General features: G+C 43.4%; 1 protein-coding gene across 2 annotated transcripts; it reads right to left on the bottom strand.

The window, feature by feature from the left end:
* Positions 1-49,198: 49,198 nt before the first annotated feature.
* On the bottom strand, positions 49,199-133,043 carry LOC147906370 (nudix hydrolase 2-like). Of its 2 annotated transcripts, none has more exons than XM_087384397.1 (8): positions 132,672-133,043; positions 116,577-116,642; positions 91,935-92,072; positions 91,736-91,813; positions 88,252-88,302; positions 88,122-88,156; positions 49,862-49,970; positions 49,199-49,714 (listed from the first exon to the last, which is right to left on the bottom strand). In XM_087384397.1, exons 1-8 carry the CDS (start codon positions 132,855-132,857, stop codon positions 49,499-49,501), a joined length of 879 nt encoding a protein of 292 aa, XP_087240523.1. In that variant the 5' UTR covers positions 132,858-133,043; the 3' UTR covers positions 49,199-49,498. The 2 variants fall into 2 exon arrangements, with proteins under 2 accessions (XP_087240523.1, XP_087240533.1); XM_087384407.1 differs by having other exon boundaries at positions 132,687-133,043.
* Positions 133,044-144,179: the final 11,136 nt, after the last annotated feature.

Genomic DNA, 144,179 nt, shown 5'->3' with positions numbered 1-144,179 from the left:
CATATTGAACATCACCAACAATATGCACCATATCCTTCATAGGGACAGTAGGGTCCTCTTGGATAGAGTACTTCTTTAGCCTTGGATGAACTCTACATAATTCCTTCCAGTCTCTGTAGGAGTACTTGTCACCTCCATAATGGAGAATAGTAGTCCCTCTCTTGATGGAGCCATGCACAAACAAGCCCAAGCCAACACCTGTAATGGTTGACTCATGCACCTCGAAAGCCACATTTTTTATCCAGAACACTTCGTTGATAGGGACAGGTAACTTTGGTGGTCCAAATGTATCTCGTTCTGGTATGTACCTACTCAAGATTGATTTGAACGTATATCTATCTACATCACAAAAGACAAATTCAATTAGCTGCAACAACAGTTATATAGACTTGAGATAAAATCAAAAAACACTTTGACATATGTACCTTCATGAAAAATACGCATTCTGTAGTCGGTTTATGTAGCCCTTAGCAATGTATTTCTTGATATAGCGACCTTTGTACCCTAGGTCTATAGCCAATTGAGAAACTTGCATAGCATTCATGCTAGAGAGTTGCGGAGCATTCCTTAAAAGTCTTATTTGGGATGCATTGAGTTTAGGCACCTGGCCATCACCACCATGGGTTGCCCTACCACCTATATCCCTCTCTCTTAGTTGATCTGCAAGAGGAAGATTTCTTGTTTTATATTCCATTCTTGACCATGCATGATTTTCCTCCCTCCATTCATCAATTACTTTTTGGACAAGGTTGAAATCCTTATGCCCCTCCATCACAGGTAATTGTCCATACCGATTTGTCTCAATCATGCTGCGCACATCTTTAGCCTCATCGATTTGTAGTAAGTACGGCATCAACTCTCTCAGTAGAATATTATCATCCTTGTCTTGTACATCAAACGTTGAAGGAAATATGCAATTTGATGGAGGGCTAATGCAAGCCTTGTATGGGGAGTCATCAACAAGGATTGTCCTTCTAGCATCACATCCAAATGCCTTTGAGATTTCTGCTAAGGGTTTGAACATTGCCTCAACACCAACCTTGTCAGGCCTATTTATCCTCGTTTTACTGTAAGTGTAGCATCCTTGCTGAGACCATATAACAAAGAAAGGGAGGCTCTCATTTGCATAATTTTGCAGCTTTCCTACCATATCAAGTACGTTATACTCCATCGCAGTTGACCAGATACCTACATTAAATCTTTGTAGCAAGATTTTAAGAAATTCTATGCACCCAGGATGAACAACCATATAACTATTTTTGCCATGCATAATAGATGGATGTATTGGAGACGTGAATAGGCAGCGACTTAATAACAGGCCATTCAAGTCTAATATGATTGTTAATCGTGGCATATCCAAAGAAATTGTATGTGGATATAGATCCAAATTCTCCTTGAAGTTGCTGGCTTTTGACTCATCCAAATTGTCAGGTGCTATGATTTCATACATGTTTGCAACAACAATAAGATTATCTAGTTTTGTCCCCAATGTTGAGACAATACGTTCATCTTTCTAAAAGTATAGGATTCGTGATATTCCTTGCAATTTTCTCCATTTTTGGGGTTATGTTTTCTTCTATACCTCCTGTATCCATCGCGTAATTGATAGTCCCCATTTTGGGTGGTATGTTGTCCTCTACATTTGATGTCTCCATATCCTTCCATGCATCATTGGTCCCTGTGGAAGTTGAGGAATATAGAAATATTTTGATTCTTTAGAGTGTATTCAACAATGTCGAAGCACAAAAGCATATGAAACTAATAAATAACAATAAAGTATGAACATTATCCATCATCGTTCACTGATTCCATTGTCTTTTTGGGGAATGGCAAAAGTGCCAATCTCTCTAAAGGTCAATTGAGAATGCAAATAGTGCAACCTTTCTCTCTGAACTCATAGAGAGAATGGCACTCGGGGGGGTCACTCATCATATGTAACCCTATCACGTGAGTTCAACAAAAGGATATTTTTTATTTCTAAAATTTACAGAAATAAATATACATAAGGGACTATTTAAAATAGTTTTGGAAAAAATTTACAGATTTGTATAGAAAAGGGGTACATTTTATTAATGAAAAATTTATACAGATAAGGGATTTTAGAAATATGCCTTGAACGCACGTGGTATAGAGGGTTTATACATAGTGACCCCCCCGAGGAATGGCAATAGTGCCATTCTTCTCTTGGGGTGGTGCTAGTGCCATTTTACATATAAGGTTATGGAGAATGCCACTAGTGCCTTTCTCTATACCCTCATTGGGAGGAGAGAATACTACTAGTGCCTCCCCCCATGTCCCAAAAGAAATGTACAATGCATGATCTGAAAGCATAGATACTGTATTACTTTGGTCCAATAGATTTGTAGAAAGCACCCAAATCAAAACTTCGGTAGCATAGTTAATACTATACAATTTTTAATCTCTGTAATGCTTTCAACTAACATAGATTCAAGAAAGGAACATAACAGTATTACCATTTCTACATAACCACAAAGAGAGAATGGCACTAGTGCCATTCTCCATATGAGGTCACATAAAATGTTAATAGTACCTCTTACGTATAACCCGACATAGGGAGAATGACACTAGTACCATTCCCCATGTCATTATGTCACAAAATTTTATCATACCTAATGTTTAATCTCTTTAATATAATGAGAGTATGTGCAATCGAGAAAATCCATAAAAGTCATATTATTTTGAAACTGAATACACAAGGCATAAATGAGTAGCTAAAGACCTTGCTCCAAATCTTCCAATGTAATCTTTGGGATAGCTTCAAGATCTGCTTCAGTTAAAGGTCGCAAGTCTTCAATGTGATGCTCACCCTCTTTAATTCCTTCATCGATAGGTGAATCAGCTCTATGTGTCTCAAGAGGCCTCTCAATGCTAGACCAAATCTTAATATGGGGATTATTTGATGCATGTGCCACACACATAGCCTCGACCTCTGTCGCCTATTGGGATGTCTTCACTAGTGAGATCACTTTTCTTTTGTTTGACAATGCTTGTAATGCCACACATCCATTAGTAAAGACGTCAACGACAACTTCATGTTCCCTACTACAATAGCACCTGATGCACTCCTTGATGATGCCATGCTTCACAACCGCCTCTTTTTCATACTCATCGTCCTCATCAGAATAAAGAATATTGTCCTCAATTATTGTGTATGGCCTTGTGTTTTCTAACATGTGCTCAAATCCATCAAACCCATCATGTGAGCTGACAAATGACAAAAAACAGAAGGTCTCAGACAAACCCTTTTGTGCACTATCCGATTCATGGATAACACCCACAAACCTTCTATGCCAAAATCGAGCCTCTATCATTGCTTCCTTGAGATTTACCATCTCTATCATTGTCATAAATGATAGCAATACATACTGTGACGGAGTGGCAACGGTCTCCATCAAGCCACAGAGCAACTTCTTGAAGGCATCCTTATCCCAACACATGCCTTTGGCAGATCCCTCTGAGGTGTCAAGCACACACAAGCTGATTGGAAGTTGTCCCTTGGAGTGACGTGTTAGAAAGCTCTCCCCCTCCATCTCCATGTTCACTTGAATAATTGTCCAAGGAAAACAAGACTGCGATGTAGACTTGTTACCCTCTATTGAACTAATCACCCAATCAACATAGATTGATGCGGCTTTTGGGAAATCAGGTGTGGACTTGCCAACTTGCAGCTTCTCTTTGACCCATGACTCACATGAACCCTTGAAGCTCTGATAAACAATTGAATCAATTTTGAAGTAAGTTGCAAGGGCATCCCATGTTTGATGTTGGGGTGAAGGGTGACGTGAGTTGAACTCCTTGATGAGCGCTTCTTTCAAGGCTCTATCATGCTTAATATCCATTGCCCGTTGAGACATTTCAATGGAGTCCTTGTCTTTGCTTGACTTGACCAAGACTATTTCTTTAGACTCAATCTCTGCTTGAAGTGCACGTACATCTTTGTCTTCCAATCCTAGCAGACACCTCATATATGTTATTGTGGGATTTCAACCCTCAAGATCACCCTGCTTGGTAGCAAAGTTTGCACCCATCGATACGCTTGCAACTCCTACAAAATTCTATATAAAAAAATCAAAATCATCTTAGACATTCTTCTAATCCAAATCATGTAATAGAGATAATAATGACACTAGTGTGATTCTCCCATTACCATGTCAAAAGCATGACTTGGTAACTAGAAGAATGGCACTAGTGCCATTCTCACATTAGGGAATTGACACTACTTTCATTTCTTTTACAAAGCCATAAACATTCTTGAAATAAAAAATGCATACAAAACAAAGTTTATTACTCACATCCCAACTTTGTCGATCTTTATGCCCTTTGACAAGGCCTTGGGCTGGTTTCTTTGGTCGTCCGAATGCAATCCACTGTGCCCTTAGGTGTTGTAAGATATCGATATATGGTTGATTTTTCAAAATGGTCTGTGCCTCCATGTTGGCCATTGATGATATCTTACAACTTGCTTCAACTGGTGCATTGACAACAATTCTCGCCTTCCTCCGTGTATAGAAACCTTTTCATTGATTGAAGGCTTCTCCATGTGCTTTAGTTATAAACATCCTTGCAGCATAAATCGAATGCTGCCCTGCGAGAATCCAATAATTATACTCCTTTAACTTTTCCACCTTTATCTCTTCCTTGCACATCGGAGTATTTGTGCCTGTGTGGTAAGGCATAAGATATGCACATGTTGCAAGAGGTCGTGCATTCATTGCAAAACTCTTGACCAAGTCACTGACATAGCTGAGGGTCAATGTTCTGTACACATATTGGCTTGGTGCTCTAAAGCAATTCATCACTAGGATCAACACCTCAAACTCCAAACCAAATGGGAAGTACTCTACGTACTCCATTCGCTATGCCAATCCTTTTTCGGCTCTTTCCCCATGTTTGGATACACCTTGTTCTTTGATGGATGTCTCTCAAGAGTGGTGTCCTATTCCATTCCACATGTAAGTTTGATGATCTCAGTGTCATTATGTAGTTGCCAGCATGAGATTGGCATCACTGCCATTCTCTGCTAGTGGTAGTCTAGACAAACTGAACCTATAGATTGACATTCCACTAATTTTATTGGTTGCAGTAGGATAATGGAAAAAGTGCCAATGCACATGTGAGTTTAGGATTCCTTGTGCATGTTTTCAGGTCATGGTATGAGATTGGCACCACTACCATTCTCCACTGGTGGCATTCTCAACAGAGATTGACACAATTCCATATGATCTCTACACAGCGGAGACAGTGATCACTACATAGAATAGTGCACATGTGAGTTTAGGCTTCTCAATGACATTTCTTAGGGCCTAATAAGAGATTGGCACCACTGCCATTCTCCACTTGTACAGATGTTTACCCTACTATTCTAGGAGGGGTATTCCAATGATCATAGGAGAGTGGTGTCCTATTCCATTCCACATGTGAGTCTGATGATCTCAATGTCATTATGTAGTTGCCAGCATGAGATTGGCATCACTGCCATTCTCCGCTAGTGGTAGTCTAGACAAACTGAACCTATAGATTGACATTCCACTAATTTTATTGGCTGCAGTAGGATAATGGCAAAAGTGCCAATGCACATGTGAGTTTAGGATTCCTTGTGCATGTTTTTAGGTCATGGTATGAGATTGGCACAACTGCCATTCTCCACTGGTGGCATTCTCCATAGAGATTGACACAATTCCATATGATCTCTACACAGCGGAGACAGTGATCACTACATAGAAGAATGCACATGTGAGTTTAGGCTTCTCAATGCCATTTCTTAGGGCCTAATAAGAGATTGGCACCACTGCCATTCTCCACTTGTACAAATGTTTACCCTACTATTCTAGGAGGGGTATTCCAGTGATCATAGGAGAGTGGTGTCTGATTCCAATCCACATGTGAGTCTGATGATCTCAGTGTCATTATGTAGGTGCCACCATGAGTTTGGCATCACTGCCATTCTCCACTAGTGGTTGTCTAGACAAACTAAACCTATAGATTGACATTCCAAGGCCTAATAAGAGATTGACACAATTCCATATGATCTCTACACAACGGCGGAGACAGTGATCACTACATAGAATAATACACATGTGAGTTTAGGCTTCTCAATGCCGTTTCTTAGGGCCTAATAAGAGATTGGCACCACTGCCATTTTCCACTTGTACAAATGTTTACCCTACTATTCTAGGAGGGGTATTCCAGTGATCATAGGAGAGTGGTGTCCGATTCCAATCCACATGTGAGTTTGATGATCTCAGTGTCATTATGTAGGTGCCACCATGAGTTTGGCATCACTGCCATTGTCCACTAGTGGTAGTCTAGACAAACTAAACCTATAGATTGACATTCCAAGGCCTAATAAGAGATTGACACAATTCCATATGATCTCTACATAGCGGAGACAGTGATCACTACATAGAAGAATGCACATCTGAGTTTAGGCTTCTCAATGCCATTTCTTAGGGCCAGCATGAGTTTGGCATCAGTGCCATTCTCTGCTAGTGGTAATATAGACAAACTAAACCTATAGATTGACATTCCACTAATTTTATTGGCTGGAGTAGGATAATGGCAAAAGTGCCAATGCACATGTGAGTTTAGGATTCCTTGTGCATGTTTTCAGGTCATCACTACATAGAAGACTGCACATGTAAGTTTAGGCTTCCCAATGCCATTTCTTAGGGCCTAATAAGAGATTGGCACCACTGCCATTCTCCACTTGTACAAATGTTTACCCTACTATTCTAAGTTTAGGCTTCACAGTGCCATTTTCTAGGGCCTAATAAGAGATTGGCACCACTGCCATTCTCCGCTTGTACAAATGTTTACCCTAATATTCTAGGAGGGGTATTCCAAGGATCATAGGATAATGGTGCCCGATTCCAATCCACATGTGAGTTTGAGGATCTCAGTGTCATTATGTAGTTGCCTACATGAGATTGGCATCACTTCAATTCTCCACTGGTGGCAGTCTAGATAAACTAAACTTGTAGATTGACATTCCACAAATTTTATTGGCTGTAGTAGTATAATGGCAAAAGTGCCAATGCACATGTGAGTTTAGGATTCCTTGTGCCATTTTTAAGGTCTTGGTACACTGCCATTCTCCACTGGTGGCATTCTCCATAGAGATTGACACAATTCCATATGATATCTACACAGCGGAGACAGTGATCACTACATAGAAGAATGCACATGTGAGTTTGATGGTCTCAGTGTCATTATGTATTTGCCAGCATGAGATTGGCATCACTGCCATTCTCCACTAGTGGTAATCTAGACAAACTAAACCTGTAGGTTGACATTCCACTATATTTATTGGCTGTAGTAGGATAACGGCAAAAGTTTCAATGCACATGTGAGTTTGATGATCTCATTGTCATTATGTAGTTGCCAGCATGAGATTGGCATCACTGCCATTCTCCACTAGTGGTAGTGCCAATGCACATGTGAGTTTAGGATTCCTTGTGCATGTTTTCAGGTCATGGTATGAGATTGGCACCACTGCCATTCTCCACTGATGGCATTCTTCACAGAGATTGACACAAATCCATATGATCTCTACACAGCAGAGACAGTGATCACTACATAGAAGAATGCACATGTGAGTTTAGGCTTCTCAATGCCATTTATTAGGGCCTAATAAGAGATTGGCACCACTGCCATTCTCCACTTGTACAAATGTTTACCCTACTATTATAGGAGGGGTATTCCAGTGATCATAGGAGAGTGGTGTCCTATTCCATTCCACATGTGAGTTTGATGATCTCAGAGATTGACACAATTCCATATGATCTCTACACAGCGGAGACAGTGATCACTACATAGAAGAATGCACATGTGAGTTTAGGATTCCTTTATATGTTTTCAAGTCATGGTATGAGATTCGCACCACTGCCATTCTCCACTGGTGGCATTCTCCACAGAGATTGACACAATTCCATATGATCTCTTCACATGTGAGTTTAGGCTTCTCAATGCCATTTCTTAGGGCCTAATAAGAGATTGGCACCACTGCCATTCTCCACTTGTACAAATGTTTACCCTACTATTCTAGGGCGTATTCCAGTCATCATAGGAGAGTGGTGTCCTATTCCATTCCATAGGTGAGTTTGATAATCTCAGTGTCATAGTGTAGTTGCAAGCACGAGATTGGCATCACTGCCATTCTCCGCTAGTGGTAATCTAGACAAACTGAACCTATAGATTGACATTCCACTACATAGAAGAATGCACATTACCACTAGCGAAGAATGGCAGTAGGATAATGGCAAAAGTGCCAATGCACATGTGAGTTTAGGATTCCTTGTGCATGTTTTTAGGTCATGGTATGAGATTGGCACCACTGCCATTCTCCACTAATGGCATTCTCCACAGAGATTGACACAGTTAGGATTCCTTGTGCATGTTATCAGGTCATGGTATGAGATTGGCACCACTTCCATTCTCCACTGGTGGCATTCTCCACAGAGATTGACACAATTCCATATGATCTCTACACAGCGGAGACAGTGATCACTACATAGAAGAATGCACATGTGAGTTTAGGCTTCTCAATGCCATTTCTTAGGCCCTAATAAGAGATTGGCACCACTGCCATTCTCCACTAATAAGAGATTGACATTCCACTAATTTTATTGGCATGACTGCCATTCTCCACTAGTGGTAGTTTAGACAAACTAAACCTATAGATTGACATTCCAGGGCCTAATAAGAGATTGACACAATTCCATATGATCTCTACACAGTGGATATAGTGATCACTACATAGAAGAATGCACATGTGAGTTTAGGCTTGTCAATGCCATTTCTTAGGGCCTAATAAGAGATTGGCACCACTGCCATTCTCCGCTAGTGGTAATCTAGACAAACTAAACCTATAGATTGACATTCCACTAATTTTATTGGCTGCAGTAGGATAATGGCAAAAGTGCCAATGCACATGTGAGTTTAGGATTCCTTGTGCATGCTTTCAGGTCATGGTATGAGATTGGCACCACTGCCATTCTCCACTGGTGGCATTCTCCACAGATTGACACAATTCCATATGATCTCTACACATGTGAGTTTAGGCTTCTCCACAAAGATTGACACAATTCCATATGATCTCTACACAGCGGAGACAGTGATCACTACATAGAAGAATGCACATGTGAGTTTAGGATTACTTGTGCACCACTGCCATTCTCCACTGGTGGCATTCTATAATGGCAAAAGTGCCAATCCACATGTGAGTTTAGGATTCCTTGTGCATGTTTTCACGTCATGGTATGAGATTGGCAGCACTGCCATTCTCCATTGGTGGCATTCTCCACAGAGATTGACACAAATCCATATGATCTCTACACAGCGGAGACAGTGATCACTACATAGAAGAATGCACATGTGAGTTTAGGCTTCTCAATGCCATTTATTAGGGCCTAATAAGAGATTGGCACCACTGCCATTCTCCACCTGTACAAATGTTTACCCTACTATTATAGGAGGGGTGTTCCAGTGATCATAGGAGAGTGGTGTCCGATTCCAATCCAAATGTGAGTTTAGGATTCCATATGATCTCTACACAGAGGAGACAATGATCACTACATAGAAGAATGCACATGTGAGTTTAGGATTCCTTGTGCATGTTTTCAGGTTATGATATGAGATTGGCGCCACTGCCATTCTCCACTGGTGGCGTTCTCCACAGAGATTGACACAATTCCATATGATCTTTGCACATGTGAGTTTAGGCTTCTCAATGCCATCTCTTAGGGCCTAATAAGAGATTGGCACCACTGCCATTCTCCACTTGTACAAATGTTTACCCTACTATTCTAGGAGGGTATTCTAGTGATCATAGGAGAGTGGTGTCCTATTCCATTCCACATGTGAGTTTGATGATCTCAGTGTCATTATGTAGTTGCCATCATGAGATTGGCATCACTTCCATTCTCCGCTAGTGGTAATCTAGACAAACTCAACCTATAGATTGACATTCCACTAATTTTATTGGCTGCAGTAGGATAATGGCAAAAGTGCCAATGCACATGTGAGTTTAGGATTCCTTGTGCATGTTTTCAGGTCATGGTATGAGATTGGCACCACTGCCATTCTCCACTTGTACAAATGTTTACCCTACTATTCTAGGAGGGGTATTCCAGTGATCATAGGAGAGTGGTGAACATTTGTACATAGCGGAGATAGTGATCACTACATAGAAGAATGCAGATGTGAGTTTAGGCTTCTCCACTAGTGGTAATCTAGACAAACTAAACCTATAGATTGACATTCCACTAATTTTATCAGTTGCACATGTGAGTTTAGGCTTCAGAGTGCCATTTCCTAGGGCCTAATAAGAGATTGGCACCACTGCCATTCTCCGCTGGTACAAATGTTTACCCTAATATTCTAGGAGGGGTATTCCAAGGATCATAGGAGAATGGTGCCCGATTCCAATCCACATGTGAGTCTGAGGATCTCAGTGTCATTATGTAGTTGCCTGCATGTGATTGGCATCAGTTCAATTCTCCACTGGTGGCAGTCTAGATAAACTAAACTTGTAGATTGACATTCCACAAATTTTATTGGATGCAGTAGTATAATGGCAAAAGTGCCAATGCACATGTGAGTTTAGGATTCCTTGTGCCATTTTTAAGGTCTTGGTATGAGATTGGCACCACTGCCATTCTCCACTGGTGGCATTCTCCACAAAGATTGACACAAATCCATTCTCCAGTGGTGCCAATCTCTTATTAGGCCCTAGAAAATGGCATTGAGAAGCATGCACATGTGAGTTTAGGCTTCTCAATGCCATTTTCTAGGGCCTAATAATAGATTGGCACCCTGCCATTTTCCACTTGTACAAATGTTTACCCTACTATTCTAGGTGGGGTATTCCAATGATCATAGGAGAATGGTGTCCGATTCCAATCCACATGTGAGTTTGTTGATCTTAGTGCCATTATGTAGGTGCCTGCATGAGATTGGCATCACTGCCATTCTCCACTAGTGGTAATCTAGACAAACTAAACCTATAGATTGACATTCCACTAATTTTATTGGCTGCAGTAGGATAATGGCAAAAGTGTTAATGCACATGTGAGTTTAGGATTCCTTGTGCATGTTTTAGAGAATGGCACCACCGCCATTATCCACCGGTGGAACATATAAGAATGGCATGTGAGTTTAGGCTTCTCAGTGCCATTTTCTAGGGCCCAATAAGAGATTGGCACCACTACCATTCTCCCTTGGTACAGTTGTTTACCCTAATATCATAGGAGGGGTATTCCAGTGATCATAGGAGAATGGTGCCAGGTTCCAATACACATGTGAGTTTGGGGATCTAAGTTCCATTATGTAGATCCCAATGGAAATCTGCACAAACTCAACATGTAGATTGGCATTCCATTGATTTTATTGGTAGTGTATCATTGATATTTTTATTTTGGTACCAAATCTTACACATAAATCTTGACTAGTGTTGCAAGTCTTTCAATTTATCTCAAGGGATATTGGCACTAGTGTCACTCTCAAGGACTTCTTATGAGGTCTTGGAGAATGGCACTGGTGCCATTCTCCATTTAAAATTAGAATTTCAATCTCTAAATTTGCCATTCAATCATGAAAATCAAAATTGAGATTAAAGTTTAACTTGAAATCAAAATTTGAAAACTAGAATTTCGGTTTTGAAATACAATTTCAAACAGAATAATTTGAATTTGAATTTAAATTTAATATTGGAGAGAATGGCATATGTGCCACTCTATATATCCAAAATTCAAAAGGGAACAATGGCGGGAAGAGCTATATTTCAAAATTTTATTTATCTCAAGGGATATTGGCACTAGTGCCACTCTCACGGACTTCTTATGAGGTCTTGGAGAATGGCACTGGTGCCATTCTCCATTTAAAATTAGAATTTCAATCTCTAAATTTGCCATTCAATCATGAAAATCAAAATTGAGATTGAAGTTTAACTTGAAATCAAAATTTGAAAACTAGAATTTAGGTTTTGAAATACAATTTCAAAAGAATAATTTCAATTTGAAATACAAATTGAAATTAAAAATATCAATATGAATTTGAATTTAAATTTAATATTGGAGAGAATGGCATAAGTGCCACTCTATATATCCAAAATTCAAAAGGGAACAATGGCGGGAAGAGCTATATTTCAAAATTTGAATTATTTAGTAGTTTCAAACTATCACTTTTAACTTTCAAATCTACATTTCAGACAAATCAAGACCTTTTCTCTCATTTCAATTGATGCCTTTCCCTCATTCACTTTCTATTCATTCCAAACAAATTGGAGAGGAGTCTCAGAGTCTCAGAGTTTTACTCACCACAGCTCGCACGGAGAGTCTTGAGGCAAGAAGGCAACCAACGGCTCGACAGCCTGAACTCCACCGGAGCTGCGAAGTTGATGGAGCTGGAAGGAAACAACACAATTGACGCTCAATCAGTTCGGTAGCTTCCTCTTTAATTTTTGAATTTTTTGCTTTCTTTCTTGCAATTTGGCTTCCTCCTCCACCATCGACGCAACAAGATAATAGGAGGGTTGAAAGAAAGAGAGGAGAGATATACCCATGACGGACTCAGACTGCTCGATGCACTTGATCCAAGACTCGCTACTACGAACGAAGTGCCGATTACTTGTAGTAGCGATTGGAACGGAAGGCAACCAGATTATCCAATCTTGCAAGAACGAGGCGGGCTGATTTTCTATTCTTTAAGGAGGCATCCACGAACGAAGCGCTCCTTTGGATTCGCCATAGCCAATTCCTATATCTTATTAAGCTTTCCATAGTTGGATTCGCCATAGCCAACTCCCCGCCATAGCCACTCCTATCTTAGAGTCTATGCTCAGACTCTGTGAGAGCCTTGAGGAAAAGATACGCTTGAGGAAAAGCATCCATGGCAGTCTCGTCGAACACCTTCTTGCCGCATCTGAGAACAGCAAAGGGTACGTTAATCAAATAGCAAAAAATTACAGCATACGAAATTTTTGTCAGGGGATTAAACAAATTGATACTGTCAAGAACTGAAAAGTCTTCAGAGTTAAAGATAGCATAGGCTCATCCGCTCAGTACGCCCCTCAAAAATACAAGGTCATACTTTTCACATCTTAAACCAATCAACCGCCTCGAGTCGTATAGCTAAGAGAGCACCTGCATGAAGGCTCAAGCGACTTAAGTACAACAAGAACGGTGAGCATGACCAAACGCGTAAAGATGGAGGTGGCAAAACGCAAGAATTGTTTTCGTTTTTGGGCGAATCCCTTCATATCTTTGGATGCACAGCAATTTCCATATGGACGGGGAAGACAAAACGCAAAGAGACATGAAAAGCGAGCCCAAAACGGGCGAGCTTGAGTAGATGAAGCGAAAGGCAAAAGAAAGGTAAGCTAAAGGGAGGAACCCAAAAAGCAAAGGGGCAAGGAAAGTGGAGACGCATTGGCAGGATTTACTTGTGAGAACTACGCTTGAGGAATCTATGCGCACGAGGAGATCCATGTAGCACGGCATGCGAGGCGATCAACATAGGGCAACGAGCGAAATGAAAGAGAAGGTACTAGGGTTTTTCAAATTTTTACCTTCGTTAGTTTAACCTTTTGCATTTCGTTAAAAAACAAATTTAACACGTTTAATATATCCTACCTATGCACTTTTTTTTAATGTAACGAAGTTAGAGATGTGTCATTGAGCTTCAAGTATACACTTGGGCTACATAAACCACACAAGGCTCTAGAAGCCTCTTATAATAGGCCTTGACAAGAACTACAGTCTTTTCAAGAGCATAAGAATGTACTTCAATAACTACTTAGCTTGAAATAAGTTCTCATTGGAGTTTAGAATGCAAGCTTCAAGAGCAACACATAAAAATATAGTCAATGTTGTCTAGACATACTCATAGTGATGTAGAAGTCATCTTTGTGCAAATTCACAAACCTCTGCCTTTCTCTCTCTCATAGAAGGGAATTCCACACACAAATCCTATCAAACATAAATTTCAAACAACAAGAAAATGAGTTCCTAGGGGGCTCCTACAATCAAGCTCTAGAGCTCTCAAATATAAATGGGAACTATACTACTCAAAGAAATGGTGAAGATGGGCAATGTTGTAGAGGGAGGGCTTTGGAGCGTAACAAAACCAAGGGCTTACAAGAGAGAGACACTATAGGGGGGAGAAGAACACCATGGGCTGATATAAAGATAGGGGTGAGAGAGAGGGGACAAGATGACTAATTGTACACTACATTAGAAAATGAAGATGAGGGTAAATATACATCTTAGTGAATAATGACTATTCCTTATAATCCACATGTTGAGGATAATAGTGCAATTTAACACTTTTTAAACAATTTATGGCTAGGTTGCAATGAAAGGTTAGCTGTGTCAAGAGGGCAAATCTATTTGAAGGGCACTTATCGAGATTGTCAATGGCTTGACCATAAAATTTAAGCCGCTGCATTAGGACAATCTAGTTGGTTGTGCACAAAGCCTTTCTATAAGCCTTGCGATGTTATGACTCATGTGCTACTATATTTCCAAATTCTTATTGAGGTGAACTTCCTCCTTTGACAAAGACTAATATACACAACCTAACTAGTTTGTCGCTTGATACAACTCCCATAAAGATACATGTTATGAAAACTTTATAATTATTTCTACTAAATGAAATGCAAGCATGACCACTTGTGAAGTTCATTAGTTACTTTGGCATAGTAGAGAGAGAATGAGAAGTGCTTGAGAAGGTGAACATAGAAGTCGTCCACAGAAGACAACAATGGCTTGAGGATGATTTCCTTAAAGAGTGCTTCTTAAGAAATTGATGGGCTAGGGGTTAAGGATGATAATTCTAAAACATTAAGCGTCTAGATCAAGTAGATTAAGGACATAATTCAAGTGCACCTTTATTCAAAAGGAGTTACTCTCACAGGCGCACCATGGGCACCACCCACACATCATGGATGGGCAAGATTTCCCGCCCCATCGAACCCATGGCACAGATGCATTCAATGCACCATAGAGGGACTTAGGCAGCTCTAGTGTGAAAACAGCATAAGCATTCAAGCTGCCAAGTTAAGGGCACTTCAGCCTACAGAGGGGCACGTTTGAGCTGAGGTCAAAGCCACAGAGAGAGAGAGAGAGAGAGAGAGCGCAACGAAATGTACAGGAGAATATTGTATTGGGCGGTAAGTTTACCTCTTGAGTCAAGGCAGCAAGGACGGCGAGATATACGAAAAGCAAAATTTTACATTACTTGGACCTTGATCAAGAAAAACATACTCTAACATAAAAATTTGTAACTTAACCAACCTAGCATAACCAAACTAACGTGAATAAACTCACATAACGAGCTAGGTTTTATAAAGTAATATCGATCAACTTTACCACATATATGAATAAATGGAAGTAAAATAGTGTATGGTTTCAAATGAATACCACGTTCACACACACACACACACACACACAGAGTCTATGGTCCACTACTGCCATCCTCCAATCTCCCCATTTTACAAAGCTAAAATTTTTTTAATTTGCTCCACTTCCATTCTCCCATTGCAATGTCCCAATTCAAAACTTTGGCTTTGCAAAGGGGGAATGGCACCAGTGCCATTCTCCCATTGTGATTTCCTGATTCAAATCTTGGCTGTGCAAAGGGGAAATGGCACTAGTGCCATTCTCCCAGATTCAAAGTTTTGGCTTCACAGAGTCAAAATGGCACATGTGAGTTTGATGATCTCAGTGTCATTATGTAGGTGCCAGCATGAGATTGGCATCACTGCCATTCTCCGCTAGTGGTAATCTAGAAAAACTAAACCTATAGATTGACATTCCACTAATTTTATTGGCTACAGTAGGATAATGGCAAAAGTGCAAATGCACATGTGAGTTTAGGATTCCTTGTGCATGTTTTCAGTTCATGGTATGAGATTGGAACCACTGCCATTCTCCACAGAGATTAACACAAATCCATATGAACTCTACAGAGCAGAGACTGTGATCATAGGAGAGTGGTGTCCGATTCCATTCCACATGTGAGTTTGATGATCTCAGTGTCATTATGTAGTTGCCAGCATGAGATTGGCATCATTGCCATTCTCCGCTAGTGGTAATCTAGACAAACTAAACCTATAGATTGACATTCCACTAATTCCAATGGGAGAATGGCATTGGTGCCCTTCTACCTTTGTGAAGCCGAAATTTTGAATTAGGACATTCCATTGGGAGAATGGCACTCCATTTTCCAATGGGAGAATGTGCCATTCTCCATTTTCCTATTACAAAGCCAAAAAATTAGGACATTCCATTGGGACATTCCATTGGGAGAATGGCACTAGTGCCATTCTCCATTTTCCAATGGGAGAATGGCACTAGTGCCATTCTCCATTTTCCTATTCCTAGTGCCATTCTCCATTTTCCTATTACAATGGGAGAATGGCACTAGTGCCTTCATAAAGGGAGAATGGCACCAGTGCCATTCTCCCATTGCAATGTCCTAATATAAAATTTTGGCTTTGCAAAGGGAGCATGGCACCATTGGCATTCTCCCAAGGCAAAGTCCCAAGTCAAAATTTTGTCTTCCAAAGGAAGAATGGCACTAGTCTGTTCTCCTCTTATGAAGACAAATGTTTTTCTCAAGTCAATGCATGGGGAGAATGGCACTGGTGCCATTCCCCTTTTCAAAGATGGGATATGCAATTCTCCATAGGTTAGCCAAATTCACATGGAGAATGGCACTGGTACCATTCTCCCCCCGCTACAAGGACAACTTTATTGGTCTTATGAAATTCTTTGGTTGTAGTTTGTTCATAATCAATTTCCTGTCATCGTAATGAGAGGGGATGGCTACTATCAGACTCGGGGGGGTCACTATGTATAAACCCTCTATATCACGTGCGTTCAAGGCCTATATTTAAAGTCCCTTATCTGTAAAAAATTTCATTAATAAAATGTACCCCTTTTCTATACAAATCTGTAAATTTTTACCAAAACTATTTTAAATAGTCCCTTATGTATATTAATTTCTGTAAATTTTAGAAATAAAAAAAACCCTTCTGTTGAACTCACATGATAGGGTTACATATGATGAGTGACCCCCCCGAGCTATCAGATGCATGAATCAGGTCATGATGATGGTGAAAATAATTCATGCTTTAGAAAAAAATTTATCAAATTGCTAAAATTTTTAGGGAAATAATTCATGCTTTCATGAAAATTTTGTATAGACTCATTCATGCTTTCTAGAGATTTGCACCAATGCCATTCTTCCCCTCTAGAAGGACATGTTTGATGGTCTTATGAAATTCTTTGGTTGTAATTTGTTTATAATTAATTCTCTGTAATCGTAATGACAGGGGATGGCTATCAGAAGCGGGGAGAAGGTCATGATGATGGTGGGGAATGAAGTGGTTGGAATTGGTGGAGTGTGTGCAATAGATCCGAAGGCCTACTGTAGTGGTATGAAGATTGGGACAGAAAATGTATCGGTGATAGTGGAGAAGTCTATCAATAGTGAAATGCTCTTGCCATTTCCCACTATGGATGCAGTGCTTGTTGGTGAGGCAATTTGGAGCGTTGTCAAGTGGCCTAAGGGCTCTCTAAAACATGTTGGTGATTCTTTAGATGATGCGGTAACTGAAGAAGCTGCACCAAGTGAGCTTGAGCGACCTTATGTTGAGGCAATGCCAGTTTCTTCATTGGAAACTAACAATTTTATTCGTGAATCTTGGAAAGAGAAAAAGGTTGTCTTATGGGATGAGATCAAAACAAAGACCGTGGGGGAAGGTGTGATCTTATATGTTTTCCCAGGAGACTCTATAAACTTTGACCTATTGGGTAACGATTGCATTGGTGTGGGTATTGAAAAGAAAGAACAAATTAGAGGAAGTGACTCAAGGTTTTCTATGCAAGATGTTGGCTCTCTCAGCCTAGTAAAGTGGCCCATCAAGCAGATTACCTTACTTGAAGGAAGCCCATTGCAACAATATGTGCCCATGGACCACGTTGCTGGTATAGATGAGTTGGTCAATGATCAAATGTTGAAAAGGGATGATCCAACATCAAAGAAAAGAAGGTACACTTTCATTAACAGGGTGCCTAAACAAAGAGAGCCTCCAACACCAATGTACAAAATGTCACGAGATTCGGTGCAGTAGGTTTCTTCCATCGATTGTTGTGGGAGTAGGTGTTGCTAACATGCAGAGCGAGATCTCTTAATGAATCTAAGGAAGAACTTTTGGGGCATCTCCTTGGAGTCTCGTACAAACTTTATATATGATGTGTTGTCAATGGCTTGGCATCATGACTACACAGGGAGGATATGCTACAACTTCAGGATAAACGGTCGGGATGTCTGTTGTAGAGCATGGTATGAGATGCATGGAATTCCAAGGACATCATTTTATCGATACAAGGAGCAATTTGAGAGTGGTGTGCAGCGATATGTGCATGGCAATTCAAGGATTATAAGGAGGAGCAGGGAGCACATAGGTATGGGAAGGGCTCTCATTCAACACTTTGTGGATAATAGCACAGAGCATATGCCTCACAAGAGTAGAACCATGCAGGATGGTTCTAGAGAGACACAGTAAGTGATACCTGAAGTGTATAAGAAGATAGACGTCCTACGTGTAGCCACAAAAAGTCAAGATGAGCGCAATTCGCTAATGGAAGAGAGAAAGATGCATATGATACAGCAACAAAGTTGTAGGAACTTATACTATGCATGGCGTAGGTACTCCGAGATGGATCCAAAAAGTATGTATGCATAATCCATGATAAGATGGACCAAAAAAAGACGGCAATTCCAAGACTTCGGGTGAGTTCCAAGGACACCGATTTTGCATGGCAATTACAGGTTTCACTCATTGGAATGATTACCCATGGGCATGGAAACGGTCATTATGGACACTTCACCCTCAATGGTTTGTGGCCATCTGATCCCAACCTGACGATTGGATCGCTCTCAATTTGTTTGCGCAACCTCGAGAGGATGGATATGCATGACCTTGGAGACCTTGCTACCAATGGGATTCCTAGAAGCAATGCTCGCCTTTTGAATGCTCTATGTTCAAGAAACGCTTTGGACTCCCATTACAGTTCTAAAGGTGCACATGTTTCCACAAGTGGAGCTAGCTTGTCTGAAAATGTAGATGTCATGATCACAAATGCAAATCTAGAAACTGTATCGGAAAGTGACCCGAAGTCTGTCACGGAGGCCATGACAACTTCCATTGCAAGGGCTACAGACACATGTGTGAATTTTTTTCCGTCAAATACAATAGAAAACCCACCCTCTTTAGAGGGGAGTGTTGCTATTGAGCCACCATTCCAAAAGTTGCCAGAGAACTTGCTACTCCAACTAGATAATTGTGGGTCTGAGAACAAAAATAGATACTTGTTTGCATACCTTTCTCTTCTTATAGCAAGGGGCATTTTCAAGACAGTTCAATTGGGCTTCTTGATGGTAGGGCACACACATGAGGACATTGATGCAATGTTCAGCAGGTTTTCTGAGAGCTTGCGGGTGGGACAAACATTCACTTTCCCGCATCTGATGGATACATTCAAAAAATGTACATCATCTTCACCTGCACCATTTGTTCTTACACGGGTTCCTAAGTTCAAGGATTATGTAGATGGCTACCTATGTGATGGGCAAGAAATGCTAGTTGGACATGCAAAGCCATTACAATTTCGATTTTACATGCAAGGTGACATACCAATGATGCAGTACAAGGTGCATCCAAAATCACCGAATTGGATGCCCATTGAAGGGGGAATTGAGCTATGGAAGAAAGATAGTGAGGGTCGATCATTGTTGCCAACAGGTTGTCCGGATATACTGCCAATGGCTGCATTTGTGAGAGATCACTTGAAAGTAATATCAGGGATAAAGGATTACATTAAGTTTTGGGAGAAATGTGCAAGTGGAAAGAATGCATCCTATGAGTCCTACATTAGGCCAGTGATAGACTATTGGAAAACCATGATCGGTGAGCTCGAACAGGAAAACATCTCAGAGATAGGAGTGTACAGAGAGTTCTGGCCAAGAACACAATCTCCTAATGAGGAGGATGATATAGATGCTTGCATTAATGATTTCCAAGGCTATGAGGAATGGAATGATCACTATTGTGGGCCTCTAAAAGGTAAGCCGAGGGAAGAGTTTAGACCAATGGTGGATGTTAAGCAAGGTGACTTCGTCTTGGTGAGGCCATCATATCCTATATACCCCATATGGCTTGGGGTTGCCATATCAAGTGCCGAGATGGATGCTGCTTCTCCTAATTTCAAGAAATTATTAATTCAGTATTGGGCACCATCAGTTAAGAGAAAGGGGCTCAGTGATGCAGATGCCTATGTTGATTGCTGGAACAAGTATTGGGCAGAGAATAGGTTGGATCCACAGGTATGGGAGTGTATTGATGCAATTGTCTGGTCATGGACATCAAAATCCATAAATAGACCCAAGAAGATCAAGATTCCACAGAGCGTATGTATCAAAGCACAGGAGAGCTTGCTTGGTATCAGAGCATAGAAAATGGTGTCGATTTTCTCCCTCTTAATCTCCCAAACTTCCATTGTAAGGTGTGTTCTCATGTGATGTTTCTCAATTGTTGTTATCTTGTCAATGGGTATTTGCATATTATTAATATGACAATTTTCAGAAGCTGACCTTCACCAACAACTGCTTTGTTTCTAGTGGAACTCACTATGCATGGTGTTTGTTAACACCACCAACTGGTGTTTATTAACACCTCAAGTAAAATATACATGTTGTCCCTAGACGGTGTTTATTAACACCACCAAATACATGATTTTCAAACTCTGCCACAAATGCTTTGTTCTGGTTTTTATACGTAATGAACTGTTTCACAACCAATGAAGTTTTTCATAATCATTAGAATTCCAAATATTAGCTTATTCAATATTGGTAAAATTCCCACAATCAATGGAAATTTTCCCAAATTTAATGAAGTCTTTTCCAATTTTAATGAAATCCACCCAATTTCGAAATTCCCAAAATGCAACTTTTGTCCCACTTTATCTAATACTGTGTTAGTTTGGAGCAACCATTTGTAGATCTGTCAATTCCGGTGGACTCAAGAGGTCCTAAAACTTCTATGTTGCTCATCATTCGCACTCTGGTGGAGTTTACAAATAGTTCTATTTCCAAAAACGTTTTTTAGTCCATGTGTTGGACCCAGTGATTGAGACCACGGTTTCCAAAACCGTCTGTCCCATTGCATTCCGAACGCCCAAAAACCCCTACCTGTCAGTTCTTGTGCGATTCGGTGGTATATTTTCAGAGTTATAGATCTCTATGTATTGGATTTCGTCTCTCTGTTATGCATTTTTCATTCTAAGGTTTTGAAACCTTAGATTTATGCCACATGGCAGTGGATAAGTGTTGACTCCCATTTCTCACTCATCAGTTGGGATTTTGGAGTTCTAGTAGAAGAGAGATATTTGCAGATTTTCTTGCTGAGTCCGATTATGCAATGGCGCCCATGTTTTGAGGCATCTTAGGTTCTATTTTCAGTAGTGGTCATTTTCGTGGGACCATGATTTCTTGAGCATACCTTATGCAGATCACTCAGTTTGAGCCCATGTGCGCTCATTCGTGGTGTGCATTGGGTTGCAGTGGAAGATTTATAGGCCATTTGGATGCATTGCGATCCTTATTGGATGCGCTGATAGGCCCAGATTGCCTTGTGGGATGCTATTTTTTATGGACGTTTTGCACATGGATGCTATTTTATGCCGAGGGACAGCTTTGACACATTGCAGGTGATGCACTGATAGTGTTATGCTCTCTTGGATGAGATATTGTTGATGCATATGCCCATGGATAGTGTTTATGCTTGAGCCATTTGGCACTTATTGGCATTTTGGATTGCCATTGCAGTTGGCATTTTCTTTTGGGCCAGATTTGCTCATATGGATGCATAGTACATGCACATGAGTCAGCTGTATCTTTTTATGCTTTGAGCTTTGAGCTTTGAGTTTTGGTGACATTTCACTCTATTGTGGCATACACATTTGGGTGCACCTGGTATTTGGTGTGATTCTCTCTTGTAGGCACTAGCATTTGGGATTTGTCTTCATTTGCATCATGGCATCCTCTTCCATGTCTGAAAAGGAGTTTTTCAGCATTAAAAAGTTTGATGGGACAAACTTTTCTTTGTGGAAAGAACAAATAAGGGATGTGCTTATTCAAAAGAAGCAGATTAAACCCTTGGTAGGTATTGAAGCTAAGCTTGCGATATGTCTGAGGATGATTGGAATGAGTTGGATGCATTAGCAAAGTCTACTATTAGACTTCATCTTGCAAAGTCAGTTTATTTCACAGTAGTAAATGAGCAGACTACGGAAGATTTGTGGAAGAAACTATGTGCCACTTATGAGAAGGAAACTGCCTCTAATAAAGTTTACCTCATGAAGAGGTTGTTTGAGCTGTAGATGAAGGAAGGGGTCTCCATTGATTCTCACTTGAATGAATTCAATATTATTTTCAGCCAACTTCAAGCTCAGAAGATGAATTTTGATGCGGAGACTAAGGCAATATTTCTCTTTTTATCATTGCCATCCTCATGGGATACATTCCATACAGCTGTCAGTAACTCTGCACCTGGTGGAGTACTGAAATTTGATGATGTTGTGGGTAGCTTGTTGGCCGAGAAGATTAGACGGAAGTCTATGGATGGCAACAAGCAGGATGCAGCCTTAAATGTGCAAAGGGGCAGATCACAATTCAGGGGGAAGTCCCAAGAAAGAGGGAAGTCTCATAGCAAATCCAGGGCACGGAACATTCAGTGTTACCACTATGACAAGAAGGGCCATATGAAAAATGATTGCTACAAGCTGAAAAGAGAGCAAAAGGATAAGAAAAAGAATGCAAATTGGGGTGCAAATCAGAAGGAAGAGAGTCCAAGGGAGGACAAAGGAAAAGTGAAGATTGAGGAGATCAATGCACTCACACATGATAGTGACAATGACATTATCTTCATGTCTAGTTTATCTGCAGAGTTGCTTACCACTTCAGATGATGCATATTTCCAGGATTGGATTTTGGATTCTGGTGCTTCATTCCATGTTACTCCCTATAGGGAATGGTTCTCCACTTATGACAGTGGAAAGACAGGTTGCGTGCATCTTGGAAATGACTATGCATGTGACATAGTGGGAGTAGGTGACATAAAGTTTTCTTTTACAAATGGGTCTGCATTTGTTTTGAAACATGTGAGACATGTGCCTAAGTTGACCAAGAGTCTTATTTCAGTGGGTCAATTAGATGATGCTAGTTTTCACACCACTTTTGGCTTTCCAAGTTTGAAAATTCAGAAGGGCTCTATGCTTGGCCAGGGGTGCCAAGTGTGGGGCTGTGTATCCGTTACATGTATCAGGGGTGTTTGATCATGTTGCAATAACCGAGCAGCCAAGTACTTCTTTGTGGCATTGCAGGTTGGGGCACATGAGCCAGAATGGAATGAAACTCTTATGCCGTTTGGGTTATGTACCGCATTTGAGTTTCTCTGATTTTGAATTTTGTGAGCATTGTCTCTATGGGAAGCATACTAAATCAGCCCATAAAAGAAGGGGAAAGAAAGAGTTTGAAAAGCTTGATTTGGTGCATTCAGACGTATGTGGTCCCATGCCTACACGGTCATTAGGTGGGGCTGAATACTATGTGACATTCATTGATGATGCAAATAGAAAAGTGTGGGCTTGTTCTATAGCTCGGAAGAGTGATGTATTCCAGGTATTTCAGAAATTGCTGGCCTTGGTTGAGAATCAGTCAGGTAGAACGCTTAAATGACTACGGACTGACAATGGTGGAGAGTATCTCTCTCATGACTTTCAGCATTTCTGTGATACACGTGGGATTAAGAGGAAGCTCACATCCCCTCGTACTCCAGAGCAAAATCCAGTTGCAGAAAAGAGGAACCATACCATTCAAGAAAGATTGCAATGCATGCTTTTCATTGCAAGTCTTTCTGGTGGTTTTTGGGCTGAGGCAATGAAGACTGCAGTGCATGTGATCAATAGATCACCTAGTAAGAGTTTGGATGGTGGTATTCCTGAAGAGGCATGGAGTGGCAAGAAGCCCTCTTACTCTCATTTGTGTATATTTGGGTGTGAGACATATGCCCATGTGCCAAAAGAGCTTCGAAAGAAGCTAGATCCTAAGTCTAGGAAATGCATCTTTCTTGGTTATGGTGAAAGTGGAGAGATGGGGTATCGTCTCTGGGATCCAGAAGCAAAGAAGATCATATGCAGCCATGATGTAGTCTTCAATGAGAAGAAGATGCATAAGGCACCCATGAGGGATGTGGAAATGAAGAGAATCACTTTCCAGGATGTGAATCCACCTGCATATGTTGAAAGACAGCAAGCTGTCCATGCACCAAATGTGCAAGAAATGGTACCCCCAAGTACTCCCACAGGTATACAATCAAGGGTAGATGATGGATCATCTATTGGTGGAAATGATGAGCCAAATGTGGCTGATATGCAGGTGGGATAGCAAGCTAAAATGCCCTTGAGAAGATCATCTAGAGTGTCTAGACCACCTGATAGGTTTGTTCTAGGGGTAGACTATGTGATGCTTACTGATTGCAGGGAGCCTTCTTGCTACAGAGAGGCTATGATGCGCGAGGATCAATGCAAGTGGGAGTATGCTATGCAATCAGAGATGAGTTCACTTATGAAAAATAAGACTTGGGACTTGGTTTCTTTGCCACATGGAAAGAAAGCATTGCCATGTAAATGGGTCTACAAGATGAAGGTCACAGGTGATGATGTGCCCAAGTACAAGGCCCATTTAGTTGCTAAAGGGTTCAAGCAAGAGAAGGGTGTGGACTTTGATGAGATATTCTCTCCGGTTGTGAAGATGACCACACTTAGATGCATGCTTGGACTAGTGGCAGCAAAAGATATGGAGCTTATGTAGATGGATGTCAAGACAGCTTTCTTGCATGGGGATCTGTGAGGAAATTTACATGGTGTAGCCGGAAGGCTTTGAAGAAAAGGGCAAAGAGCATTTAGTTTGAGAGCTGAAGAAGAGTCTCTATGGTCTTAAGCAAGCACTTAGAGAATGATATCAGAAATTTGATGCTTTCATTCGGTCCCAAGGTTTTAGAAGGAGTCAAATTGATCACTGCCTCTACACTAAAAGAGCTAAGGATAATAGCCTGATAATCTTGGCACTATATGTGGATGATATGCTATTGGTGTGGGGGTTAAAGGTCACTGTGCCTTTACCCCGGTTATGTATAATACTCAAACACATATATAAATGAATGAAAAAGAAGATTAGGATAGTTCTACACCCACCAAAACTTGTGTGGCTCTCTGTTTCTCTCTCTCCCTCTTCCATTCTTGCTTCCGTTGAGAGCACTCTCAACTGGTATCAGAGCCCGGGATATCTAGCTGAGCGTGCGTGAATGCTTGAAGCTCAGCAGCTCTGTGGGAGGAAGGAGAAGCTTTGTGGGAAGCTTTGTGGGTGACTTTACTTGCATCCGAGTGTGTAGACACCTTTGAGGAACCTTTGAAAAAGTCACTTTGGTTTTGCGAAGTGGTTTTGAGAGCCTGTTAAGTGTTTTCAAAGAAAAAGTCGTTTTTTGAGCTTTTCCCTGTTCCATTCGACGACAGAGACTCCATATTGACTTGTAGAGGTAACTATTGCTTGCTTTTGGTGTCCACTTCACTTCAGGAACTTGTAAACACCTTCATTCTTGAATCTGGGATCATTTCATTGGATTTCTCACTCACTGTGTCAGTTTCTGCGTTTTTGTGCCCGGGTGTTGGAACTCAAGTTTGGAGCAACCATTTGTAGATCTGTTAGTTCCGGTGGACTCAGGAGGTCCTAAAACTTCGATGTTGCTCATCATTCGCACACCGGTGGAGTTTACAAACAGCTCTGTTTCCAAAATCGTTTTTTAGTCCGTGTGTTGGATCCAGTGATTGAGACCATGGTTTCCAAAACCGTCTGTCCCATTGCGTACCGGATGCCCAAAAATCCCTACTTGTCAGTTCTTACGTGATTCGGTGGAGGATTTTCAGAGTTATAGATCTCTTTGTATTCGATTTCATCTCTCTGTTATGCATTTTTCATTCTAAGGTTTTGAAACCTTAGATTTATGCCACATGGCGGTGGATAAGTGTTGATTCCCATTTCTCACTCATCAGTTGGGATTTTGGAGTTCTAGTAGAAGAGAGATATTTGCAGATTTTCTTGCTGAGTCTGATTATGCAATGGCACCCATGTTTTGAGGCATCTCAGGTTCTATTTTCAGTAGCGGTCATTTTCGTGGGACCATGATTTCTTGAGCATACCTTATGCAGATCACTCAGTTTGAGCCCATGTGCGCTCATTCATGGTGTGCATTGGGTTGCAGTGGATCATTTATAGGCCATTTGGATGCATTGCGGTCGTTATTGAATGCGCTGATAAGCCCAAATTGCCTTGTGGGATGCTATTTTTATGGACGCTTTGCACATGGATGCTATTTTATGCTGAGGGACAGCTTTGACACATTGCAGGTGATGCACTGATAGTGCTATGCTCTCTTGGATGAGATATTATTAATGCATATGCCAGTGGACGGTGTTTATGCTTGAGTCATTTGGCACTTATTGGCATTTTGGATTGCCATTGCAATTGGCATTTTCTTTTGGGCCAGATTTGCTCATATGGATGCATAGTATATGCACATGAGTCAGATGCTTTGAGACATGAGTTTTGGTGATATTTCACTCTATTGTGGCATACACATTTGGGTGCACCTGGTATTTGGTGTGATTCTCTCTTGTAGGCACTAGCATTTGGGATTTTTGCTTCATTTGCATCATGGCATCCTCTTCCATGTCTGAAAAGGAGTTTTTTTGCATTAAAAAGTTTGATGGGACAAACTTTTCTTTGTGGAAAGAACAAATAAGGGATGTGCTTATTTAAAAGAAGCAAATTAAACCCTTGGCAGGGATTGAAGCTAAGCCTGCAAATATGTCTGAGGATGATTCGAATGAGTTGGATGCATTAGCAAAATCTACTATTAGACTTCATCTTGCAGAGTCAGTTTATTTCATAGTAGTAAATGAGCAGACTACGGAAGATTTGTGGAAGAAACTGTGTGCCACTTATGAAAAGGAAACTGCCTCTAATAAAGTTTACCTCATGAAAAGGTTGTTTGAGCTGCAGATGAAGGAAGGGGTCTCCATTGCTTCTCACTTGAATGAATTCAATATTATTTTCAGCCAGCTTCAGGCTCAGAAGATGAATTTTGATGCGGAGACTAAGGCAATATTTCTCTTATGTTCATTGCCATCCTCATGGGATACCTTCCGTACAGCTGTCAGTAACTCTGCACCTGGTGGAGTACTGAAATTTGATGATGTTATGCGTAGCTTGTTGGCCGAGGAGATTAGACGGAAGTCTATGGATGGCAATAAGCAAGATGCAGCCTTAAATGTGCAAAGGGGCAGATCACAGTTCAGGGAAAAGTCCCAAGAAAGAGGGAAGTCTCGTAGCAAATCCAGGGCACGGAACATTGAGTGTTACCACTGTGGCAAGAAGGGCCATATGAGAAAGGATTGCTACAAGTTGAAAAGAGAGCAAAAGGATAAGAAAAAGAATGCAAATTGGGGTGCAAATCAAAAGGAAGAGAGTCCAAGGGAGGACAAAGGAAAAGTGAAGATCGAGGAGATCAATGCAGTCACACATGATAGTGACAATGATGTTCTCTTCATGTCTAGTTTATCTGCAAAGTTGCTTACCACTTCAGATGATGCATATTCCCAGGATTGGATTTTGGATTCTGGTACTTCATTCCATGTTCCTCCCCATAGGGCATGGTTCTCCACTTATGACAGTGGAAAGACAGGTTGTGTGCATCTTGGAAATGACTATGCATGTGACATAGTGGGAGTAGGTGACATAAAGTTTTCTTTTGCAAATGGGTCTGCATTTATTTTGAAACATGTGAGACATGTGCCTAAGTTGACCAAGAGTCTTATTTCAGTGGGTTAGCTAGATGATGCTGGTTTTCACACCACTTTTGGCTTTCAGAGTTGGAAAATTTAGAAGGGCTCTATGCTTTCGCGGCCAGGGGTGCCAAGTGTGGGACTTTGTATCCCTTACATGTATCAGGGGTATTTGATCATGTTGTTGCAATAACCGAGCAGCCAAGCACTTCTTTGTGGCATTGCAGGTTGGGGCACATGAGCCAAAATGGAATGAAACTCTTATGCCGTTTGGATTATGTACCGCATTTGAGTTTCTCCGATTTTGAATCTTGTGAGCACTATCTCTATGGGAAGCAGACTAAATCAGCCCATAAAAGAAGGGGAAAGAAAGAGTTTGAAAAGCTTGATTTAGTGCATTCAAACGTATGTGGTCCCATGCCTACACGGTCATTAGGCAGGGCTGATTACTATGTGACATTCATTGATGATGCAACTAGGAAAGTGTGGGCTTATGCTATAGCTCGGAAGAGTGATGTGTTCCAGGTATTTCAGAAATGACTGGCCTTGGTTGAGAATCAGTCAGGTAGAACGCTTAAATGCCTACGGACTGACAATGGTGGAGAGTATCTCTCTCATGACTTTCAGCATTTCTGTGATACACGTGGGATTAAGAGGGAGCTCACATCCCCTCGTACTCTAGAGCAAAATCCAGTTGCAGAAAAGATGAAGCGTACCATTCAAGAAAGGTTGCAATGCATGCTTTCCAATGCAAGTCTTTCTGGTGGTTTTTGGGTTGAGGCAATAAAGACTGCAGTGCATGTGATCAATAGATCACCTAGTAAGAGTTTGGATGGTGGTATTCCTGAAGAGGCATGGAGTGGCAAGAAGCCCTCTTACTCTCGTTTGCATATATTTGGGTGTGAGGCATATGCACATGTGCCAAAAGAGCTTCGAAAGAAGCTAGATCCTAAGTCTAGGAAATGCATCTTTCTTGGTTATGGTGAAAGTGGAGAGATGGGGTATCGTCTCTAGGATCCAGAAGCAAAGACGATCATATGCAGCCATGATGTAGTCTTCAATGAGAAGAAGATGCATAAGGCACCCATGAGGGATGTGGAAATGAGGAGAATCACTTTCCAGGATGTGAATCCACCTGCATATGTTGATAGACAGCAAGTTGTCCATGCACGCACACCAAATGTGTAAGAAATGGTACCACCAAGTACTCCCACAAGTATACAATCAAGGGTAGATGATGGATCATCTATTGGTGGAAATGATGAGCCAAATGTGGTTGATATGTAGGTGGGACAGCAAGCTAAAATGCCCTTGATAAGATCATCTAGAGTGTCTAGACCACCTGATAGGTTTGTTCCAGGGGTAGACTATGTGATGCTTACTGATTGCGGGGAGCCTTCTTGCTACAGAGAGGCTATGATACGCGAGGATCAACGCAAGTGGGAGTATGCTATGCAATCAGAGATGAGTTCACTTATGAAGAATAAGACTTGGGACTTGGTTTCTTTGCCACATGGAAAGAAAGCATTGCCATGTAAATGGGTCTACAAGATGAAGGTCACAGGTGATGATGTGCCTAGGTACAAGGCCCGTTTGGTTGCTAAAGGGTTCAAGCAAGAGAAGGGTGTGGACTTTGATGAGATATTCTCTCCGGTTGTGAAGATGACCACACTTAGATGCATGCTTGGACTAGTGGCAGCAGAGGATATGGAGCTTATGCAGATGGATGTTAAGACAACTTTCTTGCATGGGGATTTGCATGAGGAAATATACATGGTGCAGCCCAAAGGCTTTGAAGAAAAGGGCAAAGAGCATTTAGTTTGCAAGCTGAAGAAGAGTCTCTATGGTCTTAAGCAAGCGCCTAGAGAATGGTATCAGAAGTTTGATGCTTTCATTCGGTCCCAGGGTTTTAGAAGGAGTGAAATTGATCACTGCCTCTACACTAAAAGGGCTAAGGATAATAGCTTGATAATCCTGGCACTATATGTGGATGATATGCTATTGGCTAGCAAGATTACTTATGAGCTAGATGCATTAAAGGACAAGTTGCATGAGGCCTTTGATATGAAGGATTTGGGACTTGCAAGTATTATTATTGGTATGCGCATCACGCGTGATCGGAGTAGGAAACTCCTTTGGCTTTCACAAAAGGAGTATGTTACAAAAGTATTGCAGCGTTTCAATATGGAGGGGGGGAAGGCAGTTAGTACTCCATTGCCTCCATATGTGAAACTGAGTCATACAAATAGTCCCAAATGAGATGAGGAGAGGGCCATGATGGCCAAGGTTCCTTATGCATCAGCAGTAAAGAGTCTTATACAGTATGCTATGATAGCTACTAGACCAAACATTGCATTTGCAGTGGGAGTTGTTAGCCGGTATATGGCTAATTCAGGAAGGAGGCATTGGGAGGCAGTTAAGTGCATCATGAGGTACATGAAGGGTATGAAGGAGATGTGCATCTTCTTTGGTAGAGGAGACATGCGTGTACTTGGGTACACAGATTCAGACTATGCAGGGCATGTGGATAGTAGGAGATCCACTTCTAGTTATGTGTTCACCTTTGCAGGTGGTGCAGTGTCGTGGATGTCTCGTGCACAGAAGTGCATTGCTTTGTCTACCACAGAGGCTGAGTATGTTGCAGCCAAAGGGGGTTGCAAGGAGGCTATATGGCTTGATCGGCTAGTGGGAGATTTGGGGATTCATACAGGTGTACCGACATTGCATAATGATTCCATGAGTGCTATTCAGCTAGCACGGAATCCGGTCTTTCATGCAAAGACCAAACACATTGAGGTCAGGTACCATTTCATCAGGGAGGTACTTGAGGACAAGCGCATAGAGCTTGTCAAGGTTCATACAGATGATAACCCTACAGATATGCTGACGAAGAGTCTACCTAGTCAGCGGTTTGAGTATTGTCATGTATTGATGGGCATTGGATAGTATGCTCACTGGTTATTCTCCCTTAAAGGCCCATTGTCCTTTAAGTGGGAGGTTGTGGGGGTTAAAGGTCACTGTGCCTTTACCCCGGTTATGTACAATACTCAAACACATATATAAATGAATGAAAAAGAAGATTAGGGTGGTTTTGCACCCACCAAAACTTGTGTGGCTCTCTGTTTCTCTCTCTCCCTCTTCCATTCTTGCTTCCGTTGAGAGCACTCTCAATTGGCTAGCAAGAATACTTATGAGCTAGATGCATTAAAGGCCAAGTTGCATGAGGCCTTTGATATGAAAGATTTGGGACTTGTAGGTCATATTATTGGTATGCGCACCACGCGTGTTCGGAGTAGGAAACTCCTTTGGCTTTCACAGAAGGAGTATGTTACAAAAGTATTGCAGCATTTCAATATGGAGGGGGGGAAGGCAGTGAGTACTCCATTGCCTCCATATGTGACATTGAGTCATACAAATGGTCCCAAATTAGATGACGAGAGGGCCATGATGGCCAAGGTTCCTTATGCATCAGTGGTTGGGAGTCTTATGTATGCTATGATAGCTACTAGACCAGACATTGCATTTGCAGTGGGAGTTGTTAGCCGGTATATGGCTAATCCAAGAAGGAGGCATTGGAAGGAAGTTAAGTGCATCATGAGGTACATGAAGGGTACCAAGGAGATGTGCATTTGCTTTGGTAGAGGAGACATGCGTGTACTTGGGTACACAGATTCAGACTATGCAGGGCATGTGGATAGTAGGAGATCCACTTCTAGTTATGTGTTCACCTTTGCAGGTGGTGCAGTGTCGTGGATGTCTCGTGCACAGAAGTGCATTGCTTTGTCTACCACAGAGGCTGAGTATGTTGCAACCACAGAGGGTTGCAAGGAGGCTATATGGCTTGATCGGCTAGTGGGACATTTGGGGATTCATACAGGTGTACCGACATTGCATAGTGATTCCATGAGTGCTATTTAGCTAGCATAGAATCCGGTCTTTCATGCAAGGACCAAACACATTGAGGTCAGGTACCATTTCATCAGGGAGGTACTTGAGGACAAGCGCATAGAGCTTGTCAAGGTTCATACAGATGATAACCCTGCAGATATGCTGACAAAGAGTCTACCTAGTCAACGGTTTGAGTATTGTCATGTATTGATGGGCATTGGATAGTATGCTCACTAGTTGTTCTCCCTTAAAGGCACATTGTCCTTTAAGTGAGAGGTTGTGGGGGTTAAAGGTCATTGTGCCTTTACCCCGGTTATGTACAATACTCAAACACATATATAAATGAATGAAAAAAGAAGATTAGGGTGGTTCTGCACCCACCAAAACTTGTGTGGCTCTCTGTTTCTCTCTCTCCCTCTTTCGTTCTTGCTTCCGTTGAGATCACTCTCATGAAAAGGCTTAGGTGATTGCCATTTGTAGGCCTTATGCCATGGCCGTACGTATCAAACTTTTGCACATAGTGAGATGCAAGATCTTGTTCTCGTATGAAGTAGGCATAAATTTGGCATTATTGGGGTCCTAATTGTAGGCCGTAGTTGAGCATGATCTATGTTGCATCCTCATGGATGTCTTCCTTTGTGAGGAGAGTAGTCAATTGCACAAGTTGGCATGTAGCTACTATGGCCAGGTCTTGCACAAAGACATGTGGTCATGCAAATAGTCACTCTTCAAGAGGACCATATATCATGTGCATTCAAGATATTATTAATACCCCTACATACATGATATATTTTCATTGTGGATGTCATAAAGAAGCTATCCTCCACCCCTGAATGTATACATTAAATATATATTTTTAAAGTTAGAATATCCCCTCCAATTAGCTGAAGTGAAATGATCCATTTTTTAAAAGTGAACTCTCCAAGATATGCATAAGATGTGGAGTCGCCTTGTATTCATTGTAGGAGTCAAGCTAACGAAGACAATCTTTCTACCAAGGAGGTTGGACACCCAAGATGTCATCTATAATTTCATGCTCTTACTACACAATGGGGAGAGGGTGGGGGTAAGTGTATCATGTGGGTTCAACGAAAGGGATTTTTGAAATACTTTTTGACAAACTTTCTACTTACGTAAGGGTACCATTTAAAGAGATATTCATAGATTTAATAGAAAAACAATGTGGTTTATTCATTAAACAATCGTAGATAATGGCTTTGTTCATTTAAAAAATGCACGTGACATAAAGGGTTTACATATAGTTAACCCCTCGATTAGCATCTCCTCATTGCTATAGGTTGCTCTTTCTTCAAGTGAGGAACATCACGTGGATTGTACCACCCTCACTTCCATGAAATCTATCTATTGCAAAGGTGTAGTGGAAAAGTCATCCATGGTGTGGTGATCTAGTTGTACAAAAGATGATAAGGCACCTCCATCATTTTTTCGGATTGCAGAACGGTGTGGTTTGAGACATCCTTGTTGTATGGGACCTTGGTAGCTTTTTGCTTAAGCCAAGCAATTATGAGGCTTCTCTTTTTCCCCATTCATTGCTTGACCTATGCTCTCATTCAACCCATGCTTTTGGATTTTCATATGTGATGGGGCTCAAAAAAGATGAATACTTGGCTCTAAGAACTTTAAGATTTAGTCCCTCCCGCACTTTCAACGTATAGGGAGATTGAACGTCTTTATCCATCTATTGCACCTCCCTAGAAACCTCCTCATGTGAAGTGGAAAAGATCACGAAAGGGTGAGGTTGGCCACTCTACGTGATCTTGGGCTTTGCACCATGTAGAACCATGGTCCGGGTTGAGCATTTTACCTTGACTTTGAGTGCCCAAATTCTTTCTTCTTTTCAACGTTCAGCTCACTATACTTTGTGGCCTCATATTCCACCAATTAATTATATTTTTGTTGGCCATCTACAACTCTTCATTATTGTTCTCTTGCTCTCGTATAGGATGATTTGTGTTAATTTACCTCCTACTCTCGACCATCACTTGTATCTACTTTTACACTCTCACATATGCCAGGCTTAGTGCGTTTGTTGTATAGGTGGAGTCCTTGCCTTGGGCTAGCCACTTGGCTAAATATTCAAACCTAGGGCCATCATCTGCAACAATGTATATTGAGACATTGCTGCATAGATTCAGGCTTGAGCATTGTAAGCCTATTGTTACACCTATGGAGATAGGTTACACCTTAGCATTCATGATGCCATAGATTACTTTGATGTCGTACTCTATGAGCAAGTTGAGGGGTGCCTTATCTATGTATGTTTCCTCTTGTTTCCAACATTTTTAGTAGGCAAAGTTTCAAACCTACCATAGCCTCCTTTGGTGAGTTTCTCTAACTCAACCTTTCTAGTTTTTGTTGTTGTAACACCCACCCCCCCCCCACTTCTTCTTACCATGCCTACTGTACCCTTTGTGCCACCCCCTTTCTTTGTTAGACATTTTCACTTTTTGACCATGTGTGCTCCCATGCTGCTCTCTTGCAATGAATTTGCTATGATGGACCCAAGGATCACCCTCTCATCCCAGTGCCATATCTCTCGTTTATAGACGAGATACCCGACAAAAGTGCTTCTAAAAAACAACCACCTTCTAATCACAGAGGTGGGCCCCCTTCTCAACAAGGCATCGGCTTCACCCTCAATGACATACTCCTCGTTCTTTACTACCTCACGAGCGTGTTTATCGCATGTATGCGTGACTCTTGTGCAATCTCTCCACCAATATTTACTTTTTTTTTGTTCCTTTTATTAGTGCCAACAGCGCCCCATATGGGTGACCAAGACCCAAATGAGTAGGCACCCACGATGAGGTTTATTCCTAAATTAGTATTAGTCAAGGGGGAGGGAGGAGAGGGCGAGCAACAAAAGGCAGAGTGGGCAAGGTAGAAAGCGAGTTAATTGAATAAGTAATGAGCTCAGTTAATTGAGTGTGAGTGTCCTAAGCTCCCCCCCTTGGGGCTTAAACTCAATAGAGACTCAAGACTGGTGTAAACTCACTCACACATCCATGCTAACCACTTGGTCAATACGCTATTGGATCCACCAATACTTGGGCTACCTAGATCATCATCTTGAATTGCAAACAGTTTCACCTTCCCCACTTCAAGTTCCAGCAATACTCAAGTTGATGAGTCTCTCTTGAAGTCCATGACTAGTATAAGGAATTCTTGTTGTGCAATCCTAAGGGATGGAACCATGTATTGCATTGGCATAATAGCATTAGTCCCATAGACTTGATTAAATGGTGTAGTCCCTATGGCTATCTTGTAAGATGTATGTGGCTATCTTGTAAGATGTATGATATGTCCATAAAGTTGCAAGAATTTTTTATTCCCAACGATCCATGCATGAGAATCATTGATTATTTTGGTTAATATAGCAACTAAAAGCTTGGTAGTCTTTTTGCCTTGCCCATTTCCTTGTGGATAATTGGGTGAGGATTTCTTATGAATCACTAGAAATTTTGAGAGAAAAAATGTTCTCACTTTGTTGATAAAGTGTATGACTCTATTGCTAATTAGCTCTATGGGATGTAGAAATCATGTGATCACATTCTCATAAAGGAATTTGGTCGTGGATCTAGCATATGCCTTGACCATGTTCTTGTTGACTGTAGCTCATTTAGTACCTGTGATGATGTATTGATAGTGACTATATCTAGCAATGGGACTGATAGGACCAATCAAGTCTATGTCTCAATTCTCAAAAGGTTGTGATGACATCATAAATGTCAAATTCATTCTCTCATTGTTTTGGGGTACAACTGCTCTTTTCTCATAGTTTTCTTGCCAAAGAAATGACCTCTTACCACCTTTATGTCCATAAGATTAAGCATGCCAATATAATTTGCCAAACACCATCTAATCCTTCTTGTACATGCATCCAGTGGTATGGTGTATATTTCTTGATAAGCCTTTTGGCTTTTTCTAGCTTCACCATGGGATAAGCATCAACATGGATAAGATCAATGACCTCAAGGAAGAGGAATGGGAAGTAGAGCCATCATACGTGGCTAGGCATGCTTAGTACATAAGGAATGCTTCCAAATTTGGTTTCATCTACACATGCATAAATCACAATAGAATGTTCTATGAGACAAGGGCATCTCATTCCATTTGATCCCATGGCAATCACATTCAATGGTGTTTCATCATCATGGCTAGGGTGATTACAACTATCTTTTAGATTGGTAATAATACCTAGAAGATAGACTTGTTGTCATGCCTATAGGTGTGATGACTAAGGAGGTGTTACTTCGTGGGAACTAGATTCTCCCTAGGTGTCATACAATGACATTGATTTGGCAAAGCCAAACCATGGAGCTCCAACTACCCTCTAGGCATGTCACTATGCTTAAGTCTAAAGAGAGTCAATAGATCTAGCTTTGTCGATGAGCTTGGATAGTGATTCCCACACATAGCCCATACTTCATGCTCCCTTATCAACAACCATTGTGAATAGGGGCCCCTAATATTCCCAAAAATAAAATCCCAATTAATGGGAGGGTGGCACAATCGATGAAAGTGGCACGAGTGCAAAATTGAAGTGTCTAGAGCCTTCCTGCACCACTCGCGAGCATGTCTTCTCTAGAAGATTCCAAGTGCCACCCTTGATAGCTATAAAGGGCAGCCCCCCCAGAGCAACAGGGCAGAGAGCAGAAGGGGGGCAAGGGCAGAGAATAAGCCCTGCAAGGCCTATCCTGAGAGGAAGAGGGTAGAGAGGGTGAGCCGGGTGAGGGTAGTCTGCGAAGGCTTTAAGGGTTGCGAAGGCCTATGAATTAAGGCTTTAATCTGTATTTAATCTAAAATAATCCTTCCGTGCAAGAGCGCAAGGCAAACTAATTAATGAATTTTGAGAGGAGAGTGAATAGAGCATGCTACATATGTATAGTAATATGTCTCTGCCAATGGTTGGGTAGAGAGATTCGAACCGAGAAGGGATATCACAAAAGCTTGAGTCTCAAGACTATGTAGTCAAAAGAGATAACGTGAGATGCAAGACAAGCTCGGAGGTCAGGATAAGACCCCAAACGGACTATAACAACTAGTAAATTACAACCACTATATGAGTTAGAGAGTAAATCAAAGCATGTGAGAGCAAGGGCTAGCATGCACACCTAAAAGACTGCCATGAGTACGAGGTGCTCAAAGAGCTTGCAACAGTCACTCCAAGCCCTAGTGATTTGAAGTAGAAACCAACAAGTGCGAACAATAGTATCAAACAAAGGAGCAGGTATGGCGAGTAGGGAAGTGTGGATAGACACGAGGAAGGAGAAACCCAAAGAAGGAGAAGAATAGTTGGATGTCATTTCAAGAGCTCAGGGTTCGATCACGCTTCAGTTCACTCGGTCTCTGTGCATCAAGAGTACTATTTTCATTCATCTTTGAGTTTCTACTTTTGAAAAACCTCGAACCTTGCTCCAAGCTACAACAAAGGTGTTGTCTGAAGCTAGAAGGGAAGGAAAGGAATCAATAAATGCCACAAATATCAATTATCCTTCATACTCAAAGGCCTTTCTTTTTCATCCAGTTTTGCTTGTGTCTCCCATTGGCCATCCTTTTTCTATTTTTTGGTGTTTCTTGGCTCAAGGCTATTGGTCATTACTCCATGCTATAGTTCCCATTACAAAATTTGCTTGGTGCTACGATGCACCCCTCAATTAATCAATTGGTAGATCTTTCTTTTATTATTTGATTCGTAGTACATACTCTTAATGCAGATAGCATGGAAGGTCAACAATCTGAACAAATTTTAGAGAATGACAATGTGGAACTCTGCCAAAGAATATTGCAACTTAGTTCAGTCTTGCTCCCACAACAGAAGGACTCAAGCGTGGAAATCCAAGAGGATACCATGCCACATAATGACTTTGCAAGAGAGCCAAATATCATGCCTCTCTAGGAATCACAAGTCACCAACGTTGACAACTCCATGACTCTAGAGTCACAACCCCCAAATGTTTCTAGTGGCACCATACAACAAACTATTGTTCAAGAAATAGATCAAAATTCTACATGGGCACATGGGAGTCAACTGTATGTCCAATACAAGCAAGGCCATAGCATATTTTAGATCATACAACATCACAGCCAATAGTTACAACAATGGTCTCAATTATTTGCTACCATGGCATCAGATGAGTAGGAAAGAGAAATGGAAAGACAAATGCTCCCATCACTCCAATACAAGTTGCAAAGTGCCGAGACTAAAATTATGAAGCTGAAGGAAAGCATGGAAGAACAAATGCAGCAACAGCTCCTTGCACAAAATGCTCTAGCAGAAAGTAGAAAGGATGCCCTACAAGAAACGGTTCCTCTCCAAGAAAAACACTTATAACTATCTAATGCCTTGAACCAAAAGGAAAAGGTCGAGTTATCCCTCTCCCGTATGCAAGCCACTTGTGATGATATCAAGAAGGAATTGGTGCACTTAAACGAAAGATTACTACTTAAAGAGGATCAGCTCCATGCCACATTAGACACAAACAATGAGTTGCAGAACAGCCTCAAAGAAGGTAAACGTCAAATTCAAGCACTAGAGAAGGAATGTATGACATCAAGTGAGATACTTGTGCACACCAAAGTAGAACTAGACACTCGAGCAAGAGATACTCCAACTCTGTGTGCTTAATGATCAATTTCCAAGGCATCCAAAAGTAGCTCAACAATTCAAAAGTCTAAAGCTTGCATACACCTCCACATTGGGTAAGTATAAAGAAAAATGCATGGAGTGGCAAAATCAAAAGGCAATAATTTCCAAGTTGAAAATTCAACTACTAGGTTAAGCCGATGATGATGCGGAGGGGTCAGCACAAGATCTTCCGCTACAAGGCATCACTACATTATACCAAGAGCTTGTTGCAATCCTCCAGCAAGAGGATCACCTTGAAGGAAGAATACGCATACTCTGGAAACACTTGCAAATCAAAATGTTACATGCAGTCTCTGGTCTTCATTGGACTAGACCAACCAGTAAGCACCAAGACTCTCCAAGATCTATGCCAACATATGGATGAAAACGAGAAGAATGTGTTTTGTCTCTCCGTGCATTCAAATCTCATATGGATAAAGGTTTATACAATACTACTATATGAATGCTTGATGGGAAGCCCCCCTCTTCGGGTAGTAGCTAGGCTCCTACTTTTACTACAACAATCACCAGCAACTTCCATGGGATATAACTCCCAGAAGAATCCAAAATTAAAGCTGTCAATGCCTACCAAAAGCGACAGGGATCTATCAGAGGAATATGTGGTCTACCTTCAATCTAATCCCCCTATCTTGCCACTTTCTATTCTTATCTACTCACATCCCTACCTAACTCTAGTACTATCCTCCATACCTTTCCAAAAATCCATGCTAATCCAGATTCTTTGCCATCATGCCTCTTTGCCCATACCTCTCAACACTATTGCCTAATCCAAGAATCTAACTCCTATCATCCAGTTACACCTAACTTTTTTCCAACACTTGACAATCCATCCCTTGAGGATTATCAAGTTGCTAAATCAATTTGCCCTGCTCTCCCTCCACTTTCCACTAACATACCTATTTCTACCTTCTCAAATTCACTACTTGCTTCAACCTCAAGCTTTTCCCCTATGACCTGTTCCTCTCCCCCAAGACCACATGTTCCTCCAATCTCCCTTGAGTTTTCAATGGAAGACACCATTAATGATTCCATCAATGAGCTTCAAGAATTGGATAATCCAATTCACACACCCACAAGGGAGTTGCAACAAGATACAGATAGGATTCCCATGCCCAGTAATCCCATTGGTGATTTTTGGAGGCAATGCCCAAACATGTAGTCAAGAGGAGGATGGGATCTCTCTAGAATTTTAATGAGTATTCGCCAAGCACAAATCACTCTAGACATCAGCATGAAATTGGAGCCATAGCCCGCTTGGTGTAGACCAAAGCTGCTCAATTCCTTGAATACATGCAGGCTCCATATTCCTTTCGCACGCATCCCAAATTTAATGAGGTGCCCCGTCGCTACCGGTGGGATGCCAATCATCATGATCCAGATAATGCAGATGCTCCTCGCAATTGGCCGTTAATCAATAGAAACTCTAAAATCAAATGGACAAGCAAGGAAACACTCATCAGAGCCTTAGACAAACATGTGTCAATTATGCAAAGCAGTTATGACAAAACACTCAAGGAAAGTGCAAGATACAATGAAGCCTTAGCAATCATTATGGAGGTGTCCCTCAACATTGACGACCATTTGCCCAACCTCAGCTTCAATCCAAATCAACAAATAGATGCTCAAACAACAAGTTGCCTCTTTCAAAGGGCCATATCTCTTCAAGGGCGTTATGTGTGTTTGTTTGAAGAAATGGTTGACACTGGCTTCTTAAAAACTGAGCAAGCAATCTATGGTGTTCGTGGATTACAAGGAAAAGATCGATAAGAAGCTCGTTGCATCTATCACCGCCACCATCTTTACCATACTCATTGGGTAAAGACAACTGCATCACAACATCGTCTGCAGACCCAACCATAACCACGGGACGGGTAATCAAATCTGTCCAAGGGAGTTGTTAACCCTGTGGCAACAAGGGCCAGAAGTGCAGTCTAGGACAATAACTATGAGAGCATTGTGCATGTAGAGTAGCGGCAAAGCTCCGATTGTACTATCTTGAGCCTGAAAGATGGTATGATAAATCTTAAAAGATGAGGATAGCCAAAATCCTCTCTAGAAAATATCCAATCATACTTGCAAAATCAGGATCTGGAGAGAGAAAGGCTAAATCTAGAGAGAGTAATACTAAAAGCCTATACTTACAGAGGTGCCTCCACTTTGTGCAAAGACCCAAAAAGTCCCTCCACTTTGTATAGAGACCCAAAAAGTCCCTCCACTTTGTGTAGAGACCCAAAAGGTCATCCTCCTCCCTCCTCCTCCTCCTCCTCCTCCTCCTCCTCCTCCCTCCTCCTCTTTCCTCCTCCTCCTCCCTCCTCCTCCCTCTCCCTCCCTCCTCCTCCACTCTCCTCCCTCTTCCTCCTCCTTCCTTATCCCTCCTCCTCAACCCTTACCCCTCAAATCCACGAAGGAGACTAGCTCTCCACTCCTCAACCTTGGACTCCTTCTAAACCTTCCAACCCCCTCTGAATCTGGAACTCCTAGTTAGCTCTCTGAACCCTATCCCCCTTTCGAACCCTGAAATCCACTTCTAAACCCTTAAACTCTTGTGGAGGCAAAAGCCTCCATCAATCATTATAATGAATCCCTCTTTCTCATTCACACGTGCATGAGATTTGCTTTCCAAGATTTAGCCTACACCTCTCACCGAAACACGACCCGAGGACCTATGCTACACTTGTAAACACCTATGCTACAACGAGCAATGACACAACTGTAGGTGACCAACACCCTCGGAACCTGCACTTGGGTAAAACAGAGACAACAATACCCATGAGAACATCATTAGATAAGTCTTCAATGGGGTGCGGAGGAGAAACGTGAGAGCTACTCTTTAGCTTCTAACAAGTCTGACAATATGCCATCTTGACAAAGATGACAAGGCTAGACACAAAGAGAGAAGATTGTGAGGGAAGCTATAGGTGAGTGATAGATTGGCTTGATGAGGACAAGAAGCTCAAAGGGATGGATGGATGTGAAAGAACAAGAGCATAGATTATCGGACGGATAGCTATTAGAGACGATGAAGATGATAACAATTGTGTATACTGAAATTGGAATTGGTATCGGCTTTCATCACTTGAGCTTTCGATCAACTATAGTCGTTTAGAATCTGTGACTGCAGTGCCCATCAAATTAATAGTTGCATGGATCTTCCTTAATTTAGAATGATGTATCAGCATTAATAATCCCTTAACATTAATCATGCCATGGGATGGCACATGATGCACTTGGTCCACCATAATTAAATAGCTAGCTGGCACGCTAGCACATGATGCACTTGGTCCACCATAATTAAACAGCTATATGGCATGCTGGCTTGCAAAAAATTCACCAAGGCATTATCAACCGAGTGATTTACCTCCAATTACCTATATATGAAGAACCCATTGTTCAATATGGCTTGACCTTGCTTCCATTGTACAACTCAAAAAAACACACTATCATCTACATCTACTAGTTGCATTGTACCATTGTCAAACTTCCACCAACCAATAGGGTCCATTCCATCCTAGCTTAAAATTGGTCTTGATGGGCCCCAACTTAGTAGTATAGAGTAATGCGAGCATACCCTTCTTCAAATGCTTAGGCACAATATGTTGATGTGCCAAGCTTTCCTTTTGATCAGCTCGGAGACATACCTCATCTAGGTGGCTTAGCTGATGCAATCATTCCTTGATTGCTTTTGACTCACCCAAAACGATGCTCAATAGCTACTCAAAGACTCAAAACCACAAATTCTAAGGGAATAACTTTTTCCATGTCAAAAGCCATACAAAAAGGTGTGAGGTTGGTAGTTACCTTATAAGTTGTTTTGTAAGCCCATAATGCAGAGTATGACTTGATGTCCCATTCACCTTTAGTAGATTTCATTGTCTCCGTGAGGATGAGCTTCAATGTTTTGTTAGTCAACTCGACCTCAACATTACCATGAGCATAATAAGTAGTGGAAACTATGTGCGAGAATTTGAATTCCTTTTTAAGTACTTGCATCACATTATTGAGAAAATGTGCACCTTGATCACTAACAAGCAAGAGAGGACACCCATAACAGCATATAATATTTACATAGACAAATTTATCTGTTCTCTTGGCCAATTTATCTCAGAGTGCCTTAGCTTGTGCCCATTTCATAGCATAGTCAGTTGCAACAAGAATATACTTGTTAGCCAATAACTGTCCAGTGCGTTGACACATATCTCACTGCGTACATCTGGTTTGAGCATCTTTGAACAATGCTTCCCAACACCAACATGCTTGTAAGACTCTTTGAGCGGTTAACTTGCCTTAAAAGTGCCATCCTGATGGACCCAAGTGAGCCTCTTGCAACAGCACTGCACCTTCATGATGTAGCACTCATTAGCAAAGAATCCCATCAGCACACTATTGGTATAGGGCTAGCGGCAATACAAATTTCCTCTTGCTCAATGAGGTTCGTAACCACTCAGCAATGGCTGAATGTAACCTTTTAATCTCTGAGCCCTCAGCAATCTTTTGGCTCATCGGATGTAATCTTTTGGTCTCTAAGGCTCTCAACAATTGCTGAGTTTTTACATTTATGTAATCTCTTTTGTTCAATTTGAGGTTCTCAGTATGCATTGTTGTTAACTTTTACATTTGACTGGTTATGGTCGCTATATGTAATATGTTGGCCTCTAAGGCTCTCACCAAAATTGTTGAGTTTTTATAAAAGTAAGATCCTCTGTTCAATTTTTGCTAAGTATAAGTTGTTGTTAATTTTTATATAACCTATTATTGGATGTAGATGTAATCTCTTTTGCTCAATTTTCACTCGATGAATTGTAGTTGATTATCTGGATGGCACCACCAGGCCTCCAGTCACCACAATGGCTCAAAATATTTTTGCCCTCATTTAGAATTCACTGCGACAAGGACTAAAATACCAATAAAGTAGGACTACAATTTCCTTAGTTTAGGACCAAAATAGAGCTAAAATAGCTCCAACAACCCATTGTTGTGGTTGCATGGAGATGCATCTAGAATTAAACTTTTAGAAAATGTAATTGACGATATGGCCTTTGAGGGTGAGAGAAACAAGGAGGAGCTACGAGCTGTTAGGAGCTGCTAGATTGATGATGGAGGTGGATGAAATGTTACAGTTTGACTTGTGCTCCATGGCAGGGGGCTCAAACTAGAAATAGGCTGAGCTTAGGTACCCCAGGACAGTCATACCCATAAATGACCATTAGGAGCATGGCTATCTACCATCTGGACGTTCCTTTCCTGCACAAACGCAATGAGAGTTAAGCTATTCACTTGAAATAAACAAGAAGAGGGGATCCAAGGACCACATGCTCCAACACATTAGAGATTATTTCGTAGTATTCTTCCATACTTCTACACGTAATATTATGGAAATAAAGAACTTCCATACTTGAAATAAAGAAGAAGAGGGGATCCAAGGGGGAGAAGGACCACATGCTCCAATACATTCAAGATTATTTGGTAGTATTCTTCCATACCTCTACACGTAATATTATGGAAGGGACAGCGAATAATCCAAGGTAGAGTGAATTTAGAAAAAGCTAGCTTATCTCTTACCATGCTTCCTATTGGCCCAACCCTCTACACTAGGAGAAGGTGTACTCAAGTTTAGTGGGTCTAATTTATGGTGCCATGAGGATCATATTGTAGGATAACATAGAGTTATATCAGGCCACAAAGGAGTAAACACATATATCATGTCCGTGTACCTACATATGCTAAGCTAAGAGAATAAGTACGTGCATGCGTGCATGCGTGTGTGTGTGTGTGTGTGTGTGTGTGTGTGTGTGTGTGTGTGTGTGTGTGTTTAAATGTAGAAATTCACAAAAAAAAGTGTGTACATGTAGATGTATATGTATATGTATATGTATATGGATATGGAAGTGCATATATATAAGTACATGAACATCTACATGTACATGTGCATGCACATGTATATGTATATGTATATGCATATGTATATGTATATGTAAATGTATATGTATATGTGTATGTATGTGTATTATGTACATATGTATGTATCTATGAGCTTGTACATGTGTGCATGTGTGTATGTGTAATGGTAGTAAAATGAAGAGGAGGAGAAGGAGCAAGAGCAGTAGGCCAACACACACACACACACACACACACACACACACACACACATGCATACATACTTACACACATACATGTATGTATGTATGTATGTATGCATGCATGCATGTATGTATGTATGCATGCATATACACATACATACATATATGTATATATATGTATATATATATATATATAATATTTCTACTATGGTTGGCATAATTTTGGTGATCAACTCAACAAGCATGCAATACACACCGCCATCCTCAACTCAAAAAAGTCATTTTGAATGTTGTTATGGCTAGGGGTTAGCTTTGCCCATGGTTTTTCTCTTCAAATTCCTCAAGTCAAAGCTTCTCCATTCAAAGCAATTGAACAAATCTCTAAGGATGAAGCATTATCTAACAACTCCAAGATCTTCCTGAGTTTGTGCAACATACTTTAGAGGAGTCTCAAAGCAAGTATAAGCATTGAGTAGACGAGGATAGGCAAGCTCAATGGCAATATAATATTGGTGATTGGTCTACTTTGACCTACATTGAGAGAGACGAAAAGATACCCGTTGTGTGAAGGTTGTTCCTTTAAGATATGGTCTACTTTGACCTACATTGGGAGACATGCAAAGATACCCCTTGTGTGAAGGTTGTTCTTCTAAGATATGGTCCATTCAATGTCTTGAAGAAGACCAATAATAACAATGCCTATCTGCTAGACCTACCTTCTAGCCTCTTCCTACATCCCATATCCAATGTGAAGTTTATGTATCCCTATTAACCTCCTCTCTTGTCTCCCATAACTTTGACTATTCCCAACAATCTCATTCTTCATTAATTGTAGGCTCTAGAGGAAGATACTTTTTTCGATAGCAAGATTGAGGATACTAGGAGGGATAACCAACCTCTCTACATGGCAAGTAAAGGGAGAACTTTCTTCAAAGTCAAAATGGATGGATTTGGCTTAGCTTATTCCTAAATTTCCCATTTGGTTATTCTCTCAAAACCCTCAAACTTAAGGAGGGAAGCAATGATGTGGACCCATATTGATTCCATCACATTTTGGTATTTGGGTCACATTAGGAAACAATGTGATAAGGTTGTGCCATTTGTGTGTTTAATAAAGCTCTTACATTACTATGGCTTGAAGTTGAGATTGTGTAACCGAGGTGGTAAATTGTGTCGAGCATAGGTGATAGAGTCTTAATACAAGTCATCAGCTAGCATCTACAAGGTTGGATATTTAGGATCACGTTTGGATAGACCATAAGGAGGAATTTTAGCTCGTAGGGTTCGTTAGGTTCAACAAGGAGGCTATGTGGACCCCATCTGATAGAGGCATTGCCATACCACCACAGGTGCCTTGGGATAACTAGGCACATCAAGAGTTCCAACAAAGTAACCTCATTGGTGATCGCTTACAAGAAGTAAACAACAATTGAATTCTCTCTAATTCCTTTAAATAAAACAAATAATGAAACTTGAAAAAGGTTGTTCATGGAGGTGTGTTCATGAATTCACTACTACCACTAGATATTATATCATTAAAACTTGGTGTACAAGAAGAGGTAACCGAATCTGACTCTATCAATCACCTCATATGAGGGTCATGCTTATATTATCAAGGCCTGATTTGAATTGGGTGGTCACAACTTCTTTCCCTGTTCATTGTGCTTTAGAAAGCATAACCTCTTCTTCGTTAAAAATTTGATTTGATCTCTTTTTCCAGTGCAAAGCAAGTTGCTTTTTACAAACAAGGGCCAATTGCAAAAGAAGAAACACTAGAGTATTTTCCAATAGTAAATTCTAACCAACCCAAATCTCCAAGTGAAGGCTACAATGTGTATAATTTCTCATAGAATGCCAATCTAGCTCTTAAAGGATGCTTTGTGTGCAAACTTGATCCACTTGCTATCTTATCCGACAATAATTCTAGGTTCATCATCTCTATGAAGCACTAGGGTCAAAATTCCATTTTTTCCCCAAAGCATGTGATCTTTATCCAAAATTTGCAACATATTGTGCTAAACTACTACTTCATCTAGCACCTTACTAAAATTTTTGAAGCTTAAGGAGCCGTTAGCAATATATATAGAATGCATCCCTTAAAAGGAACTACAACTTGACAAAATAGATACAAACAACACCAATTCAAAAGGGACAAGCTCAACTTGGATATGATAGGGAACAATGCTCAACCACCACTTACAGCGTCACTTCTAAGTTTTGTAATCTATTGCTTCATTAAGTAACCCGTGTGTTCTTCATGTGAATAGTCAAACGTTGGAGTTTCGAACTCATTCTGTTGTTGATACTAACTATTCTCTTAACACCATAGAATTTTGATTTCTTAAAAGGATTAGTTATATCAACTCAAAGGAAATAACTTACGAATGATCAACTTCGACAAGGCAAGAAACATACCTCAAACGACCAATTGACAAGGTAAAGAAAACTACTCCATTGGTGGAGGCAACTACACTACAAATCAAACTTGAATTTAAGAACTTGTCATTTAGCCATGAGTCGAGACCCTTGAAACAATGAGAAAAAGAAAACCTTGAGCACCTAGTGGCAAAGTCAACCAAGGATGTTTCCTTTTATTAAGAAACAATATGGTTAAGGAAAGATTTAGTGGCCTCAGTCACTTTGCAAAACACGAAATAACTATCTAAAACTTAGTAGATAGACATGAATGAGGCAACAACGCAAGCAAGAAAACACTCCAAGAGGGATGGGCCTAAAACAAGGCACATCATTAATTGATGCAAAAGACAACTTCCGCTAGGATGAAGAGAACTATCTGGATGCAAGAGGCGACCAACACCTTAATGACAATGATACAAATTGGAGACATTCAAAGAGCAAAACCGTGAGCAGTAAGGGGAAAAATAAGAGAGTTCATTAATCTGATTTCTTAAACTCTCTTTGAAGGTAGGTCTAAAAGTTCGTTGTGAACTTACATTATTAGGTTGACACGTTATTGAAACAACCACCTCAACGTGATGTGGGAGAAACTGTGCCTCCATAGGTTCCCAACTGCTCTCCTTCGTGTGAGCATGTAATCGTTTGCCTCACATGGAAATCCATGTTCATGTCAAACTTAGAAGGGTCGTCTTGAGAAAGCATTTATGTCAAGAATCCAATTCAAGGGAGCCTTAACACTTCAAAATCTATTGTGTATCTCACTATCGAGGAGAGGTTGAGGAGCTTCTTGAGAAACTCTCTTCGGCTGCACCTAGAGCTCATAGATTTGCTAGAAGAAGAGTCAACCATAAAAACGCTCCCCTACTCTTCTCGAACCTTTATGTTGCAACATCACCTTATTTGAACTTGGCAGGTGCCACAAACGAAGATCCAAGGTGGATGGGGATTGGGCTAAGCATTAGAACTAACACACGTTTTCACTCTATGAAACCCGAACTTGAGTTCCTGCTCGCCTCCATTGAAAGGATCATGCAATCCTTATGTTTAACATCTTGCAAGTGTAATGTTAGGCCACAAGTCGCTTGCGATATCTACATTATGGTTCAAAATCAATCTTCTGAAATTAACAAAGTTGAGCTACAGGAATAGGCTCCCCATCCTCCCAAGCTATACTTACCCAAAAGAATCATAGTGGGTAGGCACGCTTAACACAAAGGAGGTTTTTGAAAGTAGACTATGTTTATGGCCTATGTCACGCATTGGGATTACATAACTTGCGAAGTAATGAGGCAAAGATATGGCAGCAGAGAATTGCAAAGTTGAAGTTCTGGAAGCAAACTGCAAGCTGCTGTAGTAGTAAAAAAGACGGTAAAATCTGAGTTACATGACCAACCCAAGGGCAAAATACCTTGCTAAGTACAGGACGGTTCCAAAAGAAGAGAAATTGATGTGAAACTACATGAAGTATGATGAATGCAAGTTCTCTCCCCAAACAGCTCTATACAAATTCAAAGGGAGAGGCTTGGATAAGGTGAGACTAAGACGTCACATTGTAGCTTGAACATTGACTAAATAAAGACGTACATTTGCAGCATGACGATGCTTCATTGTTTGTATATTGCCAAGGATGAACTGGGCAGAAAGAGGTGGAGCAAAATATTTTTAAATTATTGAAAGGAAGAGTAGGAGGCTAATCATTGATTGTGCCACTTTGCTTCATTTTTGATTCGTAACACAAAAGGATTGGGCAAAAGTTGTGTTAATCCTTTTGGTGTACATTTGTACCATCTCTTGTGTTTCTGTCCTCTGCGCCATCCGTCCACAACAGAGGTTCCCTCACATTTCCCAGTTCACTGCATCTGCGTCTGCGTCTACGAATACAATGTTGCGAGATGCCCAACAACGAAACTATCGCTGCCCACCATCCTGAGAGCAAGGCTAATCCTTTGAAATGCTTGTATACGTCGTCTGATGAACATATATTTGACCTATTGGTTTCATTTTCAAGTAAGCTATAATTTTCATATGGTTAGCTCCAGCTGTTCTCTGCTAATCAGAGTTTTGGTGAGACCATTTACCTGCATGTTGGCATAGTTCCATTTTCTGCACCCTGGTGCATGTGCCACAAGGCATTCCAATTTCAAGAGAGTAAACGCAGCAACTGAGACAATAATGCTTTATTCGATTTACAGATAAATATAAACAGGCGTGTTCATCTGGATATCAGGAACGCGCCCAAACCCATCCTCTTAAAGCCAAACAAAGAGTTGTTTTACCCTTATGACAGCCACCCACAAGGTTAAAGACCATAAACTTGATCAAGCAAGGACTAGCTATCATGAGAGAACCACCAATGTCATCAAATATGAAGTACTACAAACTACCATGATCAGTACTGCAAGCTCTAAAAGAAAAGGAGACTTGTTGAAGCATGTCAGCTTTCCCCGTCTGTTTGTACAAGTTCACACCTTGCTATGGCTTGAACTTAGATATTCCTTAATATCATTGAGGTTATGGTAGAAGTAGGATCCTTTATTACGGAAACCAAAACGCAGAAGCTCTGGAGAAAACCCCCGATATCGTCCTCCTATGCTTGCAGTCGCAATCTCCACCATCCTCGTCAACATGGTGCTGGTGGCATTAAATGGTTGAGCACCAAATTCATCCAGAGGCATCCACTGATTACATTAGCAAAATTCATCCATCAAAACATATGTACATTGTTAGTAACTGGCACAAAGCGATAGCAAGAGCTGTCTTTATTTAGACAACCATATAATTTGTATGCTAAATAATCAAAGTTTACAATGTCTAGGTACTCTTACCTTTGCTGCTGCTATTTCAGTTTCTTGCATAGTTATTTGTGTGGATGTAGGTTGAAGCATGCATAAAATGAACAGATCAGATTTTCCAAATGCTTGCCCATGTGTTTGTCTGTTGAAAGAAATGCCATGTCAGCTATAGAATCTCCATTTAAGCTCCGAGAACTACAATAAAACACTTAAATGTCTTTGATGAACTGCCAAGGAAGAAACATATAAACAGAAGTGGCCATGAAACACACTAGGACCATTGTGAAAGAAGAAGGCTAGCATTAATAAAGTCCAATCCATGCATCATAGCTCTCGTAGTGGACTCCAAGACAAGGTTCTCCGCATTAACCTATGCAGCCCGTAGTTAGGCAAAACAGAAACGTGAAACGGGGAAACGGAAACGTTTTGAGATGTTTGGGAGGGCTGAAACAGGGAAACACCACATCAGCAAGGGGGTTTAGAAAAGAGGGTTTTGAGATTACATTTAACACACTGACCACATACACATTTAGATATTAGAATGCTACAGCCTACAGCCTACTTGTAACTTGAACATAGTGCATAGTGCATGCTACAAATGTAAAATGATTGAATATTTACTTAACACTAAATCTCAAATGAATAAAATCTGAAATCAATAACAAAGGCTGAAACCTGAAACAAGTAACAAGTACAAAAAGCCAAATAGCAATTAATATATATCATATATAGACGTCTAATGTCAAATTACAAAACTGAACAAGCCTAGGCTCTAAGCCTTAAGGCTACATCAATGAATCATGATCAGAATCTAGATATCTGGCTCATCCATGATCTATGAGATGCTTGTCCTCAAGGCTCAGGCTCAACCTCTGCCTCCTCCTCTTCCTCCTCCTCCTCATCATCATCAGTAAGTGCGTCATCAGGCGTATGAAAATCAATAAATTTGTCGTGTGTGTACTCGTGTCATATTGTTGAGCAAACACAAGTTTGCATTCACAAAGACAAGATCATTGGCCCTTTGTGCTTTCAGACGGTTCCCCTTCTTTGTATGGATGTGGGCAAAGCTGCTCCATAAGAAGAAGAGCCACAACCCTCGCTAAGAATCCTAACGGTAAGCTATTGCAGCTCAAGGGAATAAGTTCAATAATCCTCCGGAGCATCATGTAACAGACCCAACTCGAAAGCTGAAATTCCAAAGTTCATAAATTTCAGATGTATACATAGTATGTGTATTGTAACTTTTGGGATCTTTCTATAACTCTCTTATATTTTCAATCATGCGATCCATTTCCTCATATACCTTGCCAATAAAAGCCATATCTCCATCGACCTTTTTCAATAACTTGACAATTGGCTTACACAAAGCAACAACGTGTGATGCATCAGTCCAAAAATCATCGCTACCTATACACAAGTCATAGCAAAATAACAACCTGTTTAACTGCAGGTCTCATTTCAAGGAGTCTTTGAAGCATCAAAAAATTGTATGCAAACCTTGTCTCTGCATACTTAAAAAGCTCCTTCCTTGTAAACTTGCGATACAAAGCAACAGAAAATGATGGTGTGTGATAAATCCAACCACTTCTCTTCCATTATGAATAACATCCTTTACCCAAGGCAATTTAATTTGCCAATTTCTTTCAACAAATTATTTAAACAATGCGCAACACAAGAGCACCAGTGAGTATGAGGATAGCTTTGCTCCAATAATGTCCCTGCAGCCTTGTTGGTATTTTCATGGTCTGAAACAAGCTGCACAACATTGGATAGACCCACATATTCCACTGCATCTCCCGATATTTGCATCAAAATATTGGCTGTTTTTTGTTGTGCTCCACGCTCTATCTAGTGTATGTAGAGGGCAGATCCTCTACAATATGCCAAACTGCCCTCAAGTGACTAGCTTCACACATTACTCCAACCATCTGCAACCAAAGTCATCCCATACTTTTTCCATTTCTCCTTCACAGGTTGAATGGCTTCATTAACTACCTTCACCTCGTCATCTAGAAGCTTTCCCCTTAATGCATTAGAAGTGGGAGGGATAGATGTGGGCCCAAATGCTTCAGATACCATCTCCTTGAAATAAGGAACATTGAAACTAATCCCATTACAGTTAAAAAAACGGGCCACAGATGCACCTACCCGTGCCTTCCCTTGCAAGTGCCATTCTGGGTAGAACCGTTGGCTCCAAAAACACGTGCACTCCCATAACAAGAAATTGGAGTAACAACAAAGGAAAAAGGAATCCATTTTAAAGTAGCAAGAAGTTGCTCCACTAGTGGAAACAATAATCCTTGCCCTTCTCACGGGAGGAAATGCCGCGAACTCTCGTTCCATCCTTTCTTTCTCCCTGTGGGATTTTACTGCATATTGTAATCCCCTCTCTCTTAATGCCAAGCAGATGGGCCTTCATCCTATCAGGGGGCCCACCTCGTTTTCAATCTACACCACCTGCACATAAACTTGCGAGCGCCTAATTTCTTGAAGTCGTATGTGCATTGAAGTCAACTTGACTCCACAATGATCTGATAGCGAAGATTCCATCTCTTGAAGCCATGGCCACAGTGCACACGTAGAAAGAGAGGGCTGGAACTTCAAAGAGGGCTGCAGGGCTGAAGCTGAAACTCGAAAGAGGGCGGTGAAAGAGGGCTGAAGGAGTGGAAGAGGACTGAAAAAGAGGGTTGAAACAAAGAGCTTCAAAGAGGGGGCTGAAGGAGGGCTGAGAGAGGGCTGAAGGAGTGAGGTTGAAGTTTGAAGGAGGGCTGAAGTAGAGTTTCAAGGATTGGAGGCTGAAGGAGGGTTGTAGGAGTGGCTGCACTCTCTCCACCCCCTCAGTTTGCAGTCCTTCAACTATTGGAGCTTGAAAGAGTGCAAACTGAAGGACTGGAGGGAGTGCACGGAGGGCTGGACAAGCTCCAAAGGTCATCCCAAAGTCAAAATCGGCAAAAACCTATAGGCAGCAGCAAATTGCAATGAGGAGGATGCAGGGCAGTCTAGCTGAAACATTTCACGTCCCCTAGAAACATTTCAGTGCCGTTTTTTAGGGTGGAACGCTTTTGGTCAGAAACAGTTTTCTGTCCGAAAACGTTTCTACTGAAATGCTTCAAGGCACAATAGCCTCAAAAACGTGTTTCAGTGTAAATATCATTGCAACCAGGAGCCAATGTTGATGCATCAAGAGGATGGTAGCAGCCAAACAATTGTGGGCTTGTGTACTACTATGCCAGCTGACAACACTACTCAGCCCAAAGAGTTTACACTCTGACCTCTACGATAAATAGAGAGATGTATCCACGTTGCTTATCATGACACAACTCCGCCCACTCGAGCTACACTGCACATTATTGACAATACAAGCTAGAGATGTGATGTAAGAATCAGTAATACCATCATTAGCCTTGGTCGCAATGCACCACCTTCAGAAAAGTGTTGTGACTTGCACTGATTTTTTTTGTTCTTTTCGTAAGTAGGGGAAGTAATGAAGCAAGAGAGCAGAAAAACGAGCTGAATGTTATTGCAGCAGCACAAGAGTGCAAGTGAAAGTATAACTAAAGTGGTAAAATATCAATTTAATGGCACCCCTAAAGCCCTAGCCTTGGTGCAAAATTAAGTTATAAGGGTTGACTTTATCCAAATGAACTAATAGTGCTAGTGTGCTAGCACATTAACTCACACTAGCCTACAAGGCCATACTAGGGGGCTAACCTATCATGTGTGTATGTATGTGGGTGTGTGCACGCACGTGTGCCGTTATGTAGACCCAAGTCGTTTGGAGAATAATGATTTTGATGAGAAAGAAAGAAATAAAGAAAGAAAGTCTATAAATGTCCAGGGGAGACCAACAGGTCTATGGGACAGCAAAAAACCGTCTAGTACATCTACTTTAGGGAGGGCACATGGCAGATCCCAGGGAGTGCAAAAGCAACCCCAATTATTTAGAATACCATCATCATAGTCTGAAGAAGTAATCAGCCATACATCAGTTTAAGACTAAGAGTCTTTCGGTTTTGATTTAAACTCTTTGATTAGTGCTATGCCTTCACGATAAACTGCCCATTTTCCATCCTTCCTAGCAGCCCTGACTTTAGCTAATTCCGTTGCCTTGTTCTTCAATTGAGCTCGTGTAAGTTCCTCAGCTATCCATATCTTAGTACCTTTCAACTTGTAAGATTGTCGAAGAAGCTTGATCCGTAGATCTCGTGACTTGAGTGTAAGAATAGCATGTCCTTTGGAATGCTGGATATTAATTGCCCCGTCATCATCATCATCATCATCATCATCATCATCATTATCATCATCAACCTTCCATTCAATATTAGGCATGGCTGCTTTGACATGTGCTAAAGTCTCATTGAAAGAGTCATCATCTTTAAACCATCCTTCAAGGAGCCCCCCACTCTAATCTTCAATGCATTATCACGTCTGGCCTCGTGCTCCTTGATCTCTTCTTGGATATCAGTCTTGTTTTCCTTTGTGTCAAACTCCTCAATCACTTCTTTCTTGATTGATTGTACTTCAGTATGGACCATATCTTTGACTATAGAGACTAGTTGAGGAGTAGGAGGAGAATTCTTACATGAGTCCACAGCCTCAGCAATTACTGCCTACTTGCCAGGTCCCTCTAGAACTTGAAGTCAAGCTTTTACTTCTACCAGCTCAAGCCTTAACTCTCTGACTGCTTGCTGCAAATAATAAATCTATTCATGTTGTCCAATGATAGGTCGTTTGGACCCTTCTTGCTGGTAATTGCATGCATACGGAGATGGTGTCACGGCTGCAACTGTAGAGTACCGAGTCTTGATAGTTGAGGTTGATGGAGTTGAGGGGGATTTGGAGGAGAGGGTAGGCCAATCCATATTGGCTATTTCTTAGAACTCCCTAGCTGAACCTAACCCCCGAGTTGGGCTGAAAGTTTAGCCCAACTCCGGGTTAGAAACCCTAGGGGCTTTGCTGTGAGAAGGTACGGGCAGGTACAATGGACTGGTACGAGATGTACAAAAATGTACGAAAAGGGTACGAAGAGCTGTACGGTGCTGTACGACAACCTGTACGGGACTGTACGATGACCTATACGAGCCTGTAAGAGGAGTGTACGACGAGCTGTACGGAGGGATTACGAAGCTGTACGACGGGCTATACGAAGGGGGTACGGAGAGCTGTACGCGGCGGGCTGTACGGAGAGGCTAGCGGAGAGGTTAGCAGGGAGGCCAGCGGAGAGGAGAGGTTGAGCGGGGAGAGGCTAGCGGGAGGGAGAGGCCGTGTGGGAGAGGCTAGCGGGAGGGATAGCGGGGAGAGGCTGAGCGCGGAGAGAGAAAGAAAGGTAGACACCAGAGATAGGCAATAGCAATTGTATTCAGATCCGGGGATACAGCCACAGCCAAGGGGGCTGGTCAAAGAGAGAGAATGCTCCAAGGAGAGGCCCCTGTGTGAATGCTCCAAGGAAAGAGAGAGAGAGAGTTTTAGTAAAAGTCTTCCAAATACCGAAGGGTTTATGCGACTGAAAGAAACCTGATACAATGAGCTCAAAGAATCGAGCCTCTAATCAAGTGCCATCACCCACAATGAATACAACCTAATCAAATCACATAAGATCTAATACATCAGAAATCTAGGCCCATGGCCAAGATGGAAGCTCAAGGGGGGGTCAACGTTGAATGAGGCTGTGATGACAAGAAATTTGTGCAGAGCGCTGACAGTGGTCTGTGCAAGTTGTGGTCTGCTAGCAACTACTCTACATCTGGCAAGAGCCGTTGTAACCCCCCAGCCGAACATGAAGGGGAGATTCCCAAGTATGATATGTGTGTCAACCAGCTATCGAGTCTGTCGTGTCCCTACCTCTGGATCTCGGCCTCGCCAACTAGCTTGATCAACTCCGTGATCATGCTTTCTGGCTACTTACCCTGACCTCGTGAGCAAGTGCACTCTCAATTGTAAGCCTTCATTGCCAGTTCTACCAAGCACTTATGACTGCGTAATTTAAGCAACAATAATAATTTCAAGGTCTAGTAGCCTTAGATTTTATTCACCCTGCGCTTCTTGCCACATCACCTTTCATCATTCATTCGCAGCTTCACGCACAAGCTTATATGCCTTTGTGGCAAAACAACTCCCTCACCAACTACGTACATTTTCACAATCACATGGAGCTCTGCGCATTGGCATAATCGGGTCCCCTTTCTCGAGTTGCTTGAATCAATCCTACCTTTCAATATTCACACACGTAATTGCCTCTTAAATCACAACCTCCCATCATAATCCAAGCTTCACCATTGAAGTTCTAGGTTCCCTCTCCTTCATGACCATAGGCCTGTGTCGAGGCGAAGCAACCAAAATGTAACGTTATTTTTCATTTTTCACCTTTCTAGTTCCAAGCAAGGGCTCAGAATTCCCACACAGCCTCCTACGATCCCCTTCAAATCTTCTCCTCCAAAAACTCCCCTTTCACAAATCTCCTTCTCTCATAGGAACCAAAAATCGTGTTTCGTCAGGTCAAAACTTGACAAAGTGTTTCTAGCTGAAACATTTCTACAAAATGTTGAAACGATGGCAATTCCAGATGAAACATCAATTTTTTAAATAGGTGGGTTGCTTCTTTTTGAGGGGGCTGGTTTTTTGTTTTATGTATGTGTATGTGTATTTTTTGTATGTGGATGTGTGTTGGATTTGTTTATCGTGTGGGTGTGCACTGTGCACTCTAGTACGTGTATATGTGCTGTCATGCAAGAATTTTAATTTCTGCAAAAGTTGTGTGAATGCCCAATCATGTAACCACTTCGCTATGTAGTCCAAAGGGAGATGGGGGATCCCGCAAACTTTTGGATGCCACCGAGATCATGAAAATCGGAGTATAGAGTTACGGGATTTCTTGTTATGTACTGAGATATGTTCCTATGGAGTGGGAGTAGAGTGGTGTGAGCATTAATAGAGGGGTGACATGTAAATGGAAGACTAGTCAACCTATGTAGGGTTTTCTAGAGTAAGCATGTGTGGGGGCGAGGGGGGAATAAAAGGTCTCATAAAGAAAGAATGACCTGAAGGTTGGCGGGGGGGGGGGATCGAGAGGTTTCTCTAGAGAAAGAGAGAGGAAGAGCGTGAATTAAAAATGGAGGGGACATTGTGATATATAGGATACCATGTATAGTTTTGGATGGGGAAAAAAAGAAAAGTGCATCTTTGGCCTGTGTCTCTCCCTCCTTCACCCCTACTTGCATCCCTAGCACGAAGCACGAGCATCACATGAATAAATAAATCGGCTTTCAGTGCATGTGTGTGCATTGTGTATATAGTCTATGTATGTGCACTATATTGTGTGTGTGGATTCGATATTGGGGTCTCTGGACTCTATGGAAGGACAGAAATCATAGAGTCTTTGGAGACTCCACTTTCTCCAAGTTTTCCTATTTCCGGATGTCACTAAGGCAATCCTTATATGATTTTTTTTTTCACAAAAAGAAGGGCTAATTATATTACTTCGAGACAAGGAATACAAGAGACTCAACAGCAATGCTGGAGCACAGGGATAACTCCCACCTGCGAAACTACAAGCCACACAGGGCTAAGCATAAAACTGTTACAAAATGCTGTCAAAACAAAAGCCCTAGTCTGGGTCTTCTGAAAACCAGTAAACCGCAAAACCAAAAAAGCTACGGATCACTGATGAAGTGAATCCTAGAAGTACTAGAAAGTCTTCGAGACAGTGAACCATCAACTGATATGACTCCTCTGAGTCACCATCGAGCAATCGAGGCCGACCAATAATCCCTGATGAGCTGAATCCTGGAGATACTCGTAATCCAAGCATGTATGGATCCCTCCTCCGCTGAGCTCCCGTCCATCGTGCCCGCCCGAGGGTGCCAATAGGAAGAGGCCTGCCAGCATGAGCAACCACTACCTGACGGGGGGCGAGTCCGCACTCCAGTAGCCCGCTCCACGCACCTGCAGGCCTCAACCCACATGGGGAGCCTCCTGGTACGACAAGAAGAAGTAGAGCCAAAGGAGAAGGGATCCCTGAGGAAAGAGTCAAGGGCCGCCGCCCTGTGGAAAAAGAATCTTCGAGAAAAACTCTGAGTCTTGAGAAGCTTGGAGACCCAAGCAAGGAGGCCACCAGCCGACGCGACCCCTCTGGGTTGTTGTCCAAGGGCCAGGTCTTTCCAGCTCCAGTGCACCACTCGCGACTAGGAGATGCTGATGGGACGAGGGCAGCACAACCACCACCACGGAGAGGCACGAACTGGACGGCTGGGGGATGGCCATGGCCGATGTCGCCAGGGCAAAGCTGCGAGGAGAACTCTAACTCCGGAAGAGCAGGAGAGTGCAGGGCAAACCTCCTCCCGCCAAAGAAATGCCACCGGGAAGGGAGAGACGCTTCCTGAAAGATGAACCTACTGCTGCTGTGAAGGTGCAAATGTGGAGGACCGCCAGGGCAAGGGAGACGGCTGAAGCCGAAGATACTCCCCTCCGAAGAAGTGCAAGGCCCCATGCCACAAGTGGCTCGACACCTCCAAATGCCCGAACACCCCCAACCCAGACGCTTTCTACTCCACGGAGAGGGAGAAGGGTGCAAAAGACCAGCCTGGAAGACCACACTGCCACGGGAAGGAAGCCACCAACAAGCAGGCCAAGGCTGGGGATGCGCCATCCAGGAGAGGCTCAAGGCTGAACCGGAGCAGGGGGGGCAGCCAGTCAGCAGGCGGGAGCACTCAGCCAGCGGAGGGGGCTTGCAGCAAGGCGAGCAAGGCGGCGACCAAGGTGCGAGGGGAGGGCGCGGGGAGAGAAGGGTGGGAGTGGCAGGGCGGAGCCTAGGCAGCGCGAGGGGCGGGGGCAGCAGCGGGCGGGGTGAAGGTCGCGTTTCTTCTTCTTTGTTTTATGTATATTTGCAATGAGCATGGAGCAATCCTTATATGATTGCCTCAATGCTCGTCAAATAGATTCCCCTATGTACTTGTCCTATATTGGCATCTCCTGATCTTTTGTAATGGGAAGTTCTCGACTTGGGAACTGCTTCTTGTAATATAAACAAATATAAAATTTTTATTAAAAAATGTGTGTGTGTGTGTGCGCGTGCACTTCCCAGTTTTGGGATAGCTACTTTGTAATAAAAAGCATTCAAAGTTTTCACCCAAAAAAATAAATAAATGTGTGTGTTCTTCCTAAGAAGTAGATATGTGAGTCTCTGGCTGATTGGAGACCTATTACCCTTATGCCTGTCATTTACAAGATCATCACTAAAATGGTGGTGAATCGGATTAAAGGGTATTTGCATGATCGCCTTCATCTTGCACAATATGGTTTTGTTTCTCGTAGGCACATCACTGATAATATTGCAAATGCCTATGTTGGAATAGAATATGCAAAATATACTCAGGAGGATATTTTACTGCTCCAAGTTGATATTGCTAAAGCATTTGACAAAGTTCAGTGGGATTTCGCAAACTATGAATGCATTGGGTTTTGGGCCAAAATTGCAGCACATTATTTATTGGCTCTACAATGACAGTAAAGCTGCTTGTATCATGATTCCTATCTAGAGATGTTTCTGAAGAGTGGACCCTTCGGTGCTCAGTATGGTAGGGTTGTCCACTAAGTGCACTCTTATATGCCATAGCCACTCATCCTATGCTTCAGTATATGGATCATCTCATAGCCTCTGATGAGCTTCATGGTCTAGAAATTCATGAAAGCAACCCTTTGATTACTCAAGCTTATGCAAATGATTCCTTTTTTACTCCACAGAATACTGATTAGGACCTAGCTTGCTTGATGCAAGCATTATCATTATATGGGTTGGTGGCTGGTCTTTATATTAATTTTCAGAAATCTATTTTGTTGCCTGTGCATTCTAAAGAGTGGCATGCTCTTTTATGGACTGCGGAAATTGTTCAACCCAATCAGATGGTTTGGCATTTGAGTTATCCTTTGGGTTGGTCGGTTACACGTTGCCAACAAGCTGATTGGATTTTAGCCACGCTGGAAAAAAAGCTGGAATATTGGAAGTTGGCAACATGGCCTCTTCATGTTAGGCTACCAATCAATTCTGGTAGCTTATATTCAGTTCCATTTGCCTCTCATGATAGTCAACAAGGCTGAATTGTCTTCTTTTATGTCCACTGTTTTGGAAACTTTTTGGTGTTCGAAACATGGCAAGAAGAGTTTGAGATTACTCTCATTACAGCATCTCTGTTCACCAAAAATGCACGAGGGATTAAATATCCTTAACATTCAAGTGCATATCCTTGCTCACAAAGGAAAGATGATGCTGCATTTTCTACAGGATTCTCAGCCTTGGGCTGCAATGATACGTTGTTTGTTATTACAGCTCAATACTCCTGCTTTTGGATATTGGCAGCCTACACAATGGGATTTTATTTTGGGTTCAGTGGAAGGAAAAATTAAAGGTTGCCCTTTTGTTTCTAGCATGCTACTGGATTGGAAGCACCACCTCTCTCATTTGGAATAGAAGGGACGAGATTCCTTACAAGGCAACTCTCTTAGAGCAGAAAGTATACATTGTTCTAGAGTTTTTGTCCCTCCATTGCAAGTGCAGGAACCTCGCCGCTCATATTTCCTCAATTTAAAAGGCATTCATTCAGTGGCATATGTCATTCAAGATGATGGGTCTCCTCTTTCTTTTCCATTGGCTGCTGCGAAATTTGACCTTGGTATGCATTATAGATCCATTTGGCGGAAAGTTACAGCTATGCTTCAGCCTTTTCAGCCCATTCCACCATTGGAGCTTCAAGAACGTCTTTATTACTTCTCCAAGATCGTTCTTGAAACCTTTACGAGTGTCACATATTACTATCTCTTCTTTATATAAGATCCTTTTACCCCACCATGGATTTCTCACAAGCTCAATCAGCTTTGGCGAATGAATCGCACAGCAAAGTGGTGGCGCAAAAGATTGAGACAGATTTGGCATTCTAAAATGCCACTCAGACAACAAGTTTTCTTGTAGCGAGTACTATTGGGAGTTTTTCCATCTGGACAACTATTGGCACGCAAACATTTGCTCCGGCTGTTTGTCGCAGATGCTTAGCTCCACGGGAGTCTGTGCCACATCTACTTTGGCATTGCTTCTCCACTCGGGATTTTCTCACTTTCCTTGGACAGCGTTTACATGCCAGATTTGTTAGATATCAATGCTCCACTCTCGTGTAACTACGCGGGAACCAGCTAACTCTACTTGTAAGCCCCCCATATGAGGAGAAGGCATTTGAGTAGCTCGGTTATCCGGTAGGTCCTGGTTTGGACACCAGATGGGGGCCATGTGTGGCCTGATGGCTGGACGGCTTCAGATAGAGTTGGCACACCGCCAACTAGGCTACATGCAAGTGCGGGAAGGCATCCCTTGACTGACCGCACTGAGGGTGGACGGAGCATTTCCCGGGGCAGCCCACTCTCGGGTTGCGGGGCCCGTTTGGAGCCTCAGATGATCCCGGATGGCTCTGGGCCGAACGGCGTCCGTAGGTCAGTTGCTCTGTTTTGCGCACCGGTTCTATCGTATGGTTGGTGGCCTATTTCGGGACCGACCCCCAGTCGACCGTTTTGGACGGACTGGGTCAGTCACCCAATTGAGCCTAACCGACTACGACTGGTGACTATATAAGAGCAAGCCCGTGAAGCCCATTTCATCACTGGCTACAGCAACCCTGATTCCTTAGCATCCAACCTCCGTCTTCTACTGTTTCTAGCACGCCATCGAAGCTTCTTTCACAGGAGCGCACGGTTGGGAGGCAGCGCCATCTATTGTATCAGTTCTACAGTAATCAAATTTTTTATTCTCCATACTATCTTGTTCTCTCTTGCGTACGAGATCCTGTTATCTGTTGAGCACAGACGTTGTATTATTTTCTTACATGGTATCAGAGTCTGGACTCTAGCAAGAAGATTTCGTAGTGTGTTTCTGTTTGCGAGCAGATAATGAGAGATGGCCCAGCCCGCAAGACTGCGAATCCCACCATTCGGCGAAAGCGAAAAGTTGGACGGCTCTAACTATCCACTCTGGAAGTTCAAGATGAAGACCATCCTAAGCGCATACGAGCTTTGGGACACTGCTACTGGGGTGGACGTAAGGCCGGTTGCAAGACCGGATCCAACCAATGCAGGACAACAGATAGTACCAACTGCGGATGAGATTCTCGCGTGGACAAGAAGAAATGCAGATGCGCTGTGTTCTATTGTCTGCAGTGTTAGTGATTCCGTCATGGCGTTAATTCAACATGTCACCACAGCGGAGGAGGCATGGACGGTCTTGAAAAATCAGTTCGAGACCACGAATCAGACGCGGATTCAGAATATGGAGACTCAACTCGCGAACGAGAAGTTGTCTGAGTCTGAAGCGGTAGAGAAGTTCATCACTAGGGTAAAGAATCTGCGCGATCAAATGACTACGATTGGCATCACCATCACCAACGAGAATCTAGCACAAAGGTGCATACGGATTCTCTCACCAAAGTATAACGGTCTTGTTACGGCGCTGAATACGCAAAACAGAAATCCACCCCTCAACTTTGAGGATTTCAGCGCGATGCTTCTGGAGGAGGAGATGCGTCAAAAGACGAGGACTGGAGAAGATTTGGCTTTCTAGACCGGATCAAAGAAAGGTAAGGGTAAGGACTCTAGTAACCCATCTTCTTCTGATGATAAAAAGAGAAAGAAGAAGATCAAGTGCTTCTATTGCAACAAGGCAGGGCACAAGCAGAATGAGTGCCGAAATAAGATTCCAAATGAGAAGAACGGAGTAAAGAAAGAGTCCAGCAACAGCGCGCAGGCAGTACCAATAGAACTGTTTGTCACAATTGAGAAGATTTGCACGGAGGCAGTTCATGTACCTGTGGATGAACCTTGGATCATTGACAGTGGTGCATCGCGCCACATGACCAATCGGAAGGATTGGTATACCTCTCTACAGCCGGTAGGGAATGACATCCTGATACCAGTCGGCAATGATGCAAAATGTCCAGCAAAAGGAAAAGGTACGATTGCTCTCAACTCAGATGGAGTTGTAAAACAGCTGTCCAATGTTCTTTATGTGCCAGATATCAAGAGGAAGCTGGAGAGATACTAAAGGCATTTAGCATGGCTGAGTGCAAGACAGTTGGTACCCCTATGGAGGTTGACGCGAAGCTCTCAAACGAGGATTCATCACCACTGGTGGACGAAGCGAAGTACAGAAGGCTTGTGGGCAGCTTGATTTACCTGTGCAACACACGGCCGGACATCAGTTTTGCGACTGGTGTACTAAGCAGGTTTTCCAATAAGCCCCGGGAGAACCATTGGAGGGCAGGGATGCGGGTGCTGAAATACATCAAAGACACATTTGATTATGGCATCACCTATACCAAGGGCAACATCTTGACCGGATTCTGTGACTTGGATTGGGCAGGAGACGTGGACAGCAGGAGATCAGTGACAAGGTATTGTTTCTCACTTGGATCTAGAGTTGTGTCATGGGTCAACAAGAAGCAACCCACAGTTGCCCTTTCTTCTACCGAGGCCGAGTACAAATCTGCATGCCTTGCTTCTTGCGAAGCAGTGTGGTTGAGGAGGATTTTGAGGGACATGGGTGCAGTGCAGAACAAGCCTACGCAGTTATCATGTGACAATCACAATTGCATGGCAATTGCAAAGAACCCGGTGTTCCACGCTCACACAAAACACATTGAGATTCAATATCACTTTGTACGCGAGCTCATCACGAATGGAGAGGTCGACTTAGTGTACTGTCCGACTACAAAGAATGCTGTGGACATCTTCACGAAGGCTCTTGGAAGAGACTTGTTGGAGAGGCATCTTCATCGACTTGGCATTGGGCCGAAAAAGTAAGTTCACTTGTGGGTGGACATTAAGGGGGGGTGTTAGATATCAATGCTCCACTCTCGTGTAACTACGCGGGAACCAGCTAACTCTACTTGTAAGCCCCCCATATGAGGAGAAGGCATTTGAGTAGCTCGGTTATCCGGTAGGTCCTGGTTTGGACACCAGATGGAAGCCATGTGTGGCCTGATGGCTGGACGGCTTCAGATAGAGTTAACACACCGCCAACTAGGCTACATGCAAGTGCGGGAAGGCATCCCTTGACTGACCGCACTGAGGGTAGACGGAGCATTTTCCGGGGCAGCCCACTCTCGGGTTGCGGGACTCGTTTGGAGCCTCAGATGATCCCGGATGGCTCTGGGCCGAACGGTGATCGTAGGTTAGTTGCTCTGTTTTGCGCACCGGTTCTATCGTATGGTCAGTGGCCTATTTCGGGACCGACCCCCAGTCGACCGTTTTGGGCGGACTGGGTCGGTCACCCAATTGAGCCTAACCGACTACGACTGGTGGCTATATAAGAGCAAGCCCGTGAAGCCCATTTCATCACTGGCTATAGCAACTCTGATTCCTTAGCATCCAGCCTCCGTCTTCTACTGTCTCCAGCACGCCATCGAAGCTTCTTTCACAGGAGCGCACAGTTGGGAGGCAGCGCCATCTATTGTATCAGTTCTACAGTAATCAAATTTTTTATTCTACTATCTTGTTTTCTCTCTTGCGTACGAGATCCTGTTATCTGTTGAGCACAGACGTTGTATTATTTTCTTACAAGATTTCCAAATACTGTCTTTCGAAAGTTTTTTTGGATCTTTCAGTACACCAGCTACAAAAGAGTTTGATTTTTTTTTTGTTTGGGTTTGTTACAAGGCGCTTGGGACTCTATGAAAGGATAGAAATCATAGAGTGTTTGGTAATCCCACTTTTTTAATTTTTACTTTCTTTTAGGCACTCTCTGCAGCAATCTTTCTATGATTGCTTGCAAACAAAGTGCATAGATCATGATGTATATCTATCTTATATTGAGGTTCTCTTGATGTATTTCTCATCGTCCTATTCTTGGATGATGATTTTGTAATATAAAGCAACTCAATTTTCACCCAGAAAAAAAAAGAGTGTGTGTGTGTTTTGAGTGTTATTAGCTCCTTTGTACTAGCTGTTCTTTACTGGAACAGCTTTTATTGCTTTTAGTTGGCTGTTTTTTCGTACAAGTAGTAGTTGTTCCACACTGGAACAGCTATGAATGTAACTGCTTTTAATGCAAGATTTCTTTTACCCCAAAAAAAAATTTTGTGTGTCTGTGTGTGGAATAGTGAAGGAGAGCAAGATATGGCAGAATTCTGTTGTAGGGTCTTCTACGGCTGCGCCACCCCTGGAGTGTTCTTAGCCTCCAAGCAACCTTGTGATAGCATGTACTTAATCGCAAGCCCTTCCTAGATATCTTTTTCCTGTACCGACCTCGTGTATGACCATTTGCTGGTGTCTATTGATCTGCATGCAGCCTTTTCTTGGGTTCTCCCTCTGTCTCGAGCATATCCTGCTGGGTTTTTCTCCTGCGAGCTTTTCAAACCTCTCCACACCGTTTTTCCCCCCTTCCTGGTGACTTTTCTCCCTTCTTTTCCTACTGTCCACCGAGTGTGTGTCTGTGGGTTTGTTTGTGTGCGCGGATGGGCTGCTCTTTGTTGTTCTGCATTGTTTTGTTGCAGCGCATTTATCTACATGTTTTCACCTGGCAGCGACTTCTTTTACCCTCTCCTCTAAGCCAGTTTTTCTTGCTGTTTTCTGCTCACTATGTGCTTATCTAGTCATGCAGTTACATTGAAACACGTTTCAGGGCCTGTTTTGCTCTGAAACGTATCAGCGGAAACCTTTCTGTCCAGAAACACTTCCCCCCTTAGAAACAGCGCTGAAACGTTTCTAGGGGGGCATGAAATGTTTCAGCCAAACTGTCCTATATCCTCTTCGTGATTTGCCGCCGCCCATTCTTTTTTACCGAATTTTACTGTGGCCATGGCTTCAAGAGTTGGGATCTCTAGGTCTGAGCCCGAGGGGGAGTTCACCCAATCAGATTATTGCTAGAGTCAAGTGGTTTCGACTTCAACAGAGGAGGCAGTCGCAAGTTTATGTGCAGGTGGTGTAGATTGACAAGAGGTGGGGCGGTGAAGGCCCATCTTCTTGGCATTATGGGAGAGGGGATTACAATATGCAGCAAAATCCCGCAGAAGAAAGAAAGGATAGAACAAGAGGTCGAGGCATTTCCTCTGCCGAAGAGGACAAGGACTATTACATCCACTAGTGGAGGAGCTACTTCATGTTCTCATGTGGCTACTGCAAATCTCACTCCTCTTCCCTCTACTGTTACTGCAGTTTCTTCTTCTAGGAGTTCACATGTTCTTGGAGCTACAAGTCCTGGTGCATCTCATTCACCTCTCCCGCCTGCACGAAGACAAAGCACCCTTTACACAACATGGCACCCGCAAAGGAGGGCACAAGTAGATACATCTGTGGCCTTTTTTCTTTACTCAAATGGGATTAGTTTCAATGTTGCACAATTTGCTTATTTCAGGGAGATGTAATTTGAAATTACAGCATTGGGACCCTACATAAACCCCTCCCACTTTTGATGCATTAAGCCATTCAACCTGTGAAGGAGAAATGGCAAAAGTATGGAGCTAACTTAGGTTGCAGATGGTTGGAGTGACGTGCGAAGTCAAACACTTGAGGGGATTTCGGCATATTGTAGAGAATCTGCTCTCTCTATACACTCCATAGAGTGTGGAGTATAATAAAAAACAACCAATGTTTTGATGCAAATGTGGGCAGATGCAGAGGAATATGTGTGTTGATCCAATGTTATGCAGCTTGTTTCAAATGGTGAAAATACCAACAAGGCTCACGGGCATTATTGAAGCAAAGGTATCATCATATCCAGTGAACTTCTTGTGTTGTGTTTAAATAATTTTTTGAAAGACGCTGGCATATTGCCTTGGGTAACGAATGTTATTGACGATGGAAGAGAGATGGCTGGGTTTTATCACACGCCATCATTTTTCTCTTTCTTTGTACCACGAGTTTGCAAGGATCTTTTAAAGTACCCAGGGAAAAAGTTTGCATACAATTTTTTGATGCTTCGAAAACTCCTTGAAATGAGATCTACACTTAAACAAGTTGTGGTAAGTCTGGGGTGGAATGCATGGCCCAGTTCTAAGCAAGCCGGGATATTGTGCTATGACTTGTGTATAGGCAGCGATGATTTTTGGGCTGATGCATCACACCTTGTTGCTTTGTGTAAGCCAATTGTTGAGTTGCTGAAAAAGGTTGATGGAGACATGCCTTTAATTTGCAAGGTATATGAGGAGATGGATCACATGATTGAAAATATGAGAGAGTTGGAGAAATATCCCCAACAGCTGAAATAGTTGGAAGAGTTGGCCATGAGCCGGTGTGGAACCAATATTACACTCCAATTCATGCAGCTACGTTTGTGTTGGACCCGGAGTTTCAACAAAAGGCAACTACATAATAGAGTGATGTCGAGGTGGATCATGGTTGGAACCTCACTCTTCAAAAGATGGTGCCGACTCCGGAAGCTCGGCGGATAGTGAAGGACCATTCTCGCCAATTATCACAATAAGGAGGGGATATTTGGAAAATTGGATGGCCATATGCATAGCATGACCGGTAATCTCAACTCACTTTAATTTTCAGATTTTTGTAATTCATAATTTTAAGATCTTAGTAATTTATTGTACATTACACATACTATTCATACATCTGAAATTTATGAACTTTGGAATTTCAGATTTTGAGCTGGGTTTATTTAATGTTACATGGTGGGGGGGTTATGGAGCTTATTCCCCTGAGCTGATTGCTTGCCATTCGGATTCTTAGCGAGGGTTGTAGCTCCTCTTATTGTGAGCAATTGTGGAGCAACTTTGGCCACATTGACAAAAAGAAGAGAAACCATTTGAAAGCACAAAGGGCCAACGATCTTGTCTTTGTTAATGCAAACTTGTGTCTTTGTTAATGCAAACTTGTGTTTGCTTAACACGTTGAAACAAGAGTACACACATGAAAAATTTATTGGTTTTCATAAGCCTGATGACACCCTTTTTGATGATGAGGAGGACGATGACGACAACGAAAAAAACAAGGATGACGAGGAGGCGACCAGGATCCCATGGATCATGGATGAGCCAAATATCTAGACTCTGATCATTGATGTGGCCCAAAGGCTTAGAGCCTAGGCTTTTTGGACTTTGGAATTTTGACATCAAACATATATGATATATATTATATTGCCATTTGGCATTTTGTACTTACGTATTTCAAGCTTCAGCCTTTTTCATTGATTTCAGATTTAGTGATAAGTAAATATTCAATCATTTTACATTTGTAGTATGTACTATGCACTATGCTTAAGTTACAGCTAGGCTTTAGGTTGTAGCATTCTAGTGTGTGTGATTTTTTAGAGTGTAATCTCAAAATCCACGTTTCTAAAACCCCTTGCAAACATGGCTCCATTTCAGCCCTCCAAAAAATCCCAAAATGTTTCCTTTTCCATTCCTAGTTTTCCTATTTTCACCTTTTTGTTTCCCTTAACTATGTTGTGTTGTTAATATCTTCTTCTACCTTAGGGTTCTCAAGCTGTGTAGATAGCTATGTGTAGGTAGCAGTGTTTAAAGGCCATTTCAAAGTGCACAATGGATTATGTTGGTAGAAGGATTTTTTGTGAAAGGATAAGCCTGCAAGGTGTTGGTCATAGAAGAGTTGCAATCTTCACCCCTTGCTCAACACTTGGTTTTCAAGACCTTTGACAAAGTAAAGCACGGCTTCTATTGGAAAGGAATGTGGAAGGACACATATGACTTTGTTTTCAAATGTGTTCCTAGCCAACAAAACAAGGAGTACTTCTCTCAGGCTTGTTGGTTTGCTTCAGCTATTACCCATACCTGAGGGCAAGTGGACTTACATTGCAATGGATTTTATCAATCACTTTCTTATGCTCAAGCTGAGATAACATGACCTTGGAAGGGTCAGTGGGCATTTCTTCTTTAGAGGACCAACAATTGCAATAATCAGCATTGTGCTTTATCTATATGGTCAAAGGGATTCAATGTCAAGGTCATCGGTGAGGGTGATTTGCGTGACTAGGTGGGTCTAAAGGCCTAAGTCTAGGTGTTCCTAGTTACAAATTGTGCCTAGGGGCAAATGGTTTAAAGGAATCCCAAGAAGGGGTAAGAAGGAACATCTAAGTATGGTCTTTAAAAAATAGACATGTGGCAATCTAGGCCCACCTAGGGAGATTGGGGGCTCTACATAAGAAAAAACCCAGTCAAATTAACGTGAGATGATTCGTATCGTGAGATGGTGCTGTAGAGCATCGCTAGGAGGAAAATCTTGCAAATCACCCATGATTCTCGTGCTTTTGTCTTCAGAATTTGTTTTGGTCTTTGTCAATTGGTATCAGAGAGTCAAGTTGGTCGATGGAAAAAGCTTTTTGGCTGTGTGAAGCAATGCCTCGCTCAAGAAGGTGAAGGGGATGTCTAGCTCCTATTGGTGGAGGTCTTAGGATGCGTCAAGAAGGAAACTTGGCTGAACCATTAGTGTGATTTCCGCTCTGCAATGACCCAAAGGAAAGATCGGATGAGATGACGACAAATTTACCAGAAGGATAGAGGCAACGCAGGAAGAACACAGGCACGTGATGCTTGAGAGCTTGTTGAACACAGAACACACAAGTTGGTTTTTCGTTGAGGTTGAGAGCAAGTTCACGTCTGTTGGGAGATTAATGTTGAAAGGCTCAAAAGACTCAGATAAGGATCCACGATTGTTGAAAAGAATGCAGCTACGTGACCGGATGTGTTGACCTATGGAGGGAAGAAAAGTATATCTGCCTATGGAGCCTGAGATTAGTATACATATGGTCGAGCCTAGAAAGGCTAAAATACTAAATATTGCCAATTATAGACTAGAAAATTATTCTGGTCAGATAGACTATAGTTCAATTATCATAGACGGCTGGTTGCACAAATGGAATGAAGCATTCGCCATTTTTGAAATAAAAAATGATATGAAGAAAATCTGTGGGGTCCCTCATATGATTAAAGAGACAGCGGATAGGTAGTGGATCAAACAACAAAAGGATAGTTTGGCATCCATGATCTGGGAAGGTTCAAAAAAGAGTTTAGAAAACATTTATTACCTCCTCACAACCCATCTCAAGCTTGGAATCAACATAGGTACCTTCGTCAGAGGAATTTGTCAATGGCTGAATATACTTTCTTTGTACAACATCAATAGAGTCGATTGACAGTCCATTGACTAGCATTGATGCTACCTAAGATAGGGAGATGGCCAAGTTGGTTGGCCAGATCACAAAGGAGTTCTCTTATTGTTTTAGAGATGAGTTGCCTTATGATTTACGTCCAGAGCGGAATGTTCAACACAAGATTGAACTTATCCTAGGGACAAAACCCGTAAATACACCTCCTTATAGATTAAGTTTTACTGAAGAAGCTGAGGTGCAAAGAAAACTAGAAGAAGGCCTCAAGCTGGGGCAGTTTCAGCCCAGTTTCTTACCTTTCGCTTCACCAGTGATATTGAAGAAGAAGAAAGATGATACTTTTCGTCTCTGCATAGATTACAAAGAGTTAAACAATATCACTACTAAGCACACGTATCTGATGGCTCAGATTGGTGATTTACTGGATGCATTACATAGAGCCAAATTTTCAGCAAGATAGATCTTAAGAGTAGCTATCATCATAACTAGATTAGAGCCGAGGATGTGCATAAAATTGCTTTCAAAAGTACATTTGGACATTACGAGTTTTTGGTAATGCCATTTGGGCTTACCAATGCTCAGGCTACTTTCATCATGCTTATCAATGACTTACTATGCCCATATATTGGGAAGTTTGTAGTACATTTTATTGACAATATCCTTGTTTACAGCGAAAGTATTACTGAGCATGTGAACACCTATCAATACTTTGAGGAAAGCTAGTCTTTATGTGAATAGAAAGAAAACAGTGCTATGCATGGTGAAACTTGAGTATTTGGGATTCATTATTACACCTGATGGGATGGAAATGGATGTGAAGAAAGTAGCTGCGATATTAACATGGCCCATTCCTCAAAGTCTGAACGCATTGCAATCATTCTTAGGATTTGTCCAATTTTATCGAAGGCATATCAAAGGATATTATGAGATAGTCTCGCTTTCCCTCAAATAAAGTACCTTTTGTGTGGGGACAGAATCAACAAGAGTGATTTAATGCCATAAAGAAGGCTGTGGTCTCTGGTCCAGTGTTAAAAATGTTGATCCCTAGAACCTGTTTTTCCTAGAAACCGATGCAACTGGCATTGCGATGGGGGTGGTTCTTCGCCAAGAGGACAGGCCAAGAGCCTTCGAAAGCAAGAAGCTTTCTCCCTCTCAACGAAATTAGCCAACTCATGAATTAGAGTTGTGCGTTGTTATTCATGCTTTCAAAACATGGAGGCATTATTCATATGGTTCAGAGTTTTACGTGGATGTGGACCATGATACTGTAGGCCATCCTCTGGTGGTTCTAGTGATGTCCTATAGGCCATGGTATGAGCCTTGTAGGCATAAATAAAGACACTTACAGTGTTAGTGTCTTTTAGGCCAAATAGGACACTTAGTCCTATGTGACACCTAGGACACTTAGTCCTATGTGACACCTAGGACACTTAGTCCTAGGTCTAGGTACTTGTACCTTGTACTCCTTTGTTTTTGATTATCCAACTTTGACATGACGGCTAAGGCGTTTATCATCGACTCTTTTGCTACCTGCACTCTCTCTCTCCTAAGCGATCCTACAATGGTATCAGAGCTGGGGGCTTGACTCGTCTTCCTACTTCCGATCTTCCTTTTTGACGTCGTACAACAGTACATGCGCCATCGTACGTCCGTACCTTCACCCGTACAAGACTGTACCTGCGTCATCGTACGTACGCACCTGCGTACGAAAGGTGCTGTAACTGGTTCGTACACTCGTCGTACAAGGCGTACCTACGCCGTACAGTGGTCCGTATTGTACATGCGACGTACAGTCACGTATCTGCATCGTTGTTCATCCCTACAGATCTGTACCAACACTCCATACTTGCCCGTACACGTATCGTACTTATTTCGTACAACAGTACGTGCATCGTCGTACAACTGTCGTACCTATGATCCATACACTGTACCGTACATTTGTACCAACCTACATCTGTACAGTATACTGTACCTTCTTAGTATCTTCGTTGTACTTTGTACCTACACTGTCCATACAGCTAGTACTTCTTTCAAGGTCTTTGTACAGGTGTTCCACGTACACGGTCACATTCACGAGTCACATTCAGGACATTGGTATTTTTTGGGGCTTTCAGTTCATTTCACCTTCTTTCGTATGCAATCTCCTGCTATTTGCAGTACATTGGGTCAGATTACAGGACATTGAGTCAGATTTGCATACATTGGGTCGCATTTGCAAAAATTTCAGCAAAATTTGGGGCTTTTCTGCATTTGCCCTCTTTTTGGCCTATTTGCCCTCAATAAATTTGGGGCTTTTGCCAGATTTGCTGTTTTTGCAGTGAACATTGCCTGCCACAGTCACATTTGGGTCAGATCTGCATTTGCCCTTTGATTTGGGTCAGAAACTTGCAAATATTTGCTGTCATTTTTGGACAGCCAGCTTTTTGCAGTGATAGCCTTGAGGCTTTTGGGTTTTCAGGTCTTTTTCAGGGTATCACATTTGCTATGGCTGGGAACAATCAAGATTTATTTGGAGTTCTTCGTGAAGATGATAAGTTGGATGGCACCAACTATCCGATGTGGTCTTATCTCATGAAACATATTCTTGTTGCAAAGCATTTATGGAATATTGTTTCTGGGGCTGATCTGAGGCCAGCCAATGCTACAGTGGTTGCCTCTACTGCTGGTCCTTCTGCAGGGGCTACTCCTCCTGATGCCTCTTCCTCTAGCACTCCTGATGCTGCTCTTCCAACTCAAGAACAGTCAAGATGGGATGCAAGAGATGCAAATGCACATTCATGTATTGCTTTATCATGCAAGAGAATCATTATTCCACACATCCGGTCTTGACAGCAAAGGATGCTTGGGATAAATTGGCTTCTCTCTATCAGATTCGCAATGAAGCTCGTGTTGCATATTTGAGAAGGCAATTACAGGAAGTCAATATGAATGAAGGTGACTCTATGGATGCATACCTGACAAAGGTCAAGGACCTCATGGAACAGCTTGCCAACATTGATGAGGTGGTGCCAAATTCACAGCTTGTCAGTACCACATTGAATGGACTGCCAGATACATATCAAGGGTTTGCTACAACCCTTCGATTAGTGGCCATGGGTAATCCAGACCACTATTCTTTTGATCAGCTAGTTACTTTGCTTTTGCAGGAAGAGCAAAGTAGAGCTAATAGACAAGCCATTATTCCTGATCATGTATTTGCTTCACAGCAGACAAGAAGAGGCAAGGCTTCCAAGCCTATGGGCAAGCCGAAATCTGCGCATAGCAGCTGCAATTCCTCCCATGCATCTAAAAATACAGCAGATGAGTCAAAGAAGAAAAGATGTAACTATTGTCGCAAGCCTGGACATGACATTTCAGAATGCAGGAAGCGCATTGCTTCGGAGAAAAAGAAAGCAGGATTGACAGTTAATGCCTCACATGCTATTGAATCCCATGAGCCAGAAGATGCTTCACATGCACTTACTCTTCAGCATGATTGGGCATGGGCTGTCCATTGCTCATTTGATCCCTCCAAAGCTGATGCATTCTTTACTGCTAATGATGCTCACTCCTGGTACTTCAATAGTGGTGCTTCCAAGCATGTCACATCTTGCAGACAGTTGTTTCATTCTTTAGCCGATGCACCTCGAGGGGGGACTGTTACATGTGCTAATAATGCTTCATATGCTGTAAAAGGAGTTGGAGATGTGCAGCTCACATCCATTTCAAGCCATCCTGTTACTCTGACAAATGTTCTTTTTGTGCCTGGAATTGAAGTCAACTTGATTTCAATTTCAGCAATTGCCACTTCAGGTTTCAGAGTTATTTTTTATGGCTACAGATGCCTAGTTTATGATCTTCATGATGACAATGCCATAGTTCTCACTGGCACTTTGCAAAAGGGGCTTTATCACCTTGATCATCACTCAGCTGCACTTTCTATTGAAGCATTGGCTATTTCAAATTCACAGCTTGCTGAAACTCATCTTTGGCATGAGAGAATGGGCCATCTCAATTATAGAGCTCTTGCAAAGCTACATTCACAGCAGATGGCAAACGATGTACCTCAAACTCACACAGTTTACAAACATGTGTGTGAGGGTTGTCTTTTGGGTAAGATGCATCGATTTCCTTTTCAAAAGAATTGTCCAAAACTCTCACAAAGGAAATTGCAGCTAGTGCACAGTGATGTCTGTGGCCCAATGAGGACAAATGCCATTGGGGGGTACAAGTATTTCATGACTCTCATTGATGACTTCACGAGATATTGCTGGATATATCCTTTAAAAGCCAAATCTGAAGTTTTCTGATGCTTTCAGAGATGGCTGAATATGGTTAAGAATGAATCATGATGCAAGCTTGTCACCCTCAACACAGATGGGGGGGGGAGAGTATATGTCAAAGGAGTTTGATGCCTTTCTGTCTTCACGGGGCATTGTTCACTCATGTACTACTCCTTACACTCCTCAACAGAATCCTGTCTCTGAAAGAAAAAACAGGTCCACAATGGAGATGGCCAGATGCATGCTTAAGGCCAAGTCTTTGCCCAGTAAATTTTGGCTTGATGCAGTGATGTGTGCCAACTACGTGCTGAATAGATCACCTTTACGGGCATTGCAGACTACTACACCTTATGAAGCATGGAAAGGTAGGAAGCCTTCACTTTCACACATGAGAGTTTTTGGGTCTCTTGCATATGTTCATGTACCATCTCAACTGAGACATAAGCTTGATGACAAGGCAATCAAATGCATATTTATTGGTTACAGCCAGGAGAGCAGAGGGTATCGGTTATACCAACCAAATACTGGGAAGATTATTGTCAGTAGAGATGTAATCTTTGCTGAACATTCAGCTTCTCCTCTTGTGGACTGCAAAGCTGAGCCAGATGTTGACATGTTTGATGCCTTTGAATCTTGGTTACCTCTGCCATCCTCAGAAGAGGACTTTGACCAGCAACATGAGCCTCCTGCAGGCCCTCCACCAAGCAATAATCAGCAAGTTTCTCTTCCGGCACAAAATGATCCCACTATTCATGATGCAGTCACTGAAGAAAGAGCTGTCAATAGACAGCAAAGGCAAGTTCCCAGATGGCTTCTTGATACATTGAGGGACAGCAAACAAGATCAGCCTTTTGCTGCCCGGACAAGATCAGGGAATAGACAGCATGGTCACTTTCTTGAGTTTACACTCCTTGCTACAGCTTGCAATGAAGAGCCTCTGTGCCATAAAGATGCTTTTGACAGCAAAGAGCGGATGGATGCAATGAGAGCTGAGTTACATTCCATTGCTAAAAATGACACATGGGAATTAGTAGATTCATGCACATGCCCAGTTCACAACATTGGCAGGCAGTGAAGAGAGTCTTCAGATATCTCAGAGGCACTCATGATTTAGCCCTCTTCTATGGTGATCAGGGTTCACTTACCATGCATGCTTACACGGATAGTGACTGCAAAGTACTTCAGCCCATCCCATGGAGGGGGGTTCATAGGCCATCCTCTGGTGGTTCTAGTGATGTCCTATAGGCCATGGTATGAGCCTTGTAGGCATAAGTAAAGACACTTATAGTGTTAGTGTCTTTTAGGCCACATAGGACACTTAGTCCTATGTGACACCTAGGACACTTAGTCGTAGGTCTAGGTACTTGTACCTTGTACTCCTTTGTTTTTGATTATCCAACTTTGACGTGATGGCTAAGGCGTTTATCATTGACTCTTTTGCTACCTGCACTCTCTCTCTCCTAAGCGATCCTACAGATACTCTGAAGCATTTTTGTAAACAACCTGACTTGAGAGGTCGCCAACCAGCTCATGAATTAGAGTTGTACGCTGTTATTCATGCTTTGAAAACATGGAGGCATTATTCATATGGTTCAGAATTTTACGTGGATGTGGTGCATGATACTCTGAAGCATATTCGTAAACAACCTAACTTGAGAGGTCGCCAAGCTAGATAGACAGAGCTCATGCAAGAGTTTAATATGACGATTCGGTACCGAAGAGGAAAGGAGAACGAGGTTGCAGATGCGTTGTCGAGCATTATGCATAATCTGAGTTTCGCCATATTAGAGAGTACTCTAATGATTAGGAAAATACAAAAAGTGTGCGAGTTTGTCCTGAGTATTTTGGCCTAAGGCTCATGATTAAACCTGGGGGAAAACATGACCTGGCATCTGGGAAAGGCCAAACTTATGCAAGATATACCACAGCAGACGGTATGCTAAATTGTAATGACAAGGTAGTTGTACTTGATCAGAATGATCTTAGGTAGAGGATCATTCAACAGTGCCATGATAGCCCATGCGCGAGACATCTAGCAGTCGAGAAGACATACGATCTCGTGAAACGAGATTTCTTTTGACCAAAGATGAAAAGGCATATTCATGAATATGTAACACAGTGTTTTTTATGTCAGGTAAGGTAGAGTTGGTAAAGCCACCTAGCCTTTTACAGTCCTTGGAGATACCATAAGGTAGACGGGAGAGTATTTCCATGGACACAGGGTGGACATGATTCTATCCTTGTGATAGTTAACAATCTTACCAAGATGGCTCACTTCATTCCGACTAGGAAGTCTTGTTAGTGTCCCAAAAGTTGCAGATTTGTTTATTGAGCATGTATTTCATCTGCATGGATTACCCATATCCATAGTGTCAAACATCATGTTAAATTTACCACTCATTTTTGGACTGCAGTTTTTAAGGCACTAAGGACTGAGTTGGAAATGAGTAGTGGGGATCATCAAACATATGCGGATGAAAATAAATCTTTCAGAGAATGTAAGGAAGGGAAAAAAGTTTTGCTGAGAATTCCTTCATGCTCCAAGGCTCTGACTGCAAGAGAGAGTGCTAAGTTGTCACCCCGATATTGTGGGCCACGGTTTATTCTTAAAAGAATAGGCAAGGTAGCCTATAAATTGGAATTACCACAGGGGTGTAAGGTGCACCTAGTATTTCATGTTTCTCGTTTAAAACGGTTTTTGCACCTAGGTGGCTCACTAATCGAGGGTATTGTTTTGTTTCAAGAGAGAGAGGGTAATGCAAGGCACAAACCAACAAGAATCCTGAACCAAGAAACAATGCAAGTACGCAATCAGAAGATACCCATGGTGTTGGTTGCATGGCATGGTTTACCTCTATCTGAGGCAACCTGGGAATCCGTGTATCAAATGCGGAGAACATTCCCAGATTTTATCATGGAGGATGCCGATGCCTGAAGAGGGAAGGAAGGTTATGCTCAAGATGAGATAACATGACTTTTGAAAGGGTCAGTTGACATTTTTCCTTTAGAGGGACGCCAATTGTAAATAATCTGCATTGCGCTTTATCTATATTGTCAAAGTGATTCAATGTCAAGGTCATTGGTGAGGGTGATTTGCACGACTAGGTGGGTCTAAAGGCCTAGGTCTAGATGTTCCTAGTTATGAATTGTGCCTACATGCAAATGGTTTAAAGGCCAAGAAGGGGTAAAAAGGAACATCTAAATATGGCCATTAAAAAATGGATACGTGGCAATCTAGACCTATCTAGGGAGATTGGGGGCTCTACAGAAGAAAAAACCACCTGAAGTGTAACGTGAGATGGTTCGTATAGTGAGATGGTGCTGTAGAGCATAGATGGGAGGAAGGTCCTGCAAATCACCCATGATTCTCATGCTTGTGCCTTCAGAATTTTTTTTGGTCTTTGTCACAACTTGTCATCAACCCAAAATGGGTCTAGTAGTACAGATGTGTTATTGGTAGCATGACCAAAGTATCTCATTTCATCAATAACAAAGCCCAGCAGCCCAACTTATAGAACATATCTTTAAGCTTTATGAAATGCCACAGCCGATAGCAAGTGATAGAGACTCCAAATTTATGCACGTGTCGATTTGAGGTAATGGGGATTATACTCACTACCTATTACCATCAAACTGACAGGCAGTCTGAGAGGGTTAACGAATGGTTGAAGAATACTTGAGGCTCGTTTATTATGACACAGGCCTCACGGGATAAATGGTTGCAATTAGTGGAATGTTGCTATATTCCAGCATTGTAATCTCTCCCTTTGAGGCCCTTTACGATGAAAGGTTCACAGTCCCACAGTTGTCTTCCCTGATTCCATGGCCAACCCCTGAAGTCAAAGATAACCTTGAGAGGATGGAAGCCTTGCTTCACCAATGCAAGGAGAACATGGTTAAGGCTGAAGCTAAAATGAAAGACAATGCAGATCAACTTAGAAGATTCTGAGTTTCAGAGATAGAATTCTCAGAAAAAAGGTTCTTATTGAATATATGAAGTGCAAAGGCTTACCAGATGACAAATCTTCTGGCAACCTGAGAAATTGTCCAAGAGTATCCTGAGATTCTGCAGTGACATATTTCTCTGCAAAAGAGCAGCATTGGAGCAGAATTTAGAGTCATTCCAGCATAGTTTAAGTTGATAATTTTGAGTACTGAACTTCTACAGCAATAAGAGTTGTACCCTGAGAGGTAAAGTCTGATTTTGAGGAAATGGATGCCAAATAAGTGAAAGTTCTAATATAAATAGTCATTGTTTTAGTGGTTATTTTAGTTGGTCACCTATTTTGTAAAGGGGGTTCTATTAAGGTTCATCATACAAGACCTAAGAAGGGGTTACTCTAATTCAATAATTAAGCATATTTTAACAAGTACTAATCCCCTTATTCTATAGGGCTCATTATAATAGACCTAATGACATGCTACAATTAAAAAATGGTGATGGCTGTTGTCTAGAGCTTCTAGAAAGATTCTGCTTCTAGAGAGATTCCATTTCCAGAAAGATTTCAAGTACTTTCTAGTCCTTAAGTTCTTGAGCATTTTCTAGTACCTTACTTGGCTCTATAGGATGGTGCCTATCAGGCTGTCTATAAAGAGACCTGTACGTGGCAATTATACGAACTTCATTTCTGCAAAACAATTACTTCCAGCTTTGCCCTCAGTTTTGCTACAGCATAGCTACCCTGCCCCTATGACAGCACTTCATACGACTGCTTTGCAGCCAGTCTCTGCTGCCTAACCCCTGCCCCTTATCTCAGATTGTCCTATTCTAGTTTGTAGCCTAGCTGCTGCTATTCTGATACCTACAGAGGCATTCCATGTGTGAACTCTCTCAAGAAGCAGCCGGTGAACCTCTGCTGTCATGATTCCTTTCTCATTGCCCACCACATGAGTTTGCCCCTCTAGCTGGTCACCTTGCCGACAAAGAGGGCACGCTGCACACCTTAGATCCTGGTACTGTGATTTGCCTCCTGTCCACAGACCCGAGTGATAGGCAATAGTAGCAATCTTAAATCCCATACTATTTGGAGAGCATCACATCAACACATGAGCTTGTTCTCCGCCTTCTACGAGAGGCATGGTGTGCACAGCCTCAACTATGGTGAAATCGTGTGGCTAGAACCTTGCAGCAGCCTAAACGATAAAACCACCATAGCAATCCGGATTGTGCATGAAAGGTGGGTCTACAAGTAACCAAGTATCTGGACAAAACCATCCTCAAAAAGGGAAGAACATGATTCTTATAACAAGCCATCCTACTACGAAGTAATCATGGTGGGAAGAACCAAGTCCTATCAATGTACACCTGCTATACATGATTCCTGATGATCAGGAGTAACTCTTGCTGTGTCAAGTGTAAATATGAAGTTCCTAATAAAATTTTAGTAAGAAGGAAGCCCATTCACATGAATTTATCAGAATGAACCCATCTTCTCACACCCCTGCATACTGACATCTCTCCTCTTCCTCTGCTGCTGATTGCCTTGACAAGGAGAATGCTAACTAAGGGAGTCCACTCTAAATGCCTTTGATTAGCTATATAGACATGCCTAATCAAGGTAGCAGATAAATTTAAGATGCCCATTCAGAAGACCTTGCTGCAAATTTGCACTCCCAACACCTTCTATGTCTCTCCCTATGAGACAATATATGATGATATCGTGGAGTTCTCTAGGCAAGGAGAGGTATTACTCCTAGGTGACTTACATGCCCACACAAGGAACAGCCAGGTGGAATTACTTGATTTTGAGTTACACCCCCTCGGAGTGCCAGAGATTGACCCAGCAGAGCTTGGGATAGTGAGACATTCGGAGGATGCACCACATATGACAAGAGATGGAAGACACTGGAGTTAGGAGCAGTACATGATCTGATCATATACAACGGTCTTCAGCAATGGCCGTTGTCTAGTGTTTCCCACATGGCGGGGGTAGTAGCACTGTAGATTACTTGCTGGGCTCTCCCGCTTTTGTGACACAGGTACATGACTTCATAGTTCCACCTCCTCGTGGCGCCGACCACTCATACATGTCATTTAGCATCTCCACTGCTACCAAACACAGTACGTGATCCTCCTACCCCCACCCCAGTCCCAGTACACTTCGACCATGCTCTTGATGTAGTGTATATGAGCCACCTATCTCGCGAGATAGCGACCCCCTTTGGAGATGATGCAGACCTTGCTCACACCTCAAACACATTTATACTAGTGATGCTGCCAAAAGGTCATTCCCCACGACTAGGTCCATAGTATACCCTTCTACCAAGAAGATGCCACAAAACCCATCGTCTAACGATGAGTGTCACGAGATGAGATCTCACTTGTTACATGAGGAGGCCTAGGGACACTTGACACTAGTCCAATCACAGATACAAATGTGTGGCATACCTATGCGACATCCCTCTATAACGTCCCGGCTCAAGCACCACCTAATATGATGCCCTCCCTAGGCCCACCACTGCACAGAATATGCGGGCTGCACTACACCGGCTCCATAACCAGAGAGCCTAGAACCATGAGGGGCTACGGACGGAGCACTTCGCACATGGGCAAGAGGTCTTGGCTCCGGTCCTAGCACAAATGTTCAACCATGCTGTATGCCACGGCTTTCCCCCTGCTTGAAGTCACCACCATTGTGCCAATATACAAAGCAAGAGACCCCATGGATACTAGGAAATACTGCACTTTCATGATTGGCCATACATTGGCCAAGGTTTATTGATCGGTACTAGAGAGAGAGATCAGCTCCTACGCAAACACACGGGAAGCGAGCACTAGGACAAGCTTGATTTTGGAGACAACATCATATCTTCACAATCTGGGCAGTCATTGTTAGCATTTAACCCTGGTATGTGCCTTGTTGGATCAGTCAACCCTTAGGTTGATTTCTCTAGTCAACCCTTTTGGTTGACTTCGGCGCCTATATTGGCCACCTCTTGTACTTTCTCTTTATCCATTTGCCAGCACACTCAATTCCTTCATCTTGTTGTCTGCTCCCTTGCATTTCTCTTCTTGCACCCAACAATGGTATCAGAGCGGGTTATCTGATTTTGCAACATGCATTGCATTTGCTTCCTTCAGTTCAGATTCACAAGTGTGTCCATCTATTGCTCCAGTGTCCAGCTTCAAGCTGCGCAAGAAGTTGCATCACACTGTCTTGGTACGCCGTACAGATTTGTTGTGAGATTTATCGCCCGTACGGATTTGAACTCGGCATCTCCGTCAAATACATCGAAGTGTGCATACCCATTTGGAAGCACCATACAGCCGTACATCTTGTTCGTACAAGTGTTCTACGAGTCTCAAATTGTCCATAGGTCTTTCATACGACCTGGCAGAAAGTTAGAAACCTATACAGTTTGCAAACGTACTCCGTACATCCTGCAAAAGACTTCTGCACAGCTTGCAATCTAATCCTGCAACCATACATACAACATTGTACAAATCTTTCATACAATCTACGTTAGGTTGGGATTTTGCCCGTACAAGTGCCGTACACGTTCTCCGTAAGTCGCCAAATAGCTGTGTACAACCTCCATACACTCCCCTACAAGCACCATACATTTGGGGTTTCCTACAATTGGCAAGTTTGTGTTGTAGATGAACCCACTTGGTACAAATTCAAGCTATTTGGAATAGATTTTTCCTCAATTTGTGACATTTGGGGCTTTTAGGTCTATTGTAGATAGATTGGAGGCTACTTTGAGATTTGCAAGTTCTTTTGTCACATTTGCATTGATAATAGTGACATTTGGGTGCTTTGATCTGAAATTGGGGGTTTCTCAGTGACATTGGCAAGAAAGTGCGCAGATTTGGTTAGATTTGCAAGATTGCATCTTAATTTGAGGCTTTTCAACATTTGCCCTCTTTTTGGCATATTTGTGCCCTCTAAATTTGAGGCTTTTGCTCCATTTGCTGCTATTTGCAGTGACATTTGCTTGATTCGGCTAAATTTGGGATTTTCTTGCATTTGCTCTTTGATCTAGGTAATTTCAAACTTTGGAGCTTTTGCCTCCTGTGCACTCCATTTCGCTTTTGTGCCATTGAAGCTGCTTTGCAGGGGACAAATTCGGCTCAAATTTGCCTTGGACAGATTTGCAGACATTTGCTCTTTGATTTGGGCTAGTCATTTGGAAGACAGCTATTCACAAGGGGTCCCTTTGACAAGTCGTTTTTTTGCAAGTCGTTTTTGGAGAAAGATTGTGCATTTGTTCAGTGTTTAAGCAGCCTACTTGGCATTTACATTTGCAGAGCTTTTGCTCTCATTTTTGGGTTGGCATTTGCAAATTTGCAGTCAGCTTTGGAGCAGCCAGCTCATTGCATTCTAGCCTTGAGGCTTTGACATTTGTAGGTGATTTTCTTTTAGGGATTCTCTTTTGCAATGGCTTACTATCAGTATCTTGGAATGCTTGCCCATGAAAACAAGCTTGATGGTACTGACTACCCATGTGGTCATACTTGATGCGCCACTTCTTGGTATCCCATAACTTTTGGGGTATTGTAAATTGATCAGAGACTAGACCTATCTCTCCACCTCAAGCACCTGCTGCCACTGTAGCCACTTCTACCACTTCTTGTTCATCTACCACTACTCCCTCAGTGCCTACCGCAGACCCTTCAACACCCGAACAGATTCGTTGGGATCAGAGAGATGCACAGGCGCATGCAATGATTGCTATGAATAGCAAAAGGGAGGTTATACCTCACATTCGGTCTTGCAAGACAGCCAAGGATGCATGGGATATTTTGGTCAATCTTTATCAAGTTCACAATGAGGCCCGGGTGCCTATTACGCAAGCAACTAGATAATGTTAAGATGAACGAAGGGGACAGCACGGATTCCTATCTCACCAAGTGTTTAAGGATTTTAGAGAGTATCCGATCAATGTTGATGAGATTGTACCAAATTCACAGGTAGTGTATACAACACTTGATGGGCTTCCTGACTCATACCAAGGATTCGCTATGACACTATGGCTAGTGGCCATGAGTAACCCAACCGCTATAGCTTCAATCAGCTTGTTGCCCTACTACTGCTGAAAGAGCAGAGCCGCTCCAATCGGGCTCCTTCTATTCATGTAGAGCAAGCTTTTACTACAGATCATAAAGGCAAAGGTAAAGGGGGCAAGAATTTCAGCAAGCCCAAACGTTCTAGCACTTCATCTAGGAAGCCCGGTCATGACATCTCAGAATTTCGTAAGCACATTGCTTCAGAAAAGAAAAAACAGCAAAAAGATCAGGCTGTCACAAGTGCTCCTACTGCTCCTAAACATACACGAGGCACCAAACATGACTCATGATGAGAGGGCATTTGTTGTGACCCTAAACTGTTTTAAATTCTGAGTCACATTGGTATTTTGACAGTTGTGCATCTAAGCACATCCCATCCTGCAAATCTCTCTTTCAATCCTTCGGGGCTGCTCCAAATGGTGGCACTGTCTTGTGCCAATAATGCATCCATCTTGTGAAGGGAATTGGCCAGATTGAGGTCACTTCTGTGTCAGGGGATACAATCACACTTCCAGCCCCCTGCAGGTCACTCTTCATCCTCTCAGGTACTGCTGCAACTGCTGCTACTGGTGGAGGTTCCTGCTTCTGCCAGGTTGCCTACTGCTGCTGCTGCTGCTGCTACTGGTGGTAAAGCTGCTGCTGTTGAGCCCCTTCTGTCAAGATTGCTGGAGCTACTACTGCTGACAGAGGCTGTTGTGTGGCTGCTTCTTCAGTCACACAATCAACTAATCATGTAAGAAATCTGCAAGAACAAGGATTCTGGAAGAGCAGGAAGGATCAAGGAAAGTGCCAGACTGCTTGTCCACATCATGATGACACAAGGCTGCATGGAGGACACATGGGGAAGTAGGCACTTAAACAGGCAATGCCATTTTCATGGCTGAGACACCCATAAGGCCATCTCTGATGTCCTCACACATCTCTAAAAAACCTGTCTTGTGTTGATTGGAGGATAGCCTGGAAGCCACAGACGTGGCACTGATGGCTGAGAAGATGCACATAGATAAAGTCCTAGCTAACTGTAAAAGGAAAAGGCAAAGCATCCAAGCAGGAGGGTGAGGCTTCTAACTCCTCATCCCAGGAATCTACAGTGAACATAGAACCAAGAGTAAATGCTATCCATTCAGCCAACACTGGTGTATGGATGTGTGAACTGAATAGAGAGCAGGTAGGCCTATAGATTGTAGAGTATGGATAGAGAATAAAAAAATTTCTCCTCCATGTAGAGCGTCTTATAGGATGAATAGGGCTGAAATAGAAGAGTTGGAAAAAGAGATTGATGATCTATAGTTTCTATAGATTAAGAAGCTCTCCATCGTAAAATTATTTATAACCACGGTCTACCTAGTGCAATGAAACATTTGGGTGAGAGAATTGTTTTAATACTAACCAGCTTGTTGAGAATATGTATCAGGTTATTGAGCAGGTTATTATGAAGAGATTTCAGCAACTTGATATGCAGAAGAGGATTCTGAGCATGAAGAGATATTGAAGAGGCACTACAGTGGTACTTCTGCATTTTGGATATTCAGCATCAGGAGGAACTAGAACTTGAAGATGAAATTTAAGTTCTGATTCACAAGAGATCGTATACTACACAGACTATTTGCACATTAGGGACTTGGATATCGCCTCCTCGATGACTCTTAGGTGCGGGAAGCAATGGAAGAGAAGAGAAATGCAAGGGAGTAGACAACGAGATGAAGGAACTGAGTGTACTTGTAAATGGATAGCGAGAAAGTACAAGAGGTGGTCAATATAGGCCCCGAAGTCAACCATAGGGGTTTACCAGATAAGTCAACCAAAGGGTTGACTGATCCTACGAGGTACATATCAGGGCTAAGTGCTAACAAACCCTACTGCATGGTATAGCTGAAGAATCTTGCAAATGTCTTAGGTATACCTGGAAATTAGATCATGGTTGCACATGTTCGTCCAAGATGGATATAGCAACTATGATAGTATAGGGAGATCAACATCACATATATAGCATCTAGTATAGAAAATATGAGGCCACTCTTTCTCCATCAATTCTCTCGCCCGCACACAGCTAGATGCATTGTCCATACACACCTGCACCACATTTTCAGCCCCAACATCAAGAATGTAATATACTCCCCTCACTATACTGCACTTGTGTCCACTGACTTCAAGAAGGCTGAGCCAAATGTGCATGAGACTATGATATTGAGTATAGGCCAGCGCCGAGTGTCAGACCAGCCATCATAAGTTATGCTGCAGCCATATTTTTTTCACTTATCCCGGAGCTGTAACATCTCTTGATCTATGCATACTGCTTCATTAGTCAGCTCCTTTGTGCGCAAAACAGTGTACGACGGAGGCTTGAAGGTAGGCCTAACTTGGCCAATGGCAAGGGCTCCTCACCTTCCAATGAGGAATATCCTTAGCAAAGAAAAAGCGATGGAGAGCAATGTATGCATCCTTCCGTGCCTGTGACTCCCATGCCTTGGCCAAGGCTCCCTTTGGCATCTTCTGCTTCTTTTGTTTTGGCTCATATGCAGATGCATTTCTAGTACCACTTACCGAGGCATCCCCCAAATCAGCCACATCTGCATCAAGCTGTGCTGCAACTGTTTTTAGAGCTGCCTTTGCTTGCAATCTTCAATAAGTATCTTTCACATTTTTGGGAGGAGTGCTACACTTCTCAACCTCCAAGCCCCCAAGCCCAATAAAATGTACCCTTATGCGGGTCGGTCCTCCATCCCATTTATGAGGGTAGTATTCACATTGACAAGTGTACCGGTCCTTCCCCAAAGGCTTTGACGCCTCTACAAATTCCCATTTTGGTCCTTTTTGTCTTCCCATTTGCAGACCTGCAAGCTGTGAATTTGCAAAAGAGGGCAAATAAGGCAAAGGAGCAATTTGCAAAAGAGGACTTGAAGCCCTGTTGAAGATCTCCAAACTCCATCAACTAAACGTTACTAAACTAGAGTCTAGCACTTAGAAGAGAGCAGCCATAGCTGCTGGAAAATTGGAGAAGAGAGCAGCCATAGGCTATAGCCATACCTTGACGTTTGAAGCAAGTAGATGCTGCTGGAAGGTGACGTTTGGAGGGAGCAGATAGACCGTAGAGGCTGCACAAGGCCTGGCTGTTGGAAATGTAAGGTGAGCCGTGAAGGGATGCTTGTTGAATCCTTGGACAAAGGGCTGCTTATATAAGCCCTTGAGACTAGCACATTTGGCTAGCAATGGACGTACAGGCGGTGACTCGGCTGTATGGGATGATGGGACAGCTGTACTGACAACGTCAAGAGTCGGGACAGGCAGAGAATACCGTACGGAAATGAACACTGCATCGAAATTGCAGTTTTCTCATGTTTGGGCGCCGATTTTTTTGGGGCAAAAAAGGTCATGTACGGATAGCCAAACGGAATGACTTACGAAAATTCCATCCGTATGCATATGGACCTAACTATGATTCTAGGTGGCACTGTGCACTGATGAAGCATACCTTGGGCTGCTAAAAAATCAGAAAATTCACGGGACATATACTCACCTCCCTGTTAGTGCGGAGAGTAGAGTTTCTTCCCACTTTCTTTCTCAGCCATGGCAAGAAAGCACTTGAAACAAGAGAAGACACTTGACTTGGCCTTCATGCCATAAACCCAAGTGAATCTAGTGAAGTCATCCACACAAGTGGAGAAGTATAAGTCACCCCCAGGTGATGCTGAATCAGTCCGCATACATCACTATGCACAAGATGCTACTTCTTGGATGTACGAACAGCCCCATCTTTGGGAAATGAGAACCGATGCATTTGGCCCAATAAGCAGCCCTCACAGACATGTTTGGCAAGTGCATGCATGGATGTGAGGTCTACCACCATATCCTTTGAATGCATTTTCACCAGACTTTTGTAATTCAGAGGCCCCAATCTTTCATGCGACAAATGTGAATCTGAAATGACAGATTCAGAGACCAAATTTGCTTCAATAGCTGGCTGTTTTTCATAGGCATCAAGATGGTACAGCCCACTGGAAAGTGACCCAGTAAGTACAATGCAGTCATCCTACCAGTTGTCATACATGGCACAACAATAACCATAAAAAGAACCCTGAAGCCATTTAGGGAGATGGCTGAGATGGAAATCAGATTCTTTTTAATACCTTGAACATAAAGCACTTCCAGAAGCTCTCTCTCTCTCTCTCTCTCTCTCTCTCTCTCTCGTGTTGAAAATTTTTTATGGAAACATGCAAGCATAAAGTTGACCTTGTGACCAAAACTCTTGATGGCATGACTAAAGCATATAATTTTTGGCCATAAGGTTGTGGAAAAGTTGACCTTGTGGCCAAAACTTCTAATGGAAAAATGCAACCATGGATTTTTGACCTTGTGACCAAAACTTTTGAGAGAAATATACAATCATAGAAAAGTTTTGGCCATAAGGAAACATGCAACCTAAGTTTTGTCCTTGTGGCCAAAAATTTTGAGGGCAAGATACAAGCATTAAATGATTGGCCATAAGGTATGGAAAAGTTTTGGACTTGAGGCCAAAACTTCTTATGGAACTATGCAAGCATAGAGTTTTGGCCTTGGGGCCAGGGATGGGGAGAGGCACGCACTGCGCACTTGTAGGGGAGGTGCAATGGGCTGGTAGGGGTCTGGGGCAGGCGCAGGAACTGCACCTACAGGAACGGCTGAAGGGGGGCTAAAAAAGAAGGGGGGGGGGGGGGGGGGGTGTTGGGAATTGTTTACCCAGCTTTCTCTAATGAGTCTCTCCACCTTGCATTGATTATGATGGTCACAAGACATTCCCATCTTATTATCAAACAGTTGGGAATCAAGCAATAACAGTAAATGTTGTGAATACAAAGGAAGCACGATGGAATATCTTAAAAGCAAAATATTTAACTCAAGCATTAATTTCAATATAGACTAACAAAAAGAAGAACATTCGACCTGAAGCCAACAACATCAGTGAGGTCAGCATCCACCTGCAAATTTCAAGGCCAGAAGCCAGTTAAACTTTTTATGATACCATGAGAAAGGTGTGCACTATGCCATTTGAAGGGATCCACAATGCATTTACCCCAGTTTCCTCCTTGACTTCCCGCTTTACACCAGAGAAAATATCTTCACCCTACCGATCAAGCCAAAAACAGGAATAATCAGGAATGGAATATCATCCCCAAGTTTTAATAAACAAAAGAGCTTAAAAGGTTGATGTGTAAAACTTGAAACATAAAACACAACTTGCTGATTGTGCTGTAACAAAGATGCAAAAAACTTGTCATTAATCAGCAAAAAAGAGGAGGAAACAAAAGGCAAGGACAATTTCTCTTACTTAAAAACAGCCTTATGTCGTAAGCTTTGGACTCATAGAATCAAATGGATAAGAAAAGTATGTTTCCGCATGAGGAAATAAAAAAATACATGCTTCAAAAAGGACAACTTCATAGTATCAAAAAAAGAAGAGAAGCCCTCAAAAATTTAACGACTTTCAGGATTAAAGCAAGGGAATATAGATGGTCTTTATTGAGCCTTATCATCCGAAATACTTATGATTGAAAAGTGATATCATCATAAAGGAGAAAGTTGAAGCTGAGACAAAGTAGGTTGTCTCCAGACTTGTCACATGTGCCATCTTCGGCTTCATCTTGGGCTTTGTCTTCCAATGCGTCTTCAGCTTCAAAGCTTGGCTTCACCTCTATTTTTTACACTGGCCTTTGCTTGAGCCTCGCCTCAAATGCACCTTCCTCTAAGCTACTGCTCCCTAGACAGCAGGTCTACGTCCAGAGGACAATCCACTCCTTCGACCCCTGATACTGAGCCCAAGGCCAAGCATTGGCTATTCTTAGCAGTGAGCTCTAAACTTAGGTTGCATGCCCAAAGTAGCTTTACTTTACTTGGGGTCCATGCTTTGCCCTAAAAAGCCCTGCTAATCCTAGAATAGCCACACCATTCTTAGTTTAACTCAATCAAGGGGATCTAGACCTCATCCACGCTAGCTCTAGTCTTAGCCCTAGGTTAATCCAAACCTTAGGTTATGCCCTAACCCTAGATCTATCCATGATCCTAGGTTAGCCTAGCCTTGACCAAAGACAATTCAATCTCGGTTAGTTAGTCCAATTATGGACATAGCATTCTCCCACCTTTGAAAATAGATCGGCATAAATCAGGGTATAGTATCCGTAATGAATCCGTCTGAATACCCATAGATACAAGAGAGAACTATAAGTCTAGTATACTTTTGGTAGACTTCAAACTAATTACTACACTCTTATTACCTTCCTTAATAGAAAGTTAAAACGAGCCAATAGTGACACCCTTAGCAAATGTCATGATGATTTAGTAAGCTACATGTCACGCTACCCAAAATCCATCGAGTAGAAACTACCCAAAATCCATTGGGTATATCTTTTCCAAGACTCCTTCCCAACAAGCAATGCAAGTTACTACAAAGTATCAAGCAGCTGAAGTTCTCAACCCGAACTTCATTGGTTCTAGGAAAGTGATCAGCTTTACTAACACTGGCCAAATAATCATCAAGAACCTTTGTTATTTAACTAGATTTAATACATCTAGGAAAATGTTAGCCGTATACCAATTATCGAAATTGAGAGCCCATTGGGATTGGTTTTGAATTCTCACCACTTAGGAAATTCTAATGCATCCATCAATAGTATCTGTAGTATTATGTGAAAAATTAGCTAGCGGCTATATGGGGTGTTTAGTAGATTTTAGTGGTTGTTGTGCCGGACTTGGTTTTAGTGGTTGTTTTGTGGAAGGCCGTACTAGGGTTTTTTGTAAACCCTCCTCTGTTATAGAGTCCACAGGTAGGTGGGAAGTTGTGGGGGCTTCCGGGAGTGACTTGTTTCATGTGAATCGGGTCACCGGAGCCCAGGCTATGTGATTAAATGCATTGACTAGGGATTGTGTTCCCATTGTGGGGTGTAGAGTGGTTGGTTTTAAGACAAGGGCCATGTGTACATGGTAGGGGTAGAGAGGCATCAAGAGGTTCCGAGAGGGAGGTTTTCTAGAGGGAAGATCACATTGGACAAGGGAGTTTTGGGCAGTTTAATGGGAGGAAAGATCTTGGTGAAAATGCTAGTTGAGGCAACATGACCTTGGAAGGGTCAATTGGCATTTTCCTTTAGTGGACCGACAGCTGTAAATAATTTGTATTTCGCTTTATGTATAAGGTCAAAGGGATTTAATGTCAAGGGTGTTGGTCTACCATCAATGTAGGAATGAAATGGCAGTCCACCTCTATGTACTTGTGCATCATGGGACACTCGATTGTGTGCAATAGCAATGCAACTCTCGCTGTTACATTCGATTATTACAGGATCATCCTACTCTAGAGTAGACTGAGACTTCTTTGCAAGGTCCACCTTCTTTAAGTAAACATGAGCTCCATTGTGTAGTGATCTTGCCAAAATCCTAGCCGTTTGCCCTCAAACCGTGAGATTATGCAAACCCACAAACTAAGATTTATCACATTGTCCACTGAAGCTTAGGCATGAAAAATACTTTAATGGGTCCACCCCCACTCGGGTCCCAATCTTGTGCATACGGTGAATGGTATACATCTGCAAGCTGCTAATAAGCCCAGATGTGCTGCAGCTTGCTTTATTGAAAAAGTCCACAATCCACGAGACCGAGGGCCCTATAGCCATATGTCTTGCAAATCCTCATGGTCCCTCATTGTCCCCATTTTGAGTCTAGTAATAACTACCTTGACCACATCCTTAGCAAAAAATCAGACCATAGGGCCAACTAACAAGGACGACATTTTGCTACTTTGAGGTGTCATAGAGACTACGGGCATAAACCTCCCATATCTCGAGATCTGAGATGGAATATGTGAGGTCCTAGCCATCAATACTCAGCTGAGTCAGAGCTTCAAAAATTGCAAAAGCATTCTCTCGACCTGCACCATCTAGAATCTCCTGAGATTGTTCTCCTCTAAGCTGTCCTGGCAATCTCTTGGAAGTTTAAAGATTTGAATACACTACTACATAAGACAGCCAACTTCCTGTGCAAAGTGCTGCGGCAGTAAGAAATGGTGCAGTGCTGTTTATTAGTTGTTCAAAGTGTCTCTTTTCATCACAGCACCTTCAAATTGAAATATGAAAACAGATGAGCAAATTTGAAAGCTAAAAACTCACAAGCCTTCTCTCGCACCAAATACTATAAGATTTATTAAGCAAATCCTACAGTTCTATTTGCAAAAAAACTGGCAACAAAACATCCTGGAAAAAGTACAGCGGTCCCATTTTCTTCACTCGAAAATAAATTTTCCATGCATGAATTACTAAACATTATTGCATTACTAGATTCAATCACAGCAATGACTCATCCCTGTCTTTTTCCATTTTAAGGAGACTTGGATCTTTTGGCTAGATTGCCCATATGCCAAACTCTCAGTTCATTCCTGTCGTATTTGAAGAAGAAATCTTGGCTGTGCTTTCTGGTCGTCGCACTCACAATAATGTAGCAACCTGATCAATTATTGAGGCTTACTGTTTTGTTGTAAAGGGAAAAAGAAGAATAATACAACATATTCTGACCTGATGAATAACACCAGTTGGCATTTTCCAAACGCCAGAGCCTTGTGTAGGACCTGTCCTTTCTTGTACAACAAGAATCTGCAGATGAGGAGGAAAAAAATAAGTTCACAACTCAACACAGTGATGCTCTATTTATCGTCAATTATTAATACCCAAACTTCTATTGAGAGGAATAGGTAAAAAGATTGGGTTGACACACCTCTTTTTTATCATTTATGACAAGTGCACCAACGCCAACTATATGAGATGCATTTGCAGGCAGAGTGGAAGGTATATCAGGAATCCATTTTGTCAACATAACATAGTCCGGTTCTGCATGATGATAAATAAAACCTTCCTGCAGCAATGTCAAACACAATTTCAAACAGAATCAATGATTAGACAATAATCAGATCGGAACATCCCCGATAGTTCTATACCTATGTCATGTGCATGGTGTACCTAGGGTTGGATATCAAGTGAATGTGGGTTACGGGATAGCATAGGGCTGGATGGCTATTTTTAGCCAAGATTGCTATATATAGAGATTGATTCATATATAGTGCTCGCTTTATATGGAGGGAGCTATTCATAGCATTGTGCTATCTATCGCGGGTTTCCTTTTATATAGAGGGAGGGCCAGAGCTATTGTGTAGATCAGTTGAGCACTCCTCAACTGATGGATGGGACTTGGACCCAGGTCGGGACTCTGGCCATCTACATGGCGGATCATAGGTGGTGTATCGAAGGTCCTCTAGACGGGCTCATGTGGTATGGGACGCCTGGGTTAGATACGGGCCTATGGATGAGTCGAGCTGTAGCCCACGTGCTCGGGGGTGGGAGGGAGCTATTCATAGCATTGTGCTATCTATAGCGGGTTTCCTTCTATATAGAGGGAGGGCCAAAGCTATTGTGTAGATCAGTTGAGCACTCCTCAACTGATGGATGGGACTTGGACCCAGGTCGGGACTTTGGCCATCTACATGGCGGATCATAGGTGGTGTATCGAAGGTCCTCTAGACGGGCTCAGGTGGTATGGGACGCCTGGGTTAGATACGGGCCTATGGATGAGTCGAGCTGTAGCCCACGTGCTCGGGGGTGGTCGGGAGGATCGAGGCACCTGCGCTATGATTCTGGTTGTATTGAGGACGAGATTCTAGGTCAGTGATAGGGTCAGATCCTACGGGGTCGTGTCATTTGGTATCAGAAGTTGTTCCTAACACCATGGGTGTTTTAGGGAAAACATAGTGGTAACGCATCAAGACTAACCAGAGGCTCTCTCGTTCTCTAGATCATAAACACAAGAGATAGGAATCAGAATCAAGGGACACCAAAATCTCGACACCAATCACAAGTTGCAAGTTGTTACCAGCTACCTTGCTACAGGCCACACACCAAAGGATGAAGACAAAGAGAGTATGTAACATCCCGAGCCTTTTTACCAGTTGATTTTCATAGAATATCATTACATGGCAGACAGTTACACACGAGCTTGCAATACAGCTATGAACACTTCTAATATATCTTTATCTTCAAACAGGCTCAATTCCTACGCAAGATTGTCATCATCACTCTAGAAAGATTAACTTGGGAGAAAAATATTTACATGCGATCGACAAGATATAATGGATATCACAATCTAAGGGTACTTGTAAGTCAAATAGACTTTGCACAAGAGGAACCAAGGAAGATCAATTTTGCAACACTTTCACAAGAGGGATTGTCTCCTCTTTGGCATCAAGAGTTGGATGCTTAAATACCATAGCCTTGCCCAGTAAGGAGTTGAAGCTTCAAGCTCAGAAGCATTTTCTTACACCTCACTTCATTGCGACATGCTTCTATGGTGGAAATCTAATTGCGTATATAAAGATTTTGGTCTACTAACCTGCTGTGACGCCTCGCCGCCCCTGGCTGCCCCACTACCTCCGCCCCGTATGCCCACTCTGCACTCCCCCGCCCTCCCCTCCGCCCCTTCTCCTCCCGCTGCCCCTCCTGCTCCCGTTGCCGCGCCCCCACCCGCCCCTACTTCTCCCGCCTCCGCTGCCTCCCCGCCCACTTGCTGCGCCTCCCGTCACCCTGCTTCCCTTCGCCTCCGCCATCTCTGCCTCCTCCTTCTCCACCTTCGCCTCCCGTGCCCCCCTCCTCTCCCCAGCTCCCCTCTCCGCCCTCTTGCCTCTCCTCCCCTCCTTCTCTCCCCCCTTGCCTTCTCGCCCTCCTTCCTCTTCCACCTTCCACCCTCCTTCTTCCACTTCTGTCCTTGCCCCCTACTTCACCCCACCTCGTCTCCGCCTCCCCCTCTGACGCTCTTTTTTCCTTTTTCTTCTTCCTCCCTACACCGGGAGCACTTGTGCTTGTGAAGGCAAAAGAAAAACCTTGGTGGTGACCCTTGGTCTGGCAAGAGGGGCTCTATGGCAGCACCCTCAAATCCCACAGCCGTCAAGGTTCTTCGTTCCCCAGCTGACAAGCAACAGGTACAGCAGGCAATTCAGTCCATCCAGGACAAGGCGCTTGTGGGCAGAATTGTGGGCCTCACGCCTACACGGAGACAAGTGCGAGAGTGGATCCAGGCGAGCTTGGCATTAGAGGGAGACCACATCCAGGAGGTCACCATCTATGGACGAGGCGTTTTCCTCATCCAGCTGAGCTCCCCCAACACCACCTCGACACTTGTAGAGCAGAGCCCCATACTCCTTGGCCCGCACCTTGTCTACCTCTTTCCTTGGTATCATGGGTTCACAGTGGAGGACATGGATACGACACACCATGCGATTTCCGGTTACACTCGGCTTCCCAAGGCTCCCCAAGGAGTATCAAGCCATCCTCCCTTCCATTGGTCGGGCATTTGGCACAGTGCTTGAGTCCCCGCCAGAGACGGCCGCCTCAATTCTAGCAGATGATGGAGTCCCCAGGATCAGACTGGTGGATGAGAGCCCTGAGTCCCTCCTAGAGTTGATCCTTCTCAAGACCCTGGAAGGGGACACACTTCGCCAAAGGGTGGAGATCTCCGAGTTACCAAGCCAGTGTCTTCGGTGCAAACAGATAGATCACCTCGCCAAAGATTGTCCCCGTGGCCTCCCTCGTGCGCCTCCCCCCCCCTCCTCCGCAGAGTAGGCAGAGTCAGCAGGCCCGAGTTCTAACGCCCTCTCAGGCACGAGCAACAGGAGTCTCAGACCCCATGGGTTACCCCCTCAGTAGGGGACTGGACACAAGTTAAAAAGAAAAAGAAACCAAGCAAGCAGGCCTGCAAACGCCACAGGCAGAGGGCCAATCGCACAGAGAGGGACTGGGTTGACCAAGAGGCCTCGAACGAGGAACAACAGGAGCCACCTCCTCCGATGGCAGGGTCCACCGCCCATTCAGCCAATCCTCCAGCTTCGAAGGTTCAACCTCCGCACCCACCCTTGCAGCAGCAGCGAGCCCCATGAGCTCCAAATGCGATGATGGCGGAAGCTGCATACGCTAGTTTGACGAGGACCGCGGAGAAGCCGGATCCAGAGCCCCGACGAGCCTAATCAGCAGGGGAGGACTGATGTCGTCCTTATCCCTCCTCCTCCTCCTCCTTCCCCTCCCCCCCAGATCCCTCCACCTCCTCCTCTTCACTTCCCTCTCCCCCTCCAAGGTTCCCCCCGCCCCCTTGCCCCCCCTCAACCCCCCCTTCTATGGTCACTCTCACCACCCGCCCCCCTATCCCCCGCGTCCCTACCCTTCCCTCTACGGCCACCCCCTTCTAGCAACAGGTTCTTCTGCTTCGACACCCCTGCCAACAGGCAAGGGAACGATGACGCCTCCTGCTGCTTCCTCATCATAGCAGCAGGTCTGTTCAGGGAGGGATCCTGAGGAACGAGACTCGTCATCCCGGTCAGCAACTCCCAACCTCTAGCCTGGCAGCGTCCCTTACCACGGGACTTCTGGAGGTTAGGACCCTGGAACTATCTGGAAATTTCGGACTCATATCCTCTACCATTGGAGGTAATGCTCATGGTCCTTCAGCCCCGAAAGGGGGGTTTGATCAGTGCAGTGGGATCTCAGACTTAGAGATTTCTGTTTGCCTCCACAGGGTTGGAGAAGTGGTCCCCGGAGGTGTTTGATGCTATTCTGGGAAATAAGATTACACACGTGATGGACGAGTGGATGGGGCCACAGGGACTAGACCTTTGGTACGCCCATGGCGTGGAGGTGAACTTTCAGTTGAGCTTCACGCGCGAGGAGCCGGTGTTCGGTTTGGCGACGAGAGTTATCAGATTGCCGCTGGAGGCAAAGGTGGAGCAGGCACACTTCTGACCCCTCCAGAAGTGCGCGGAGCTGTTCAGGGTGGAAGTCTCCTTCATGATGAAGTGGGCACGGAAGATCGGTATTGAGCCGGTTTCCACCCTAGTACGGCGCCGCACAGACACTGACTACTCGCCCTCTAAACCCCTGACAAAATTGCACAAGACAGTCTTTCTAGGACAGGCATCCACTCACAGGAGAGCCTTGTTCCCATCTCCTCCATCCTCATGAGCTGGACATTAGTGAGTTGGAACGTACACGGGCTCCACGACTGTGTTCGTAGCCAGCCGTAGTACCTGATACTCCGACAAGAGTTGTAGAGGGCAGTGGTAGGGCGGACACTGGACATCCTTATGATTCAGGAGCACATGTTTTCAGCCGCAGACATCAGACGACGCCATCACCTTCTCCCAGGGAGAGGTCCAGAGGAGTGGTCCCCCGCAGTAGGACGAAGCGAGGGGTCTACATCTCAGTCTCACAGACTTTGGCTTCAGATGTCTACGATCAGGGTGAGCTCATACGAGGACGGGCAGTTTGGATGGGAGTTCGGACGGGAGAGTCCAAGATTGGGATCCTGAACGTGTATGCCCCAGCGTGCAGGCAGCACCGCGCGGCCTTTTGGAGGAGGCTATCAGAGTGTCCTCCGGATGTAGACTCCTGGATTGTTGGAGGTGACTTCAACGACCTGGAGTTTGGGGAAGACAAGCAGGGCGGCGCCTCTTTCTCTTAGATGCCAGCAACAGAGCGTAGCACCTGGGAGCATGGCAGAGACCCGTGGAGAGAGCTAGATTTCAGCATGACACCTGGCAGCCTTCTCTTTTCCTTTGGACAGAGGAGACACGATGGATTGCTAGAGAGATTAGACCGTTTCTATGTTGGAGATTGGGCACTACACAAAGCGGATCTACTGGGATTCTGGCAGGTACCACGATGTCAGACCACTCTTCAGTGGTACTTCACTTGGATCAACCCTGCCAAGGACTCTCCCAGAAGGGGGTCCGCATTCCAAAGGACCTCCTGCAGGACGAGGAGATTCAACAGGTCATGGCAAGGTTTTGGGAGCAGTCAGAGATGGCACCGTCTGAGGGCTGGGCTGCGTGGGTGGCCGATGCGATTCAGAGGAGCAGTGAGGAGCTATAGGCTCATGCCCTTAGGCGGAGGAGGACCCTTTAGGAGCGTGAGCGGGCTTTGAGGAGAGACCTCACCTCCATTTAGAGGCCCAAGGAGCACGACTCAGTTTCTTAGTGGCTTAGTGACAGATTCGAGAGCGCTCGTCTCGAGCTTCAGGACACGGAGTCGCGGTGGGCTGAGTTCTCCTATCACTCCTCCCGGGCCCGATGGGTGCAGCGGGGGGACAAGATGACGAAGCAATTCTTTCAAACCACTGGGCCCAATCGACAGGCACACAACTAAAGTGTCTCTGAAACTCACAGGGCATCATGCACACTGACCCGCAAGACATTCTGGACATGACCACCGGTTTTTACAGCCAGCTCTTTCAGACGGAGAGGATGACCCCAGCTGGTCTTGTGGCCCGAGAGCTAGTTTGGGATCACGTTCCAATAGTAGTCTCGCAGGACTTATGCAGCAGACTTGAGGAGCCTTTCACAGATGAGGAGCTTTTCACAGATGAGGAGCTCTGGGAAGCCCTCAAGGCTCTCCCGACCCAGAAGTGCCCGAGTGAGGATGGCTTGACTCCGGCCTTCTTCCGGAACCTCTTTAAGATTATCTCCACCCCTTTCCGTTTAGCTTGCCAAGAGATTTTTGACACAGGCTTTCTTCCTTAGTCCTTGAGCAGGGGGTGGATTTGTTTGATCCCGAAAGGGAGAGATAGGTCAGATATCCGACAGTGGAGGCCGATCACCTTGCTTGATACTGCATACAAGATCCTCGCCAAGGTCTTGAGTTTGCAGTTACGGCCCCATCTTACCGACATCATCCATGACACACAGACTGGGTTTGTCCAGGAGCGCACCATCCTGGACAACATCTTCACGTTCTGGGAGGCAGTGGATTGGTCCAGGGAGGAGTCACAGCCGTTGGCCGTCCTTCTCTTGGATTTTGAGAAGGCCTACGACAGGGTGCAGTGGTCTTTCCTGGAGGGCACTATGAGAAGATTGGGTTTCTCAGACACGTGTGTCAGAGGAGTTTCAACGCTATATGCAAGAAGCTCTAGTCCGATGCTCATCGGAGGACACACAGGCGAGGCCTTTCCTCTCTTGCTCGGTCCCCCAAGACTGCCCACTCGCTCCCTTCCTCTTCTTGTTTGTGGCGGAGGCTTTGGGCTACTATTTAAGATCACAGGTGGCAAGTCTCACAGGGTTGAGGCTCCCAATCAGACAGGAGGAGGAGCTGCCTGACTCGGAGTTTGCATATGACACGGCCTTGTATGTTGAGGGCACCACAGCGAGTCTGGAGAGAGTCAGAGGCGCCCTGGCTATATTTGGGGGGCACGGATCAACTGGACGAAATCCATAGGCTTCTTCACAGGCTTTGAGGAGACACAAGGATCCGTGAGTGGGGGAGTGACTTTGGCTTTAGATGGATATCGTGGGGCCAAACAGCGAGATACCTCGGATGCCAGGTGGATATTGACATCACAGCAGATCAGCAGATTGCCCCGGTCCTTGAGAGTGTTCGGCGCAAGCTTCTCTATTGGAGCTCGACCAAACTCTCCCTAGCAGGTCGCACCTTAGTGGCAAACCAGGTCCTTGCCACGGCCTGGTATATCGCCTCTTGCTGGTGCTTTCACAGAGGATGCATTCGGCAACTCCGACGGTTAGTACGGAACTTCCTTTGGGCAGGCTCAGACGGCACGAGGAACACTAGGGCCCGAGTAGCTTGGCAGACGGTGATCATGCTGCAAGCACTGGGAGGCTTGGGTGTCATTGATCCGGAGATGCAGAGCAAGGCTCTTCTGGGCAAGTTGGTGGTTCGTGGCCTCACCCCAGGTGCAGAGCCTTGGAAGCTCCTCTTACAGCGAGGGCTTCTGAGGAACACCCCACGCACTGGGGGACAGTGGCAGCCTTCACATAGATGGATCTTCTTAGAGGCCCCCCTTACGGGGAAGGGCTCCCCCCTGATTAGGAGTCTTCACAGAGTATGGCAGAGACTAGTAGGGGGTCTCATCCATGCTCCACCCAGATGTAGAGAGGAGTTTGAGCGCCAGCTCCTTATGTGGCACCCAGAGATCAGGGATCAAGAGGGACGTATGCTCAGACAGCGAACTCACATTGGTTGGGCACAGTGGGACAGTGGCCCAACAGGGTCCTTTGGCCGTTGGAGCAACCTACCTATGGAGACAGAGGCAAGGCTTGATGCCCTAGCACATTTGCGAGGGGCAGGGCAACGGATGGGCGAGATTGACTTAGCCATTCCGGAGTCTTGGTGGGAAGTACTTCACGTTTGGAGAGACAACAGATGGTTGGCGCAGTTTTCCCGTACTGGTGTTCTCTTGAGGACGTTGATGCAACGCGGCAGCACGCACCCCAGCTTCTTCCATGTAGGACCTCGAGGCCTACTTCAGCCAATTCACTGAGAGTGACCCCGAGATGGATGGGAGTCTTGATGGGATACACTGGCAGATGATTTGAGTGGTGGGACGTTTGGGGAAGGAGTGGCACATTTACCCTCCCAGTATCTCAGAGCGGGACGCCTCTAGATGGCGCCTTTGGCTATGGGAGGGTAGACCCCTGAGGGAGGTCCAGTGGGATCTGAGAGAGTGGTTCTGGCCCTCCAGGGGCGGCCTAGCTGAGCAAGTGGATGAGGTGCCCTTCTTTTCCTACACCACACGGATTGGCAAGATGCTTCAGATGGACTCGTCGAGGTGGACCCCTTCGAGGGAGAGACATTGGGTGACCCAGAGAGTGCCCCAGGATGTGCGCTCCAGGTTTTGGACGCGGTTGTGGTCCAGCTTGCAGCCGAGGAAGATCTCTTACTCCTTCTGGCTGACCGCCCACAGAGGCTTGCCCATCGGGGTTGGAGCAGATGCGAGTGGAGGGGCAGTGCCGTTGTCGCTCCGATGGTATCCTCGAGACTATCCCGCATTGCCTGTGGAGCTGTTGTAGCGCAACGAGGATCTGGATGGGAGCCCTCAGGATCATGACACGTATGCAGAGTCTTCACAAAGACTACACCTAGGGGATGGTGGCTTGGTTGACAAAGGGAGGACACGCGTTTCAAATTGATGAGATCTCCCTAGCCTACCGGATACAGGGTCAGAGCATCCATAGGATTGCACTCCATGAGGCAATCCCTCCTGACAACCTAGCTCCTCCTCCTAGGGAGGACAGTGTTTGGGAGGAGGTAGCCAGCATCACGGCTTGGAACATTTGGGTGGCTCACTGCAGTCTTGTGATGGGTGAGCACCCGGTTCCACCCTTGGCTACCCTAGTTGCCATCTGGCAGGATAACCTTTACACTCTACCGTCCACCTGGGAGCGTGGGACTCTAGGCTCGTGGGCGACTATTGAGAGGCGTGCTCGTTTCTACAAGGCTTGGCCTGCAGGAGTTTTCTACATCTTCACTCCGCGAGGGATTCGCTGGCTGTATAGTCCCCCCCACTTGGCTGTTAGCCCCAATTCCAGAGATCTCTTGAAACTCAAGGCTTGCATTGAGATCTCTAACTTGCTAGACTTTGTGGATAATTTAAAGGGTGGGCATTACATGTTGATGCAGTCATGAACTACAAGAATCGTGGCTCCAAGCCAACATTGTATACCCACATCATCAACATCAAAACCATCGCTCCTAGCCTTGAACTATCTATAGTTCACTAGCCAATAAGCAGTTCCACTATACAACTAACCTCGCATCCTGTCAGAAGAAAAAGGTTAACTACCCGTTTGTAAAACCCATATGAGGAGAGCAGTGGGGGGTGACATTTACAAGAGAAAGGAGAGACAGGCTGCCACATGGGCAGCATCTAGGCTGCCATGTGGTTAGTATATAGGCTGCCAGGTGGGCAGTATATATAGGCATTGGAAGAAGTAGAAGAAGGCAGCAGCAAGGGCACAGCAGTCAGCCAGCAGATCCAGCCCTCAGATGTGCTTCAAAGCACAAGATAAGGTGGAGTCAAAGGTACCAGCAGGGTGCAGCAAAGGCCCCTGCAGATCCAGCGGCCCTTAGCCATTGTGAAGAGCTCACCCAGTGAGCAAATCATGGCTGACGGACAGATCCTCCCATAGTCACGGAAGACCTTATTGAGAGGCATGCAGTAGAAGGGGTGAGCAGCAGATTAGGCAACAGAATATTGATCTCATTATGGGTAATTCACCACCTAATCCTTTGCCCATCAGATCCAGCAGCCCTTAGCCACTGTGAAGAGCTCACCCAGTGAGCAAATCGCATAGGGCAGAAAGGGCGCTGACAGACAGAGTTTTGGGGCTCCACCCATAGCCACTGACGATCTCATCAAGAGGCATGCAATAGAAGCGGTGAGCAGCAGATTTGGCAACAGAAGATTGATCTCATTATGGGTAATTCACCACCTAATCCTTTTCCCTATAGAGTAAGGCCCAATAGGAAGAAATGAAGGCATCATCCCTCTTCCTTTGACTCAGCATGAGAGATCACTGCTAGTCTCACAGTCTAATGAATTTGAAGATCCATATGCGCAAAGGCCCATTGACTGCTCTCAAAATTATCCAGCCCAATCTCTCTGCACCATCTAGCATGTACACACTCTTATGGCCAGGGTCCACCAGAAGCAGGATTCAAGGTTCCTCCCGATCAACTATTGCTAGGAGAGCTTCTCTCATGAGGAGTGGGATCATGGAAGACTTTTCCTTTGCACACAAACCCACAGGACACTCATGGACTTTGATGTACTGACTGGCTTTATTACTTTCATTTTCAGCCAAATTTTTGTATTTATCCTTGTGATACTTTGTTTATCACTAGACTTTTTCTAGTTCTCGATGTATGTGGCCATATTTGATACAAATACCTAGATGAATCCAGGAACATTCCGAAACTCATCCTCTAAAAACACAACATAGTGCAGTTTCAATCTCACGATAAACTCCATCACGCATAGCACGGACTAGCTAGTATGACATCCCCACTGACGTCATCAACGCCCGACAGTGGGTGTAGACGATAGTATAAAAGTATGCTCTCACACATACAAATCCACACACCCACACATACTTAAGCATCCATTTATACAAAGTCTTTGTACTAAGTTTCTGTCAGCACTCCGGAGGTGAAGGGCAAACTCAGCCATGACGAAGGCTAGCACTAAAGGATATACAAGTCCCTTTTCTGGGAAACAGATGGGGGTGGAAGGGGACACGGGGCAGAGGGTGTTGGTTCATAGAGAAAGCAATGAGGCACAATGAACAAAACTTACAAAACTTTATTCATGAGTGGTTACATATATAGGCAGCTGCCTCCATGTTGGTAGATCCCAGATCCACAATCATCTCCATGATTATCTCAATCAGTCACCTCCTATGATCACTCACACATCACACCAACCTGACACACCTAACTGATGAGTCACTAGAACCTTCTAGCACACCTACACTCACACACTCCTTGCATAGGACTCCAAGCCCATAGGCATACATACACACACATCAATTTGCCCCTTCATTCCCCCCCACAAATTGATTACCTCATCTCTCAGCAGTAGTACATGGGATGCTCCATGACTTGCCCACCATCATGTGGCAACACACATGGCCCCAACCTGTGACTCACTCTTAGGATTCTTGATTTACAACTGGGAGATAGACAATAACTATGTATGAAAAGCCCAATGAGTCCAACAAGGAAAGAATCTCAAAAGACTAACAATCATTTAAGGATGGACTATCCATGACAGAGAACCATTATTGACCTCACACACACATAACTTAGAAAACATATGGATCCTCACCCTTGTCAGAATTGACTTGGGTGTTGTAAGCAGTGAGAGCTTTGACATTCTCTGGTTCTTCGTCTTCTTCAGTCTCTACTTCCTCAACAAGATTGGCTGAACATCTCTTCTTTACATAACATTCCTTTTCAAAGTGTCCAGGTTTGCCACAGAAGTTACACTTCATTTTGCTCTTTCCCTTGAAGTTGCTTTTGGCTAAATATACCCCTTCTTTGTAATATGCCCCTTCTTTGTAATCACTTCTTTGTTTGATCTTTCTTTCCTCTTCCAAGAGGGATGCTTCAATTTCCACCAGACTTATCTCTAGTATGTTGGTGAGTGTGGTTACAATAGTGCCATATTCTTCAGTGAGACTTCTAAGTAAGATGGCAATTACAATATCTTCATCAAGATTAAACTTAATGCTAGATAACTGTGTCAAAATGCTCTTCATTGAATTTAGATGTGAAAAGATGGATTCTCCTCTATCCAATTTTAAGTCAAAGAACTTGATAAGCAAGCTAAACTTAGAGCATCTCCCCTGTGCTCCAAACACATGCTCAAGATGAGTCCATACAGCATGAGCAGTCTCACATCCATCAATGTGATGGATAAAAGAATCACTCAAACCAAGAGCATTTATAGCAAGTTCTTTTTCATCTTTGGAAAGCCATGAAGCTTCTCCTTCCCTAGTCGTAGGTTTAGTTTCTATTCCATTTGCCATCTTCCATATTCCCTTTTTCATGAGAATAAAATTCAGTTTTGTTTGCCAAGTGTGGAACCCCTCTCCTTCAAAATTATCTATTTTGAGTTTGGAAGCCCTTTTGGGAAGGTCTTACCAATTTAATGGCAATGTCTAATCCCTTTACAAAAAATCAATCTTTCTGAACAAAGAAATCACCTTCACCATATAGATGCAAATTGCAAGATAAGAATTCAAAAAATCCTAGTTGTTTGGCATATGCATAACCAGTTGGCTTCTCCCACAACCTTTGCACTTGAAGGAGATTAAGAGTTTGGCATTTTGTCAAGAAATCAACATCAACTGAACTTCAAAGAGCATTCTTTGAACTGAAAAAGAAATCTCTGAATCTCTGATTTGAATTTTAACTCCTCAAGCATCAACTTAGCATCTATTTTCAAAAATAGTCAAGAAATGCTTGTAGAAAATAGAGGAACCTTGGAGGATTGCTACCTCACACCACAAAGCATCAACTAGAGGCCATTTGCTACGTAATTAATGATACTTGGAAGTAGAAGACTCAGTGCAAATCTCAGACCAAATGAGGCTTCACACCTCCAGGGGCAACAGCAACATCTTCTCCACCTCCAAAAACCATGTCTTCTTGAAAAACCCGACTGGTTTTTTTTGTAGTTTTTCCTCATTCCTTGGACCATTTGCCCTCAAAATTCACCAGCTGGCAGCAAGTAGCCCATAGGGTCACCTAAGTGCACATCAGACCGTTTTTGAAATGGTGGCTCCAGCAAACTGTATCAACAAAAATGGTGCGGGATGGAGCGAGTCTCACCACGAGCTGTGGAGGTCATAATCCTTCAATTCCTCTCAGGTGGAAGTGCGCCCTAACTAGGGGAATCTACACCTGAAAGGGCTGGAGCAATGGTGACTTGTAGGAGGAGAATGAGCTTAAGGCAATTCATGGGAGAAAGGTGGAAGAAAGGGAAGAAGAGAGAATGTAGAGGGAATCTTCAAAGAATCTCTTTCTAGGCACAAGGATTCTCAACAAGCTCTGATACCACATGTTGGTTCATAGAGAAAGCAATGAGGCACAATGAACAAAACTTTATTCATGAGTGGTTACATATATAGGCAACTGCCTCCATGTTGGTAGATCCCAGATCCACAATCATCTCCATGATTATCTCAATCAGTCACCTCCTATGATCACTCACACATCACACCAACCTGACACCTAACTGATGAGTCACTAGAACCTTCTAGCACACCTACACTCACACACTCCTTGCATAGGACTCCAAGCCCATAGGCATACACACACACATCAATTTGCCCCTTCAGAGGGGGGGGGGGGAGTAGGGGGAGGATCGGGCCCAACAGCAAGACATTCAAAGATAGATTCAGGAGTTTCTTGATCATTGATTGATTAGGCCGAGTTTTTCACCATCTTATTCCAATTTTCCAGTCTATTTTTCTACAACTGCTTTGAAGTGCTTGAATGCATTGAGAGCACCTAATTCTTGTTTCAAGAAATGTATCCAAGAACAAGCACCAATGAAGGTTGTGAAGTATCTGCTCTACATATTGACTGGGTAGAAGCATAACCCCACATGTCAACTGAAAGATCTGGACAACAACTGAGCTCTAAAACCATGATGTTGGAAATGGTTGCTTGTGCTACTTTCTCATGTAGCATTATTAATAGACATCTTTCTGAAAATAAATATGTGGAAAAAATTGTACAATATGTTTGATTTTTTCAATGAGACTAGCTCTCAAAATTGAGTATTTAAATATCTTATACAATAGTGTGCTAAGATATGCATCGTTAGCACCCACCCCCCATATAGAGCCATACCTAAAGCATAAGTTTCTTGGTGCAAATTCTGTACAGATCTGCATTTGCAGATCTACCCAGCAGTACACTTCGGCACTAGAGTTCTATCGAAGCATTTGCAGTGTTTGCCTTGTTGGCCTTGTCAAGAATTTTTGTGGACCGTTTGCAGAATTGGATCGTTTTGCAGGAACTTCGACTCATTTGAGTCAGCATTTCGGTTTTTGTAGCAGAAAAGCCTTGTCGCGAAATTTGCAGGTCAAGTTTACTTTTGCAGAATTTGTAGGCAGACTCTAGTGCATTTGCATGGGTCTTTTGTTTTGTTTTTGCTTTCAGATTATGTTGCAAAGAATGCAAATGATATGTTGGAGGTTCTCGCCCAGAAGGATAAGTTGGACAGTACCAACTATTCTTCATGGAGCTTTACGGTTAAAAATGTGCTTGAGGACTATATTTCTTCGAGTTTGGAGGGGTTCTCTCTTTTTCTCGAAGGTTTCTACCGGATTGAGATAGCACTATCAGCCTCAATCCTTTCTTTTTGGCTCTTGAGCTTTTCGTGCATTGCATGATGTATCCCATATGGAGCTTGCTCTAACGGTTTTTCTTTAATACTTAAAAGAAGTCTCTTTTTGCGAAAAAAAAAAAAAAACTTTATGGCTAAAGAATGGGTATTTCATGGGTGCAGCTACAATACCAGAGAGGCAGTTGCATCACTCAAGGTGGGTGAAACTTTAGAAGTTGTTTTGTACTTCGATTGTGGTGCATCCAAGCATGTTACCTCCCAAAGAGAGGTTTTACAGATTTGCAGCCTGCTCCGGTTGGCAAGAAGGTGATACTTCTTATCTCATCAAAGGAGTTGGGAAGATGATTGTCATCCTGCTTCAACATGTATCCACTTGCTTGGTACTATTTCATTTTGTTTTTCAATAGTATGCTTATTAAGAAATGAAATGTTTTCCTACTGTTCAGTTACGGACAATGGGGACTAGGTCTAGCATTTGAGGGTGGACCCCCTTGCTTGGGGTTATGGGCATTAGTGACCCACAAGAGTGATGGCCTCTCTTTGAGAGGAACATCTGGAAACCACACCCCACCTGAGTACCCAAACATGGGACCAATCAAATGCACAGATTGCATACTGACCTAGGAACCATTCAAGAGAATGTTCCCTGAGCTTTGGGTGTGGGCCTGGCAGCATGCCAAGAATAATGGAGATACAAGATAAGACGACAAACAAATGAGCTCAGTATGGCTCAATTATGACCTTAGAGTATGTCAATAGATAGTCCAAGCTGTTAGGAACCCGTGGGTGCGATCAGAATTGAATTCTGACAACTTTGAAATTTTAGGGTTTTTGGGAGTGACACGTGGCAGACTGCCACATGGAATCTGAGCTGGCAGGTCAGTCCACCTGTCCCACACATGTGACAGCATGTATGGCAAGTGGCAAGGTATGCAAGCCAAGTGTCTGGCCCCAAATCTGGTAGATTTGGGGCAGGTTGTGGGCTGTCCTCTTTGGGACTACAGCCCACCAAAAATCTGGGACAAGTGTCCACCTTCCATTCTAAGCCTGGGGGGGGGGGGCTGAGCCTATAAAAGAAGGCCTCTCCCCTTCATTCTCTACATGAAAAATTCGTCACTTTTCTTCTCTCTCCTTTTGGTTGATGCAGCAGAACCTCTCCAGCTCCTTGGGTGCAGCCAGCTTCTCCCTAGGCCATTCTCTCACCTCAGCAGCACTTTCTCTCTACAGCAGCATATTCTCTCTCTACAGTTCCAGCCCTTCCTCTCCAGAAATCTGCCCCCTCTCAGCTCTTCTGGAACAGCAGCAGCATCCTCTCTCCTTCTCCTAGCCTGGAGCAGCCACAGTCCCGTTCTCTCTCCTGCTGCAGTCTTTCTCTCTCTACTGCAGAATATCTCTCTCTACTGTTCCAGCCCCTTCCCCTTGCAGAAATCTGCATTTCTCTGCACCTCTGGAACAGCAGCAGCTCCTCTCTTACATCCCTTCCCTTGGGATCAGCATTGGCACTCTCTCTCTACAGCTATCACTCCATAAAGGCTTTCTCTCTCTAGCCTATAGGCTGTTTTTCTAAGCTGTTCTCATTCCAACCCCATTTCCACACTCTCCTCACCCAAGGTAGCTTCAGAGGCATCAAGGACTTCATCTACAAAAGGGTCAAGTCACGAAGGGAGCCTGTATTGTCAAGTTTATCTCATTCGCAGCACTATTTCATGTTGTTTCTACTATCTTTCTAAAAACTAGTGCTTGCCTCTAATGTTGGATGTAAGTGGTGATTGTTGCAGGCTTCTTCCTTGTGGATTGGGCAAGCCAAGAGTTGAAACCTGAGCTTGGAGTCCTCCTTTTTTGTTGTCTACCTTGTACATATGCTCTTGAGTCTTGTATCTAGGTCCTAGGCTTTCACTGAGTTCATCAGTTTGGAAGGTGCATTGCACCTTGGTCTTGTATCTCCATTTTCAAGAATAAAGTGAGCCTGGATAAGGGAGGGGCCTCGTCTTGGCCCCTCAATCATATTGCAATTTCCAATGATGTCACTTTGTGTTTAAGCTTTATAAGTCTTAATTCCAGCTTAATTGCAAACTCTTAAGTTCAAGTATATGTGTTTGGCAACTCGCAATCATTTCATTCAAACGCCTCTGCAAAATCCGTTGTCTGAATTGATAGAAAGCACCGAGTAGTTTACAATGATGCTGTCATCAGCCAATGGAACTGATCTGTGTCTTCCAGATACAACCTATCTGCTACGGATTAGGAATAATCTTCTTTCAGTTTCCTCTTTTGGTTATGCTGTCTTCTTTGAGGATGACAAGTGCATAATCAAGGACTGTGAAAAGGATTATTCGATGGTCATTACTAGCAATTAGAGATTTGTACCATGGATTATACTAGCTGGAACGATTTGACAGCAACAATCAAGATGCTTGTTTGTCAACCCTCTCTACTCCTGCCATGAAAGAGGCAGAGTTATGGCATGCTTGATTTGGGCATGGAAAGTATTGCAAGTTAACAACTATTGCAGAGACAAAACATGGTACTGAATACGCCTTGCTAGAATCACCCCCCAGACATGTATGCAAGGAATGCATTTTGGGCAAAATCATCAAAATGCTTTTCGTAAGGATGGATCAGTCGGTAGGGCAACGCACCACTTAAGAGAGAAAGTATTTATCGTAATATCAGCAAGCCGCAACGTGGACAAAAACTTCGAGGTGAAATTTGCATGTCTGCTAATACAGCAGGAACATATATCTAAATGAATCCACGAACATGCCCAAACTCATCCTCTAAAAACACAACACATAGTGCAGTTTCAAAAGGACTCACCACTATAACATCCCCACCGAAGTCATCAACACCCAATGGTGGGTATATACCATAGTATAAATATACGCTCTCACATACAAATCCCCACACCCACAGATGCTTGAGCTTCCTTTTGACAAAGGTCTTTGTACTGAGTTTCTGATGGAGGCAAGGGAAAGGGGAAAATGGGAGTATACAAAGGTGGTAGAGTAATCATCAAGAGTAGAGGACCCTCCCCAAATAGAGATAGGTAGCCTGTGGTATCATGAGTACTTTGCCATTCACTTTCTGAATGGGAACAGGACTCTGTGATGACACCAAGGGTGATTTCATTCACCTAGATTCATTTGTGTATTAATGGGCTTGCAATCCTCCATTCTGAATTGTAACATTAGTAAGCTCTAGTTTAGTAGTCAACTAGGTGATGGGCCTTGTTAGTCTAGAAAAAGGTCCCACTAATCGTAAACACTTAAGTAGTGTTATTAGGCTTGCATGAGGGCTTCCCACGTGGCACCCCTATTGCATTATCCCATATATAAATGTGTGTTGGCCCACTTTCCTAGACCTATAAAGGGGCCTCATCTGCACACGCAAGGCATTCAAGATAATACACTTCAGATTCTATTATATGACTGTTTGACACTTTCAAGCATCACACTTACTGCTTGTACATGCAAGAAGGACCAAATCTAGCATCAGGCTAGCCAGCCTCGTGGGAGTTGGCACACCCCATGCCCTCTTCCTAGTAAGAGTGTCCCTTCCATCGCCAACCGTGCGCTTTGGGATATTGTCAGTACATAGTATCTATACAACCCACACAAGCATCCCCATACAAATGACGTGAAGCATCCGTACAATTGTACGATACATTCGTTTGTAACTAGTCCGTACACCCGTACGATTTCCATGCATCATACAATAGTCGTCCGTACAGTTCCACGTCTGCACATCCTATGTGCAGCCTCCGTACAGCACGTACGGCGATCATCCGTACAATCGTACAACTCATCCGTATGTTAGCCGTTCAACTGCCATTCCAGTTCTTAGACCAGCTTTTGCGCCGCCCGCTTCGGATGAGGTGGTTTCATCTTTGATAAATTTGGGGCTTTTTGCTCTCAGCCTCAACTTTGCATTGGAGCTGCATTTTTTCAGGTTCTCTATCATTCCAATCACTCTATTTGAGTGATTACATATGACATCTGTTGTTTTAGCAGTCAGATTTGGGATATTTTTGGCATTTGGCATGACATTGTAGGACATTTTGTCACATTTGCTTTTCTTCAGCAAAATTTGGGGCTTTTGATCATTTGCCCCAAATTTGACAGTTTTGCCATTCCAGAAATTGGGAGTTTCGTCAATTTTGTTGAAATGTGCAGTGACATTGGCTTGGTACAGCCAATTTTGAGCATTCGGTAGACATTGCATGCAGGAACATTGCCATTGGCTTGGAATTGCGCACAATTTGAGGCTTTTTCCAATTTGCCCTCTTTTTGGCATATTTGCCCTCTCAGAATTTGGAGCTTTTGCCAGATTTGTTGTCCATTGCAATGGCATTTGCTTTATTTAGCTAAATTTGGGTATATTATGCATTTGCCCCTTGATTTGGGCTTGTTGTCCTATCAGATTTGAGGTACGCAACCTCCATCTGGGACATTTGCTCAACTGATCATTGGATACATTTGCAGACATTTGCCCCTTGTTTTGGGCTGATATTTTTGCAGGACAACTATCTTTGGCAAGGGGTCCTTTTACCGGACAGATATTGTTTTGCAGGTCATATTTTTGGGGACAACACGTGCTTTTAGCTCATTGTTTGAGCAATCAATTTTTGATTGGTCACTCCCTCACATTTGCTGTCATTTTTGGACAGCCAGCTCCTTTTGCAGTGAAAGCCTTGAGGCTAATCTTGAGCACGCATTTTTCCTTCAGGGATTTATTTTTGCAATGGGAAGCAACGATTGGCTGGGTATGATCTTCACTAAGGATAAGCTCGATGGACCCAATTATCCCATGTGGTCATACATGGTGAAACACTGGTTGCCAAAAAAATTTGGAGTATTGTCTCAGGATCGGACCTTTGACCTCCCTCTGTGGCTTCCACTCCAGCTACTGCTACAGCTAGTGCAGCTGTTACAGCCACCTTTGGATCTACTCACTCTTCTACTACTACTCCAGCCCCTCCTCCCACACCCGATCAGGCCAAATGGAATGGTAGTGATGCCCAAGCACATTCTATTATTGTTTTTTCAGTCAAGAGACACATCATTCCTCACACTCGGTCTTCCAAGACATGAGAATGTCAAAATGGAGAGGGGGACAGCATGGATGCATAAATCACAAAAATCAAGGATTTTCAAGAGCAGCTCATCAATGTGGATGAAATTATTCTAGATGCTCAGGTAGTGCCCACAACACTCAATGGACTTCTTGAGTCCTACCAGGGGTTTGCTACTACATTGAGGTTGGTTGCCATGGGCAATCCAACACTTATACTTTTGACCGGCTTCTCCTACATGAGGAGCAGAGTCGCACAAATCGTGCTGCCTCTCAAATTGCAAAGTCATTAATCAAAAAAATAAGGGAAAGAATGGGCGAAATTACAGCAAACCAAAGCCTTCTGGAAACTCATCTACTGCTCATCTACTGCTGGACACTCATCTAATTCTGCCCATCTGATGCAAAGAAGAAAAACAGCAAACGCTGTAATTATTGTAGGAAGCCAGGACATGATATTTCTGAATGTTGCAAGCGCATCACTTCTGAAAAGAAAAAACAGAAAAAAGGACTTGCTGTCACTACTACTATTGCTGCCCCAATTCTTAGTCATGAGGCAGCAAACATTGCTCACGATGAGTGGGCTTTCACGGTGACATGCCGGTAGCATCCAAAGAAGGATGCTACAGCCTTGTCTGTCTTAGATTCTAAGTCAGATTCATGCTTCGAGAGTGGTGCTTCCAAGGACATCGTTTCTTGCAGATCACTCTTTCAGACACATTGGGGGCTGTCCCAGGTATCAAGAAGAACCTCATCTCCATTTCAGCCATATCCTTGAATGGCTTTCGGGTTCTCTTTGATGGTTATCGATGTGCCGTGTATGACAACCGGTATGATGAAAGCATAGTACTTACTGGGTCACTTTCTTCTCGGCTATATCATCTTGATGTATATGACAAACAACTTGCAATAGAGGCAAATTTGGTGGCTGAATCTGTAATTTCAGATTCCCACTTATGCATGCGAGGTTGGGTCACCTCAACTACGAAAGCTTGGTTAAAATGCATTCACAAGACATGGTGGTTGCTTTCCCACCCATGCATGCACCGGTTAAACATGTTTGTGAGGGATGCATGTTGGGCAAAATGCACCGTTTCTCATTTCCAAAGGATGGGACAATTGGTGCTTTCAGGAAGCTTCACCTTGCACTAGACTTGGCTGGCAGAGAGGAAAAATCAGTCAAAGATGGAAATGAGCCGATGCATGCTCAAAGGGAAGTCTTTGCCAAATAAGTTTTGATTAGATGTTGTCATGTGCTCCAACTATGTGCTCAATCGGGTACTCACAAAGGCATTGAAGACTATCACAACTTATGAGGCATGGCACGGCCGCAAACCTGAAATTTCTCATATGCGGGTATTTGGGTCATTGGCTTATGCTCATGCGCCATCTCAACTGAGGCATAAGCTTGAAGACAAAGCTGTAAAATGCATATTCATTGGTTAAAGCGTAGAGAGCAAGGGATACAGGTTGTATCAGCCCAGCCTGGGCAAGGTCATAGTCAGTAGGGATGTTAAATTCGCTGAAAATGTGCCTTTCCCTTGGCTGGAATGCAAAAGACAGCCTATTGTTGATGCCTCAGATGTCTTTGATACATTGTTGCCTCTCTTTCAGTCACCCACACATATAGAGCAACTAGTGCAGAGTGTTGTGCCATACACTTCTAGCAGTGCCCATCCTCCACCAATAGCTCTGGCTCAGCCTGATATGTCTTCAGTAGATGACCATGCTATTGAGCAGGGTTGCACAGAAGAGTGCTGTCATTAGACAGCAAAAATCAGTCCCGAGATGGCTTTTGGACACACTCAAGGACAGCAAACAAGCTAAACCTTGGAGAGCCCGCACTAGAAGTGTGCATAAACAGATGCATGGCAACTATTTGGCTGTAGCCTTGGTTGCTACTGCTTGCAATGAGGAACCTTTATGTCACAAGGATGCCTTTGATAGCAAGGAATGGATGGATGCCAAGGCTGAGCTTGAATCCATTCGTGCAAACAACACTTGGGAGTTGCCGAGGAGCGGCCCAAAGGTGTGTCTCCAACAATAGGTAGCAGTGGGGGAGTCTGGATCTCAGTTTCTTATGCAGTTTCTACGGAAGTATTCGCAGGGAGAGCTTATCACAGGCACAGCAGTTTGGATGGGGAGTACGGCTGGGGACTCCAGGATAGGCATCTTGAATGTCTATGCCCCGGCATGCAGACAGCAACGCCTTGTCTTTTGGAGACACCTGACGAAGAGACTCCCAGACATAGACTCTTGGATTGTTGGAGGAGATTTCAACAATCTAGAGTATGGGGAGGACAAACAGCGGGGGACATTGATGCTTCTCGTCACCAAGGGCATTCAAGCAAGACTCGATAGGATGTCTTGGGGAGGTCCAAGATAGTGAATTGGAAGAAAAAGAGGATTGTTGCTACCTTTGTGGATACGCCATCCACTATGCCAAAGGGTTTTGTGTGTGAATACAAGGCGAATGTTAAATGGAGCCGTCTTCATTGGTGGGAGACCTCATTTGTCATAGAGATCTTTTGATAAAACCTTAACACCTGCTCCACCATCCACAATGGCATCCTTCGCAGAGATGCCGGCAGTGTAGAGAAGCACCTGGGAGCAGTTCATCTTCACGCTCTGCGGCGGCAATAGAGACCCTTGGAGAGAGGCGAGTTTTCTAAGCTTCCAGGTAGCCTCATCTTTTCCTTTGGGCAACGTAGGCACAATGGACTCCTAGAGAGGCTAGATCCTTCTATGTGGGAGATTGGGCTCTGCATAGAGGTGGAGCCATTGTATATTGGCGGGTATCACAATATCAGACTAGCTTGAGCAGCCCCGGCGTAAGCTCCCCATTGAGCACCCAAGTACAATATGAAATTGCCTTTTGACATGCTCAATCCATAACTAGTGCACTGCATCCAATTGAATCATTGTCACTGAACACCCAATTCCAATATGAAAATTGTCTTTTTGTCCACACTGTCTTGCTAAAATCCACATGGTGGATTAGGTTGTCAGCAAGCCCTAGGCCAATGATGGACAAGGACTTATTATTCAGGTTCTCCTAGTGAAAGATCTGTTTTTCATCCGACTTCGTCTTCTTTTCCCTACCATTTGCCACATTCCAAATTCCTTCTCGCAAAAGAAGAAGCTTGATTTTTGTTTCCCAAGTGAATAAATTGGAACCTGAAAATTTCTCAGTGGAGCAAGTTTTAGTGCATCCATGATGAGTTCAAAGAAAAGATAATGCACTGACTGCAATGATGGTATCTCAGCCTATCAAAGTGCAAGAAACTAGATCGAAAGAAAGAGAGAAATTCAGGAATAAGAAAGGTTGTAGTAACACAGTCAAACAATTGGTTGACTAGCCTAATAGAACCTTTGAATTGTGGGAGAAGGGGCTTGAAGGCTAAAAATTTAGCTGCCACATGTCATCCACCTTAGAGCCTTAGAAAAATAGAACTTTCACACAAAAAAAGAAAGTTGATGCGGATTTCAAGAAGAGTCCTTGCTGAAGATTCTTTCAACACACCCAGCTTGTTGATGATGGCAAAGATTCCAAGTAGTACAATAGTGAATCGCGATTAGTGGTCATTGACCATAATGGCTATAGGAAGAACCAGAAAACAGGAGTGGCTACCCTGTTCAGGACTTCTATCATGGACAATTAAATCACATCCTTCAACGCCGCCGCGCAATATGGAGCGAATGACACTTTGTAGTAGGGATGGACCAATCCTGATAGAGATTCAAGCGACAGCTGCCATGTTTCACAATTTTCTACTTGGGTATAGATTGAGGCCACAAGTGGGCTCAACAAAGAGGAGAAATCGCCCAGAAACAATGACAGCCTAAGATAGGAGTGCTTTCAAAAGTGATGATGGGAAGATTTTTAGCGATGTGTTTCTTCAAAAGAGTGATTTTCAGGCAGTCATAATGTCTTGTAAACAGCCACCAGGTATAAAGACAGGTCGATGTAAATGTTTCAAAAACAGCAGCTTCGAATAAAAGGAAGAAAGGACATTGTTCAGCACTTGGAGAGAACAACAATATGTGAAGATGTTTTCTAGCATCATGTTAAGGCAGTGATTCTTGAAAAAAGAAAAAGACAACTTATTCTTCAACAATGAGCGACGATAGAAAGAACCGCGGCCAGGGAGATTTGAGGCAGCAAACAACTTCTACAGGTCGGCATATCAACAGGAAAAACTCTACAAAATTTCAGTGACCATCGCTGAGTAATGAAAGCCTCCATTAGGTAAGCTCAAGTGCACACCTCAGGCGATGTAGGTTGGAGCTCAAGATTTGGTGAACGTAGATGCAGGCAGCAATCACAAACAAGGTGACTTCTTTAGAACTGTGAGAGCATTGCTATGTTAGGGCTGAGGGAATCAGCAACAAATCACAGCAAGAAGTCAAAGACAAGGAGATGAGGCTAAATGGAAAGAGAGCATAATGGCAGGCAGGAAAGAACGACACAGGAGAGACATCGAATGCTCTAATACCATGTTAAATTAGAGAGAAGAAGATGATAAACCAATAAGGCTGTATGTCCCTAACTGAGTACATGCTTATATAGGCTTAAAGCCTTATCATTTGACCCATAGGATATCACAGAACACACACAAAAGATAGTAACACATGGCACAATTATCCTATCCACACCTAAGGACACTTCACACCCACACAAGTGAGGGACACTCACTCTACCTCTCCAAGGCTCACACTAAGACTCCGATATCCAACAGGAAGGTGGAGGCTATGTTTTGGAAGGGGGACCAGTAATCGAAGAAATGACAAACAAATTGGGAGGGGGATCGGGTGGGAAAGTAGGGTGAGCGAGAGAGGAATGCTTGGCCAGGGCCGGGGGGTGGGGGGGGCAAGGCTGCTTTTGTAGTGAGCTTATGACTGACTCTGTACGCTTCTTTGGGGAGTCAACCTGGATTCCAAGTCGAAACATCTGCAGGCAAATCAAAGAACTCTCCGTATCAAGAGAGGCGAGTGCCTCACTCAACTACTCATCATCGAGAGGATTCTATCGCACCCCAATCCTACACCTGCTGTCTCCAGGCTGGCCCTTACCGCTGCTTTTTATCAATAGACATATACCTAGATGAATCCACGAACAATCCCAAACTCATCCTCTAAAAACACAACAACAACATAGTGCAGTTTCAATCTCATGATAGTCACTCATAAGGTATAAAACCATAAACTCCATCACACATAACAAGGACTAGCTACTATGACATCCCCACTGACGTCATCAGCGCCCAACAGTGGGTGTAGACCTTAGTATAAAAATATGCTCTCACACATACAAATCCACACACCCACACATACTTGAGCATCCATTTATACAAAATCTTCGTACGGAGTTTCTGTCAGCACTCCGGAGGTGAAGGGCAGACTCAACCCTTACTGCTTCTTTTTATCAATAGACATCCCTCAACGATGATTTTCTTTGCAGACACCACAGATGGAGATTCTGACTCATGTAAAAGTAGCATAGAAAACAAATTCAAAATGGCAGATGCTGCCATACCTAAACTCAACAGTACCATATAAACAAAATCCAGGGAAACAATGACCAAATAAAATAAATGTTGGCCTTACCACAACAGCACAGTGAACCAGGTTTGAATTTTGTAAAGGCAGCTTCAACCAAATGCCTTTTTTAGACTGCAGAGACATGACGAAATGCATGAACAAAGCTGTTCTTCACATCAATCCTTCAATTCTAAGTTAACGGTTATAAGGCAGTTAGATTGTTAAACAAAAAATTAGGCCAGATAGTCTTTAATGCCACTTCGAAACTAGATTATCATTCTCAAGCAAGGTCTGCTTATCACTTTGGAAAAAGAAGGCCCAGCACATATCTAGATGAAACCAGGAACATGCCCAAACTCATCCTCTAAAAACACAACATACTCCAGTTTCAATCTCATGATAGTCACTCATAAGGTTGAAAACCATAAACTCAATCACGCATAGCAGGGACTAGCTACTATGGCATCCCCACTGACGTCATCAGCACCCAACAGTGTGTAGACCATAGTATAAACATAAATTTACTAACAAACCCCGCTGAAACCCAACTCTTCAAACAAACCATATGACTGAAAAACTAATTTTTGAAAGATTGAGTTTGTTAACATCATCCTTAAGTAGAAAATTTCCCTCATAAGATACCCTGTCCAGCCAGCTCCGACAATGCCTTTAGCACCCACTACTGAAGCTGCATTCCTTGTACAGCAGACACAGGTTGAACTTGACAATTGTGGAGCTGCTAGTGGGAACCAGATGCGCTGTCGTGGAGATGAGAAGGTAAAGCAAGGCTACAGCATATCGATACGTGACATGCAGAAAGGCATACATGCACTGTTAACAAACATCCCACATTGGAGGATTCAGTGAAGTCCAAATTTGTGACTTGGACACTTTTTCTGATTCTGATGCATGTGAATAATCAGTATGTGCACAGAGGTACATACGGCTGATGCAAGCAACAAGGTGTTAGCATGAGGTGCATTACATGGTCAGCAGAGCATTATTATATGGTTGTGGGGTTGGTTGCTGAGGTCTCTCAGGCTGTTCAACTCTTGTTTTGACGAGATTGCAAAGTGTCCGAAATGCTTTCTGGATAGCTTGGGGTTTGGTTGGTGTTTGTTGGGTGGCAGTTTGTGGTTACCTTGAATGAAATTGCCAGTGTTTTGCGGATCCAAGGAGGAAGACCCTGGGGGTCTTTATGTGTTTTCTGACGTGCATGTGTATCGTACAAATGGCCCGAGGTAGAGTGGGATAATATCTTGGTGATTTTCTTAAGCAAAATGCACTTATTTGGTACAGATCTTTGCCTCTGGTAGTGAGGAGCAGTTGGGATGCCTTGTCTAGTTGCCCTGTTGGAGAAGCGCAGCGGAATGAACTCTCAGCACTCAAACTCCCTCAGGAACTCAGCAAACACTTACTGAAATGAAACAGAGAATAGACAGCAATAGAGAAGAATAGAACTCAGTTTATTCATCCACAAAACGTGGGCAAATTCCATTCAAACAGAGCCAGCCAAGGTGGTGGATATAAAATTCGCAATCAAGGAGATTGTAACTGCTGATAACAATCAGTAAGAATCTCTGCCATACTCTTGCTATCACGGGACCTCAAAAAAGCTTCAGTTTGCATAAGAACCTGGCTGAAATGGCCAGGGTTTTTATAGGCAGTGGCCCAGCCGCGACTTGGGCCTGGTAAAAACCGACCAACAGACTGCTTCTGCCCCAACCTGGAACAGCAGATCTGTCCGACGCAGATCTGTCCTGATCTCCTGCACTGTGCCGAAAACTGCTCCAGACCTAGGCAACTGTCCCAGCCTGATCCTGGTGACCCCATGCTGTCAAATCATGCTCCATCTGCTGCAGAAGGTCCACGCAGACTGTCCAATGCATCAGTGTGTCTCTTACAAACCACAAACCAGTCCATACAAGTGCTGCTTTCCTGCCACGTGTCATCGCACCAGTTCCAATCAGAGTTCCACATGTTGATGATCTTCAATTCAGCTTCAGACTTGTGCAGACCTAACCTATCTAGGTATGCCTAATGTGTCCTCCTCATTGGGTGCTCACAGGTGGGTCAGTGACACTTCCAACAGTGCCCTGGTTGAGCGGTTACGCTACAAGAGTCTCCTTTAGTTAGCTTGCATTAGAATGTAGGTCTGAGATAGTTAGCAGGGGAGCATGTCTTTCAATGGCACTAAGATTCAGGACAAAGTAATCAGATACACTTTCAATTTGGGATGATGGTGGCTTGGAACATTATAAAGTTTAAGTGTTTTGTGGATGCATTGTTACCACAGTTTCAAAGGTTATGTTCTGAAAAAGAAGAAGATGTCTTTTAATGAAGCAGTGCACTTTGCTGAAAAGAAAGAAGTATTGTGACATAGCAGGAAAGACCAGGATGGGTAACCCTGTTTTTCCAGTGGCAGATTGTGCTGATGCTATGCTGCCTTCAACTTTAGTGAAGGAGGAAAAGGGGGTTAATGATGTAATTGTATGTGAAGAAGTGAAGGAGACGGTGAATGTCCAGGAGGGGACTCCAGTTGCGCATGATGAGGGGTTTGAAATTTCAAATGCTTGTGAATGAGGATGAGGCTCACATTGAGGACATGATTGTAGCAGCCAGTGTGATGAGACACCTGAGAAAGGGTGCCTTTAGATATGTTCTGCAAGCATTCTTCAGATGTGGAGGTTGCTCGTTTGCTCTTGGGATTCGTTGATGACTCAAATTACAACTTGTCACCGCCATCCTTTGAGACAAACAGAAGCCAGGCTCCAAAGGTGTCAAAATCGGCTCCCAATCCTCATTGGCCATCATAATGCCCCCCTCAAAATGAGCAAACTAGATACCAAGATAATAGTGCAACTGACCTATATCTGACATGGCAAAAGATTTTGGCAATCGGCCTTAAAGGCTGCAATTTGCTGAGTAGATGGCCCAATGATAAGCCTGTCATCCACATAAAGAATCAGAATGAGCGAATCTGCTCCACACTTCCGGACATAAAGTGTTGTCTCTGTAGGGATGTTCTGAAAACCAAGGCGTATCAAGTGCACATGAATGTTGGCATACCACGCCCGGGTTGCCTGCTTCAGCCCATATAAAGCTTTACACAACGGGCATACCTTCTTTCAGATCCCTGAACCTCAAAATTAGGAAGTTGGCTGACATAGACTTCCTCAAGCAAGTCACCATGAAGAAAGGCAGTCTTGATGTCTAGTTGATGCACTTCCCAATGCATGGGAGTTGCAATAGCAATGACACAATGGATGGCAATGATGCATGAAGTGGGGGCAAATGTTTCTTCAAAGTCAATGCCCTGATGCTGAGCATAGCCCTTGGCAATAAGACAGGATTTGCGCTGCCATCAGCTTTCCACTTTAATTTGTAGACCCACTTTGTGCCAATGGCACGCTTACCAAGAGGCAAGTCACACAACTCCCATGTGCCAGTTTGGTGGATGGAATCCAACTCTGCTTTTTTTTTTTCCGAAAAAACAGTGCTGATTATATTACTTCGAAAAAACAAGATACAAAAAGTCAGTTTTGCAGCTGACGGGGCTGCGTTCACAAATCGGACGCAGCCCTAAGTGGAAACAAAAAGCTCTCTCTCACGGAGGGATCAGGCGGATGTGGATAAACAGCCAGAGAGGCGGTGAGTAGCGCCACTGAAGGCCCTGAGAAGTATGCTCGAAGAAGAGGCCCTGTGTATCCCAATCTCGGAGGAAGCGACTCCGCTTCTCCCGGCCAGCCAGGGAATCCCCCTAAATCTAGTCCCACTGGCCTCTGAGCGTGTGGATAATCTCGCTCCAGATGTCGGTCATGACCTGGGCAGTCGAAAGAGAGGTACCACCGAGGATCTGCGCGCAGCGCGAAGTCCAAATGTGCCATCCGACGATGCTGCTAATAATCTCCCAGACTGGCTGCCTCACCTGAGAACCTGTGTCCGCCTCTACCAAGTGCTGCGGGATGCCCTCAAGCGGCCCCCAAGTCCCCTGTGTGATAAGGAACATAGGGTCCTGCGGGCCTACCTCGAACAACTGATGATAGCGAGGTGTGGTGCTGCACCAGCAGAACGCGCCCCAGGTGATCAAACCTAACTCCGGAGCTGCGCGAGTAAGGATCCCGAAGGCCCACCTCCACACGTCCTGGGCGCGAGTGCAACTCCACAGGCAGTGCTTTGGTGACTCCTCGTCCTCATGACAAATCTGACAGAGTCCATCCTGACCAAGCTGCCGCAACCAACTCCCCACTGGAAGACCCTTGTGGGCGAGTAGCCAAAGGAAGTAGGAAATCTTCCGCGGCCGCCAGCTCTCCCACAAGGCCTTCCAGAAGGCCTGCAAAAATAGCCTGGAAATACCTTGAGAATACCAACTAGACCGCTGGGTGGGCGGTCGGCTCTGCATCCTCCCGAGAACTCTCCTGCCCAGTTTCGTGCTGTAAGCGAAGAAAGGATTCTGCCCCTGGCCTGCCACAACCTCTGGCCATCTCCACTCACCTGGGTCCCAATCAAGCTCTGACAGGGCCCGCCCCTCCCAAAGCCAAAGGCGCCATAGCTGCAGCTGATCCTGCTCTATACTAGGATCGATCCGCCAAACCTTCCCCACGAGGCCTACGACACGAACCCTCTGCCACGAGAGAAGGGGGTCGATGAGCACACCCTCTCTCCTGAGTCGGCCATCCCCCAAAACCGCGAAGAAGGATACAGAGGTGTCGTCCAGCCTGCCTGCAACCACTAGTGGGATGCCACGAGGGGTGAACTGTCCAAGCCAACGGGCATCACCAAGCATGAGGATCTGAATCTCGGGTGGAACCAACCAACCGACAGGAATCGCGCCATCTATCTCTGTACGTCTCATCTGAGCTCCACGAACACCACCGGCTGCGGCTGCTAGAGCAGCGGTCTCCAAGTGTCTGTAAGTGTCCCTCCAAACTCAAAGGGACCGGGCAGGCCCCCGCATCCAGCCGTCCCACGAGATATGTGACCTCTCCCCCAGCTGAAGGCCCAAGGCATCTCTGACTTGATCGTTCCAGATGAGCGGCTGGCGGTCGATCTCCTCCTGACTGCTAGGAGGCGACTAGAGGAGACTGAGACGGAGTCGCCTCCAAACCGTGGGAAGGCTACGAATGAGCTGGGAGCGGGGGCGAGTAAGCGGTGCAGAGGTGAAGATCCACCGAAGGGACGGTAGCCACTCTCCGCCTCGGCGCGGGACGCAAGAACTGATCCCCTGCTGAAGTAACATCTTCCACGTTTGCCCCCCCGGGGTCAAACCGCGGATAACTAACTTGCCCAGCAGGGCCTGACTCTGAAGCTCCGGATCAATGACCCCCAAGCCACCCTCAGCCTGCGGAAGAATGACTGTCTGCTAGGCTACCCTAGCTCTGGTATCTCTGAGACCATCCCCCCCAGACCACAGGAAATTCCGGACCATCCTCCTGAGCTGTGCCACACGGGATCGCGAGAAGCACCAACAAGAGGCCACATACCAGGCCGTGGGCAGGAGAACCTGGTTGACTACAAGAGCACGACCTGCAAGAGATAGCTTAGCAGTGCTCCAGAAAGCCAACTTCCGTCGTATGGAATCTAGCACCGGGAGAAACTGCTGAGCTGGCATGATGTCCAAGCCGACCTGAAAGCCGAGATATCTAGTAGTCTGCCCCCGTGAGATCCATCTGAAACCCAAAAACCTCCCCACTGTGAGCATGCCCCAGGGTTTGTGAGAAAACCAACTGATTTATTCCAGTTGATTTTCGCACCGACTGCCGAACAGAAGACCTCTAAGGCCAGTCTCACCCTCTCCAGCATCATCTCATCATCCTGAACATACAGCGCTGTGTCATCTGCATACTCCGAGTCCAGGAGCTCCGTGTCCTCCCTGATGGGAAGGCGAACACCCCGGATCCCTGTCGACCTCGCCCGAAGATAGTATGTCATCGCCTCGGCGAAGAAGAGAAACAGGTAAGGAGCGAGGGGGCAACCCTGACACACTGATCTCTCCAAACGAAAACGCTCTCCCATCCTGCCGCCGATGATGACCCTGCTGGAAGCTGTCCTGTATAACGCTGAGATACCCTGAATCCATCCCACTGGAAATCCAAGTCTCTCCAAAGTACCCTCCAGGAAGGACCAATCCACTCGATCGTAGGCCTTCTCAAAGTCGAGAAGTAGGATGGCTAAGTGCGACCCGCTGTGCTGAGCCCACTCCGTCGCCTCTGAGAAGGTGAAGACATTTTCCAGGATACTGCGATCCTGGACAAAGCCTGTCTGAGTGTCATGAATGAGATCAGGAAGTAGTGACCGAACTCTGGCGCTGATCATCTTGGCAAGGATTTTATAGGCAGTGGTGAGGAGAGTGATCGGGTGCCACTGACGGATCTTCTGTCGATCTCCCCCCTTCGGGATGAGGCAGATCAATCCCGAAGAGAGGCTCTCTGGCATATGACCACTGCTGAAAATCCTCTGCAGGGCTGCTATGAGGGGCTGATGGATCTGATCCCAGAAAGAGGTGAAGAAAGCTCTAAAAATCCCATCCTCACCAGGGCATTTCTGGCCATCGATGGCCATCAAGGCCTCCTGCATCTCGACAATGGTGAATGGTGCCATCAGCGTCGCCTGCATGCTGGGCTGAACAAGGGTCAGAATGTACCTCCACACCTCCTCGCGAGAACATCTAGTGTGGGGGGCAAGCTGCTCCTGCTGGAAAAGAGTCCTGTAGAAGTCGGTAGCCAACCCCAAGACCTCTTCCTGGTCCGTAATGATGTGCCCCTCCGCTGTCCTAAGACTCCGGAGCTGGTCACCTGCTGCCCTCTGGCCATGCGTCCTGAAGAACTCTTTGCTCATCCGGTCGCCCTTCCGAGCCCAGTAGGAGAGAGAGGCATGATAAGAAAACTCTGAGCGACGCTGGAGAGTCTCCTCAAGAAGGGCTCTGGCTCGAAGGGCCTGGATCCGAAGCTCCTCCGAACCCGGAGCTGCCTGCTGGAGCCGCTGAATGGAGGCGAGGTCCCTACGAAGAGCTCTCTCTCTGCCCCACCACTCCTGGCGAACCTGAAGGGCTGCGAGCTGGCAAATATGGCTGGACTCCTGTAGAGCCTGCGCCACCGACTCTACCAGATCCACGCACCCGCCCCAATCTCTGTCCCAAAGGCTACCGATACTACTGCGCACCTCCTCCCTAGAGAAGATGGAATCAGGAATCCTGCACGAACGGGGAGGAAGGGACTGAGCTGCCGAGTCTAGTGATAAGAGCACTGGTGCGTGATCTGAGAGCGTCGTCCCTGGCACTACACCCACCTGACCACCTCTGCTGATGGCCCAATCACTGATATAAAATCTGTCCAATCTCTCCAGAAGTATGCCCCCTTCCCTGCGGAAGCCCCATGAGAAGTCCAAGCTCCCGTGCCATCGGCGGAAGGACGGGTCTCTCCAGCTGTCCCTACCTCCTGTTGCGAAGAGAAAGGAGTCCCAAGCGGACTGCTCTGCCTGAGCTATACCTGTAAACTCTGGTCCTCTGCCCTGCTGGTCCTCCAAAGTCTCCAAATTGTTGAAGTCACCTCTAACAATCCACGAATCCATGTCTGGGAGAATCTCTGTGAGTGTCCTCCAGAAGGTGGCTCTGCGTCGGAGGTCTGTGGGTGCATAGATGTTGAGGATTCCTATTTTGGAGCCCTCCAACTCTAGGCCAACCCAAAGTGCACGGCCTGGGATCAACGTACCATGGCCAAAAACTACCTGGGCAACCGACTCGCAAACGGAAGTACAAACACCGCCACTCCTCCCCTGTGCACCGATCGATGGCTCCCAATAAGTGTGCGAGCGTCCAGGGAGAATCTTCCCGCAACTACGGGTATGAGCCACTGAAAGCTTATGCTCCTGGAGCAGGAGTATATCCAAGCGACCAATCACTGCTGGTTGAAGTTCCTATCTCAAGATGAGCTTCCTAGGACCACGGGTGCCAGAAGAATGAAACCCGTTCACGTTCCAGGAGACAAGGTGTAAGCTCATGATGAGGACTGGTAGGCTGCGAACAACTGTCTGCTCGCGGCCGAGGTCGAGGAAGAGGCTGGTAGTTCGGAATGAAGGCGCTGACGCTTCTGTGAGGGTTTGGAGGGGGAGGCGGGGTCATCCTGCCCGTTCTTCAAAACTTTTAGTAAAGGCGTGAGGCCTTTGGTGCCATGGACAAACGCTTTCTCGAGCCAACTCGAGATCTCTGAAGTAGTCATCCCGTAAAAGGCGCGAAGTTTCTGTGGTGTCCAAGCTCTGACATCCTGGGGGAGGGGCCACGATAGAGGGGGCCTGAGGATCACAATCAGTCTAAAACGCTTGGCGGCGCATCGCCACCGCAGGCGCACGTCACCCTCGGACCACTGAGTCTCGAGAAGCTGTCCACCCGTCGGGCCTATCCAGGAGCAGATCTGAGCGTGCGTCTGCTCTCTGAGAGCCTCCCAGACCGAGTCGTCTGTCCAAATCTCGGTGCCGTCGCTGAGAAAAGTGAAAGCAAAGCTGGGGTCATCCCTCGGGGCCAAGGCTGCGATCTTCCCATCCGCCCCTTTACGGAGCAGGAAGATACTGATGTCGAGGCAAGCAGGGAAGGTCCCGAGGTCGGTCAAGAGGAGTACTACTCTGATCCCAAGCTAGATTTGCACGATGGTTTATTGTCATAGAATGGCAGTAATATTTCTTCTTGAAAATTCTGCAAGAGTTGCATTCATCTCCTATGCCTGGCCAAATAGGGTTGTTCAAGACTTATGAAGAAGTCAAGCAAATCATTTGGAGGGATGTATATACTTATGTGCAGAGCGATAAGCCATGTCAACAAAATAGGGGGCTGAACCTTAGCCCTACTCATCTCCTGAAGGAAAGTGGACACACATTTCCATGGATTTTATTTCAGGTCTGCCAGTGACTATAAAGGTTGGAACAGCATATATGTGGTGGTTGACAGGCTCACTAAGGCTGCCCATTTTATTCCCACAGACTCAATATACAGCCTCTATGGTTGCTCAACAATTCATGGAAAACGTATTTAAGCCGCATGGCTTACCCCAAGAAATTGTGAGTGACCATGATGCCAAGTGTAGCTAAGCCAGCTCACAGCCTAGCTAATTGAGCCCTAATCCTTAGCTAAACTAGCCCTAGAGGTAGAATCTAGTAGCGAAAAGACAGAACAGCATGTAATTATGAGAATCTATTAGCAAATCATTACAAAAGTACTTGGAAACCTTGGGGGAATCCATGGCTTGTGAGGCGCTGCACAAGCAACACGCTAGGATGTAGATTCGTAGCCTAGGAGAAGAGATAGAGTAGTAGGAAGTATTTGAGAGTCCTATGGTCAGTTTTGACCTTAAAATGGCTGCCATAATTGTAATGATCATAATGCGATATCTCCTCTCCTTATCATCCAACTTGCCACTTTCATAGGCCAAACTCCACGACTGTGCTTAAGAACAGCCCCAATGCCATGTCCAGTAGCATCAACCTCAATAGTAAAAGGTTGAGAAAAATCTGGGCAAACAAGGTTGGTGCAGATGTCAGGGCATCCTTAAGTTCCTCGAAACCTATCTCTGTCCAAAAGTAGGCCTCTTTCTTTAACTGGTCAGTAAGAGGTTCAGCAATTTCTGCAAAATGGTACAGCAGGACCCCCCTTTATACGTATAGGCCTGGACCAAATACCTCTTTGCTTATGGCTGCCCTAGGATGCCAGTGGCAACATTAGGCCATCCTACTAAAGTACTGCTTATTTACAAAGCCATTGAAAGGCTGAATAGACTAGAAATTAACTAAGTAAATTTGACCTTTATTACAGTCCACCCTGCCCAAAGGAAATTTACCCTCTGACAAGGATTTACAACCATAGAATGAAAGGGAGAAGTCATAGCATATATGTAACATTGAATGCATGCAGCTGTTAACAGTCCCAACTAATGCATGCTGAGCTGCAGCAACAATGATGGTATCTGAATCACAGATATTTTTCTTGGATACATCAAGGCACAGCCTCCACCTCCTGAATTTTGCCTTATGACTGGTTCCGTAGTGACATCTGAGCTGACAAGTCCTGTTGTTTTGTGCTCCCCGTATAGTCACAAACACCTTGAGAAAACGTCCCACATCCACCTGCCTCCATTTTTGTTTCTGTACCAGAACATGTGCTGGATGGAAGTCTTGACAATAAAGGTACATGAACAGTTGCATGGATAGTATCCACGCATGTCTTACACTGTGAGTTCACTTGCAATCATGCCCCAACACCAACTGTACATGATGGTGGAGAACCAGACAATTCTGAGAGCTCGGCACTTGAAGACTGAAGAACACAAGAGTAAAGCCAACCATATCAAAAACGGAACAAGAAGGGTTCCCTAATGCTGCACACACATCTCCTGCAGTGATATGAGCATCACATATGCTCCATCTCTGACTAGAAGAGAAGCTTTATTCCTTTGTGTGCCGAAAGGGAAAAGCTGAAGTTGGCCTGTCACTAGCTCCAACAACACAACACCAAATACATAAACATCACTTCCTGTTGTCACTTGCTCCCTCAAGACATATTGAGGATCCATGTACCCTACTGTTCCAACTTCCTTTGTTGAAAGATGAATATTAAGCTCTGCATTAGCCCTTGAGAGTCCAAAATCTACCATATTGGTGATGAGTGATTTATCCAAAAAGATATTGCTTTTTTCAGTCTTATAGTCCTTAAAGGCTCTCACGAAGGGCATTGTATCTAGTATCTACTGTCTGCCCCTGTTTATCTTGGTTGCAGATGCTCTAAAAACATAGGGACAAGAGAACACACAAAATCATGCTGATGAGAGGCTTCCAACTGATACAACTAAGTTTCATTTTTTAGAAGCACGAGTCTTTAGATACAAAGCTATGAAGTGCACTTTCAGACGGCGGATCAATAGAACAGCATATGGGGATCAGCATGCATCTGAAAATGCCAATCATTTTGACCAATTGTTTTGGGGATGCTGAATACATGCAATGGAATCCTGAAGGTGTCATTTTCCGACTTATAATCAATAGGCAATGGCAGTCAGACAATATGTATGGCCATGAGAGGCCTCATAAAGGAAGCGTCCTCAATGACCCTACCACTGCGCTAGAGTTTTTCAGACCTTAGACGGGACACAAACTTTATGCTGAGAGAATACAGATGCCATACATCCTGGAACCAACTTTTGAATTCAGACTGTCAATTGATGATCAACACGACTTTTCCAATTGGAAATAAGCAGATAGGGCCTGGTATCCTGATGCAGTGAACCAGCATCAGAGCATGGACTGCCAGTCCCCCTTAATCATGGTGTTACAGAAGATAGACCCACCTAGATCAAATGGAAAAGAGGGCTCCCTTTTGGACCCATGAATAATCTCAACATCACCCTGGCCTTCATTTTACAATCATGGAATTCTGGCTCTACTGCAGGGTCATCAGAAATTGGGTCATCTTCAATTTCAATCACCATACTCAGCTTTGCACCTACCTTAGCTTTGCAAACATTTCTATTTTCACGGGTCCACTTCTCCCCACAAAGACAAGTCCTTCTTCATTCTGTCCTCAACAATAGCCTGAGACAATTGCTTTACCATCTTATCCTTCTTGTCATTTGGCTCCACCTTAGGGCTAGGCTTGATTGCTGTCATAAACAGTAGGATACCTGGGAATAGAAGAGCTTGTTGAAGAAGATTCCTCTTGCTTTGAAGCCATTGGAGGGCTAAGCTTATTGACAAGCCTACTGTCCAAGTGACCAATACCCACACCCTTCTCCTTCAGGTTATACTTGGATTCATATATTCAGCAAGTCTCTGGCTTCCTTAAGGTGCTGGGGTTTTGAGCTGACACATCAACAGCTATGTTGGGATGAAGTCCATGAATAAACATCAGCAATTTTCTCCCATCATCAATGCCACAGGAAAACTGAGATAGCTTCCAGAATTTCTTAATGTAGTTTCTCACTTATAGATGGGGAGGTTACCACACCATTTCCAACACCCCCTCTCACTGATACATCTTGGCCCGATGCCAACCCATCGATGAAGATGCTCAAGTACCTCCCGTGTTGTAGCCCTCTAGAACATTGCGGTGTCTACACGGGGAACTACCGCACCCTTATGATTGGCCACACACTTGCCAAAATTTATCGATCCATACTAGAGTGAGAGATCAGCTTCTTACACAAAGGTACAGGCATGAGGGCTTTGGGACAGCCGGAGGAAGCATTCCACTCTTGACCACATCTTGACTCTATGGGACATCCTGAGGAGGCATGATCAAGATCCCAGAAAGTCTACGCTTGCTTTGTAGACTTTCAGGAAGCCTTTGACATAGTCCCACAAGCCCACATGATTAGGAGACTCCAGGAGATGCAGATCCCAGAGATAGGTGACGAGTTTATATGAATCAGTCAGAGGGAGAGTACGTGCCGCTGGAGGCCTGTCAGACTAGATTAAAAGCATGATCGGAGTGAAGCAAGGATGCCCCTTCTACATTGACTCGTTCATCGCCTAGGAGGTGAGGGATACTTGCTTGCTGATTTGATGATACAGATACTATTGTATGCAGATCACTCCTCTTCAGCAGCAGGCCTACAAAACTAGACGGCTTAGAGGTGTTTTGCACAGAGAAAATCCTGATAGTCGACCTTCACAAGACCAAGGTTATGATTTCCAACACCAAATGAGTAGTGCCTCATTGACACAGCTTCATTTACCGAGGAGAGCTTGTGAAGATCGTGTAGTCATACACCTATCTACGGGCAGTCTTCACAGGGCTAGTTTTCACGATGACCCATGCAGCCAAGGCACAACGTACACGAGAACAAGGAGCTTTGGCTCGGCTAGAGCTATGGTGCTATCAAGCATCCTTCCAAGACCCCCCGACAAAGGGATGGCTATTTGATACACTTGTGAGGCCAAGTCATGTATGCAACACCTTTATGGGGGAGTGATCTATCGGCGACTAATTGGCAGAGATTCGAGAGCGCTACAGGTGACTATTGGGTCCAAGATGATTCGGAGTCAACACTCAATCCCCCATCAGATTGTATAGGCAGAGTTCGCCATGACACCACTCCAGATTGATGCCATCTTCCAAACAGTGACATATCTTCACAGGGATTGGGCTTTGCCCAGTTGGAGACTACCGAGGCTAGCACTAGTCACCCAAACAACTAGCCAAGAGAGAGTGGAACACATGCATATCCAAATGGTTCGCCAATCAAGGAGTAAGGCAACCATCCATTTCTAGAATTTGTGTCTTCCATAAGAAATCACTAAGGAATTATTCAAAACTAACCATTCCTTTAACGAACCTCCTTAAGGAAGTGGACTTCACCCCAATGATATGAAGAAGTCTAAGAGTAAGCTTTTTTGTAACAAACTCTTGTATCTTGGACGCAAGATTTCTCAAGAGGGCATGAGCATTGATCAAAAATTAGAAGTCAAAAGTTTTTAGATTGGCCTGCTCCTCAAAGAATAAGGCAATCCTAAATTTCTAGGATTCACTATCTTTCGTAAGACGTCAGTGAGTGATTATTCAAAACTAAACATTCCTTTGCCGAGCCTCCTTAAGGGACGTGGACTTCGGTCCAGCGGTCCTATCTCCTAGAATGATAAGCTTCATGAGGCTTTCTAGACTCTCAAGTTTAAGTGAAAGAAGCACCTATCCTAGCCAACCATTCGTGGTCGAGGCTAATGCTAGTGATTTCATAGTAGGCACAGCTTATTCCAGGAGTACCGAGATATAGCTTTTACACCTCAAGAGTAGGAATTACATGCAGTTATTTATTTACGCATTGAAAACTTAGAGACATTATCTATGTGGAGCATTGACAGCCCATGAGTCTATCAAATACATATGTGATGGCCCTCAGTTGAGGGGGTGGACTGAATTGATGCAAGTTGTGTCAAGCAAATAAGGCAAAATGCCTAAGATCAAGGCCAAGATTACTAACTAGTAGGAAAGTGCTAGCAGTGTCGAGTGAATAAAGGCAAAACACCTTAAGGTTGGAGGTTTGTTGCATCCTCTAGAAATCCCTAGAAGTAAATGGGAGAGTATTTCCATGGACTTCATTGTGGGATTACCCCGAGCCCAGCATGAACATGACACTATTGAGTAATGGTGGATAGATTGACGAAGTTGGCAAGATTCTTACCTACAAAGACAACAACCCTAAAGGCTATTGAGCTGGCTCATCGGTTTGTTTAGCAATTGTTTAGATTATATAGGTTGCCTTGTGACGTAGTCATTGACAGAGATCCAAAGTTCTCTGGGCACTTCTGGCAAGAAGCATTGAAGAAGTTAAGAACCACTTTGAGTATACAAAAAAGGTCAATCAGATCTTGGAAGATATGCTACGGGCATACATCTCCAAGCGGCCATCTGATTAAAAGAAGTATATCCCAATGGCAGCCTACAATAGTGCTGAGCATATGGCTACTAGCTACAGTCCGTTTATGCTTATGTGAGATCCAAAGTTCTCTGGCACTTCTGGCAAGAAGTATTGAAGAAATTAAGGACCACTTTGAGTATGCAAAAAAGGTGAATCACGTCTTGGAAGATATGCTTCGGGCATACATCTCCAAGAGGCCATCTGATTGGAAGAAGTATATCCCAATGGCAGAATTTGCCTACAATAGTATTGAGCATATGGCTACTAGCTACAGTCCGTTTATGCTTATGTATGAATATCAACCCAGATCTCCTGTGACGATTGGATTGAAGGGTATTTACCTAGATGCAACTAGGGATTTCTTGTTGGACATGCAAGTGACGGCATTCACCCAAAGAGTTTTTCAAGGGAATGCGTGTATACTTGCGATCAAAGACGTTACGGACAAGGTTGGTAGAAAAGTGATGCCCTAGGTACTATGAACCGTTCTTAATCTTGAAAAAGACTAATGAGGTTACAACAAATCAACCAAAATTGCCTCCACATGTAAAAGTTCACACGGTCTTTCGTGTTAGTAGACTAAAAGAGGTGCTAGGAGCTAGAGACAGGCTCATTCGCCCCAAGCACTTATTGAAGTTGAGGATTTGAAGTATGTTCCTTTCGATTTCAAGGAAAGCAAATAGGAATAAGTTGATTCCAGAGTTCAAAGTTATAGGTTTGCAGAGGACTCAACTTCAAAGTCAATTGCTAGTTTGCGGAAAAACTTTCCCAATTTCATGTAAGAGTAAATGCATAAAAGAGGGAAAGAATGTTATTTAACTAATCGCTAATCCTTGGACTAGTGGACTTAATCCAATAGGGTTAGGGGACCCTCAGGTTAACGTGGGACCAAAGGACTTGAACACTAGCAAAGGGCCAGCTGGCTATATTTAGGCAAGAATTTCCATAAAGCATGATGTTCTTCTATGTAAGTGTTGGTATTCAACGTGTACACACCACTGGATAATATGGTCTGGATCTTGAGCCTAGACTCACGTCTTCACGCCAAAGCTATAGCCGTCGGCTTGTAGTAGTTTAATCTCTAGCCGGGGGTGGCTGGAACGTTAGTCTCCTGCTGATTATCCTTCTGTTTTGCTGACTGTAGTTTTGGACTGTGTTTAGGGTTAGATCCAAGAGGGGATTTAACATATGAGCTGCTGGACGGCAAAGGCCCAGTAATGCTTATTTATAGGCTACTGTTTGGGTCGGCCAGCAGACAATCTAATCGGCAGTTTTAGGGTGCCCTGCGTGCACTTTCAGTATTTCTTCCAATTGATATGTGTCTTAACATGTATCCGAAGCGTTTTTAAGTCCTAAAAATAAATGGGGTATATTCCATTTGCCCGATTAAAGCCCTAAGTTCTTATCCTGCTCTAATATGCTGCCAACCAGGTTGGCAATTAGATGATTCTGTACTAGTCAAGATCACGCTCGCAAGGTTTGTTCGTCTTCCCATTGTCTCGAAAGCCGTATTTGATCGTTTTGTTGAGTACAGCTTCGTGTACCCTGGCCACCATCGGCTCCAGAGAGCTGAAGACCTTCTCAATATTAAGACTGGATTTCATTAACTAAATAATGTAAGCTCCTCTTCTCAAGTAAAATGTGCTGGTCTGATGCGACCTCAAGTGGCCGATAGCCATAAATACACATTGGCGGGGCTCGCACACCTCAAATAGGCGGTAAAAATTAAACAAGTAATCAAATAGGGGTGTATCGTGGCGACACGTACGAGCTGCTCACGCACCTGCGATTTCCAATAGGATAGGGACGCTTTGAGGCTCAAAGAAAAGGAGGCCCCGTCAGGGGGCAGGCAAATAGGGTCAATGATGAAGCCACCGTAATGGTCATCGTTACCCGCGAGCAAAGGAACTGAACTCGAGCCGACAGAGGGAGCTCCTGGCTGCGTTGTTGTCATGTCTACGGCGTTCACGTTTGGAGGGAAAATCGGCACCAATCCAAAAAAAAAGGCACAACTGCTGACTGTACTCTTGCCAATTAACAATGGTTTAAGGGCATTCAAGCACGCAGAAGAACCTGCATTGTTGAATATTCAATAGAAGTCCTCGTGACTCATGACATGAGAAGAGGCATTTACAATAATTGATTCTCTCTGCATGTAGGAATCACATATAGGATGCGCATATAGGAAATGCATTTAGGATGCACATATAGGAATCGCATGTAGGATGCACACATAGGAATCACATGTAGGATGAGCATATATAAATCATGTATAGGATTCATGAGGGAGATTCCTGAGAGATTGCTCCCTTTTTTTTTTAAGAGAAAGATTGCTCCTTCGAACATGTAAATATAAGCAAAGCTCTATCGCTAATTTACCCATGCATTTGACACAATTTACTACGTCCTCGTTGACATAAGTTAATTGTAATTGCATCTCCATCATAAGAAATAACCCGCCCCTACCTCAATAATACCAATTGGAATCAATTCTAGTGTGTAGGCAATCGACTTTTTCTCAAGCACCACCAGCTCCAATGTTGAATCTTGTTCCAATCCAAACCCAAGCTTTGCAATTGCTAAAAAAACCCAATCCATAGCAATACCCAAGAGCAATGACGCCCGTTGCTCCTCCTACCATTCTAGTGTAGGCAACCAACTTTTGCTCAAGGAACAACGTTGGATCCTATTCCAATCCAAACCCAAGCTCTACAATTGCTCAAAAAACCCAATCTAGAGCAATACCCAAGAGTAGTGATGCCCGCTCCTCCTGCCATTCCAACACAACAACTTCCACCTGAGGAAGTGGACCCTAAATTTGAATATGATGTTGATTATCCAATGTATTATGTGGAAGGAGTAGAAGGCTCAATTATTGCAACACAACAACTTCCACCTGAGGAAGTGGACCCTAAATTTGAATATGATGTTGATTATCCAATGTATTATGTGGAAGGAGTAGAAGGCTCAATTATTGTTTATGCAAATCAAGTTCAGCCAAACACATATCAAGCACCAATCAAGTGTTATGGATGTGGAGAGAATCATTGGATTGCATAATGCCCTCATCATGGAAGCTATGCTACTTTCCCACCACTTTGCAAAGATTGTGGCATCAGCCATGCTTGTATGGATCATACCCTCAAACCCAAACCCCCGCAACCAAGTGATGTTAAGTCTGATGTCCCATTAGGCATTATTGGGGTTGACACATTCACAGACCATCTAATGATATCTCTATGTTGATATTATAATTACATGTGGTATGAGGTTCATCCTCCCTTATCCATTGCTTTGTATATAACCCCTTTATGGGTACATTCCACTTAGGTGGAGCATAGTATATACTCTTGTATAGTGTCCTTGTGTCTTGCTTGTTGAGGAGTCATCTCTGTTAGATATCAATGCTCCACTCTCGTATAACTACGCGGGAACCAGCTAACTCTACTTGTAAGCCCCCCATATGAGGAGAAGGCATTTGAGTACCTCGGTTATCCGGTAGGTCCTGGTTTGGACACCAGATGGGGGCCATGTGTGGCCTGATGGCTGGACGACTTCAGATAGAGTTGGCACACCGCCAACTAGGCTACATGCAAGTGCGGGAAGGCATCCCTTGACTGACCGCACTGAGGGTAGACAGAGCATTTCCCGGGGCAGCCCACTCTCGGGTTGCGGGGCCTGTTTGGAGCCTCAGATGATCCCGGATGGCTCTGGGCCGAATGGTCACCGTAGGTTTGTTGCTCTATTTTGCGCATCGGTTCTATCGTATGGTCAGTGGTCTATTTTGAGACCGACCCCCAGTCGACCGTTTTGAGCGGACTAGGTCGGTCACCCAATTGAGCCTAACCGACTACGACTGATGGCTATATAAGAGCAAGCCCGTGAAGCCCATTTCATCACTGGCTACAGCAACCCTGATTCCTTAGCATCCAGCCTCCGTCTTCTATTGTTTCCAGCACGCCATCGAAGCTTCTTTCACAAGAGCGCACGGTTGGGAGGCAGCGCCATCTATTGTATCAGTTCTACAGTAATCAAATTTTTGATTCTCCATACTATCTTGTTTTCTCTCTTGCGTACGAGATCCTGTTATCTGTTGAGCATAGACGTATTATTTTCTTACAATCTCAACATCATGTGTCTTGCTTGTTGAGGATTCAATATTGTGCATAGCACTAACACAAAAGTTCTAAAAAGGAAAGGGTTAGAAACCCTAATCCTAACCCTAACCCTAACCCTAAAGGGGTTTGTATATATTCTTTATTTGCAACTATATCTAGTATACAGTTAGTCATTTGTGGTGTGCTCTCTAGCTGTGCTCTCTCTCCTCATCTCCACTCTTCTCCTCTCCTCTCTCCATATTTGTTCACGGTATTAGAGCTCCCTTGCCTTCCGTTGAGGCATTGCAACCCTTGAGAGTGTGAGAGATTCATCGAGAGATTGAGAGGTTTACATATTTCATTCCACTAATGAAAGATTTTCGTTCTTCTCTTGCATAGAGAGATTTCCATTCATCTTCTTGAGAGTTATTGAAGAAAATTTCTATTCATTGGTTTATTAATTTCGAGTGAGAGAGTATTGTGTGAGATATTCTTCCCTTAACAACTCTAAGAGAGAGATAGGGAGAGAAAGAAAGGTTGATTCCAAAATACTGAGAGAGACAAATCTCTTTGTTTTTGAGAGAGAGAGCGCTTTGAGACTATTGAAATGCAAAAATTGAAGCAAAGCTTCATCACGACTGGTAGCCAACCCTATCAGCAGCAGTTAGCAGACACGTCTCCTTGGCTCAAAGGCAACTACTCAGCATCTAACGCTAAGTAGTAGTCAAGCCTATCACAAGTAGAGGCAACGTGGACCTCCATCGACGCGACTGACCCAGCACCTAAAAGGAACAAAAAAACAAATAATTATTTGCTACTTTTCATTGCTCACGGTTGGTCTAGCTTTGATCTTAGCATAGTTTGCCCATCGTGGAGAGAACTCCAAAGCATCCACTCAAACCCCTGCCCAAAAATTCCCGACTAGTTCCTTAGTCCCTATGCTCACATGCAGTTTCACATCATCACATGTCCTAGAAACCAATCTTCCACTGTTCAGTGAGCAAACTTCAGAGTTTTCAAAGGCATTAGATAATTGTCAATGGGCAGATTGCACATCATATCATTTTTGCACTCACATGCCACCATTGTAAAGCCTATTGTTATTTTCTAGCATTGTGAACACTATTTTGAGCCTTGTAAATCCTCTTGGCTATTCCAGGCATCATTTGCCACATAAGCCTTGTAACAGATTGGATATATATTGTAGTTCTTCTTCATGAGTACTTTAGATTACAATTGATACAGACAGTGTTTTGCAGTTGATTCAAACAGTGTTTTTCACAGGCATTTCGAGTACTATTTTGCATAATGTCTACCACTAGCAACCTCAATTTGGAGACATCTTCTAAGTTAGACAATTCAAATTATGGCACATGAAAATACCGAATGGATATTCTTGTACTTCAAGACAAATGGGAGTATGTTAATGGGTCTACACCTCGACCCTCTAGTGCACCAACAGCAACTCCCACCATTAGCGCAACACAAGCAGAGGGATCTACACCTAAACCAATGGTGTCACCTGTAGTAGATCCTGCCATTGCCAGAGCACAAGCATAATGGGATAAGAAAGATAAACATGCATATCATTTGATCAAATAGAATGTGCAAGATGTCATGCTTGGACAACTCAATACAATTAAGACATCCAAAGAAGCGTGGGATAAGTTCGCAACTCTTTATGAGTCTAAGAACACATCCAGGATTCTCACATTAGTAACTAGATGAACCAGACTTTCCGCAATAGCAATGAAACTAGCCATGCTTACCTACTCAGAATCAAGGATTACAATGATCAACTCACACTGGCAGGAGAGACTATGAATCCCAAAGAAATGGTTCAAGTCATACTAAATGGACTAGGAGAGGGATACGAGAACCCACTCCATAGTATTGCCATTCAACCCCAAGTTCCAACACTAGAAGAATTAAAGTCAGTGTTACTTGGTGAAGAACTCAAGAATCAAGCCATCAAGCACACAAAGGCCATCCAATGATCAAGCATTCATAACTTTAGATAGAGGTAAATGTAGAAGCAAAGGTAGATGTAGAGCATCTTAGAGAAGTGGTCATCAGCAGCAAAATCAGCATCAACATCAGTATCCAAGAGGAAATCATTCCAATTGAGGAAGATTTCAAGGAACAAGGAATGCATCCACCAACGTGTCAAACACTCAGTGCAACTACTGTCGTTTGGACACTATGAAAGAGATTGCCACATGAAGTAGTATGACCAAGGAGGTCAATCTAGCAATAATTTAGGGAATTTCCATAGAAGAGGAAATCACTGTGGTGGATATTCAAGTCATAGCCATTATGCTACTCAACCTTAGGATATATATCTTGTAAGTGAGGATATGCAAAAGAATGAAATAGTGTATCTTGACATTGATGGCAATTCAAAAGGGAATGCACTTATCAAGTTGATAAGTGCATCGACATCGGTGCATCATCACACATGACAAAGAATTAGGATTGGTTCACAGAGATGAAACCATTAGAAGGACCAAAGAACGTTATCTACACTGCTCCAAAGCTCAGTAAGGACCTCTTGTTAGTTGGGCAAATGATGGAACACAACTATTGAGTCATCTACAATGGAGATGAATGCACAATCAGAGACAAATCTAGAGGATACCAGCTAGTAGAAAAAGTAGTCAAGGAAGGATGCTTATTCAAAATGCTAGCTTCAGTACCAGACTTGCATGCCACGTCAGATCAACAACAACTAATGCCACTTTCCGCAGTATGGCACAAGAGATATGGACATGTCAATTTCAAAAGCTTGATGCAATTGAGAAACCAGAATATGGAAATTGGAATTTCAAAACTACAGTAAAAGTTTGTGAAGCATGTTGCTTCTAATAAATAAAAGAGAATCAATTTTGGTAAAAGTACCTCTCGAGCACGAGGTATTCTTGATTTGATACATACAGATGCATGGGGTTATGCATAGACCCGTAGCATCAATGGATCACTTTACTACTTGACTTTCATTGACCACTACAAAATATATAGTTGGGTCTACTTTTTGAAAGCAAAATCTGAAGTCTTTTCCAGATTTCAAGAATTCAAAGCCATGGTTGAGAACTAAACATGCAAAAAGATCAAAGTCATGAGATCAAACAGAGGAGGTGAATACATGTCTTCAGCATTCATGAACTTTTGCTAGTGGAATTCAAAGACAATTTACGTGTGCAAATACTCCTCAGCAGAATGCAATAGCTGAAAGGAAGAGCAGTACTTTAGCAGACAGTGCTAGAGCAATGCTCAATTTGAGAAGCATCTTTCGAATCAATATTGGGCATAAGCAATTGCCATTGCAAACTATTGCTTAATCAACTTTCGACCGAACCAATTCAAGGTATGACATCTTATAAGGCATTTACTGGTTTTATAAGCCACAGATTGGGCATCTCCACATATTTGGTTGCATAGCATCTACCCACATACCTGACGATCATCACAAAAAAATGGATGTGAAGTTGCGCAAATGCATCATGGTTGGTTACGATGAAGAAAGCAAAGCATACAAGCTGTATGATCCCAACAATCAAAAGGTCATAATCTTCAGAGATGTAATATTTGATGAAGAATCGGAATGGAAAACATCAAATATATAGGAGATAGACACACCTTTACTCCATCTATAGAAAAGGTTGATGACAAAGAGCAAGAATTGCCAGAGAATCCACCAGCAGAGCAGCAACTCAGACGGTCTAATAGAGAAAGCAAGCCACAAGCCAGATTGACATATGCTCAAAAAGGGAAAGCAATTCAGAATGAAACTACCAATTATTCTCTTATGGCTACCATCATGGCTAAAGAAGAGCTGGTTTACTTCAAAGATATAGTTGACAAGCTAGAATGGCAAACTACTATGAATGGAGAGATACTCGAGAGATAAAGCTTTGTGCAAAAACAACACTTGGGTTTACAAAGTGAAGTACAATCCAGATCGAGAAGCATTGAAAGTACAAAGCCAGACTACTTCTAAAAGGTTTTGCACAACAATATGGTCAAGATTATGATAAGACTTATGCTCTAGTAGCAAAGATGGACGCCATAAGATTTTTGATATCACTAGCAACACTTAGCAGATGGAATGTGTACTAGTTAGATGTCAAAAATGCTTTCCTCAATGGTTACCTAGATGAGAAAGTCTATATGCAACAACCATTAGGGTATGTTGAACCAAGGAAAGAGCATCAGGTTTGCCATCTCAAGAAAATTCTCTATGGCTTGAAGCAAGTACCCAGAAGTTGATATAGAAGAATCAAAGTGTTTTGCTAATCTGGGATACATGAAGTCCAATGCAAATCATACTCTCTACTACAAAGTTCAAGGGGAAGACATTACTATTGTACATTTGTATGTAGATGATCTGATTGTGATAGGAAGGAATGATAGCTTCATCAACAAGCTAAAACAAGACTTATCTCCAAAGTTCAACATGAAAGGTCTTGGACTTATGCAGTATTGTCTTAGAATTGAGTTTTGGAGAGACTCAACAGCACCTTCATGACCCAGAGCAGAAATATGTTGGCAGTCTCTTGAACAAGTTTCATATGGCTGATTGCAAGATTATAGCCAATCCCATGGAGCAAAACTTGAAACTTACCAAAGATCTAGAAAAGCCTACAGTCAATGACACGTACTATTGGCAACCATCAGATTTCTTATATATATGACTATCATGAGGTCAAATATTTGTTGTGCAATAAGTTCACTTACACAATTTATGGCAAATCCAAAACAATTTCACTGGAATGTAGCCAGGAGAGTCTTGAGATACATTAGAGGTATAAGACAGTTTGGAATAGAATACAGAGGAAATCATCCAAGGTTGCATGGATACTATGATACTGACTATGCAGGAAATCATGAGATCGAGAGATCCACACAAGGATATGCATTTTTCCTTGGATAAGGTGCTATATCATGGTTGTCAAACAAGCAACCAACTATTTCTTTGTCTTCAACATAAGAAAAATATTGGGCACTCACAATAGGTGCATGTGAGGCTATGTGGCTAGGAAGACTATTGTCAAAAATAGATTACTTTGATGAGTCAAAGCCAACAAGAATATACTGTGATAATCAATTGGCTCAAGCGCTAGCCAAGAATACAATATATCACTCTAGGATAAAGCACATTGATGTCAAAGAGCACTTCATTAGAGAAAGAGTGTTACTTGATGACATCACATTGCAACAATATGACAGCAAAGAGAATGTTGCAAATATCTTTATCAAACCACTTGGGAAAGAGCTTTTTGAGAAGCACCCGACAAGCTCTTGGTTTGATGCAGAGGAAGGACATTCCTATTAAAGGGGTGTGACTGAATGTAATGCTTAGTCCTTCTTTGATTCCCCGTAATCATCATCTTGAGAGAAGGCCTACTTCATGATGTTAATCTTCAGGGAAGGTGTTGAGGATTCAAATCTCAACATCATGTTCAATATTGTGCATAGCACTAACACAAAAGAGTGCTGAAAAGGCAAGGGTTGAAAACCCTAACCCTAAAGAGTGCAAAAAAGGAAAGGGTTGGAAACCCTAACCCTAAAGGGGTTTGCAGATATTCTTTATTTTCAACTAAATCTATTGTATAGTTAGTCATTTGTGGCGTGCTCTCTAGTTGTGCCCTCTCTACTCATCTCCATGCTTCTCCTCTCCTCTTTCCATATTTGTTCATCTCTCTCTCTCTCTCTCTCTCTCTCTCTCTCACACACACACACACACACACACACACACACACACACAAAGTGTTTTCATTAAGTGTGTATACTGAGAGGACGGTGTGCTACATTTATGATCATGCTCATCCATGTGTTTTCCATAACATACATGATATAAGAGCAACTAAAGCTTTGGTATCGAGCATGACGTTGGTACAAGTTATTCATGTTTCTCTTTTATGAATGGAAAAACATTTGAATATCTTGGATACGGAAAAATGTGACTAACAAATGAGCTTTATGAAGTCCATTGTCTATTTGTCGTAACAAAGGATAAGGTAAATCCCCTCTAGCACACAAGAATTTATACTACCTACTTGATAAAGTGGATAGACAAGAAATTTGGTCATGGCTTATACATAGTTTACTTAACCATAACAAAAAGTACCCTTGTTTAATAAAGAGGCCATTGTCTATTACTTTGAATGTATATCGTTATACAACGCTGGCAATTCTACCAAGTTTTAATTTTTACAAGCATGAAAATTTGGCTAAGTCGATTCACTGACTAGTCATGTGAATTGGCTATTCAAATGAAGACGAATCGTTTGGAGTGATCGAACAAGTCGGCCTGAGCACGATGGATCTATATAAGGGTTGCCAATGGCTAGCACCTTCATCTATTGTGCAAGCAAGATCTGTCAAACTTGATCGATGCATGTATGCTTATGTACAAAAGGGCGGGACACAGTTTGCACGTATTCATCCTCTATGACCTGAAAATTCATTGTAGTTTTTTGAGCTAATTTGGACTTCATAGCTTCTTAGATACTCTGGCGCTACTCAATACACTTTGAGCATCTGACGGGTGACAAGACTTGTATTGTGGTCCTCTACTACATGTTTGAGATCGACTGCCTTTTCCATAATGATTCGGAGCTCCATTTTACTCAGTTGCTGATCGAGATGGATGCCAGTACGCATCATGGCTGCATAGCAATGATCTGGTAAGTTGTATGCTTGCATCTTTCATGGGTTTTTTATATCCAGACAACTACTCATCAAACCATATTGACACAAAGGTTTAATATCGTGTACTTGCATAAGGCTTGCTCATGTAAGATGACCATAGTACTTGCTAAGGTGGCTTAGTCTCACGGTCGCATGGGGTGACAACTTAGAATAGTTTGAGGTATTCACACCTATTTATAGCCTTTTCTACTTTTCATACCTATTTATGCTCGATCTAACAAGACATTCTTCAAGCTCATCAACTTGTTGAGGTCCATTGTTGTTATATTCTAGTTTCACTTAAGATATTTGATTTTTTTTCTCTAAGAGATTATTTCTAGCTTGATAGTGACCTAGACATAGTTTTTGGGCATAGTTCATAGCCATAGTGCATAGTTCCCTAGTGCATAGTTCACTAGTGTTGGTTGTCGTTAGTGATTTTATTTCAGTGATTTTGTTATAAGAATTTTAAAAATTTTCAAGCTCTTTTTAAATATTCTTTGCAATGAATCTCTAGAAACATTGATTGGGTATTTTCAATCTCACAGGTGCATCTTATCACATAAGTCAATGATAGCCTTATCCTCCCTATCTAGAGCTGACTCCCAGTGTTTGAATTTTAACACCTACATTCTAGTATATGTATTTCATCCTGTCATAGTCCCAAACTTAGTTGCTAAGTTAGTACTCTAGAACCCCTTTTTTATTTGCTTCCTAAATCCTTCTTAGATTCAATACCTTGATCACTTCGAACACATCATTGCACCTAGATCTCGAATTGCACACCAGTTCATATCTACATCTCATTGCTCTCATATACCAAAATCCACTTTAGTCTCCAGCCTGTAGTAGCACACCAAATTTTCAAATTCTAATCTCAAATTTCTTGACAACAATCTAGATAGATATATGGTGCATATAGATATTTGGGGGAAAGATTCACATCAATCCCTCATCAGTCATTTGGCAAAAAATGGTACTATATCATATTTATAGATGATTTCTCTAGAAAGACATGGATTTATTTCCTACATTAAAATTTTGAACCCTTCGGATACTTACAATGTTTTAAAACTCTTGAAGAAGTACATATGCAAGCACATCAAAACATGAGATGTGACAATGATGGTGAGTACAAGTCTCATCTGCTTAATAATTTTGCAAGCACCTCAAGATTAGAAGAGAACTTTCATGTAGGTATACCAGCCAACAAGATGGTGTGGTTGAGAGTAAGATCATAGTAAGTTTTGAAATAGGCCACTAAATAATTAAAGAGAAGCATTTCCCACATTGATATTAATCTAAAGCATGTAATAGTACAATATATCTCATGATCATGTTTCCTATTGCTAATTTATAGAACCTTATACAAAAGGAGGTCGCTACTGAGAATACTTGATTCTATTATTTTTGCTCATTGAGTTGGAAGCTAGATGCCAAGTCTCAAAGGTATGTTCTCATGGGATATAGTGATGACATGCAAAAGCATACAGGGTATTGGATCTTGCTACAAGGCATCTTATTCTCTAGTGATGGATTTTTTATGAGAAGCTATGTTATTAGCCTAGTATGCCTCCTTCAATGCCCAAAGAGTCATTTACAAGTGTGTCTTATGGCAGTCATAATCCCCTAGAAAAGGGAAGGCTATTATGTAAAAAAAAATCACTTACTCATATGTTGCAAGTATATTGCAAAGAGCTCTTGCATAGCTTAGAAGATAAGAAGATTCCTAACAATTGGAGTTACATTGCCAAATATGCCCCTATGGGAAAGGTCATGGAGATCCGTGATGTTTATCTTGTCAAGAAGCTATAAAACAACTTGAATGGCAAGCAACCATGGAAGAGGAATCCCTAGTGAATGTGGACAACCACAATTGAGGAGTTGCCTCTAATAAAATACAACCTAGGTTTTAAATGGGATCATGACTTCCATAAATAAGGTACAAAGCTACACTTGCTGCATCCCTAAGGCTTTCAATATTGATGAGACATCACAACTTTGTATTCTAAGGAAGTGTCTAGAAAAGTTTGTATTGTTTAATGGGGAAGTACTCCCTAACTCTAGCTTCACTCATTTGCCAAACAATTTTACATAAGAGAAGTGTACAATCTTTATGTGGAGTTAATGAGGGACAAAGTGAACCACACTCTTTCATGTCCCTCATTCCTATGGTTATGGAGACAATATTTTTCAAATGTGAAAATTCCCAAAAAGAGCAGGATGGGTGTTTGCCAAATTATGCAAATTGAAAGCAAAGTGGGATACAACAAAGAGTGCACAAGAAAAGGGTAAGATTGAATAATTAAATTTAGAGCTTTGTCTTGTGTTATAATGAATGATGGTTTTATTTTGCACTTGTTTATTAAACCTTTTAATGTTTGTTGTAATGCCCATTCTACAAGCTTTGAAGATGCATAGAAAACAACGAAGCACAGAGTGCCAGAAATTAACAAAACATAGAAAAAAAAACTTGGATTAAAAGGATA

This window comes from Dipteris shenzhenensis, chromosome 1 (genome assembly GCF_047967505.1).
Source record: "Dipteris shenzhenensis isolate YYH24624 ecotype China chromosome 1, Dip_SZ_1.0, whole genome shotgun sequence".
NCBI lineage: Eukaryota > Viridiplantae > Streptophyta > Polypodiopsida > Gleicheniales > Dipteridaceae > Dipteris > Dipteris shenzhenensis.
Note: the sequence above shows the minus strand (reverse complement) of the source record. Positions and strands in the feature narration are given on the sequence as shown.

What these genes read in the sequence shown, in the direction of transcription:
- LOC147906370 (XM_087384397.1), bottom strand. Translation starts at nt 132,857, where the DNA reads ATGACAACAACGCAGCCAGGAGCTCCCTCTGTCGGCTCGAGTTCAGTT. An exon ending in TGGTTCACTGTGCTGTTGTG is followed by an intron (nt 92,073 to 116,576) that starts GTAAGGCCAACA and finishes ACATTGCTGCAG; the next exon opens with GAAGGTTTTATTTATCATCA. An exon ending in AAGTCAAGGAGGAAACTGGG is followed by an intron (nt 88,157 to 88,251) that starts GTAAATGCATTG and finishes TGAAATTTGCAG; the next exon opens with GTGGATGCTGACCTCACTGA.